Source organism: Pelecanus crispus, chromosome 2, assembly GCF_030463565.1.
Source record: "Pelecanus crispus isolate bPelCri1 chromosome 2, bPelCri1.pri, whole genome shotgun sequence".
In the NCBI taxonomy this organism is placed as follows: Eukaryota; Metazoa; Chordata; class Aves; order Pelecaniformes; family Pelecanidae; genus Pelecanus; species Pelecanus crispus.
The window spans coordinates 27,669,127-27,813,305 of NC_134644.1; the positions used below are offsets into that span (position 1 = coordinate 27,669,127).

The window sequence follows — 144,179 nt, forward strand, 5'->3', positions numbered from 1 at the left end:
TTCCTGTTAATCACGGCGAAATCCGGGACGGGTCACTGAGCGAAAGCCCTCTCCCCCCTCGCCCTCCCCCCCGCCACCCGTGGCCGCCGCTCCCCATTTGAGGGCTCCGGGCGGAGGCGGCGGCAGGACGGTGGCGGCCAAACACGGGAGCCTCGGCAGGTCCTGACCCAGCCGGGTCAAGCACGGGAGATAACCCCAATAAACCCGGGTTACGACTTTAATACCGTTATGTGTGTGAACTTGAGAAAACCGAGGCACCATCGGGGCTTGGACTCCCGGGAAACCCGCAGGGCTGAATGGGTGAAACCTCTGGCTAGTTCAAAGAGAGCTGAATTTCAGAAAATACCGTGACTTGTCTTATGCTGTAGATCTTAACCCCACCAGGCAATCCGGTGTCGTCTGGGGGAGGAGAGGGTGAGCGGCGAACAGCATACTTTCCCTCTCTAATCTATTAGAGCCATTACATTAATTAGTGTTTACTCCAGATTTAATACAGTAAGAGAGATAAGAGTGGCTACAAATTAGGCGGGCTCTCTATAGATAACAATAAGCTAATCTGATCTCCTATTGTTCTTCTCCACTTGCTTTACAGCAACGGTGTTGGGCCTCGGTCCTTCAGGCAGGCACTGCTGTCGATGGGATTGCGATACAGGGCCCTGGAAATCTGTGGCCTGCAAGAAGGAAGCCACAGTCCATACGGCTGTAAGGAGGAGGAACTTCATAGCACCCCGATCATGTCAAGAACTGACTTTCTCTCCATGGCTTCTCTGCTTTTCTTCTCTCATGGAGGATTACAGCCAAGTTTTCTGACATCATTTTATTTTTCATAAAGGCAAGAAAAAGGAGCAAATTCAACCCCCACCCCACCTAGATGGCTTCTGGGAGGATATGAACGGCACCTGTCTCCTTCCTTCTTCAGCACTGTTCCTTTTTTTCAGAATCTCCAGTTGCCAAAGGACAAGTGGGTGCTTCAGTGAAAACCCTGATACAGTTTGAGACATCACCATGGGACGCATCTGCCATGTTTTGGAATCCTCTAGCTGCAACTGTTAGTAACAGGTGTCCTAATTTTTAGGGTTTTTTTTTAAGCTTATTAAGCGCAGCAACTATAATAAAGCTTAGGTCCCTTTAGTAAGGGAAAAAAAAGCAAACTAACATACATTTTCTATTTCCAGAAAAAATCAAAAGGACATCTTTCTAATATTAGGAAACTCTCAAGTGATTTTAATATCACTAGACTGATGTCCTTTAGTTTTCATCAGATTTGGTTGGAATTGCAAAGAAAGTCATTGAAATATCATTTTAAACAATAGCAGCAAAATGAATGCTGTCATGCAAATGCCATTTTCCATATTTTCCATTTCCCCTCTGCATGCACACATAGAAATCAAAGTTTGAGGTAAACCCACCTGTCCATCAATGCTGCAGCACAGTGCATTATTTATTCAGCTGCTCCTTTGCTCTAACAGCGAAGAAGTTCCTTTAGATTAGGTATCTTTAAAAATACATGAACTAGAGTAAAAGTTAATGTAGCAAGTGGTAGAAACTCCTTTACTAACTGCAGTCAGCAGAGCTCGTCATGTCAGCAGGCAGCTCACTGCAGGCTTTCCATTGCAGGGTTATCAATACCAAGCTGCAACTGTCCTTCCCACGCTAACCATGTTAACTGTGTGCCAGAGCCCACCCTCAGATCGCTCCCACAGCCACACAACTCTTTACCTCTCCGCACCACAATGTTTCCGCTCCTACCAACAGCCCTGGCTCCCCTGAGACACTGGCCAGCCAGTTCCTTCCACCTGCTTTGACTGGCCCAGGGACCAGCAGCTGGTGGGGTTTGGGGATGCAGCTGCCAGTGTAGATTATAGGGGTGTAGAAATTGCATACCAACAGCTGGGAAGCGGGGCAGGGGGAAGCGGGGGTAATAGTCAGGGGGAGAGGAAGAGGAACTGATGTTAGTGAACTGGCTAAAATAAACCTATACTAAGCACTATAGGAGCAGCACTGGAGAAGAAAGATGTAAACCTTACATACTGCTGAGAGCTGCTTACATCTGGTGAGTGGAGAGAGGAGGAGAAAGGAGTGTCTTTAAGGGGAAAAGACAGAGGTGGAAAGAGGGAGGAGCAACTGCCTATAGAGACCTTTGAAGTGCCAGATAACAGAAGGACTTGTAGAGGCCCATTTTAATGGCCTGCAGCTTTGTTCAGTCTAACGGATCTTGGATTCTGCCTGCACTGGTTTTGCAGGAAAGCACCTGCTGGGATCAGAGATTCCAGGTGCTGTACGAACAAGCATGGAGGGACCACCCTGTTCCAAAGAGCATAGCACCCTGCTTGGAAGCTAGTCCTCGAAAGCATATGCAACCACAGGAGAAGAATGGCCTAGTTCCTTCTTTTAACCCGTCATTTCTCTTGCAGACAGTGCCCCATGCTCAACACCCGTCATAACTCCACGACTGCAGAGATGCTCTGTGCAGGTCAGGCATGACATCCCTCTCACACAGAGCTGCAACTCTGCTTTGCAGACAGATCTACCAACAAGAGTTGCTGCGTCTGCCATTGACGGCCTTGCTGCCTGCCGAGACACTTGACCCGAGAGCGCTTCCTTCCCCTACCTTTAGTCTAGTCCATCCGAGTTTCAGTGCACAAGTGTCGAGGAATGTGCCCATGCAAACCACCTGCTGCTGCCTTAGCTGCTGGCCAGAGGAGCACAGAGCCCAGCGACGCAGGTGGCACAGGCAAACAAGAATCACCGTGAGGGCCAGGAGGAGCAGAAGGAGGTGGCAGGGGAGAAAGACCTCACCGCTGGGCCGAAACACCCGGCCGACCCGTTTGCCCCGCAGCGGTGGTGAAGAGGGGAGAGGCCAGGGGCAGAGGGCCGCTCCAGCTCCCCGCGCCTGCCGCCGGCTGCCCCCGGGGGGCCGGGGCGATATGGCGGGGCCGAGCGCCCTCCCGGGGGCCGCGCCGGGGCGGCCGGACCCTCCCCGCGCAGGCAGGGCCCGTGTCAACGCCCCGGCGCCCCGGCAGCGGGGCCGGCTCGGGCGGCGGGCTTTAATCCAGTTAGGGGGGGATTAGCGGGGCGGTTTAAAGGCCGGAGCGGCGTGGGGAAGGGGTGCCAGGCGCGCCCGAGAGGAAGCGGCCGCCGCCGAGCAGCCCCGCAGCCCGGACGGCACCGTGTGAGTGAGCCCGGGGGCGGGCCGGGGGCGGCCGTCCCACCGCCCCGCCGCCCCGCTCCCGACCGGGGGCTCCGGCCCCGGCGCCTTCGCTGCCCAGAGGTAACCTTTTGTCCTCCCTCCCTCCCTCCCTCCGCGCTTTGGCAGTGTAGACGATGCCTGCCATCAACATCGAGGACCTGAGCGAGAAGGACAAACTGAAAATGGAAGTGGAGCAGCTCCGGAAAGAAGTGAAGCTGGAGAGACAGCCGGTGAGTGGCCGCGGAGAAGGGGACCGAGGCTGCCCGGCCGCCGGGGCGGGCGGCGGGGCCGGGGCCGGAGCGGGGAGAAGCCCGTGACTCCCCGGGCGGGGGTGCGGGGCTCAGGCGGCGCCCGGGGGCACGGCGGGCGGGCGGCGGGGCCGGGCGCGGCCGCCCAGCGCGGAGCGGGAGGGCCCGCGAAGGCAGGGGCCGCGGGGGGCTTCGGGAGCGGCTCCCCGGGAGAGCCCCGGCTGTTTCGGGACGACCGCAGTTCGCACCGACGGGTCCAGCCACCCGCTCTGGGGCAGGGGCCGGTGACGGCGCTGGCGGCGCAGCACCGCTCGCACCGTGCACCAGCGGCGGCCCTTCACGGGGGTGGCTGCCGAGCGGCGGGGGAAGGGGCGCAGCCCCCCGCGGGATAAGGCGCCCCGAGGGGCCGGCACGGGCCCGCCGGCTGCGGGCGTTCCCGTTGCACTGGGCACCCCTTGGCTTCCCCTCCCTTGCGGGTCCCTGGAGCCCAGTGCCAGCACAAGGCAGCCTTGCCTGGCGAGGGAGGAGCGCGTCGAGCTCCGCTCCCCTCCTCTGTAAAACGCGCTGGGATGTGCCGGTGCCAGGTGCGGGGGTGGCGGGCCGGCGGGGAGCCTTGCTGCGGCCCCGCTCCCCGTCCCGTCCCGCCCCGTCCCGCCCCGCCCGGGACCGCAGCGCACCCGGCCGGGCTGCGGGAGAAGCCGTGCGGCCGCGGCCGCCCTCTCCCCCCGCCCCGCTCCCCGCTCCGCCCGCTGTGCTGTGCCCGGGCAGAGGGCAGGAGCCGCAGGGCAGCGGGCGCGGAGCCGTCGTCCGTCCAGCCTCGCCCGACAGAAACGTTGTACTTCTAGCCATTTACACCGGGTATTCCTTTCCACGGGTCAAGTCGCTTCCAGTGAAATTATTGCATTTTTGCACATTTTCTATAGATGAAAGACATGCAGAACTGATCTTGCTCCACGATAAAACTAATATTTTTTTTTTTTTTTATTCTGTGTGCCAGCAGAAGCAAACTACATCTAAATAACCGCTTCTAGTTAAGACTAAAAATACATTTGTATGTGGGAATCGGTGGCATTAGTCACGCTAATTACACTGCAGGTCTATGTGTTTAGCCCAGAAAATAAGAAAGCCACAGTTATGTTTTAGCTGTCAGTTAGGTATCAGTGATTGTAGAGGTTATGGTATAGTCTAAAGCTCCAGTAGTATTGAGGGCTCCACATCCAAGTCCTATAGATATCTGTATCATCCCTCAGAGAGTTCCCAAGCAACTGAAATACACTCTGTAGGATGTACAGATTTTGATTTTAATACTACTAATAATTTAAAATTCTTGCCTAAATTTTTGGAATAAACCAAAAGCCTGATCACTTTCAGGCAATGGGAATTTTCAAATCACCTGTAGTAAAGCACAGACAACATCCTCAATTTTACTACTGTGCATTGTAACAAAGTTTCAGTGTGAGAATGAAATCTGTGTTGTAGTTGTCAGAGTCCCCTGGTACCTGTATGGGTGTTAAAGGGACAGGGAAATGCAGAAGCCACACTTCTGTTGTCACCAAAATTAAAAACGTTTAGCCAAAGTTTTCTTCACCCCTTCCTATACCTTTACAGCACAAAGAGGAAATATCCTTTTGAATAATGTTTTTGAATGAATAACAATGTCTGACTCTGTATTTAAGCGCACTTTTTTTTCCGTGTATGTGAAAAAGATCCTGATAGCACTGACTGAATTAAAACAAACCCTGGTCCTGCATATACTTTGGAGCACAACTTTACTTATGGCATAAGGTGCCCAAATTTGAATGAACGGGGTTTGCGAGGCACAGAAGAGCAAGGCACGTGCAATGGGATATGTAGGTCCAAATTCATCTTTGCTGTAAGGTAGCTAGAGGTAGTTAGACCTTATTTTATGTATTGTTTAATTGGGAATTAACTCTGAGTTCTTTCTGATGGCTTAAAGCTTAATTTTTCACAGGCTGTGCTCTGTTGGTCTGTGATACAGCAGGTAAATTCATTGGTTCTCTTGTCAGAATTTTACCTATGGAGTAAAATATAATTAACAAAGAGGACAAGAGGCCTTAAATTAGAAATACCAGTCATCTAGTGGCCTGGCCAACAGCTGGTTCCTGCTGCTGACTCTGCACTGCTGTGCCTCCGCAGGGATTGCGGGTAGGAAGGGAGGAGGTGGGGAGAGAGCCAGGAGCGTGTCCTCAGACATGTCAGGTATTTGAGCACCCTAAGGACAGTTTCTGCTGACACAGGGAAGGGAAAGGAGAGATGTGTGTGGACAAGGAACCTCTGGAGCTGCTTGTGCACCCTCAGGCTCCGCAGACACTGTTAACTGCATGTGCTGCATGTGACCACAGACTAAACCCATTTCTTCTTCACAGGCAGGTTCTGTGCAGGCTTACCTACATCAGTGCTAGTTTGCTATGAATGTCACGCAAAGTGTCACGCATGTCCCTCATAACACAACAGGCTGGTTTATTAACCGTTGCTCGAAATAACCCCAGGTAACCTGTAAGTAAATTGTCTTTCCTAGTCAGGTCTTTACTCCCATTCAAGATGCATGGTTGCTGTTAGACAACTGCAAGGTGAGAAATTGTATGACCACTGAAAAATCATTACTGAATGTTTTGTTTGGGAAAAACACGTAAAGTCATAAATACTTTGAGATTGAATTGAAAGTTACTGATCCTGAACCCATTGACCGTAAGTCATGCTGATGCCGAGGGAGAGTGTGATCCGCCGCTTAATAAAACTATATTGGCTAATTTAAAAAAAAAAAAAAAGCGAGTTTAACTGTGCAGCAACTGCTGTTCCAAGTGGCATATACATTCCTAGAGATGCTCACATGTTCTGTGAATATCGGGCTGGGAAAAAGTGGAAGGAAGCCGAGTCTGCACATGCTTAGTGCTGGCTCTGTGGCCAGACCTTTTTATATTTGATGGGAAGGTAAATAAGAGAAAGGAGGATGCGAATTCACTGGTTTGCCGTTCTGATGCGCACGGTGAGCTCCGGCCGTAACGCAGCCACTTCTCCGTTCTTCCACTCCAGGTGTCCAAGTGCTCCGAAGAGATCAAGAACTACATCGAGGAGCGGTCGGGCGAGGACCCGCTGGTGAAGGGGGTTCCCGAGGACAAGAACCCCTTCAAGGAGAAGGGAGGCTGTGTCATCGCGTAGCAGAACGAAGCCAGCGCCTGCCCCCGGAGCAGACACTCTCGTTGTACCCGTAGGGAGTCACTAGCGTGTCCCCCCCGCCGCCGATCCGTGTTGAACGAGTACAGGAGCGGATTTCTCTTTTGTATTTTTATTTTTCTTCTTACAAAAATAAAGAAACCAACCCGAAAGCAGCCGAGACCCGCGTCGGTGGCTCGACAGGGTCGGCTGTCCCCCGCTGCCCGGCGGGGCCGCCCCTCCTCCCGCGCCGGGCCGGCTCCCTTCGCTTCGCGGCGCCCGCTGTCGCCCCCCCGTTTACCGGTTGCTTCATGGCTGTTCGTTGGCATTAAAGCAAACCTGCCTGTCACCCGAGCGCCTGCCGTGCCTTGCTGCGGGGGAGAGGAGCTGGAGGAGGGACGGGGCGGGGCGGGACGGGGCAGGGGCCTCGGCGGCGACCCGCACCGGCGGCTGAAGCCGGCCGCGGCCCTTTGCCCTCGGCGGGGCGGAGCGGCGCGGGGCCGGCGATGGCGGCCATGGCGCTGGGCGGCGGCGGGCGCTGGGCGCGCTTGGCCTCGGCGCTGCGCGGCGGCGCGGCCCCGGGGCGCGGCGGCAGCTCGGGGCCGCGGGACGGAGGGCGCCTCGGTGAGACGCTGCAGCACCGCGACTTGCGGGCGGCCCTCAGGAAGGTACGGGGGGCGGCGGAGCTTCCCCGCGGCGGGCGGGCCCGGCAGCGCGGCGGGACGGCGGGGGGACGCCCGGCCGCGCCGCCCCGTGCGGGGAGGGCGAGGGGGGGCAAGGCCGCCGAGCCGCCCGGAGCGGCTCGGGGTGTGTTTGAATAAGCAAACTTCCCCCCCGCCGCCGCCGCCGCCGCCGCCGGTGCCAGAAACGAAGCCATGTGGCCCCTGCGTACACCACGTGGAATGAGCACAAGGCAGCCGCAGTCGGGGCTGCTGCAGCGGGACCCGCTGCAGCCCGGGGCTCCCTCCCAGCGCCTGCGAAATGGAGGGCTGGGGCCTGCTGGTGGGTGCAGAGCGCAAGAAAAGGCGGGACAGGGCCTGCCATTGCGCTCTTTCCAGAAGGGGAGGAATGGGGGGTTTCTGTAAAACTGAATCATAAATCAAGGAAGAAAGCAGGCATCGCCGGTGACGTGTAAATTGAAATGACCGTCTGCAAGGAATGGCAGCGTTGGTCAACTCCGTATATTCCCAACAGTGAGGACACTGTCCGCTGTAGAAGGCTGTGGCGCGGCCCAGCACGCCAGTCAAAGTCAGAGAATTGGATGGTTTGGAGGTAGAACGCCCTGGTGTGCAGCAGGCAGGGGCCAGCTGCGCGGGAGAGGGGGCCCCCTTCGAATTAGGGCCTGGCGAGAGCCGTGCTCGGGTTTGGTACCCGCTACGCGGAGCCTACGGCCTCATCCCGCCGGCCGCCCATCAGCAAGCAGCACGTGCGTTCAGGGGTGGTGGTACGAAGCGTAGGGACTCATCCCTCTAAGGACTCGTCCCTCATTTACCTGTAGATAAGTTTACAAATCCTAGCTGGTGCTGCAGTGCTTCGCTGTAGCTTTTTCAAAATAGCATGCACTGGGTTGCCAGATACTAACTCCTTATGTGACTTCGGAGCTGTGCCGTCATGTCTTTAATAGATGCGTTTTAAAATTACTCGAGGAAGCTTATATTTTCATGGATAAACTTAACGTTTTCCAAATTTCACCTCTTTCCCCGTTTGCTGTAAGCAAAAGATAGTTGAGCTGCTTTTGATTCACGTGATTCTTACTTTCCTTCAGGTTTTTTTTAGGAATTAGCTACTTTTGATTCACGTGATTTTTACTTCAGGTTTTTTTTAGGAATTAGCTTTCATACTTCCAGTATTAATAAAACAATATTCCGAAGGCCATTTAATTAATCAAGTTTTATGTCACTAAGATGAGGCCTGTTGTCATTGAGCTTTAGCAGTTGTGTGTTCATCTTCTGTGTTATAAAAAAGAAACCCAAGCGATAAGGAAAAGAGATGCACGACCTGTCTGTTTCCTAAGAAATTGGTTTCATTAGTCTAAATTCCTGGACTTTCAGCAAAGCAGAAATAAGCTGCCAGAGAAGGAATCAGTAGAAGAAGTTGGAAATGAATCCTCCTCTCTCACCTGGATTAATAGCGCAGGATTTGGTAGCTAATACCATAGTGTCCCATATGTGCTGATCCCATCTGGAGCGAGCCTTTGCTCTGTGTGTCTGCAGAGTCGTCTGCCCAATGAACTTGTTCCCTGACACACTGCTCCAACTGTATGAGTGAAAAATCAATGTCCTGAAATATAGAGGACAAGGCCAGACTTGTGAAAGTCTGGATCTGGATCTGGAAGACTTTAAAAGTCCTGCTTTGTCAGCAACAGGTTAAGACACACACTGTTTTGTATCCCAGGTGTTGGCAGCTGTGTATTTACTGAGGGATCAGATGAAAAGGGATGGGGGGGAGGAAAGTGGCTGTATTAGTGTTTGCTGGTGCAGTGCTTGCTGCTGTGCCGTGTGGCACAATGAATTTTTTTACAAATACATTTTTTTCCCTCCTTTTTTTTATTCTCCTCATGCCTGTTGAAGTGCAAGTAACAGTATGCCCTGCCTTGCCGGGTTTAATGCACATAATTGCATCGTGGGCTAAGAGGGAATGTGATGCTACATTTATCATGTAAATCTCTGTGATGAATATATTGTAGAAGAAATTACAGCAAGCAACATAAACCCAATTTTACCATTGTCCTGTATTTTACAAAATGCTTATATAGCATTTATTTTAGATTTTATCTGATCATACAGAAAAAAAAAATCACCAGTTTATGTCAAATCCAATCTGATGTTATTCACCCCAAAGCTTCTAGCAATCAATGTTTATTTTGGCTTAAGTTAAACCTGTCCCCAATGACTTCAGGGTAAACTGAAGAGTAAAGTTTTGGGGAGAGAATCACCGCTCAGGATCTGTAACACATTTTAAGTGTACCTGTTACGTCATTTGGGGCACTCTTTCCTCTAGCTAAATCCAGATGCAACTACCAGAGAAATCAGAGAAATGAGCAATGCAATTCCATGAGCAAGAACTGTTGGTTTTTTTGTTTCCATTGATTTTATTTTTTAATCTGTTAAATTCATGTATTTTAAATGGTCTGTAATTTTCCAATTGTTCTGAGCAGGATGAGGAAGAGACTCCTGTAATTCCACAGAACTGTTTTTAGCAAGGGTATTGAAATAAGCTTGAGAGTTGTTTCCTTTACAACTTTATAGGTCACCACCCTTCCTCTTGGAAATCGAAAACGTAACTTTTCCTTAACTCATTGAACAATGCTTGCAGCGCAGTGGTATCTCACAGCTTGCTGCAGTAAGCATAGTGTAACTGGCTTGAAGGAAAAAGATTTAACCTACTCTGTGTGTGTGTATGCATAACAGTATGCATATACATACAGGATATGTACATGCTGTCCATTTTTCTTTTCCTTTGGCAGTAGTAGTAAGAAGTTTTGCAAAACAGGTTTGAAAAGGGTTAGCGTCTATTTTGCTGGAGTTGTGTGTAATATAAACGAGATTTCATTTTATATCCAGTGGTGACTTGGTCTGGTTACGCTGTGTTACACCTCTGTAGTGTAAGAGGGATTTCCCCTGTGACGGTGAGACTCCACCAAGGACACTGCTACCTTATTTGCCACTCTTGGCTTGTATGTCATGAGTTTCTGTTTATTAATATGTGTAGTATTAATATATGTACAAGAACTAAACCCCCTTCATATTAGAGCATGCAGGATCTGAATTAAATATTGACATTAACTTTCTGGTAAAATGGCTGTAAATTCTCTTTCAAAAGAATATGGCTCTTTTTGACCTTCTGTAAAATACTGAAGGGTGACCACCGTTGCTACTGGAGCGCCTCTGATTGAGTTGGTTTATTTATCTTGGTAGCAAATGATAAAAACCAGTAACAGAACAGCAAAGGAGTAGGTTGCTGGTATTACAAATAAATCACTTAAAGGTTAGTTTCTCACTAAACTTGGAGGGAGAAAAGACACAGCTGAATCTGCAAAATACATGACTTGCATCTGTAATTTTAAAACCTTATTTATCATGCACCCGAGGTAGAAGTTTAATGAAGGGAGACAGTTAAAAAATGTGAAGTTAGTAAGGCTCACAGATTTTGCACTGAGTGCCCTTTGGTCTTAGGGAAGCAAAATGTATTCCCAGATTCTGGGGTATTTGCAATGACCTTTGTCATCTTCTGTCTGACAGCAACATTATAGAAACATTTAGGGGCTAGTTCTCTTGCTGGTGTAGGTAAACATAACAATATCTTTTACTACTGCCAAGAATTTTTGGTGGTAATTTAACAGAGAGGAAATTATCATAATTGATTTTTGTTGTTATTGGAAGAGGCAGCTGGGATATACCACTGTAATAAGAGGAACCATCCAATACATTCACTAGTGCCCTACCAAGAGTTGCTTTTAAATTGGTTTAGGAGAGTAAAAAAATGAGCTTCAGCAATGTCACTAATGTACAAATGCTTCATTTTGTAGCAAAAACACAGAAAAGGAATTTTATGAGCTATGCTCTTGTTACTCAGTGTCAGAGCAGTGCATACATCTGAGATTGCAGTTGCTGTGTCCAAACATTGGATTTTTTTCCTACCCCATATTCACGTTAGAACAAATTGCCAGTACATCTAGTTAGACTTCTCAATGAGCTGCTTCTAGGAGGAGAACTGGGCCTAAGGAATATTTTTGTGGTTCAGGTCTAGCTACTATATTGCTTTATCATTGTCACACCTGATTGGGTTAGGCAATACGGTTACACAATTCTGACAACTAAAATTGTGTCTTAATAAGTAGTTTATAACTGAGCAAATGTCTGGGGTTTACGTAGGTTTTGCCATGACTTTTCAGAAAGTGTAACTTTGCTTAGATCTCTTTAGGTCACGTTTGCTTGGAAATGTGCAATTAAATCTGTCCCCCTGCCCGTGTATCCCTACTAGTGAATGTGACATCTCCCAGCCAGGCGTTGGGGTGCTCTGAAAGCTGCTCTGTGTTTCGGCTCGCTTCGCTCTGGGCTTTGACTTTCTGGGAGATTTTTTTTTTCCCCTGTTTGTGCTCAGAGGGAGCGTGAAAGCCTACCTCCAGCTCCAGTCTGTGAAGATGAAATTTGATAGATGAACGCTGATAGATTACATGAGGAGACTCCAGGTTACTTGGTGCGGTTCTTAAAATTATTTTCTGTCACGCAGCCAGGCTTGTGCATCTAGACAGCAATTGCTTGATTTTCCACATTCTTTAAGAGCTGAAGATCCCTGGTCACTAGCCCTGGTAGCACCACCTGAGCTGTATGTTCCCTCAGATAGATTTCAGTGGCTAGTTTTTAACTCCTCATAAAAAACCTAGAGCATTAGTTTCTCTGTAGGAATAAGTCAGGGCAAACCTAATAATTTTAAGTATTTCCAGAAATGCTGTTGTATCTGCAATCTGCCATTTTATATATGGCAGCCTTCAAGATATGCCATGTAAACTTGAGGTTGGGCAAACTGGCATGGGTGGTGTGTTGCACTCCCGAAAGTGCCAGAAGTGTCTGAGACAGTGAGGTGCAGAGACCCTCAGGAGAAGGGAGTAGTGGGGTAGCCAGATTGTCACACCTGAAGCTGCTCTTGGGTGGTGGGTGTTCTGCTCCCTGCCCGTGCCGGGGCACCTGGGGACTGTGTGCTCTGTGAAAGCTAAAGGGCTGAAAGGCTGGGGTGTGGAGCATGCTCTGATACGCTCTTGACCGTGCCTGCTGCTGTCTTTTTGTCTATCCTTAGGAGCCCTCTTTCTCCTTTGTCGGCGTCCCCCAAATCTGCTGTGGATGGGAGGCTTGGGTTGGAGAAGCACTGCAGTGTTTGAGAGGAGCTACTCTTCAGGCGGATTTGGGAGGGTTTCTTGGGAGTGGGTCAGCTCAGATGCTTTGTCGCAAGTATTACTGTTAAAAGTGTGCAGTGGGATAAGCACAGTGGTGTATGTTGTGATGGCATTTTCAAAGGCAGAAAAGGAAATTCGAAACTCCTCTCTTATTCTTGAGAAGAAACCCAACCTTTCCCAGGGGAAACTGATAAAATCCTGGAGGAAAAGCACCTTGTTTGGAGAGAAATGTGGAACATTTTATTTCAGCTTAGCTTTCTCCCAGCCACACACACACACACAAAAAAAAAAATAAGAAGATGAATGGAAAACAGAAGGAACTAACTAGAGCATGCTGAATAAAAATGTTTCGCATGATGCTGGAGCAATGCAGTAAGTAGATCCTGTGTAAGCTTTTTGTGGTTCAGATGACAGTCCAAGACTTTAGCTGCTGATTCACTATTCTGAACTAGCAGACCTTCAGTGAGGTCAGTTGTTTTGATCCATGAGGATACCCCAAACTTATTAGATACTTGGCTGATAGGTGATGAACATAGTTTAAGTGCCAGCACATACATAAAATGGCATAAGCTGTGGGTCTCCATCTACAGTTTGGCACATGCAGAGCCATTCTTTGAATAGCTCTAGAGAATATTTTTCCTCTTTCAGTGACACAAGACAAAGAAAAGGTGAGGGCAACAATACAGTTAGAATCAGTTCCTCAGACTATTTTCTGTTTTATCTGAAGCATTCAGTAATGATGTGGGCCTCTTGGATGCAGTCAGTAAACTGTGATTTATGTCCAGGACTACTTCTCTGGGTACAGGTGTGATAGCACAGATACTGTCTCACAAAGGGAGTTTGTTACCCGGTGTGCAACAATCCAATCCACACACTGAGTCGAGATACCGATTTTATTTCATTTCTGTGCAGAGATGCGTGCTAGGTGGTAATTCCACAAAGCTAGCACACCGAACGAGACTTTCTGCACCTTATTTATACACAAAACTTACCGAGTTAGTAATTATTCTTTGTATGATGATTCGTTAATAATTGCCATCCTATCTGCTATTGGTCAACTATATTCTAATTAGCCTTGCTTGCTATGTAAGTTAGCACACATGCTTCTTGGGGGGGGGGCGGGCAAATCCTTTGGTCCTAAATTGAGTTGGTGGTTGCAATCTCCGCCTGCTGGAATTACCTTTCACCCAGTTACTGTTTTTTGGCAATCGTCCGGTTTTTCTGGCACCTTCTGGGGTAGGATGTTCCCTTTTATCAGTTTCTCAGTACTTCTTCAAGGTCTAGTTGCTCCAGGATGTCTTTGGTTAAAGGGTACTGAATGTTTGTTCTTCTGATTAGGGATGATTAAGTGTCTTTTACTTGCCAGCTTACAAAAACATCTTGGCCTGATACGATGTTAGCTAAGTTTCAGAGTTAGCCTTCAACAATATCGCTGTCTAAACATGGCCCACGGATGCACTAGGAAGTACAGCAGGAGACCCTGGTTGCCACTTGTGGTTCTGGTTGGTGAAAAAGCGTCATGAACATTTGGAAGCTCTGCTAATGGAGATCTCTTGATGAAGGAAGTCCGTCAGTCCAGGTGAATGGTATAGCTCAGCCAGCACTGGATACAACATTGCTGAACGCAGGCCGTCTCCCCAGCTGTTCCCCAATTTTCAGTTTGCACTTCTGCCTGGTTAAGTGCCAAGCCCTTTGATGGGGAGCAGTGCGTGGGTGGCAAAGATGGATAAACTCCAGAGGCATATGCTTTTGCAGTTGGATCCCATTGTATAATTCCACAATGTCCTAGGACATTGCAGCAGTGAGGTGGCCTGGGGTGGCGTGGGCCACTGTGAGGTAACTTGTTTTGTTCCTGCAGGGATGTAACCCAGAGTCAAAAGCAGGATCCAAACCCCAACATCCCAGCCTCTGGTGAGCGTTACACCATACCTCAGCTATGAGTTGGAAAGTATGAGTTGCAGGGCCAAAAAAAAAAAATGCTTCACTTGCTCAGTTCTGTGTCGCTTTCACAACTGGATGCAAGTAGCCAGCGCTCCCAGCCTTCCTAAAAGCTTGTCTGGGATCAGCACCTAGATTGACATGGCATACATTTTTGCCCTTGTAGGACTATCCTGGTTTGAATGCATCTACCCTCAGATCCTAGGAATAGCCATGCTCTTGGCACTCGCTTGTACTCACTAATTCTGGGTTCCTGCAGGCCAGGCCAGAAAAAAAAAAAAGTCTTTGCCTATTATGTTGTGGAAGCGTGTGGTTTGTGCTCATTCTGGTTCCTTCTGGGATGAGTCCTCCAGTTGAAGGTCAAGTTGATTGGGACAGTGCCATGTGGGAGTTTTTAGCTATGTCATAATTTGTGTGCAGGGGAAGATGAGTGATAAGATTAAAACTGTGAAAGCATGTGTTCTGGGAGTTGGTGCTGTGGACAGCCTCACAGGGCACCTGGAGAGGTTCCTTTGTTACTGAATACAAAGAATCACGCTTCTTATGAATGGAATTTGTGGTTGCTGTGGATGAGTCTGAACCCAATCAATCAATGGCTGGTTGGAGGTGGAAAAGGGGATTTCTTTGATCTATTTTTTCCCCCAATAATAGTACCACATGCACACGTGGTTCTTGTCCAAGAAGAACACAGGGCCCCACATGGCTTAAAACCCGTGGTGTTGAGTATCGAGTGAGAAATGCTCTTTTGATGGCATGTTGCTTTACCCCTTGTGGTGTGGCTGAATGGAAGATGCAGTAGATACTAGCAACAGAGAGGTAGTTAAAGTAAAATACAATCTGCATGTGCTCAAAGAAGAGAAAGTGAGAAATTCCATGAAACCAAACACAGAACTGATTGCCTCATCTCAGGAGGCTTTGCCAATGTGTTCCTATCATCTGCTGGAGAACAGATTTCAGTATGCTAGCTGCAGTTCTTGGAGTCCAGAGTGGGAAGCAATTTTGAGATCCTCTTCTCTGCCATAGTCTTGGATAGGGCAGTGGAAGGAGTTGTGGCTGGGAGCGTGCAGGGATTGTCAAGACACTCAGGTCTGTGCAGGAGGGATTTGCCTATGCAGCTTCCCTGGGAAGAAGGATGTAGGGAGGGAGAAGGGGTTGGCTAGAATCATGTGGGTCCCTCCCTAGCTGGAGCTGGTCTTCCAGCATCTCATTCCTCCGGAGAAGGTTAAGCTGGGCTCAGCTCCCAGGTCCTGGACTGGACCTTTTATTTTCTCCGTATGGTGATGATATGTGCCCCTCTGCTCCAGCAGTGGGGCTCCCAGATGTGCCAGCAACTGCAAAGGGTGGAGGAGCAGCGCATGCTTCTGCATTCCCTGGCGGACTTGTAGGTTGTTAAGTTTTAGGTAAGCATTGGCAAAAACTTTGTGGTTGATTCAGGGTTTGGGTTTTTTTGTCTCCTGAAGTAAAAACTGTAGCCAGATACATGGGACCAAAAGATTTGCAGTATTCAAATTTCTGAACCAATAATCAGCTTTGCTTTATGTATTATGTATGTTGCGAGGAACTGTGTCACAGTGAAAGGGAATAAACACAATGATTTGAACAGAAGCATGTCCAGTTACTGCCAAATTAATAGACCAGGCAAAATTGCAGAATAGTTCTGAAGTGCATGCTTTTTTTATGAAAATCAGATTTTGTAAAAATAGGTAAGGACAGGTATGTTTTATTATATAATGAGATGCTGCCAACTCTTACGTTATAGGGTTTTTCCCTCCACTAATTTTTTTTTTTCCCCTTTGAGAAAGGGAAAATTTAATTTAGTAACAGTCTGTTCCTGTATTTGCTGATCACTGCAGTCTTTGGTACCCAGTGCTGTAACAGATTGCATGATTCCTTTGTTGCCTGTGGCACGGCTTAATTGAAGGTAGAAAAAGGAATTGTAGTGCTCTAATTAATCAATTTTACATACATGTTTTCCCATTTCAGACATATATTTTCCAGCACTCAGGAAATTTTTCTGGTTTTCTCTTGTATGAGCCTACTGAATATTGGGTTTAAATCCACTGGAAGCTTCTCTGGAAGCTCGGCTCTGGCCACAGCTATGTGCAGTGGCAGTGGAGAAACCCAGATGCGAGCCAGGCCCCTTCACCCTTGCTTTGCAGCAATGAACAGAGAAGTAGAAGTACCCTAAAGATACTCAAGGCTGTAGTGATGACATGTTATCTGCCCCTTTGAACCAGCTTTATAGTGCTAAGCTGGAATGACTTTTTTTCTTAATTCTTAATTTCTCAAGCTTACATACCACCCATTGGGAAAGGGAAAAGGGGAAAGCTAAACAACCTGAAATCTGTGTGTATTTACGTCTAAATGTGCACACATGCACAGAGTAGGTTCAGGAGGGGTTATATGTAACATACCTGATGTGGTTGATGTGGCTCTTTATTCTGTCAAGTGCTTAGGACATTTACAAGCAAAATAAAAGATCAGCAATGCAGTCCATGGAAAAAGAGAGTGGTGAGGATAAGTGCCTGCCATGGAGCCCACGCTCAGCCAGGTACTTCAGTGTGGTCCTGACCTTATCTCTGTGTAATCCCACCAAGGCAAGGGGACTGGCAATGCATTTAAATAGGGTAGGTGGAACCATTATTTTGCTTTTCAACATCTGTTTAAGGTTTTTAGGTCTGGAATTAAAAAAAAAAAAAGATAAAATATAGTTGTATTTGACTTTTTTCTTCTCTATGATATCTTCTGGCTGGCTTGAAGTGTCCTTTACATCCAGCAGTTTTTTTCACTGGGCTGGTCACATCTTGTCCTGCAGGTGCCATGTAGAGTGGTTGGGTTCTGCACATGAAATGCATGAAAAGTTGGGGAGACCAAAATGAACTGAAGGGCGAAGACAGCAGAGCATGGTCTTCTGGACCTTTTCAAGGGGTGCGCGTTCGCAGCCGTCCTGCCTGGTGTATGAGTGTCTGGCACATCCTTCAAAGTTCGTGAACGAAGGACAAAGTTTCGAGAGTGACTTTCCTACATTCTCTTTCTAAGTAATCCCTCAACCACTCATTTCTTGCTCAGAAGTGTTTGTTTAGTGTTCAAAAGGAAGCTGGTAAGAACAGCCCATCCCACTGTTTAATACTGTTTATTTACCCAGGTCCTCTATGCGATTGCTTTTTAGTCCATGAATTTCAGTCTGTGCATCTCTCCTCTAGGGGATGTGTTTGGGATCATATCAGTGAGATTGTTTATACGGGCTAAATCAATCACATTTCAGATTAGACCTGTTAGTCCTGAATTATAACGGAGAAAAATGTAATAAAAAGAGATGGGGAGTAAACCAACAATAGAACTTGGGGGGCATTTTTTCCTTCAAATGCAGTAAAGGCTTTTAAGAAAGATGTGGATATGTGTGGTAATTCCTCATTCAATTTAGGTTTTCACAACAGGGAAGCAAGATTGAAAATTCTAAGTAGAGTAACAAAATGTTTTGAAAAAAATGTTTCCAGTAATCGTAGAAAAATACAGAAAGAAATCAAAGCTCTTTTATTTCAAACCTTTATGTGAAAGTTTAGACCACACTCTCTAGATTCATTGCTACTAGCTGTAAAGTTTTAAGTTAGACAGATACTTAGATACTGTGTTTTTTTCCTGCTGTTTCCTCCGTATTCTATGTGCTGCACTCACACTATTATTTAGTACCTTGATGATGGCTTGAAAATACGGAGGCTTTACAAGCAACTGCCATCTAGATTATAATTTTATAACTTGTTGGTATGGGGTTTGTAAAATAAATCATGCTGCTTTAAAAAGCTTAAGTCAAAATTACTTCATTTTTGTTCTTTATTTTAATTATCTGGATACTCTGCTTTTAGGACTTTTTTCTGCCAAGTGTTTTTCACAGGGTCATGAAATGGATGTCTGCACTTAAATTGAACTTTTTCTGTTGAACCCTGTATGATTGTGGAAAATGTTTTCTTGGCTTGTTCCCAGCAACAGTCTGATGACAGTTCAGAGTACAGAAGTTTCCATATCATCACTGAGGCCCAGTCCCAAATCCCATGCTCAAATAGGGCAAATTCTTCAGTGACAGCTCTTGTAGACGGTCATTTGCCCACGTGTCATGTTGTATGTTTGGCTGGGTAGTCAAGTGTGAATACAGAGTAAGAGGCGCAGATTGTATCCGAATGCCAAATCTTCCACATTGTGGGCAAAAGGGAGACTTGCCTTCCTCATGCAAAGGGGGGAGGTGTTTTGGCAGCATCTAGGACATTTGCTACCTTGACAGGACCCCTTGCGTAGCGGTGAGTCATTTTTTACATAGATCTCCTAGGTGAGTCCTAATCAATAAGAGCATGTATGTTTTTATAAGAGAAGAAGTGAGGGCTATCCCCCTTGTTTCAATGAACAAAACCCCAAAACAAAACAAAAACCAATAACCCCCCCCCCCCAAAAAAAAAAAACAATCCCCAGAAAATGGTCCTGCAAAACTTCCTGGATATCTTCACCCTGTGGTGATGATGCGTCCTGAAAGAGGAAGCGATAGGTTGCAGCTTTGCTCTCTAGATCACTTCGGACCTCAGGCAAGGGGGTGACATTGGATTTTGGTTGCCAGAAGAAAGTGCACTAAATAACTTCATATGAGCAGGCAAGGTTAGCACTGCAGGGAATGTTTTCTGCCTGCTGTGTGGTTAAATCATCTTTGTGTGATGCAGTTACTTTTAACCTGTTGTGGTCTTTGAAGTCACATACTGCCTCTGCTTCTGCACATGATGTCATTGGAGACCAAATGATTGCCTCGTCTGTTGGGGCACCGACCGCTGCAGGTCCAGGCTTCTCACCACCAGGCTGGGTGATCCGGGCACTCGGGCAGCTCCTGGCTTCTGCTAGCGGCTCCTAGCATGTGTCACGGCGACTGGAAGCACAGGAGCAGCTGCCATCCTGCAAGCGCTGGAGGGACCTCACGAGTGCAGGAGGGACAGCAGGACCCTGCTCCACTGTCGTGGGTTAGCCCCAGCCAGCAACTCAGCACCGCGCAGCCGCTCGCCCACTGCCCCTGCCCCGGTGGGATGGGGGAGAGAATCGGAGGAGTAAGAGTGAGAAACACTTCTGGGTTGAGATAAGAACAGTTTAATAATTGAAATAAAGTAAAATAATAACAATAACAATATAATAATAATAGTAATAATAAAATACAAAGCAAGTGATGCCCAATGCAATTGCTCACCACCCACCGACCGATACCCAGACAGTTCCCGAGCAGCGATCGCTGCTCCCCGGCCAACCCCCCCCAGTTTCTATACTGAGCATGACGTCATATGGTATGGAATAGCCCTTTGGGCAGTTTGGATCAACTATTCTGGCTGTGCCCCCTCCCAGCTTCTTGTGCGCCTGGCAGAGCATGGGAAGCTGAAAAGCCCTTGACTAGCATAAGCAGTACTTAGCAACAACTGAAACATCAGCGTGTTATCAACATTCTTCTCCTACTAAATCCAAAACACAGCACTGTGCCTGCTACTAGGAAGAAAATTAACTCTATCCCAGCCGAAACCAGAACACTTACCCACCACGTGCTGGTGGGCATCCTCATGGGCGAGGTGCCGTGGCAGAAGCGTCGCTCTCTCCGCAGCCTCTCGAGTAGGTAGCAGCTACGAGGAGCTGACCTCCTTCTCTCACCCACCTGGATTCACCCCTGTTCTGTCCTGAACGTGTTTCCACATCCCAGTCTCCTTCCCTGCGCCCTTTTCCTACCTTTCTGAAGAGTATTACTGGGAAGGGACTCGCCACCAAACTTTGTTTAGGGCTTTGGAGGGGCTGTGAGGGTGTCGAGGAGGGCCACGGCCTCCAAGCCCAGGAGCGAGAAGAAGCAGGGAATATACGCTGGAAAACTCATTCCGGTGTGCTTGGGATGCGTGCCTCGGGGGGACCCCAGTGGAGGAATGAACAGCTGCTGTTTGGATGTTTAGGCCCCACGGAGGAGCACCCGAGAGGACCCGCACGAGGCTGCGGCACGGCGGCCGACGAGGAGCTCGCCCGTGGGGTCCCGGCTGCCTTGCACCCGTGGGGTGGGTTTTGGTGGCCAGGTTTGACAGCACCCATGGGTGGCCCATGGGTTTGACCACCTCAGCTCTGCCTTACGTCTTGCTAAAGCGCTGCCTCGTCCGCAGCGCCGGTGTCCCTGCAGTGCTGAGCTGTCTCACGGGGCAGTCGTCGCTGCTGGTGGTTGTGAATAAAACTACGAGGAGAAATGTTGTTTCGCCGACTGTTAACTGTTTTCTTCAGTATTGCTGGTGTCAAAGGCGAAGGGCGCTCTGGTCTGCTACGTCCTTCCTTTCAAGTCAATGTTATGCTAATGTCTAGATAAAACCACTGAAGAACTGTCATTAGGGGTCTGTTGCTTATTTATTTGCCTGTTTGTTACATTAAAGATCCCATTAATTGTGACATTTTTGGTTATTCTATTAATAGAGCTAAGTTCAATTACTGTAACTTGATTTAAAGGGGAAAAAATGCTCCTCGTAACATAATATGGTACAGTTATGTGGCACCACTAAAGCTATTTAATCTTCTTAATACAAAATACCTTTTTCTCAGACATTTTCTCTTGCTTTTCTAGTAAGTCAGTCTAATCTCAGCTTAGGTATAACTCACAGGAAGCTTTAGTAAAAATTTCTGTCACTTTGTAAGAATTCGGTTTATTGTTTTCTTTTCAAAATTCACCGTCTTGCTAATTGTGTACTGAAATATACTGGCACTGTACAGTATTATAAGGGATAGATAGAAGAGCTATTGTGTGTAGAAGTGGCATGGCCTTTAATTTCTGATTTGAAATGCTTGATAGAACGTAAACTTGCTGGTGAATAATGGAAAGAAATCTTTAATTGCTGTAGAGGACATCTATACACACTCTCGGTACGCAAATTAATTCAATTACAGTTTCTACTGTTGTAGAAATAGTGTATTTATTTTAGAATACAGTGAGAATTAAATGGCAATTGCTAATGTTTCTGGGTAGGTGCTGGTACAATATCAGCACTAAATACTGAGCATCATGTGGAGGAAAATCCCCAAATGTGCCTTTTTGTTTCTTTTCTCATTTAAATAGTGAACTAATTCCAGTGGAAAATAATCAAAACATGCAACTATCTGGCAATGTTTTGGGGAGATATTTTCATTACTCTGTTATAGATTATTCTAATTTTTCTCTAAAACAAACAAACAAAAATCTGAATTTCTGTCTCTGTCCCCTCCCCAACCCTGCCACCACATTTCCCTGTTCCTGGGCAGGAAGCTACAGGTGCTGTTTTCACAAAACTTTGTCAAGACTATTTTAAATGAAAACACTTTTATTTTCCTTGCCATCACTCAACGCAAAGTGAGTTTGTTGGCTCAATCAGTTTCCGACTGGGCAAATTTCCACAGTGTTTTTTTAAATAATTCACAGCTGATATGAGCCCTGAAGCCATTCTTTCGGAGGCTCCCCGGAATGCAGCCCAAGCTCTCCCCGGGATGCAGGTTAAACCAAGGCTGCCTCCAGAGCTGAGTCCTTCAGGTTTGCATCTGCGTGGTTCGGATGAAGCAGCCTGAGAAGAACACCGGTCCCATACATGAGACTTACTGTGCCCTCGCTGTCAGGAAAATAACAGAGTTTCTGTTGTGGTTTACTGGTACTTTATCAGCAGGTGGGAAAGATATATGGCTCCTAAATCAGTCATCCCTCCCAAATGCCACTGAGATTTGGCTGGCTAGATCAGGTGAAAAGATTTCTTTTGTGGCTGGGAATATCTGTCAGATAGCATCTGTAGTATGCCATGTTAAACTATTTCTACTGAGAGGAGTTTTAGGTCTTGTTTATAGTCAGTATCCTAGTGATGCAAGTCTAAATGCTATCACCCATGATTTCCACGTTTCTCATGATAAAGCATATAAAAATAAGCAGACCAGCTGCTCACCTACTGTCGAAAGCTTGCTTCTGTGTATTTGTCAACTGCTGTATGTATACCTTAGGATTTAGGTTAAGGTGCCTGCATAATTTGTGCCTGCAGCTCTTAGTGTTTGCTTCTAAAAGCTGTGTGCATTCAACAAAGTTTAAATTAATTCAAAGTTAATTAGTCAAGATTTAAATTAATTCAAGCATGAAATATTTCTCTGGGGTCATAGATGTGAGGAAGTGGCCAAAGCGAAGAGCAGGGGCAAATTAAATGGTTAGGTATGCAGCATTATTTGACGTGCATCCACATACACCTGTCTTTAGCAATGTTTTAAGCACATGTTCTGTAATTGCATGTGTTCCTTCAGTCATTGCTGGCTTGGCCCTTTGAAAGCATCTCTGTTGCAGTTTGCTTTTGTTTGGAGGGATGATAATACCCACTAATCAGTACTGAAGCATCAGCCAGTTGACCAGCGCTGCAGTTCTCCAGCCATGTGGGTTATGTTTGTATGCGAGAGTGTAAGGGGAGGTGTTTCCCAAATCCCCTCTCCCGTCCAAGCTGTCTGCCCTCTGATTGCCCCACAGCCTGCTCCTCCCCCCTGACTCTTTGCGAATTATCCAAGGATGTGTGTTTTCTGAAGTTTTATTTTGAGGAATGATACTTTTAAAGGAATGAGATTGCATGCCTGAAAGTAGGTTAGTTTGCTTAGAGTCTTATTTATGATTGTAAATGGCATGTGTGATTTTTGCAAACAATTTGCGTTTAAAGCATAAAAAGCTTTTGACAGAACCTATTTCATTTCTTTGCAAAAACACAGTTTAAAGTGGATTGTCCAGTGGCTAAGAAAAGACTGTGGATATCAGTGTCTGGACTGTGATAGTCATTTTTTTTTCTTAAACTTAGAGGCATCCACTGCTTGTGGTTTGTGCGGCAAGGTTGTCTTCATTTTTTTGTTGTGTCATGCCCAGAAAGGTAGTGGAGGCCCCATCCCTGGCAACATTCAAGGTCAGGTTGGACGGGGCTCTGAGCAACCTGATCTGGTTAAAGCTGTCCCTGCTCACTGCAGGGGGGTTGGGCTAGATGATCTCTAAAGGTCCCTTCCAACCCAAAGCATTCTATGATTCTGTGAAGATCTTGTTTTTCTCAACACAGCAAACTTCAGCTGGTAATAATTAAACTGAGTAAAACTGAAATCGTTTAAGAGCCAAAAGCACAGGACAAGCAGGTCATAATCTGCAGAAATGATGTAAAAAACACTTCTCTAATGCCTTAGTCATTCTTCTGACTCTATTTAACTTCAAAGGTAGCTTTGTATTTAGGCTGTGAACCATTTGGCCCGGTACCAGCCATGAGAAGCACAAAACTCGGTTAGTACATTCACTTCATACTCTTGCCAAGATCCATCAAAACACTGGGATAACTTTCTGTACGTACTTCCGTAACCTCTTTCAGGCATTTCCCTGGATGTTATCCGATGAGCATTACCAGGTGTTATTATGAACAATCAAAAAGGTGTTTTACCACCTGTAACTCAACATTGAGGGTCAGCGTCCTAGAATCTGAGCATCTAGGATATGGCAGTATAGAAGTTAAATGTTGGCTCTCCTAGATAGTGTCCCGGTGAGTACTTTGTTACTATTGATCATGAGGCCTACGTTATCAAGTTTAAGAGCAGAGGAGAGATGATAATTACTAAATGAGTTGAACATTCAGTATATACATTTCTCAGAATTTGGTTAGAGAAGTGAAAAAGTGATTTTTCTGTCACCAGCAGTGAAGTATCCTTACTTCTGTGGCCGACTGGGAAGCAAAAAGCAGCCATATATGGGCTGAAATTCTCCGAAGAATGTGGAATAAATAGATAGTTCAGAAGAAGGCTCCGCAGGGTCTCATGAGCACAGCAGTTTGGGAGGGAAAGGAGTCTATTTCCAGCTCAAGGAATAGTTAGCACCACAGGACTTGTTTATTTAGTGTGGAGAAAAGGCAAAGAGGAGTAAGTTCTTAAAATAATAAATTGTCTCTTTATAAAAGAGTGTAGCAGTAAAATTGTGGTCACGGATTAAAAGCATTAACTTTATATTGGGAATTGGTGTTTGTTTTGGTGAGGTTTGGTTTGGGGGAAGGAGAGTGCCTTGTCCGTTTTGCATTTGGACCCTCTTGTACGCGCTGAGGTGCACGACGCACTTGGCAGCGTGGCAGAAGCAGCCTGTGCCAGCCCTTGGTTTGGCTTGTGGAGGTAGGCAGGGGTGGGCACTATACAACTGACTCCTTTTGAGAGCGATTGAAACCGCGTCTGCCTCGTGCCAGGCTGGTAGGCACGGGGAGCACGAATGAGGTGGCAGAAGTGCGAACACCCGATGCACCCCGTGGCGTGGGGCTGTTTGGCATGGAGCCGGCTCTGTTCGGGAGTTACTCCCAGGCTTAGAGGTCAGCTGCAAAACTGCAGGTTGCCCATTTTGCTCCCTTCCCATGGCCATGGAGATCTGGAACTTTGCGGGGTGAGATGTCCAATCCTTGTGCTCTGAAACCTGAAAGTGTTACTGAACGTAGTGGCTGTGCTCCAGATGTGTTAGGCTCACAACAGCTGGAAGAGAAGACAGCAGCCTGAATAGAGCAAAGGCAGTAGCCAGGTAGGACATTGACTTTTGGAAGGCATGCAGCAATAGCCCAGTTGAGAGTTGTCCAGGGACTAGTCTTGGAAATGCTGTAAAATGTGGAAGACAACCAGATTTTTCCAGTACGTGTGTTGTCAGACCCTAGGGAAGTCTAAACGCAGACCGGACACAAGTGCCCTGAACAGCGCTAACATCCGTGAGAGCATTTCAGGCAAAGGGAGGGGAAATGAGGTGTCTGCTACTTGCCCGTCTTGTGTACCATGTGTGGTCGTTGTGAACAGATCATCAACCTTCCTTGGCAAGGTCCCTCTGAGGACAATCCTGACTTTCTAGAAACTGTACCCAGAAAGGTAACAAATGGTGGGGGGGAACTGCCACTTTCATAGGTCTTGGAGATGATTAAGCCAGCCCTGATGACTTCCTGTTGTAGTAGTTGTAATTACTGAAAAAAATACTTACATTTGCCTCATTGCATCTGTTATAATAGTTGTGGGTGGGTGGAGAATAAGGACATCCAACAGGAAGTAAGAAAATGTGCTTCCAAAATTTTACCTGTACATTTTTTTTTCTTTTTAAATTAAAGTTTTTAGACAAAAGTAGTCAAAGGTGTTTCTGTAGGAATGTCTGTGCTAATAACTTTTAAAATTTATTTTTCAAATCTAGATCATCGACAAGGACATTAATCCCTTTGTGGACAAGTGGGAAGAAGAAGGACAGTTCCCAGCACATAAAGTATTTAAAACCCTGGGACAAGCTGGATTCCTTGGTGTGGATAAGCCAACAGGTAGGAGAGTGTATAACTCATGAGTGTTGGTGTCGACGGTGATAGACTCATTACATTACCTCAAATTGCTTTTGCCCCAGATCAAAACATGGTTCAGAATTCAATGCAAAGTTTACTTATACTCCTCAGTCACAGGCATGCTGGTTACCAACTGTGCAGATACAGAAAATGATGTTGCTGAGTGCTGAAGTTGATATTCTTCTAATTATAAATGTTAAAAACCTGCGTGACTGTTATTTTAAAGTCAATGAAATGAACGCCACTTCAATTTTCAACATACAATCTGTATAATGACTTTTCTTCGGGATCCGGGCACATGGAATAATCTCAATGTTCATTAAAGAAACCACAATTTGAAGGCATTGACAGTGTTGTAAGATTTGCCCTCTTATACTCCTTAACCTGTAACCTCTACATCATTGTAATGTATTCTGTCTTGCCATTCAGAGGATGAGGTTTGTGTAGGTTTTAGGCCATCATATCCTAGACTGTCTCTAAAATGCACTGTTCCAGCCCACAGAAGCATGTACAGAACAAGAAGCTGATGACACACACAGCAAGGACAGAGCAAGTTTCATGTGTGCATATATATATTGGTGGGGAAAAAAGTCAAGAAGTCCAGAGGTATAGGAGATATATCTGCTCTTCAGCTAAAATACGTATTCCCCTAGGGTTTTTTTGTTTGTATGTGATATAATATATACTTGTTTTCTTTTCAAATGCTACTGTTACATGTTCCTGTCAGTATTCTCTGAGTTTTTTCCCCTATTTTCTTATTCATGGTTAAAAAGTTTAAAACAAAAGCAAGTTTGCGTAGGCAGACCTTTGGCAATCGTGGTGGATTCAGAGCAGCCCAAAGTGACAACGTTTGGACAGTTAACTGCAGATAATCATCTACATGGAGCAGCTAACACAACCTTAGCTATGCTACACCACATCATTATGTTGCTAAGGGACAGGGTTTGAACTGTGGAACAAATTATGTCTTTTTACCACTTACTTTCAGAGGAAGTTTTTCCTCTTGAAATGAACTTTTATGTTCTTATACATTCTGACGTGGAAGGTTTTTTCTCTAGCTCTTCAGCTGTTGGAGCTCGCAGAAATGTTTAGCTGTGATTGTCTGACAAATCCAATTAGGTCTGAGCTGGTATTTCTTTACAAAAATGCTGACAGTTTGAGACTATACTTAAGATCTGTTTAAAGGACAAATAGGATTACTGGGGAAGGGAGAAAGCCACCTCTACCTTCTGCTATAATTGTTTGATAGGCAGATTTGAAATCTGTCTCAGTGGGGTCTCCTTCACACTGCTAATATTCATGTTGATTGTAATAATGGTGCGTTGCATTGCTGCCTGATTACAGCCCCGTCTTCCTGTTATCTGCATCTCAGGGCATGCAGAGGTCTCAGCTGGGGGAAGGAATCTCAGCACTGAGCATGCTGTGCATAAAATATTGTGGAGGTGGGAACTTCGTATAATGCTCACAAAATAGGTAGGACAGAAGTAACGTGAGTGAAATCTCACGTAGTGAAGAAGGGACTTGCGGAGGCAAAGAAAGGCACAGAAGGTTGCATGCACTGGCTACACTCGTTATATTCATGATTAAGAATATTTTAGCCTTGGTTTTCACACTTGTGTCTAGCTGTTAATCTAATTTGTTGGGCCTCTACAGCTGCATTAAAAAAACTGGATAAAATTCTCAGTGACAGGCGGTCTGTCTCGGTTCATCTTCTGGAGCAAGGTATAGTTGGGTGCAGAAAATGCACCAACTCCCTGTAGATGCTGCCTTTGCAGCATTCAGTTATGCAACAGAATGTCACCAGATTCAGCTTTGCTCTGTAATGGTATAGTACCACCAGGCATGTCCTGAAAGTACTGAAACTTTCTTGTAATGGTAAGTGAAACAGTCAGGTGTGTAACAGTGCAGTCTCAACAGCAGGACTTTGGCAAAGCCTGAAATTCTTCATCCTTCTACAAAGTGCTTACGCTTGCTGTGATTGCGATTAATGTGTACTGGTAGTAGTAATTAAAAAAAAAAGAGAGATACCTTTTGTACTCTGATCAGTCCCTTCTGGGATGTAACTGCTGCGTGCAGAGGAAGAGAGATCTTAAGAGATTTGAGGAAGCCAAGAGCAGCTGGGCGTTTTAGGGGGGGATGTCAGGGGAGGTCTGGAGAAGAGAGGTTAATTGATTTGAGGAGAGCATTCACGACGTGGAGCCGTGTGAGTAACAATCTGCCCTACTTTCTCTTTCCAGCACAAACCAAAATTATAATTGTGATGTTGTATCCCTTCAAACCCAGATCATAAAGCATTCTTGTTAAAGAGGACAAAGTTTTTCAAGTTACTTCACTTCAGTAGCAACTGCAATTTTGAAATACAAGTTTTTCTGATTTTGTTTTCCAGGGTCATTCTGTCGAGTACAGTTCTGTGGAATTAATTTTGAAGCTTTCTGATTGGGCAGAAGCGAGTCACAAACTTGTTTTGCTTAGATAGAAGGAAACATCTGTTGGATTGCAGATTTGTTGAAACTGGACTTTTTCCTGTGTAAACACCATTCCCTTTATGAACAATGAGCTGCCTAATGGGAGTCAGGTTTTTAAAAGAATGTGCCTTACATGTGTCCCTTACCATTGGAAACTTTCTCTGAGTGGAGAACTGATTTGGGGCACTATTTGTATTGCAAAGGCTCCATCAATTCCCACCATAGGCAGTTGTGGGCTACAAACTTGTCAGGGTTTTTCCTTTATATTTTTTCACCGCTGTTTACAATTGTAGTGAATATTGGCTGTAGTACAGTAGTTCAAGATGTTAGTTGGAGTGTTCATGTAAACACTGTGGGCAAGGCCCAGCCATGCACCCAGAATTGGAGAATCCTGGAGATGATCACTGGATTTAACTTACTACACTGGTCAGTCCTCTGCCAGAGAAGGATTTTTCTGTTTGAACCATTTCTCTGCTCTGGTATTCTTTACACAACTCAAAAATAGTGCATACACCAGTTTTCCTTGGGAAAAAGTGTGTGTTGTTCTGTTATATTAGGAAATTCTTCCTACTAGTAAAATACATGCTGAAAAAGTGAACATAATTTTATGCGTAAAAAGTGTCTTTTTGCTCATGCAAAATGCGTTTTACAGAATCACTCAGTTCAGCCTGAAGTATTTAGTTTGAAGGAAAAAACCCCAGCATCTCTATGTACTTACTATTCTTCATTTATGTTTACTGTGTGTTGCTCCACAAATTATAAAGTTTCTGGGATATTGAGGTACTGACGGTCCCAAAACTAAGGGCAGAAAATATTAGGGTAGGAAGCAAAAGTATTTTAAACAGTTTTGGTAGTTGGCCATTGTCTGTTTTGCTAAGGGAAGTGGGCAAGACATATTCTTTGGAGTGTCTTATGTGCAGATTAGATGAGATACTGGAGTAAAAGCTGAAAAGATCTATGTGGTCATTTGTGATCTTATGGTTTATGAATCAAAGCCTTGGCCGTTGCTAAATTTTAGGATGTGTTGCCAAAGACACAGGCTCAAAACGTAGTTATGTGCCTGTGTATGCCAACACAGATGATTAAAAGTTGTTTTTATCAGCTGATGTAAAAGTACAGGAATCCTGTAATGGCTCAGGGAAAGCAAAGAGGAGGGCAGAGAAAGGTTTGTAAGAGGGCAGTGTCTGCTGTCCTGCGTATTCTCATGGTATCACTGTGAGACATGAGTGATAATGATGCCCGCTCAGGGCATTAGTGTTTTCACTGGCAGTTCTGTAGGAATATTTAGCAGAAAGCATTAGCATGTAGAAATAGTTATGACAGGTATGTCCAAATAGTAGCCTTCATTTATTCCTGTCAAACACTGCAGTGTGCTTGCAGAAAAATGTTCTTAGATATATCAGGAAAATCAGGAAACTATGTGGTAAGACTTGTACATGGATGGGAAAGTGTAGTTTTACACTATCTCCTTCCCCTGCTGCTGGGATACATGCTGGATACGGGACTGGAGAAAGTAATGAGCAGTACGTTCTTGTCACTTGAGGCGGATAAGCATCTGATGAAACAAAACAAATGTTTCAAATGATTGATTGCAGTGCAATTGGAAAATGATGCAGTATCTTTCCTTATGAAAGCCCGTTTATTGCAAGTGTCTGTGTGCTGAATGTGGGAAAATAGATCTAGACTATCCTCTAATTGTTGTTTTCTTCACAAGTATACATTCCTCTGCTAAGATGAGACCTTATGACAGTTTGGTAGTGGAGAGTCACTTGGAAAGAGTGTGTGGGGTTCTTTCCTTTTTTTCTTCTTCCCTGTCTGTAATACTAAGCTGCCTTATTATATGGAATGAGCAAAAGAAGGACCTGGGAGGAGCAGTGAATTCTGTCACTAGAAGGGGACTTAGTAGTTCAGGTGAAACAGGGTTTTATGGCCTCTAAGAGAGTAACTGAAACAAACTTTTTCAGGTGCATCTATAGATAGAAGCTAAAAGGTATATATTTGTCAGAAGAGAATTCACTTGCCCAAAACCATTTCTGTATGGCAGGAACAGACCAGCTGCAATACTTTTGCTTGGTTTAGTAGATTTAAGCATAGCCAGCTGAACTGATTGCTTGATCTCTTTCTCACTTACAAAGGAGTGCAGTAGTAGTTAGTTAATAATAGTTGCGCTCTATAAGTTTGTGAGAGCAGCCATTATGCCATGTTCTCAGGTTCCAATGAGCCAGTAAATCAGCCCTCTGAAATGTTTACCAGCTATGAGATATACCTAGTTTGCAATCAAGAAATAATCATGATAAGCCTCTAAAAAACAATAGACCGAAATTAGTCACCGCTTTATTTGAATCAAATTGATGACAAAGTTAGTGATGGATGGCAGTGGTTGTGAGACCTCAATCAGATATAAGAAATTTCAGGTGCTTATCTGACCTTCTTAATTTGTTGGACTGGATTGAAATCTCAGGAAAACATGTTTTTGTATGTGTAGATACAAGTACTGTGTGGGTGAAACTTTTTCCCCTCCCCTCTTGTGAATTGCTTACAATTCAAGTCTGGTCTAGCATCTTGCAAATGCAGGATGAAATGCAATTGAAAATGATGAGGGGGACACAATTTGTTTGCTGCACTTAGATCATTATATATTTGTGATCAGCCAAGGAAATGAGTGCTTGAGTTAATCTTTGTTTTTTCTTGACTCTGCACGTGACTTGGAAACAGGAGTGCTTCATTCTTCATGGCTGGTTAGGAAGTGCAGCAGTACCTCTGTGAATAGCTTGTTCAGCTATCAACGCAGTTTTGTAGAAACATCCAGCAGAGAACAGACTTACTGAAGGACAGTGAGTCTTTGTGGAAGAGATAATCTGCCTTTAAATGTGTTGTTGATAGAGGGATTGGATTAGTTCCTGGGATTCTGCTTTTGTACTTGAGATAAGGCAAATCCTCGCACCGGTGACTTGTAATGCAGGACGCAGCAGTAACTCATCCCGTTCAGGTATGCATATACCAATGCCTTAGGGGCAGACTAGGAATTTCTGAAATCTGTTACATGTACCACTGGCAGTTGCAGGTTATGTCAAAATGGTATTGAGAAAGAAATTAAAAATGCCTCTTTCCTGGAAGAAGTTAGAAGTATCTAACTGGGAACAAACGCTCTGCTACGTATGTGCAATTAAGCGCTTGAGCTCTTGACACACAGTTCTCTCATGGCATACCTGCCGTACCAAATTCGTTTCTGAATATCACAAGTTTTGCACAAGCTGGCAGACCCATGTGGTGTCTTGAAGTTGACTAGGAACACTTAGTCTCTGTTTGTAGGTAAGAGACAGTTACAAGCAGCTGTCACTGTTCCATCCCTATTCTGCACGACGTGTGGGGTTGTGCTCCGGGTGGTGCAGGAGAGTCTACTTCTCTTTTGTATTTGACTTTAGGTTAAGCATGCACCGGTGTGAGTGCTTTGTATGAGGCTTGTTAACGAGGTTTCAAGGTTGCGCAAAACTGTATGGATTCACATACGAAGTATGTGTCTTTAGGGGAACGCAGTGCAGAAATGCAGATGGAGAAGCCAGGGGGAAAAGTAAAGGCACAGCTGTGATGTTGTTGGAAGGAAATGGAGTGTCAGAGTGAGAACCTTGGTTTCCAGAATCCACACTGTGGTCCTGTGTACTGCCTAACTGGTTCTGACTTTTTTAATGTGCTAATGCATTGTGGAGAAGTTGCAACAGTAAGAGTTTTCTTGCTTCTGTAAAAACATGAGAGGAGGACCTGCAAACTGCTCTGAGGTCCAGGTGCTGAATCAGGAGCCAGATCTAACCGGTGGGAGAGAACTAGTTTGACTAGTTGGCACTGAACTGGACTAAAAGCCAGATGGTATTTCTCAACATAATATCATGATAAAATGCTGGAAGAAACAATCAAGACTCTTAGTAGTGTCCTGTGATCATTTATTTGGAGGTCAGCCTGTTTCAGAAGCTGTGCACTAAACACTATTAGATTGAGTTGAATACTTCAATTGACTTTTGTGGCGTCTTTGTTTTATCCTTGTGTGGGGTGTTCTTGTTTTTGTTTTTCCTCCTGTTCTCATGCTTCTGAAGGTCTCTGTATATAACTTTAGTTTGAATTTCCTTCAGTTTTGTAGAAAATTGTTGGGTTTGGAGGTTTTTGAAGAGGAAAATCTGCTAAAAATCTGGTGTTCTTAATTTTATAATTGTGAATAGGAAAAGAGTGCACACTAAAGACAGCAGGTGAATAGGTTAAAGAAATATGAAAAATTATAACACCTGAAAAGCATATAAGGGTTGAGACATTATCAAGTAAGACATACTGTTTGGGAGTTTCCTTTAGATGTGGATCAAATGGCAAGACTGTCTCTTCACAAAGCATGGGCCAATGAATGAGCTTATACTGAAATAACTTTGGTATTCTAAGTCTCTCTAATTTAGACATTACTGTCTTTTCCCAGTCTCAAAAGTTTGATGGTAGATTCTTGACATCTGTCATATACCCAGACTGCATAATCGGAAAGCTTTCTGAAAAGTATAAATGCACCTTTTACACTTTGAGACATGTCAGTACACCGAGTGTGGTGAGCGTGGGAAAATTATCTTTGTGAAATGTAGGCTTGATTTGCTTTTACCAACTCACCTTTCCATTACTAACTGCTGGAAGTGAAGGTTGATTTCTTTCCTGGGGCTGAAATGGGAAAAAATACTGTGAAACAGTCATTCTGAGGTTGACATGGAAGATCTCTGAAGACCTGTTGACTTGTAAACGCTTGCAGATCCCATAGGTCAATAACCAAATGACAAACTTTGAATGGCATCTAGCTTGAAGAAAAGATTAACAAGATTGCAGTAAAACTGTGTTGTTCCTAGGAAAGTGTTTCTATCCCCAACATTTGAGCGAAATAAGGAGTTGGTGTCCAGGCTGTGCAAACCTGAACACATGTAGCTGAATAAGAAGAAATGAAAGGGGGAAAAAAAAAAGGCAAGAAATGTGTTTAGTTTTGGTTTTCCTATTCTGATCTAACATTTCTAATCCCTAGTGACCCAGTTCGTGCAAAATCATAAGCATCATTAATAATCTAATCCCTGGAGATCTTGCATAAGCCCTTAGTCACTCCAGCATCTGTAAGGAAGTTTAGAGGTCCCCATACCAGTGAAGCGCCTTTTCATGCAAGTGAAAAACAGGTCTTGGCAGTATCTTTCTCCCGTTCTGACAGGTGGCTAACATTGCAGCCACCTTTGTGAATCTTGTCATTACCCTTGCAACACCAGTGCAGGGCTTCCCCTACTGTAAACTTGACTCCTGGCACTAATCCTTTTTGGCATTTATCCCAGAAAGGAGAACAGGCAAAAGGTGTGGACCCGGTGTTTGTGAATATGCATGTGACAGGCAACTTGCTTGCAAGATAAGTAATGCACACAACACTTAATTGCTTCATATGCTGCACAGTAATAAAAAGATGTCAGGGAAGGATAGCAATATGAGGAATTTAGCTTCTTGGGGCTTAGTACTTAGATGAGGTTAGCGCTGGCCATTTGCAGCTTTCTCATTTCATGGGCTGGAACAATCGAGTTTTGAGGTAAAGATGCAGAGAACTGAAGTTGCAGTGGTTTTAATTGTGCTGTATTGTGTGGAATAGATATCACCATTTCACAACAAACCTGGAAGTTAACCATATCTAGTTATGTGACGTGGGGCTCATGTTTATACTGCTTTTAGGTCTACTTTGATTTCATTGTTTACCCTCATGTAATACTGATATGCATGTGAGAGACTGCATGGTATCCTCTAGTAAGTGAAGTCAGAAATTAAAAAAATTGGTTTTATTCTGGAATACTTCTAAAGTCTATTAAACTGGTCTGAGAAATATTTGGAGCCTACACTCTGGTGTGATGGCACAACCATGTTGAAAGTATGCTTCGTCTAAAGTTGAAAGTATAGGCTTCGTCTAAATAATGCACTGATTTGTAGATCTGTGGTCAGTCCAAACAATCAATCCGTGTACCCTCAATTTCTCAGTTGATTAGTAAATGTTAAAAACACATGAATTGTTTTAGAAGTGAAGATGCATTGGAGGCAGGAGTGGCAGGAGTGAATAATGCTTTAAAACTTCAGAACTTGTTCTTTTGACTGGACAATCTGACCAGTGCAAGACAACTGTCTGGCTTATTTGTGGGAAGGCAAGCAGGTAGTTGGTGCCATCATAACTTGAATTGCATTATTTACTGTGTGCTTTGCAACTCTGAGGATTATGTAAATTCCCAAGTGGGGTGTGCAAACTGAGCTGGAGGGTCAGGTGTGTGTGACTGCTCTGTCCAGATGTAATGCATATCCCGTATGGAAAAGTAATATTCTGTCCTGCATAGTACTTTATAGTGATAAGCATGATTGTATATATATTATAAGTTTTTATATATATTGCAGTAAAGTATGTTTCATTTTCTACATCTACTTGTATGTGGAATTTTTCATGATTTTTGTTCTTTTAAACCTCTATAAAACTTGAAAGAAAGAAATATTCATCTAGTCTGTTCAGCCAAATGCTGCCCAGTTGTTTGGTTTTAACGTATTTCAAAGGCCTGACCTATTTTCTGTGTAAAGTTTATATTTCAGATCTTACTATTTAAAACAACACTGCTGTAGCCCAGTGCTGAGATACCATAAGCACTACTCAGGTGCTGCAATAGGGAGGCTTCCTACAGTGAAGACTTCACTTCTTTTCCTGTCAAATAATTGCCGCTGCTGTGGGGTTTGCTGGTGTGAAAGCTGCTTTGAGGTGCTCAAAAGTATATGCCTCAAATGTCTGGATATATGGAAACCCTCGCCCAGATTAGGAGTCAGTAAGAGATTCGCATTAGCCCCCATACACATGTGGTTCCCTCGAGCAGAGGGCAGCCGTCAGTTTGCAACCCAGCCGTGAAGTTCGGTCTGGGGACCACCATGCTTCCCGGTGCACCTTCCTGACCCCAAAGCTTTGGTGGTCACAGACTGCTTGTCCTGGTTGTCTCTTAGGGCACTTCACTCTTTAGCTGAACAGACTTCTGCTAGGACTCTTGCTGTTTCATTCACAGGGAAAACCGAAAGTGATAAATGTAATATTTTAAGTGCTCAAGAATGTATGGGCTGATTATTCACAGATACCAGTTCTGATCAACATATTTTGTTTCTTTCCCGGATTCATTTTTTTCATCGTTTTTTATCCTCTCCAGAGGAATTGTGTCACACTGTGCCTCCATTGGATGAAAAAGGAGCTGTAAATTAGTGTACAAAAACACACCACTGTGAGTGTTACCCATACCATCTCCCTATAGCCTCAAACAGCCATAAATACGTACCGCAGAGAAGCATGAGCTCTGCTTCTCCTGCACTGCTGTTACGAGAAGCAGTATCCCATTCCTTAGCATTGCTTTGAAATTTGTTGGGAATTACTCAACTCCGTAATGTTTCCCAGGAGCTGAGGGGTTCAGTGGTGCCTTGGGGCTGGCAGTCTCCCAGGGGGTGGCCAGGCTGAGCTATGCCTGGAGCTCGGACCTACCAGAAGGAAGTTGTCTGTCTGTCTGACCTGCAAGTTTTCTGTCCCAGCCAGTGCTTGGGGTTCTTGCCTGATGCATAACATGATTTAATCTGGAGTCTTCTGTACACCGCTAAATGAGTAGTCATTATTTTGGCTTATTTTCACGTGAATAACGATTATTCATAGGTCAGAGAGTTTTTACAATTAGGTTCATCGCCCTGTTCCTAGAAACCATAAATGGTCTGCCAAGCATACAATTTCTCGGCAAAGCACTTAGGTATATGCTTAAATGTTGTGCTTTAAGAAAATAAGATTAGAGAGTGCCCTTTGCTAAAAGAAGAAATAAATATAGAATGCAAGTTTATCCAGTCTTTTTAAATCTATCATAAAAACAAATATTTGGACTTTTTCTCATGCATGGCATATTCCTGGCAGTTGACAGAGTTGACCAGAAAAGCTGGCGCTCCTTGGCCTGTCAGCTACTCCTCAAACCTTTGATCTTGCAGCACAAGATACCTTTAGCCCTTTTATTTAAATATATGCTTAAATGCATTAAATGTCTGGTCTTACTGCTTTGGTTCCTAAGGGACATGGCTGTGAGCTGGTTGCCACTTGATATCAGGTACTCACACTTCAGCTGTTTTTTTCTAATGTAATCTATAATGTCCAAGGAGAACACCACATACGTCGTTTCCTGCAAACTGTAATGCAGTATAGAGAGCACACTGATGATATGTGATGAATTGATAGCTATTTTTCTTATAATTTTGAATGAAAGCACAGGAAATTATTTGATTTGTGCTCAAATTTTTCAGTTTTTCCTTTTTTGTGCACCTCATAGGACCAAAAAAGAACATAAGCAAATGTGCCTTTTTGAAGCTGCTGAGGGATTGGTTTGGTTGGTTTGGGGTTTTTTTGATTTGGTTTGGTTTGGTTCGTTTTTTAAGTCCTGCTTAGGTAAGATGCTATCTCTGCAGCCTAGCATCAACATGCTGGAAGATTAATATAGTAGTCTTAGTGAGTTTTGTTTATCTGCTCTCCTACATGTTTTAAAAGGATGGTGCAGAGATGATCTTTAAGTGGAAATGCACACAGTTAACATCCAGGGCAAAATGGATCAGGCATCACTGCAACCTCCATGGGGAATGGGTGCACAACGCAATGTAAAAACGAAGGATGGGCAAATATCAACGCCAAGGCTCTGTGAAAACAGTACCGGTCTTAAGGGGTGGAAGGAGCAGTGAGCGGGACTGGTGGATTAGGTGTGCTGGGCAGAGTTTGTTGCAGTCTAGCCCCTGTGGTGTGGTGCCAGTGAAATCTGAGGAGCTGTCTCAGTTATTTTGCAGCTGACCTTGTTGGCGGAGACCTTGGATCGAGATGCGTCAGAAGTTTATTGGGGCAGAGGGCTGGGGAGTGGGCACGGGATAACAGGTTTCAGGAGGAAACAAGGGGAAGAAGCTGCAAGATGGTGTGAAGATTTGTTTAATGCTTTTATTCCAGGTGTGTTTGGTTTTGTGCTGTCATTTCAAAATCATGATCATCTGGAGGCAATACAGCTTCACCCTGTTTGAAGAGAAGAAAGCAAAAAATAGGAAAAGTGTGTGTCAGTTTAAAAAAAAAAGGAAGGTTGAATTAAAACTTCATTTTTTTAAATTACTTTCCTTCTGTCTGCCTAAGAAACCCTTTAAATACCTTACTCGACTAGGTTTTTTTCAGTAATGTAAAGCACTTGGAGCCTTTTTGGAATGCAGAGAGTTGTGAAAAACTATCTGTTCAAGTATTTGAAGTGTTGGCCAACTGTGAAGGACGGTATGATAAGGAAAGTGTTCTTCTAAACACCAGAATTGTACATACACTGATATTTAATACCGCTTTTCTGGTTTACAGAATCAGTTTTGAAATCAGACTTCAGTGTAAGGTTTTTCTTTGTCTTGTTTTGTTTCTCAAGCAGGTGCATGGGAGACCATTTGGGACAGACAAATATGCAGTGCTATTTCCTGAAGAACTTGCCTGTTTAGTTACCTTTCTGCCTTTCCTGGGGCAGCCTAGAAGAGCTGGTGTCTCAGTCATCTCTAGTGCAATAGGTGGTGTTTCCCATAAGGCCACAACCCAGCTGTGTGGTCTTGCCCGCTCTGGGAAACGTCTTCAGTGCTGGGAAGCAGGAACCAGGAAGACAGCACGGCTCTGGAGGAGGGCAGGGACTTTTTTTGCAAAGTGAAACACCGTGACCTGTGTATGTGCACTTTCCCAGAGCTTTTCTTGAGCCTGTGAAGCCGGCAGAAAATGTGCACTTGCCCGGAATCTCAAGCATTTACAAATTAGCTTCACTTGTACAGCTGAACGGGGAAACAAAGGGCAGAATTAATGGAAAATTTCCTTGAAAGAGAATCACAGGGGCAGGTATTTGAGTTTTTTATGGCATCATTAAATGGTTTCAAAATCTCTGAAGGTGACTTTAGTCAGCATTTCTTCTGCTTCCTATTCTGTACATCAGAGGAAATGAATGAGGCTGTTACGCTCACCCTCACTTTGTTATTCAAGAACTGGGGTCTCTCAGCGGAGTGGAAGATCAATGAGTAATAAGCCTGCTGAAAGCAATTCTAGCACTCCCCCCCCCCGCTTTTTACATTATGTATAACCTGTGAAACTCATCCCACAGAAATCACAAGGAGCAAACTTTAATAGGAATCCAGAAGCTATTACATACTTCTGTAGATAGTGGGACCATCCGTAGTTACTTCAGGGAGAGTAATTGTATTTCTGATCATCAGCTACTCACAACTCAGTTGGTGGATGCACCATTTCACAGCTTCTTGCACTCTGTGGCCGCTACCAGCTCACTAACACCCCCCTGAAGAGCACATCTAGCACTGCTCTGTGTGCCAGGGTCTAAGTCTGGCATGGGTAAAGTAGCAAGTAGGTGGATGGTAGCAAGTAGGTGGATAGGAGTTTTAGTCCCAGCAAGAGGTTGTAGTTTTATGCCAGAAATCCTGGCCTTTATCTCATGACATTAGTAATCCTCTGGGCTGAGATGTGGTATAGAATGTTGGCCACGCCAGCTTGCTTGAGAGCAGAGTTCAGCCTTTGGTAGTTTGTGCTCCTCTGGATGGAGTTCAGTGCTTCACTGAGATACGAGGTGCAGCACTGGTGCTTCAGTTGGGCGGCGTGGGTGCCACTGTGTAGTCAGGGAGGATGGCACGTGGCCCTGAAGAGCTCTGGAAGAAGGTCCAATTTTCTTGACTGAAAAATTTCTCTCTGCCTGTTGACCCATGGGGAGTTTTGGAGCTGCAGGACTATGACAGAAAGGGTTAAGTGCTCTTACCCACTTGAGAGCTATGTGGTGAGCCTCGTCCAAGGCTGGGCTCATGCAGACACCCCATCAGAGCCCTCCCCATCAGAGCCCTCTCCCCGTGCTGGTGGAGCACCAGAGGGAAGATGACATCAGGCTGCAGCCAGCTGGTCCAGAGCTGCTAGGGGTTCAGGGGGAGCACTGCAGAGCCAGGGCTCATGTAGAAAGAAAATCATCTCCTGGGGAACTACTTCTAGCAGGAAAAGATTCATTCCAGGCTCAGTTTTGCCAGGAATGGAAAGCTCAAGTAATTAAAAAAAAAAAAACCCAAAACAAAACAAACCCACAATGAATATTTCAGCTTTTCAGGATCCTCCCCCAGCCCAAGAGAGGGAGCTTTTAATTTTTGCACTTCCCTCCTTCTTCATATATTGGAATGGTTATGATCACATTTTTACAGGTCATTACTATCCATATTTGTTTTCTAAACCTTACCAGTTGTTTTCAGCCACCTTTGTTTGCTTGTGTTTTCCCACTGAGCCTCTTACCTCTTTCTTCTTGCATTTTTTCTCCTCTTAAGAGGATTCAGGTGGGTCCTCGTGTTACTTCTTTAACAACTGCTATTTGCTCTTTCTTCTTTTTTAACTTACTTTGGAAGGACTGAGGGTCCTTCATTTTATTCGAGTTTTGAATTTATTTCTTGCTACTGCGAATCCAGTTTCTTCTCTCCTAGAAGAGATGTGTATTTTGGTGTTTGAAACCTTTGTGTGCTATTACTGATCATCAACTTTGAGTCACCAGCAGATCTTTAACGTATAAAAAAGGTATTATGAGTTCTGCTGGATGATACTTTAAAACTGAAGGAACCCTCAGTTTTGGAGATGCCCACTCATGCAAACTGATGTGCATGAGAACTGACCTGGCACATAGACTCACTGCACTGTGTAATCCCTAAGTGATTCCAGGGATTTCAGAGTTGCACCTCTCTGTGACATATCAGAATCTGGCTGTTGCATGGTTTGTATGGTGCTGCCTGCTGAATTAGGGAAAGGAGGGAAAATGTCAGTTTTCTGTTTGGAAACAAGAGAAACAGAGTGGAACAAAATGAACCAGACTTTCTCTGAGGATATTTTTCAAGCAGTTTAGCTATGTGTCTGAAACATAAAACATGTAAATGTAGAGAATTCCAAAATTGTCCAACGCTGACCTTGCTAAAGCTTTAAGAGCTTCTAATTGCTCCCAGGCAAGTGACTCTAAAACAATCTAGGATTCCAAAACTAAAAATATGAGAATATTAACATTGGAGATTTTTACCGTTGCAGTGATCATTATCTAGATTTATAGCATAGTGTGGCTTCTGCATGGAAAAGTGTGGAGTAAAGTGGGGAGGGTGGAGAGGGGGGGACATGCTATGTTGTTCCTTTTGCCTGCATGATGGGAAATCAGGAGACAGCATCAGGTCTTCTGTCCTACTTCCAAGCTGTCTGGGGCTCATACTGAGTACTGTGGATGTGGCTGCCCTGCATGGCTTTAAAATGTTTTGCCTGGATTTGGGTAGGTTTGTGTTTGTCCCTTGGTGTGGATTGTCTTCCACTGATGGATTTAGTGAGGAGAAACTGGATAGAGAGTGGGTATGTTGACATGGCTGGTAGTTTTGAGGGGTGAACCTGCCCCCTTGCCTGCCACTCCAGTGGGTGTTGTAACAAAGTCGTCTGTAATGAAAGATGGAGAAAACCTCCAGCAGAAACTTTTGGTGTCCTGATGTGGAGATGGAGCAGGTGGAAGGGTGGTGATCTCGAACACTAGCTACCATCATCCCCTTCCCTGTCTTTTGAATGAAAATGCTAATAGTGCTTAAAGGGAAAAATGAGTTGATATGTTCAAGTAATTTTCCCTTCCTTTCAGTATTTTATTGGTTCAATGGGTAGTAGTGAGCTGTATTCTGTAAATGCCTCCACATGCTGAATGATCTCATTTTCCATGTGGGAGTACAGAATAAACTTCAGAACACAATAGATTGCATGAAAAGGTGGCATTAATTATACAAAATTACCATCAGAAGGCAGATTATTATACAGAACATTCTTTTTGACATTGTGAAACAGCTTTTAATTTAATATTAAGTTTAATCTGACAACACTCAGAAATAACCACAAAGCTCTGTAGTTTAATTTCTGGTAAGGGAATATCCTTAAAGTTAGTTATTGAAGCATACTAACAGTTTTTTGGGGGAAAGGAATTTACACATAAGTTCTGCTGAATAATAATGAGTAAGGGCTTAATTGAAATCCGTAATTTTTAGTCGTAACATAGCTCGGTGAGAAAAGGTGAAATGGAACAATACCCGAATTCTTCTCAGAGTCCCAAATATCTACTAGCTGTGAAGTAGTTAACGTCATGGACATGCAAATGTAAACATAAAAGTTTGCAAAAAATAAGATGGGTTGACATTTAGTTGATGTATTGTTTAAAAAGAAAGAGGAAAATTAATACAGCAAATAAGAGGAGAAATCAAAACTTAATGTAGACAGCAGGCACCAATTTGTCTGTGGCCACAGTTGCAAAATGCGCAGTAAAGCAAACACTGGTGAGGTAAGGCTCGTGTTGTGCAATTATCCCTGGCTTTGGAGCTGCACGAGCCCTTACATGATTCCTTTTTATCTCTATTTATGCCAGAGAAATATTGGCTTATTTTAAAAGGCAAAAAACCCAACCCAAGAGCTACACTTGCAGGGTTATGAAAGTTGGATGGAAACGCTTGTATGGACATCATTATTTTTGCTTGTGTCCTTGTGTCTGGAGGCCAGCAGTGTAAGTCAGCAGGGCCCATGATGCTGGGTGGGTGGTAGATGCCCACGCGGAGCTCGTCGCTGGCCTGAGCCGGCTGCCAGGAGAAGGCTTCACAGCTGGGAGCTGAAATGCAGAGGTGGCAGAGGCAGCCTGGAGCAGAGCCGGAAACCGGACCCTAATTTTAGGAGGCTGGGTAGCTGCGATGAACATGGGAGACGGGAAATTCCTGATCAGGATGGTTTGTGTTTGCTTTCAGAAAATCTTGGGGGAATTACTCTAGTCCAAGACTTGAAAGACCCCAGCAGATGAACCATGCAGAGAAGTGCTTACCTCCAGCATCTCCTTACGCTCCCACTCAGCTTCCCCTCTCCCTCCTCATTTTTGTCTGTGATGTTTTTCAGTCAAGTTATTTTTGTTGTGAGAGTGGTTAATTTCAAAAATATGGGGAGTGTTTTTAAAACATTAAAAAAAAACGTTCTTGTTGCTCAGACAGCAGGCTGTGAAATCACTTGGCAGGGGTGGTTTTATTTCAGCTAACCGTGGAGAATCTGGAGGATACCACAAATGCATTTTTAATGGTCAGCTGCAATTTTACTCATAAGTAATAAATTGCAACCAATCAGAGCATCATTTAGGGTGAAAAATAGCTCAACGACATGAAGTCATTCTGAAGTGCAGGGCCAGATGGAAATATCCATGTTTAACATAGGCTTTGAACTCATCGTGTTTGTGAAGATGCAATAAAAAGCAGAATCAAAGCATTTTTTAATTACTTTTAGTGTGTGATGTGTGTCGCAACCTGCTCTGCAAAGGACACAGACTCGAGGGATTATAGTTAAGGTCATTTGAGGACCCAGAGATAACTGGTTCCTGCATGGCTGAGAAAGTCATTAATGGGCGAGAGGAGCGAGACAGGAATGAATGCCACCGGGAAGAGAAACACGGTGGTGTGAGCTGAAGTCCTCTGCGCTCTCGGCCGGATACCTGTCCTACCTCCTCCCTTGACACCGGCCCGGGCACCTTCGCATGGAGCCGCGTACCCCGCGCGCTGCCCCTCGCCTGGCCGCTGCCTGCGGGCGGGGAGGGGGCAGCTGGTGGGGCAGAGCCCTGAGGAGCACAGCACGGTGGCAGCAGAGCACCTGGGGCGCCGCTTTTTGGACAGGATTGCCCTTGGCATGATGGCGAAAGATACCACCATCGAATTCTTTTTCCTTTGCTGGGTCGCCAGGCAGAGTAATGACGATCACTAATGCCATAAGTATTTATGGAAAAAAAATTCCGTCCCATCTTCCTCTTTCACTGATGTTTTTAATCCTCACTGTTTCTCTGCTTATTGTCAAATTACGCACCTGATTAATTTTTCATCGTACATACTCCTCGCTCTACGCTTGTGGGCTGCTGTAATAGTGCATATCTTCAGGTTATTGTGAGAAGAATTACTGTGCTGTTTTTGGAGGAGTGCTTTTTTACTATATATTGTGCACACTGGTAATAGAATGTTTCTGTATTGCTTTGAGATGGTATATTAGTATTGCCAATTTTTTTTTTTTCTACATTAGTTACACAGCAGTGAAGCTTTTTTGATATTTTAGAAAAGGTTTTACTGGTTTGTTTTTTCTAAGGAAATCTTTGCAAAGCTGTTTTCAGTAGCTGTGCTTTACATATTCATGCATTTATACATATTTTACACAGCCTAAATATGTTAAAGAAAAATTAAGGGTCAAGCAGAAGTTCACAGATCCCATTAATGAGTTCTAGTAAATGCCCTTAAATCCTTTGTGCATTGGGAGTGGGGCACGAAAAAACCTCTCCTGATGCCTATTTCCACTTACTGTTTCAATATTTAATTAGCATGGCTTAGTGGCTGTAATTCTCAGTTTTTAAAAGATTTAATTTGAAACTAATTGGACTAATGCACTGACTAGTAATTACCCAGACCCGCAGATGGAGGAATGGTAGGAAGTTGGTCTCCGGGTGTGGTTCTAGGTCACGACTGAAGCTCAGCTGTGGCTGAGTAGACTTAGGGAAATCTCTCCAGCTTTCTCTCTACCCCTTTTTGTCATCTGTAGAGGAGGAAGAGGTGTGTGGCGTAACAGCCTTGATGCTGTCCCTGGCGTTTGACCTACAAGCAGAACCAAGTAAGCCCTAAGCAGCGGTCTTCAGTCACATTGTCCGTAACGGGAGCAATAGCGGCAAGACATGTTGCTGGCATGTGTACGTGCATGCGCTTTGTATACACACGGGTGTCACCTTATACATATATGTGTGTGTATGTGTATATGCATCTTAAGGCACATCATGAAATGTCTCAAGTCGGAAGGGACCCGTAAGGATCATCGAGTCCAACTCCCTGCCCCTCGCAGGACTACCTAAAACTAAACCATATGACTAAGAGCGCCATCCAGACAGACATATATTTTCCAGGCTTTAAAGAAGTATTAATGAACAATTTTTCTTTTGCCATGAATTTTAAAGAGCGAAACAACTGCATTGCTTGTGGAACATCATCTTTTTTCTGAGGCCCTTTCCTGATTGGGTTTACAGGTGTGGGTGATCTGTGGGGGAGGCCTTATTTCTTACAAATGCGTCATATTGAAATTTGAGAACTTGCCAGTTTGATTTAAGTGAGGAAGCTTGCTTATGCTTCATAACTCTTGCAGCTTTGTGTAAGCATTTCTTAAGCAATCTCAGTTATCGTGAAGAGCGTACATCTGAGTCTCCTTGTTAGGTCAGAAATGATGTGAAGTGGAGGCTCAGATCTCTCAGTTTCAGAAGAATAAAAGTAAAATTGTGAACGTTTTTGTTTGGAATTTTTTTTTTTTTTTTTTTAACATTTTCCAAAACAATGCTGTCCATTTTATCTGCTGGTAACTTGGTTCTCGCCCGTGTCGTCAGTCTGAGGTCTTGTTACCTTACTGAGTGTTCAGATGTGGCTTGGTAGCAGCGGATTTGCAGGCACGGAAGCAGTGCTGCGGTGTGCTGTGCAAGTCCTGCCCAGCTGGCCATTCTTCCACATTCTTCCACATTTGTGTTCAAAAAACGGGTAGATGTGGCACTTGGGGACATGGTTTAGTCTAGTCTACCCTTGATTGGCTTAGAGTAGACTTGGTAGTGTGGGTTAATGGTCGGACTGGATGATCTTAAAGGTCTTTTCCAACCTAAACGATTCTATGATTCTGTTCTATGATTCTATGATTCTATACCTGCAACCCTGCCAGGCAGCAAAAGATACGGATGGCAGAGCAGAGAACCTGCTGTCTGAGAAACTGCTCCACTGCTGTGGGGTCTGGGCATGTCGTGATAGCGGAGATTAGGCTTTTCTGTGCGTCATTTTGTTCGAATGGCAGCCTGAACCCGCCTTTTGCGCGATTAAAACCAACACAATAGTAACTATGATGGAAAAAAATATTAGCAAGACTTTTTTTTCTGCAAGTTTACAGCTGTTCCTGGTGTGGCGGCAACATGTATTTCCAAATGAATTGCTCTTTGGAGGGGTGGCCTGCGTTTCGGAGCCCCTCGGCTGCTGTAAATGGCAGCAACGCGGCGTGAGGGGTTGTTCTTCACACTGACATCAGAACTATGGCTGCTTTTGCATTGGGCTCCCAGCCTCTCATCTCAGGAGGGAGTGGAGGAAGCAGAGCTCTGTCTCCTGAAATATGTAGATCAAGTGTAGCTATTTGCATGTTTCTTGGAGGAGCTGGAGGCTGAACGACTTGAGCCTGTAGTAGGAAGGGTGACTGCAGTTTCCGTCGCCCATTGTATTTAGAAAAAGGAACAGTAAGATTGCTTACCTGAAGTAAAATTGATTATCGGATCTCCATGCATCAGCTGCTCCAAATCCTAAGTAGCAATTGAGGATATTCTTCAGTGAGGTGTCTTTTAGTCAATTATCTGTAGTTAATGCAGCATACATTATTGGCTAGGAAAGCTGTGTTTTATTTGATTAAGAGTTTAGAAACCACAGAGCCCTTTTCCTGGCACGGGCCATGTCTAGTGGCAATAAAAAGAACTTAGACCTGTTTTCAAGTCAGTCAGCTTAATTTCTTATGCTGCTTTTGTTTTTCGCAAATAAAAAATACTGAAAAACAACCTTATTTTTTTTACATGCTGCCAGAAACAAGTTTATATATATATGTATTTTTTAATAGTCTTATTTGATCTGTGATCTTGATTTCAAACTTTTTTTATAAAACATCTTTCCATCAGCAAGAGAGACATTTTTGAAGCTGTTCATGTTTGACTGTTGGGATAACTTTGCTGTGGTGCTGGACTGCTGCTGGGAAAAGACCTAACTTCAGTAAGTAGCACCAAACTGCTTCCTGCTGTCAGAAGTTTGGAGTTACCCTTTGTAGAAGTGTGAGCAGAATTTCGTCCCCTCTTTATTTTAAGAAGTTGATTTCTTTTTTCTCTTTGCTACAAGGCTGTTTTCTGCATCTGTTTACCACACATGTTGTAAAGGTCGCCACCATAATTACTAGCGAAAGCTCAAAAAAGAGGGAACTGACATTTCCTGTGTTTCAGCAAATTTGCATCTACAGCTCTTTGCCCAAACGCAAAATGAACAGAATATTTTACTAACACTGAGACAGATTTGGAATACGAGCTCTTAGCTGGGCATGTCTTGGCCTGAAAGTTTTTGGCAAACTAACAAGTTCAGGGGAGAAATTAAGACAGCTCAAAGGATTGATTTGTAGGAGCAATTAAAGAGCTTAGGAGCTGAGCTAGGCAGTGATTAAAGACTTGTGCTTACAATGTATGTGTCAGACATAAACAAGGAAAGGAGGAGCTATTTAGGACAGTGGAAGAAAGGGAGAAATACAGCCTGAAAAACTGCTGCAAATAGAACGGTGAGATTATCACTTATCACCAAATGTTGGAAACCTTACTGCTGGAGACATACCAGTTGTATTAAATGGGCAGGAGAAGATAGACAGCTGGGGCCCACTCTTCTGGACCTCATGGGATTCTTTAATTTCTTTGATAATTTAATTCAGATTTAGTGGCAAGCAGGGGACTGCTTGAGCGTGTCATCTGACTTCAGGCTTTATATGGGTAATTAAGTTCCATGCGGTAATCAACTGATCAGATCCAGTACTTGTGGATCAATTAGAGAAGTAGGTTTCAGCCTGTGGCCTATGGATCACTGTAGATTACGTCCAAGATGAACACAAAAAGTTAATGAGGACAGCAAACTTCTTGTCAGTAGGCTCGAATATTTACTGTAAAAAATTATGTCCCCTGTTGGGAAGAAACCCCAACAAAACAAAGGAAAGCAGTAAAGATATTGCATATGTCTGTGTATGCTTTAAAAGACATCAGATTTTCATTTTTGTAGAGGAATGGTCAGCACACTATTTGGCAAGATTGTTATAGCAGTTATCTGTAATCACTGATGAAAATCTTGTCTTGTTTCAAGACTCAATTTTGTGATATTCAGCTTCTGACTGTTGGATCGTGTATTACCTACCCTCTCCTGAATCATTACTTTGGTCATGGAGGCAAGGTAACAGCAGGGAGACCAAAAACTACCATAGAGGTATCAAAAAGGTAACAAGCCAGTATAAGTTTGTTAACAAATATCTGAAGGGGTAACATCTGCATCAGATTTCAGGCCAGATCAACTAGCATCTTTCAGTTTTGGAGTCGGTGTAGAGTGGGTAACCTCATACTGTGTGCTCTGGCTAATGTGACAGAAAGGTGCTTATGCCTGATCCGGGCTGAATTTTTACTGTGATGGAGCTGCTAAAGCACTGGCCTAAAGTATCAGTGATTGGGGAGTCCTGGCTTCTACTACTCTTCAGTGGTGCAACTATCTATGATGCTTTCTGTGTTATGATGCTATCTAATTTTTTTTTTCAGATTTTTTTAAAAAACATTGACTTAATTCTCTACATATATTTTTTTCATTAAACTGTGTTATGATACTATCTAATTTATTTTTCAGATTTTTTTAAAAAACATTGACTTAAATTAATTCTCTACATATATTTTTTTCCATTAAACTCAGGAAATGCTTTAAAGGTGTTTTGTGTTTGAAATAACAATGAAATAACAGTGCAATGAGTCATTTCAAATCTAGTTTTCATAACAGTGTAGGAATGTCAGTAAGTCAAGATAAAAAGAGAGGAGGTCCTATGGTCAATATTAATACTTATATATGAAATATATAAGTAGGAATTCAAGAAATGAATACTCTTTTATTTATATATGGACTACTTTTACATTTAATATATCTGTAGAGTTACGTGGCTTCATTTCTCAGGTCTATTTTTTAATCATCAGTGAGAGCATCTTTCTTCAAAGATAAAATACAGATATAAATAAGTCTCATTTCAGTGAACAGTGTCGCAGTATGAATAATGAAAAGGGAATCAGGTTGGCATTGACAACAGGAAGTTTGTCTTCAGTACCATCTTAAATTTGTTCAGAGAAGGTGTTTATTCAACAATTTAAAATACACGTTTATAAGTTTGTATTCTATTACCAATCAGGCGGAAAGACTATTTCTGACTGCAAATTATTTGCTATGAACATTTCAATCACATATATAATTCTCAGTAGTGAATTCTCTTGTGAATTTTTTAATTTTTTTTTTTTTATTTTATTTTTTTGAAAGCTTTGCTCTGTTTCTGTGAAAAGAAACCTGGCTTGCGATATCATTGAAAGTAGTGAAAAATGTGAAGTCATTTATCACAAAACTAATGAGGAAATAGTCTCAGCTGTAAACAGAAAAAGATAAACAAGAAAAACGTCACTCTAGTTTTCTTGTTACTCCCTCCAGACAGCTTGTTAAGTCACATTGAAGTTAGAGAGTACGTGCAATGGAAAGACTTTTAAAGTAAATTTTGTGGAACCAACCACCAAAATAGGTGTGATTTTGTTCACGTCTTTTGCTATTCTGTCATCTCAAAGACCCAAGTAGGGTATTAGACAGACAAATCTGAAGCTTCCTATAGGGATTTTGGATATGGGACAGGAGGTTTTTCATATACATCTGGTTTGATTTTGCATTATTCAGACAGTCCTTCTGTTGCGGTTAGTGACATTCATTAGCATTAGAAAAAGGGAGTTTTTAAGTGGAAGCATACCTTCTTGCCACAGAGGTTCTTTCAAAGCTGATATAAATATTACAAGTTCATTTTTAAAAAAAGGAAATAAAAAGAAAAGCATCCTTCTAAATTAAAAGTAGGGACCCACTACGTTGTGGAGGGAGACAGAGTAACCACCGAAGTATACTGTAGCGTAATTTAAACCAATCTGCTGCTTTTTAGTACTAGTTATTTCCTAACTCTTTCTGTTGCGTTCAGGCAGTTGTGATTGTATGGCTGAGGGCTGGGGAAACAGGCAGAGGCAAATTATGCTCAGACCGAAATAACAGCAGTGCTGCTGACAGCAGGACAGCACGCCGGTCACCACTGCTTCAGGAGTCGAAAATTCTCCTCCGCCTGCCTTCTGGTTGCAGAAAGGGCACTGGTTCATACTTGCTCAGGGATAAGCTGTTATCTGCGAACCAGTCTTCACAGTCAGATGAGGAAAACGACACTCTCAGCAGGTAAAAGTCCCAAATCCGTGTCTGGGGTGGCAGCCTCTGCAGGGCTCCGTGCCCTCACCCTGTGGCTAGCTATTCCTGCGTCTGCCCATTTCCACGGAGGCCGCTCTTATGCCAGACAAGGTTATGGGATGGCAATAAAAAAAGCTTAATCTATTAAAACATGCAACTAGATGCCTGGCTGCAGAATTGCAAATGCGGAAAAGATCTTTATATTTTTGAATTCTGGGTTTAGCTTAGCAAGAAGATCTCGGTGGTGTCCGTATTACCGCTCTGGACAGTGGACGCTGGCAGCTTCTCTCGACTGGAGGGCTGGTTGGTTCGGGAGGCACCCAGCGTGCATCTTGCCCGGCTGGTGTTTGGGAAGTGCCTCTGAGTTACTCCAAGTGGTGGAGCTGGGTTGTGTTTCTCCAGCGTGTCCACCTGCCTCTCAAGCAGCCTTCTCTTACTGTTCGCTTTTACCAAGAGGAGTCTCCAGGTAGAGCACATACCAGGTTGGTTGTGAGGATTCATATTTCCTTCCACCCCTCGCTTCATTGAATTAGGTTTAAAAATAAAGTACTTTTATTCTTAAACTTCCTTCTCCTTTGTTTTGTGCAATGGAGAGCATCACTCTCCCCATCTGTCTGCCTTCCTTCCCCGTGCACTTCCCTGAAATTACTCGTCTATTGTGTTCCTTAATTAATTACACTCTTCCCAGCTTCAGGCTTTTTTTTTTTCTCCTTTGACTTCTTCAAGGTTGTGGCAAAATCCCGTAATTTGTGTATCAAGAGACTTGCTCATGATACCTAGGTATCTTGCAGCATCTGCTTTGCCGTAGAGACCATAAACAACACAATATTAAACTGCTGGTAACACATCTTTTTTTTTCTTCTAGATTTTCTAGAAATCTTTTCTAGATTTCTAGATTTTCTAGATTGCTTCGTCCTTCCACACCATCTTCCATGCCTTTTATGAGTTTTGTGGATTCTGCTGTCATCATTAAGGGGAAAGAATTTTTTGTCTTTTTACTAAGTATTAAGGCATTTTAAAAGAAAGCCCATGGTATAATACTACGGCTTTATTGCCTCACTGGCCTGTAATTTTAAAGGCATACAAAACACTTCTTTGCTCATGCAAGGAGATGAAAAAATGAAGGGAGATGAGTGGGTAAATGAGGGATAAGAGGTACGGGTGTTTGGCCCCTCTCTTTCATATGGCATTTTCTCAGCAGGAGAGACCTGATAGCGGGTAATAAATACCCTGTATCACCAAAGTGAAACCTGACCATCAAGAAATGGGGAGAGCAGCAAGGCAGTGTGGGGAGGTGAGGGCTTTTTGCTCAGCGATCGCAGAGCACAGCACTGTGGCTCTTGTTCACAGCAGCTGAGAAACTTAGCTAGAGGTCAGATGTAAAAAAAAAAAAAATAAATAGAGTCAACAGGGCAACATTAGGGATAATGAAATTCCAATATGATTAGTTTTTATATAACCTTGTTGTCGCTCGTTTTCCATTGCTGGCAGGCTAAACAGAGAGGTCTCCTGATCCTGCTGTAAAATCTGTACGAATTTGTTTTGGTTTTTTCCATCTTTTCTGTGTTTGTAATCAACAAAACAATTGGATCAGCAATGCCTATTCCACTAGGATATTCCAAAAGCATCCTGAATGTGGCAAAAAAGAAGATAAATCTTCCCTAGCATAAGGAACAGGGCTGGGTGATGCGCAGTGCCCAAAGCTGGGTTTACACTGATGAAGACCTTTCAATGAGGGAGAAATTAGGAAGCTGTTTCATCCCAGGTCAGGATGGGAAACACAAACCAGAGGACAGGATTTGTCTGAAGGCTTATCCTGGCTCTGGAAAGTCAACGTAGAAGGACACACTGAGAGATGGAAAACAACTGGAAGAAAAATAAAAAGTGTATCAAGATGTGTTATTTAATTTATTCATACTCATCTTCAAAAAAGAATAACCAGTTTCTTAAAGCTCTTCATTCCAATGTAATAAAGTTTGGTAGTTTTTTTCCTATTTTGCTCAAAGTCACTTAGCCTTAAGACTAGTTTTTCTGGAAGCTGACAGGCTGCATACATCTTTTCAACTTGCAGGGCTGGATTAAACATGACTTCCACAGCACCAACCACTCCAACACAAAATCAGGAGCAAGCCAAATCTTGCAGTGAATTGGAATGAAATTGCAAGTGGGAGACATTTTCTAGTGGTAAAACATTAGCCAGGGTAACCTCAGTCTGCAGCAGCAGAGCTCCCAAACACAGGAATTTCCCTAAAATGGTTAGAGGTTGGGTTTTTTTTTTTCTCTTCATGGCAATACTTCTAACACATAAGAAGAATCTGTGCAATAAGGAAATAAATGTATCTGATTCTTCTGTGTAAACCTCCTTAAAATGCAGAGAATAGTGACCTGGTTTGGTTTGAAAGTGTAATTGCTAAGCTCTGTATTTTAGCATGCTATTTAGGTGAGTTTGTATTTGGTGCGTTTTTCATGTCTTGCTTTAATTAATCACTCTCAGTTTAGTCCATACTTATCTGTGCTACTCTAAAATTTAGAAAACAGCATTAGCCACAGTCACAATGTGAGAAGGGTTTCAAACAAGACTGTTCACCAACACTTGGTGTTGTAAGAAAAACACAAAATCTGTATCTCAGTCATTACAGTTACCATGTTTGCATAAATGTGAGCAAAATAAATGAGCTAGTTTTTTCCTTTGTTTCTGGGTTTTTTTATGGAGGAAGAAGATATGCATTAATTCATGTTTGACTTGTTTTATGCCCCTTGACTTGAAGTGGTGAGGCGATAGCCTAGGAGATGCTGTGATCTTTTCCAGATAGAAAAACTTATCTCACTTTTTTCCTCACTTTTTTTCTTTTTTTTTAATGGAAAGAGAGTTTCTGCTTTCTGTTTGAGGAATAGTTCATGTAATTTTTCATTGTTTCAGTGAAGTATAGCATGGTCTTAAACCTTATTGCTAATTTTGAGGCCATTCAGTATTCAGTGAACAATGCTTTTGTTCTTTCCTCAACTATTTTAAACATAGAGTGAGAACTGAACATAAATTGATGTCTTTGGTGTGGGCTTTCTCATTATTCATGGTTCAGTATAATGATGTAGTTGGGAGAACGGAGGCACAGTCACTGCTGCTTTGCTCACTGTTAATTTAGAGTTGCCAGAATCGCTCAATTTGGGACTGCCTAATGCTGAGAGATGCTGTAAACTGGATTTGCATTAAGCATAATGAGTTAGCAAATAGTTGTAGTCCTTAAAAGAAGGAGAGAAAACATGATAATAATGCAGCACTGAAAGGATATGCAGTATGCTCAACGTTGTGAAGCTTAGGAGTTTTAATACATTTATAATTTTGTGTGAGACATTGCGGAAGCTTCAGAATGGGTCACTGATTGAAATCTATGGCTGCTTATATGTTACTTTGCTGCTTCTGCATCTAGCTCTGGACTTTGATCATGCTAACGTTGCTGAAAAAGCTGCTTCACGAACGTGAACGACTGATCTGGCTCTTGGGCAGTTTATGAAGACAGTCTGGCGTTGGTGCGAGATTGGTGTCTCCACCAGACTAAGGGTACGCAGAGATGTTGAACGTGCTATGTTTTTCCATGGGTGTGAGCTGCAAGCGCTGTACTGGAAATGCATCTTTAAGCCGGAGCTGTTCCAGGGCAGACATCTGCACATCTGCTGCCTCTGCTGAGCAATGTGGAAAGCCCGCAGCACCTCAGCTGCAGGTGAGCTCCGAAGATCCAGCAGTGTGGTTCAGAGGGATGATCCCTGCATGCCCAGCCGCCTCCTGTGTCATGCACTGCCCATACATGAGCAAACAAGTTCAGCCCAGCACCTCTTTAAGGTGTTTCTGAAATGCTGGAAAGCTTATCAGCCAGCTCTTTAGAGATGTGGCTTAGGAGTAACAAGAAGGCGGTGGAAAATACTTAGCTCTCTGAACAGAAATAGTGTGCAGGAGACCATGGGAAGACAAAGGATGCATCAGCAACCTTAGTAGAGTGGCTACACGGTGAGCCATCTAACCGTGATAAAAGGTGCCTCTGGTAATAAAATCATAGAATCATAGCATCGTTTAGGTTGGAAAAGACCTTTAAGATCATCCAGTCCAACCATTAAGCTACACTACCAAGTCTACTCTAAGCCAATCAAGGGTAGACTAGACTAAACCATGTCCCAAATCCTCTTCAGTTCCCTTTCTTACAGCCCTGTGCTACTCAGCAGGGTCTCATGGCCACAGAAGCCTGTTGTGTTACAGCTGAGGGCAAATATTTTTTACAGCTATTGGATGTGTTTCTAAAATAGTGCCTCTTATGAGATAGAAAGGAATGTAACTCTCAAAACGCGTAAGGCCAAAAAGCCTTAATATATTAACATAATTTTATAATTGTGTGTTCTGTTTCTGGAGATCCTTATACCTACATACCAATAAATTGACTGGGATTTTCTGTTTTATTTCAGACGTTTCAGTTACTCATTTAGAAACAGTACACACAACACTATAATAAAGCCCTGGTGTCTGATGGATGGTTGCCAAGCCTATCGTGTTTTTAAAATTGTTTGCAATTAGATGGATCTAATGGGTAGAGCACAGTACAAGACCAACTTAAAGAAATAGTAATAATATGTAGTTTTGACAAGTGCTTTTTCCTTCATGAAAAAGCTGCCTTTCCCTCCCCCATCCTTCCCACTTTCTGTCTACTTGTAGATGTGTAGGAGAGATGGGGGAAGAACGATGACTGAACATTTGTCTCCTCGGGAGGTGAAAGGTGGAGAGGACTTCAGCCTCACTGGTATTTTTCTTTTGATTTGAAAGGACGGTATGTTATTGGCTAGATTATTGAGCCATGAAGATAATAACTCAGGTATTTAGCAATACTTCTAAGATTATTTTTCAAATATTTCCTGGAATAATTTATTAATTTCTGGGAAGAAGGATTTTTTTCCTTCATGTATATGAACTTGTTTTGCTGCTTTTATTTTCAAATATGAATAGTTAAATCTCAGTTTCAGAGCCATCCCATAAGTATGAATATATACAATACAATATATATGTTGATTTAATACTTTCCCTTTCAGAATTACTCAGCGTATGCAATAAAATTTAATTCCTTTGCAAATTTACTATGTGACCACATATTCAAGGTATTCTTTTCCTGAAGAATACATTTATTGCTATGTAACTCTAGTGTGATATTTTAAGAACAAGAGTTTGAGATATAATCTGTGGTATAGCTACTTACAAAAAAGCAAATGATTGAGATGAATAGCCAGCCTCTGATGTTCCTGGAGCTCCTGAGTGATAGCTGAATGCATGAACGTCCCTGTCTGGGTTCCTGAATGGTCCGTAAATAGCAGAGATAGTATTCACGACTGGGAGAGGTCTGACTTTAGCTGCAAGTGTTTATACAGTCAGAATGCAAATGCACTTTTACTGTAGACTTTAATTTGCTATGGCTAAATCTATTTTCTATTTCTGTTGTAAAAAATTACAGTTAAACTGTATAGTAAAAGGGTAGTTATACTACTGGGTGCATAAATGCTTAGGGTCATTAGCTATAATTCAGGTAGGATTGGCAGTCGGGGAAGGTAGAAAGGATTTTCTGGGGGGTTTGTGGCTTTTTTCTTAACTCATCTCACTCTTCTGCAGATACCTTTAACCATGTCACTGGTCCCTTTTGCCCCAGGTTATTCTCTATGGATGTTACAGACCTCATTGTGTCAGTCAGATAATTGCGTATTAGGCAGTTTGATGTGGGTTTTAGTAGTAAACTGTATTATAATTTTGTCTGCTCTGCAGCTGGGTGCTGTCATTCCCCCTTGGAATAACTTGCTTTTCATGGTTTTGAGTGCTGATTGTTACTGATTACAGAACCAAATCAATAAGAAGAAACAAATAATCCTGATCAATGATAATTTCTTGGAGCATAGCACAGGGGATGATGAAATGCTCATAGAAATAATGTAATATTTTGAGTAGAAGGTTCTTTTGAAGAAAACAATCTTGAATGGGGAATTTGATTTTCGGTATGCTTTGCAGTATACTGAAAATCCTTTCATTTGTGGCCAGTACCACAGGGGCACACTCTCCAAATTCAACGTAAATAAAAATAGCGATGTAGTGTATTTCACATAGGAGATTGCAGTTCAGATTAGAATCCTGTTGTGTCAGCTTTTTTACAAACAGAGAGGGATAATCTGGTTTATGATACGGTATGGCTGACAAATCTTAAGGGCAAGGATGCACACAGAATCATAGGCAAAAATGAGAACTAAACCAGGTATTTTCAGGTCTAGAATAGTGCTTAAAGTGTTTGTTCATACTCCTTAAACCAAATACAAGTGTTCAATGCAATGTTTTTTCTATTAAAATTATCAAGAATAGAGCAAGCATGGGAACAAGTCAGTTTTACTGAAATATTTATTTTATTGGAGAAAAAGAAGGGGAAATGCATTGCTTTGACACTGTGAAAAATCTTCAGTTTTCATCCCAGAAGGGTTTTTTATTGTGAAATTTCCTTTGTATGTCTTTTTTGGGGAAAAAAAAGGCTGACAAAAGAATACAATTTCATGTTATAAAAATATCCTGATTTTTGCATTTTTATTTGACTTTTGTTCCCAGTCTGAGATCAAAGTCATGACCTTTCCTGGAAAACTGAAAATTTGGATTTTATCTTAAACAGCTAACCACACTCTATTGCTATTTGCAAATTTACTATGTGACCACATATTCAAGGTAGGGGTGCTCTTTCATTGCTTTGCTTTTGCTAACTCGAAGAGGTTTCAAAACCAATCAGATTTCACAAACAATCACAAAAGATAGAAGACGCTCTCCTTTGTTCTCTGCGGCACGCGGGAAGTGAAACATCTGGAGATGCTCCAGGAGCGTGACAGGCTGTCCCACGGGGCAAGGGCTTGGGAGCTGCTGGGAACGAGGAGCTGTGGGACTGGCGGTCCCAGCCCTGCCCGCACCGATGGCTGCGTCGGTCTGCAGATGCAGGCGTTGCCAGCTGAAGAGAGTTTTAGCTGTTAATACTTATAAACAAAGGAAATTACCGAATGACAGCAGGGTGTGCTTCTAGCTGTGGCATTAGTTGACAGACGTCTCTCCAATCATTTGTTCACTGTGACCGTGCTAAGAATACGTTCATCTGCAATGTGACAGGAATTCTGGGATTGCGTGGCATGGGTTTTTTTTCAGTATCTGGCCCAGCTTCTCGAAGACTTCAGGGGTCAGCCACTGGAAAATAATTTGGTCCTGTAAGCCTGCGCTGGTCACAAATTCCTGTGGAAGCCTCCTGTGGTGTGTTTCTGTTCAGAGCTCTGTGCTGCTGAACTAAAACCCAGCCAGGCTAGCTCCAGAGCATGTCCAAAGTTCATTTAGTTAGTCACTGCACACATTCTGAAATAGTTTTTTTCTGGAATTTATTCAAAACCAGCCTTTGTCAGATTTTTCCCCCTGTGCCTGCAATTTTAATTCTCAGTTTATAACTCCATTTGGCAATTGGAAGTTTTGGAACTTGTGATCTAGTAAAATTTATGCCTTTGGGTGTGACGTCTTGAGCTAAGTGGCTAAAGTTTTCAATTTCAGACAAATCTGCATTTCCAACAAGCTGTTTATCAACTTGGACTGGAATAAAAGATCTTGTAGGAAAGAAAGTTAAACACAGCTTTCAGCTGATGAATAGTCAGCCTTTGTATTAAATCTTCACGTAGACATTTTAATAAGTAGAAAATGTAATAAGTCTGTTTAATCCCTGATTCACGTAGTATTGCTTTTCAGTTTAATTATTTATTTATGTGGAATTCAGAAGAGCCAGAATGAGCTCTGGATCTTTTGAATATTGACTCTATATCCTGATGTCTTTAAGAAATGAAAGTAATTAGTCTGCTTTTTGCTCATAGGGTTTGCTACAAAACCGGGTACAATTTCTTGTGATTTCAGATCTTGACCCCTTTTCATCCAGCTTTTAAAAAATCCTTACAAAGGCACATACTTGTATTCAGTCCTGTTAGTCATCTTTTCTCTCCGTTGTGCTTAAACTGGAGAATGTTCTTTGGGCACATAAAGATGATGTACCTGCTTCATTCTTGTACAGGTGTGAGATTAATAGATTTATTATCTGTTCAAAATGAATTAACACGTTTAAAAGAAGCTAGTTGTGCAATTGTTTTCTTGGGAAGAAAAGCACATTTTACACGGGGCTGACAGATGCCTCATTGAGTCCAAAGGCAGATTTCGGTGCCCCTGAGGCATTGTGTCGAAGGACGTTGATGCAGTGTTTGCCTGTTCGTCAGAAGGGTGGCCACCTTCAAGCTGGAGAGCAGCAGTATTCCCTGCTGGATAAGCCTGACTTCGAGAATTACACTGAGCATCCACAAGCAAAGCTTAAACCAGGCGAACGTGCAACAGGTTGTAGGAGTGTATATGTTCAATGTATGGAAGGAGGTTGACAGTTGCTGCTCGTTGACTGACTTCAAGCAGCAAGGACATTGCAGAGGTGATATTCTTGAAACTTAGGCTATGGTTTGTTTATGAGCTTGCCCAAAGAGAAACCCCATGAGAAGTAGCATGGCTTTGCCACTGAAGCTCAGGAGGTGTGCTATTCAGCCTATACATATCTTGACTTAATTTTTCCATGTGCTTTTTTTCTTGTTTTCTTCATGGTGTGGCATTTAGGTTGACTGACATTTTCAAACATACAATAATTGAGATCTGTACTTTTTAACCTTAAAGAAACAAAATTGTTGCATGGTTTAACTACGCTTCTGTGGAATTGATATTGGGTCAGAGCTAAGGGGGAAAAAATAATCTCAGTTTAAAAGCAGGCAGAAGACAACTGAGGAATCTGTGACCAGTGATTGCATAAAGTTTTTCTCTGAGTTGGAGCTGACGCAATAGCTGGTGCTTGGGACTGTGCGCAATCTTGGATTTTCTTTTTTCTTTCTTTGTTTTTTGGCTACTGCGTCTTTTTACGCTGTTAATGTTTCTTGTGTTGCCATGTGGAGTTTTTATTCTATTGTACTGCGCAGCTTAGCTTTTCCTTCCCCGTAACGTTGTTTGTATACAATTTTGAGGGTTTGTGTGATTTTTTTGGAGAGGTCTGGTACCCTTCTGAGTTTGAAGATTTATGTAGATGTGATTGCTGACTCAGGTGGCACTTGGTGACTCTGTGTAACCATTTAGAAAATAAAGAAAACCTACAAGTTTGTGAGGGAGGCTTTTGGAAGTCAGAGGGTAACAAGTGCAGCAGTTGTCAACCAGTGGTTTAGAATATACTGCTCTGGCTGTCTAAAGCAGTGTCCTATGCAGGTTTGAACCCTCTTTAAACGTGTCCAGGCTGTCCCCAGCTAGGGCCACGTCTGTGTGGTGCATTTATCTGCCCAGTGACCAGCACTGCTGAGTTCTTACTTTGCATTTTGTGTTGCTTTTATAGAGGTTTTGTTATCCTTACACAGTGGGGCAAATTTCTCCTGTATTTTCCAGTGTAAGTCTGTCATAATCTAAAACGGTGCTAGACAGATCCGATCACCTTACTTGTCTCAGTAAATTTTGTTTCTGAAGTAGCAACCATGATGACTTCTACAGCAATGAGTATTGCAGAAACACACAATTTGCACTGTTAATTGCTCAGGGATTATACTAGTGCCGCCAACTGTACATGTTTGAAAAGAAATGAGCAGCCATCCTGTATTTTCCCTTTTCCAGAGAATACTGGATACCAAGAGTAATATTACTGAGTGAAACTTTGGTTAGCAGAATAGGTCCTTATCTGCCTTGGATTTTTTGGCTGAACTAGTGAGCATCTCTGAGAGATCAAGTATTGTGTGTGGTGTTGATCTTTATAGGATCAACCAAACACAAATAAAAAGCACTATAATTCATCCCACTTTGGGACAAACTGAGGGAATTTGATCCATCTGGCTAAGATAATCTGTTAAGGGGAACTTTGCATCTAGTACAAGGGGTTCTTGTTTCTTTTTCCTTTTTTTTTGGGTGAGCTGATCCAGGTAAAATAGCCAAAAAATATGTGTTCATCTCAACAAGGCTGAAGTGGATGCACAGTGTTTCTGTTACATGAAATGAGAGTTTTTTCCACTGCATCCAGCAAGAAGCAAATAACCAAGAAGGCAGTAGGTATTGTCTGAGCTTGATCAGCCTAGACTTTTCAGAATGGGTTCATGGGAAATTGCACAACACAGTAACGATTTGGTAATTCTTTAAATTCCTTTTGTGTAAAGAATAGGAAAGGAATTACAGTAGGATTTCTGTACTGTCCTACCTGGTGACGTTTGCAATTATGTAACTTCAAGGCTCTTTGTAGTCCTCTGGAGTTGAAATTTCTGGAACTATATTTATGACAGGTGAGTAAGGTTTGAACACTTAAATTTTGATTCTCTTGATTTAAAATTGTATGCTATGATGAAAACTGGCAATTAGCTATGTCATCTTGGTGTCAGATGTAGGAGACTCTCAGACCTATCTTAAAAATGGGAGTTGATTCATGTTTTATTTGTCTTTCTAGTCACTAGAAATAAGAGCACACGTTTGTTTTTTCTTGCACTGAGTTAGGTGCCAATAGTAGAAATAATACTGTGTGATTTCCTTTGGTGTAGATACACTTTATGTGAACTTTGGAAGCTCTGTAAACAAACAAGATAAATTACATAAGCATTTAAGACTGAGGTACTGATATGGCTGTATTGTCTTTCCACCATTCCTTTTTCCAGGCTCACTCACATTCTTAAACCACGCTGAAGACCCCTGTTTCTCCTTGCTTCAACTCACTTACGGACTCTTTTCACCACAGATGTCGTCATTCCCACTGACAGCTACTAGATGGGGTTCAGAAGTACATTCCAAATAGAACAAACTCTTACAAAACTTGAACTAGAGACTTCAAGCCTGTCTCATCATTGAACAGAGTCATATTTGAACAGGGAGCCTGTAGCTGAACAAGTCACAAGAAGTGTGTTGATCTCACAGAAATGAAACGATTGTATGAAAGATCTCGGCTTCTCCTTTGCCTTTATAATTCCTTTTTCATCGACATTCTTTGCCTTTGTTTTCCCAACTGATCTTCTCAGCAGTGTTTCTGTTTTGACATGTTGCGGTTGTCTTGCCCTTTTATTTGCATTTTTGGGCATCATCATTGTTGTCTGCCTATATTCATATATAAAAGTCTGATAGCCTAAATTATCAGGTTTAGTAGAATTAATTTGCTGCCAATTAAAATAGATTTGTGTAGTGAGAAACAAAGGCAAATTAAACCAACATGTTCCCCCCATCTTCTCCCCCTTCTTCCCAGGCTCAGCTTCAGTCCTTCATTCCCGAGTCACCTACCTCCCTCCCCACCCTGAGCGGCACAGAGGGATGGGGATGGGGGCTTGCAGTCAGTCCATAGCAGCTCCCCTCTGCTGCTCCTTCCTCCCAACACTTTTCCTCTGCTCCAGCGTGGGTCCTGCCCAAAAATGACTCTGGTGAGTTGACCTTGGCTGGATACCAGGTGCCATCAAGCTGCTGTATCGCTCCCCTCCTCAGCAGGACAGGCGGGGAGGAAATGAGATGGAAAAAAAAAAACCTCATGGGTCAAGATAAAGGCAGTTTAATAAAAATCAAAGCAAAGGCCATGCGTGGAAGCAAAAGGAAAACAAAGATTTTATTCTCTACTTCCCATCAACAGGTGATGTTCAGCCACTTCCCAGGAAGCAGCGCTTCAGTACGTGTAGCAGTTGCTCTGAAGACAAACATAAATAACAAATGCCCCGCCTTCCTCCTGCAGTGCAGAATCTTTATTTATTTGCATGCTCAATGTTCTTGCTTTGTGCTTTATCGTTTAATTTCTTTGTAAAAGAACGTGAAATAGAACAATGGAAAAGATATCAAATTAAGCCGTTTAACAGCTGCAAGTTGTGCTATTGGCAGCAAACAGTAACATTTTGAATATAACAGAGTTGCCTTTTTCTACCTGTTTTGAATTATAAAAGGATTAGGGCATTAGGCTTTCTGCATGGTTTTGCTTTTCTTTGTTCTTTTAATATTTGTTGCAAATTAAAAATGGAAATGTAGCCAAACAATTCTCTAAAGGTCACTCATCTTATTTTAAAGTTAAATAAAATATTTACTTTAGAAATGTTTTACATGTGAATATTTACATATAGCTTGTTGTTTTTCTGGTTTTTTGTTTTTTTAAATCAAATCTGAAATTGATTTGGTTCCTTTCGTTACAGATTTTTCACCAAAAATTATACTGGGCACGGAGTTTGCTTTTCTGAATGAAAATTAAATTGACCATTAGCATTCCATCATTGTACAGATACTTCCAGGAGGTGATGTTTGTTGATGAGACTGGCAAACATGACCCTCCTATCACCAGCTTAGTCCCTGTTTGCAAGTAAGAGTTATTCCAAAAAGGGTGCCTTATTCCAAATAAAAATTACACATTCATTCCGTAAAACGTTCACCGTCATTGCTACAGCAGGTGGAAATAAGAATGATATGGTGGCTTTGCCTCAGTTTAAGAGCTGAGTCCAGTGGCACACAGGGTGATGTGCTCAGACCAGCCCCAAAATAGCTGTCTGGGGCACCAGCAGCGGGGCTGCGAAAGCCAGGCTGCCACCGTGTGCTGGGGAAAAAAGAAAGTTGCATCGGTGCTCGGAGCCAGCGCTGCCTGCTGTTGCTGTGTGTGACACTGCTGGCAGCACGTCTCAGTGCAGAGATCCAGTTCTCCAAACAGATGGGATGCAACTGTCTTCAGCCGTGGCATAAGTTACCCAAATTACTTTGGGATATAGCTGTACGGACTGCACTGACAAGTGAATCTCTGTCTCGATCTCAAGTACTTGGGTTCAAAAGAGGTGTTCCCTATAATCATCCATCAAACCACTCACGCTTCTTCATGAAACTCTTTCTCCTTGGCTCCTGGAACAGAACTGATGGGAAGTTAGGTGTTGTCTGATTAATGGTTTTGCCATTTTGCTTCTGCCCTTCCTGCCTGTCTGCATCTGTGGGTGTCTTGCATTATCTATCCCCAGATTATAAAATCTTTGGAGGATGCATCACCTCTTTGCCTGGTGGGGCTTCCCCCCTCCATCTTCTCAGCTCCTGTGGCTTCATTCTGATTCATTTCCTCCCTTTGACAGGAAATTCCTTCAGTGTCATCTGTTTGAGAGCTGGCCTTTTGCAGCATTGTTTTTAAAATGTAGCACTTGGTAACTAATCTCAAATGACAGCAAGGCAAGTGTTATGTAGTACTATATAATGAATTGTGGTATGAACAAAGAATGTATGTAAGCCATACACTTGCATAAAACAGTCCTTTGGGTCAGTTTTGTGCATAGCATTCCCCTTGTGAAGTTGCTTTGGTTAAATCAAGAAACTAAGGTTTTGATTTGTAAAATTAAGTGAAAAACAGGAATGTAACTGCTTAGTAGACAAAACAAAGACAAAATTAGTAGTAACTGTAGTTTGGCAACAAAATGATTGACTGATTTTAAAAAAATAAAATCAAATGGGAAGCATTTGTGTGGTGCCAAAACTGAGGTTATCTATTATAACTCTGATACAGATTCATATAAAATTAGCAAAAACTCTCTCATACCACGCATCTTTAAATAGTCTTGCCTTTACACGTGCATACATTCCATACTGTTCCTCAGAGCATTTACATAATGATGGGGTCTTTGTTAAGACAAGAGAATTGGATTATGTATTATGCTAAAGACATTCTTATAGTATTATCGCTTCACTCTATTGCTTAAGCTCTCAATAGGAATTTCAATTTTGTGTATGTTTTCTAGAAACATTTTCAGGTAAAACTTTGGAAAAGTAGCTGTTTTGTCATTCTGACAATCCAGATCACTCAGAATGACCTAAGCAGAAATATTATTTGAAAATTAAACTTCATGCTTAGCCTTTTCCATTTGTGGTTTGCCTTCTCTCTGCAGAGAGAGTATGCACAAAGATAGTTTCTGTGGGTTTAGGAAACGGATGATAGCACACAAAGCATTGTGTTTATATGCACTGTGGTGTTTTGATTTTTAATTAATGGTGTTTTTTGAAAACTTCAAAGCAGGTTAGTAGAGGGGTGAGCTCAGATAGTGTTTGATGTCAGCAAGTGAAAATGGAAGAGGGCTGTGTGCCCGTTACTGCATGTGTGAGGGGTGGGGGATTGTATCTATTTATTTGAAATTTTCTTAGTTGGTCTTCAAATGAGTAAAAAAAACCAAAAAAGGAGGAAAACGTTATCTAATCAAAGCTACTCAGTCAACTAGTAAGCAGTATCTTTGTCAAGCAGTAATGTTGTCTTCCTCACCGTATTTCTTTTGGACTATAAACTATTTAGTACAGCTAGAAATGACCTCATCCATCATAGCAATGTCACGCTTTTCTGGGTTTTAGTACGTGGTGGGTTTATCAGCGCTGGACATGGAAAGGAGGTGAAGAATAATACCCTCTTTAGCTGAATTTGCAGATTGGAATGTGGGGAGGAGGAACGGCCTGTGCTGGTACCCAGCCAGCGCCCCAGGTCGTCAACTTCCTGCTAATATAAAATGCTTTAACGACTGCACCGACCAGGTGCCAGGATGTGAAATACGCGTGTTCGGTATTGTACTTGCGTCTAATGTGGATTTTGAGCTGCAGCAGCAGCTTAAAATAGGGATGCGACCTGCATGTGGTCTTGCTCTGTGCTCTGCGTGCGAGAAAGATGAGCTCTACTTGAGCGCATTGGGGGGTGACACACTTCTTGCCTTGTGGTGATTTGTTCATATGACCTTGCTGTTAGAAAGAATAATTTTGCCTTCTGAGGTCGTTTTCAGCAGCACATCACTTTTTCCTGCTGTTTCCAGTAAAAGTAATGATGCTAGGTAGGATATATGACCTGATGTGTACACAGGTAATTAGAGCAGGTGCAATTTTAAATTTTTAATTCAGGTTTTAAAAAAATTTTAAATTTTAAATTCAGGTTTTGTAAAGAGTAGTGTGGCAACGCTTTTCTGAAACAAAAGCTGATAATTGTCAAATGTTTAAAAATTAGCAGTGAAATTGCAGTTGGCAAGTCCTTGTAGTAGCAATATTTTATTTTTTTTCTTGTTGCTTATGCCAGTCTAGTACATGAGTGTCATAGATCTGTTTTGTCCTCAGAATATGGCGGCATGGGCTTGGACTTCTCCTACAACATTGCAGTGGCAGAAGAGCTGGGAAATATCCGCTGTGGAGGTATTCCTATGGCTATTGGAGTGCAAGCTGGCATGGCTACTCCTGCTCTTACAAGGTAATTTTCAGAAAGTTTGGTTTAGCCTAAACTCCAAATCATCATATGTTTAGGCCTAAAACCCAATCTGTATAAGAGTAGGAAAAAGCATTATTGTGCAGATTTACTGTCTAGTTGCTCTTCAGTAACACTTGAGGAAGGAACCTACTCTACAGTTTCACCTACTCTACAGTTTGGTTTAGGGAAGAAAATAGGTATTTTTTTAATGCTAGAATATTATATATTAAAACGTAGCCTTGCTGAATGGTAGATTATATGCTTACAAAACACAGAACCTTGGTGCCACAACCTATAAAACAATTTTAATTCCAGAATCCCCCGGTTCATGTTTGTATTTTTTCTTAGCCAGGTATTCCAGCACAGTCATACTAAGGATGTATTTAGTTGTAATGATTAGGATCAGTCTAACTCTATTTTATAATTTACTTGTTTTTTTCCAGCTTTACAAGGTGCTTCTCCCTGACTGTGACTTTTCAGAAATAATGGTCAATATTGGTGTAAGTCCTAAAGTTGTAGCACATGTATCATGCTTCCTAAATATGCTCATTCCAGGCAATTACTCATTTTGCTTTTTCTCACCTGCTTGTGTCAGTGTTCTCCTTCTATCATTTGCTGTCATTCAGGCTGTTACACTTTCTGAATCTGTTTGGTTTTTTTTTTCCCCTCCCTCAACAGAAGTAGCAGTTACCAACTTCTTTATGGAGTAGTTTCACAGACATTCTGTGTCAAAACAGCAGTTTGCAAAACTAGAGGGAGGCTGGTCCAGCAGTTTGACCCTGGAATATGGATAGGCCTAAAATTCTGGAAGGTGGTGGTGGGGATTAAATTCAAATAATGATGATGAAGTCAGGAATTTCTCTGCACAAAACAGATACACAAGAGGGGAATTTTTGCACAGAAGAGCATTTTAGGGTTGGGTTGTTTGTTGGTGTTTTTTTTTTTTTTTCTCATTCTAAATGAAAATGCCTGTAAGTCCACTGTAGGGTCTGGAATGTAGGCTGTGTTCCCTTGACATCCATTTATCCTTCTGCTAGGTATGTGTGATTTCAAAGGTCTCAGCCATGGGAAATCTTTCTAAAAGTTTTCTTCTCCTTCGTGTAATACACCAAAAGCTTGCTGAAAGCATGGAGTTCAGTATGTCTGTTGCAACAGGAGCTTAGTTATAGCCCAACTGAGAATAAAACTAGTATTTAAAAAGACTTCAGAGACTAGTACCTTGCCCACATGATAGCCTTTTATTCCCAGGGGTTTAAAAAAACTGTGGGTAAAAGAAGATAGGATTTTGTTCCACTGCAGTTTTTTGGCCTTCTGTTACTCTGTCCTGCTGTAGCAAAGCAGTGAAGCTACATACATTTGTGCTAGTGAAATCCTGAAGTGGATGTTCTTGGAAAGTAAATGTGAAAATGTGGTTAACGCGATGAAATCTGTAATTGAACTTGTGTCTGTATTAGTGAACTTTTCCTCCACTGTTAAGTCAATTCCACTGACTGTATAACTATACAGTACACTGTCCCACTCTTAAGATGTGAAAGTGAAACTCGGTAATGAAAAGAGAAAGCTGGTTGCTACAGGAAATTTTGCATGGGTGCAGCTTTATTTCATGCAGTATAGTGAGAACGCTAACTGCTTGTCCACCTGGGTCATGGATTGAAATTGCATTTACAACGTGGATGGTTTCTTTAAAGGTATCTGTGTACTGTGGTGATCCTAAACAAGTTCAAAGAGATAATCCAAATTTTGCATTTTAACTGTGCATTGTTACACATGATGCATCAGCAATGCACACAGTAAACAGTAATATGGGAATCAGCCATCATCCCCTAAAAAACTTTTAAAAAGAAGTCTGGAGCCCCTTGTTGGCTTTCCTAACTTTGGGCTTTATTCAGCATTCATCAAGCATGTATTGAGTGCCTGCAAACCAACTCAGTGAATGTGATATGTCGTGAAGATGCTCTGCCACTGTAAATTAGAGATGTTCCCTCAATTAGATATATAGACAGCACAGTAGTTTGAACAGGTGGATACACATATGCAGGTGCACACACACGTGCACACACACAGCTTTTTAAATTTTCATACTTTGGGAAAAAAAAAAATTTTAAAAGATCTAGAGTCAGGGTGCTGTTTCTGCAACTTCCATGGGTTTCTTGTTTCAGTGAAAAGCTGTTGCAAGGTTTAGTTTGTGAAAGTCTTTGAGATATTCAGTTAAATGGGAAGTACATTGTAGTAACAGTTTTAATTATATAAATGATACATTTTGAAAATGTTACCTGTATCTGTTCGCCTGTTCACTGTTCCTGTCCCTTTTTACTTCATCGTTTATGATTTTTTTTGACAACCTTTGGAAAGTTATATGTACTTGGAAGCAACCCTGCAGATTTTGATTTATATGCATTCTATTGTGCAGACAAATATAGGAGAAAATAGTTTTGTTTCACTTGAAGATGCCCAGACTGCTCAGGGTTTTTTTCCCCAGTTTCCTCTAAGTGAAGCAGTAGCGCTTCCTAAATTTGAGAACTAAATGCAAAATGTTTTGTCAGCAGTGATCTGACCTTTGATGTACCTGGTTCTGAACATAACTCTCTGTCAGGTCTTTCGAATGCATTCAGATGTAATACTTCTTCACTTGCTTTCATGCTTAGAAGTAGAGTGGAGAAAGCAGGTCTTGGCTGAGGCAGTGAATGAGATACATTTCCCTGGACTTGTAAACAAACCTATAGGGTGACACATCCATAGTGATACCAGATCAGCATAGAGCTCCTTTATCTCAGCTGCAGGCAGTAAACTTTCCTTTTCTTTTTTTTTTTCCCCTATTATTTATAGGAAAACAGTAAGGATAATGATGATTATTGAGTGGGAAGAGAGTGCTTTTTCTATTTCATCAGCTTACTCGTCACTGATTCTTTCTCCACCCTGAACAGCAGCTTACCTGAGAATTAATGTCCAAAAAGTTATTTTTACTGTCTGTCTTCCTGTTTGCTGTAAAGGAGAGAAGCTGCAGCTGACAATCAGAACAGCAGTTTTGAAAAGCAAGATCATCCACTTGATCAGCTGGGAAGAGGGTGAAAATAGGAAGAGGTCATTCAAGAGCCAAGTGGCTTTCCCACTGGCATAGCATAAGGGAAGTTTGGGTTTGTGCTTCTTCAAGACCAGACATACTGAGTTGTCTCAATCTCACATTTGGTACTTAATCTGTATATACGCATAAGGTAGGCCAGGTCTTGCCCTGAGCAAGAGCAGAGATGGTTATAGGTGCAGCTTTCAACATATCATTAAAAAAAGTATCATTAAGCATTGCTGTCATGGTGGCTAGTTATGTTGCAGCTATAGCCAGTTGTGCTGCTTTGAGGTTTTGAATACCTCTGAGGGTCTAACCTGGCCAGAGCAATACTGTGGGGCAATATGAAGTCAAGCAGCTGCTTTTGAAACTAGCTTTCCTCAAAACAGCTTCACACTGTTCCTCTACCTTTGAGGTTTCTCCGGCTCCTGGTGACAGCCTGGCCATGCTGTGGTGGCAGGTTGTCTGGTGGGCAGCCTTGAGGTCGCCAGAGCTAAGTACGGTAGCAGCAGGACACCAGCCACATGAGTAGCTCTTAAAAACTGCATGATCTGAAGAGAGTAATCTTTAATATGACTCCTCTTTTACAATATCTGCATTTTAGTGCAAAATGCATTCCTAAATAAATAGAAGATTGACATAATCATTCTTAACCAAAACCCTTCAGGTAGTCTCATCTGCATGAGGTAGTCATACCCATCAGGTAGTCTCATACAGGTTTCTCATCTGTATTCTTTTCAGAATGTAGCAGTAGCTCAAACTGAGCAATTTATTTCATAAAATCTTCAAATAACTGAAGCTTAAAGGCTTGATAAAACCTGGGAGCCAGAGCACTTACTGCTTTTCTTCTTATGCTCTCTTTCACAAAAAGTAAATAAGTTTTCTAAATGTGTGTTTTTTAAACTCGCATATCTTCTTATCTTGTCTGAAATAGGGACTCAAGGAGAGAAAGCTGATTGCAGTGTGGATTCTTTTAAATCCAGGTTATGTCAATTACTGAACTTAATGAGGCTTCCATGCTGCCCAAGGGTGCTTGCTGCCGTTCACCATGCATTTCTTACCCTTTTTGTGCCTATAAAGAGCATCTCTTCCCTTTTGTTTTTTCTTGCTTCTTTTCCTGTATCTTGAAGATCCAAGGAGTAGTGCTAAGCTGGATCTGGACATCAGACGGTAGGATGCCTGTGCAGGACTACACTGAAGCAAAAGCGTGGCACATGGCTAATGCATTATTAATAGTTTGAGTCTAGGAGCAGAACAGAAAGAGAACTGGGAGAAATTCACCTCTTGCTAGTATGTAAGAAGCAAAGTGACAGTGGGTCAGAGTTGCCCTCTTCTTTGCTTAAAGGAAATCTTCTTTATATTCCTAGGAAGTCCATGAGTAAACTATTGTATCATCTTTGAGATACTGTAGAATAATGCATAGATCATCTGAAACGAACCCTGTTCTTTTTTTTTTTTGCTTTATTTTTGCTTTGGTGGTGAATAGTGCTCGAACATGTGAGCTCCAGTGCAAGAAAGCTTGATTTGCTCAAATGCTGAAAGCCATGTTAGAACTGCCTGCAGCTGTTCATATTGTGAATTTCAATTTGCCCTTAATAGTGCATCATACTAGTGTATCTATTGGTTCTACTCAGAACTTTCCTCACTAATTTAATTACTTCACTTCAGCTCAGCTTTTTTACCCAGAAGCAGAAGAAACAGAAGTGAATAAGATCTGTGGTTCTACCAAGATGATTACTAGCCCTATTAAGTCAGAATAGTGATGTGCGATAGATATAATTTCATTCAGAAATTAGTGAATCTGTCATAAACCAGATTTTTATATATATTTGAGATGAATAAAGGTGACTTCAAATTTCTGATTGGCAGAGCACATAAACAGAACTGTGTGGATCAAGGAAGTGTTCTTACATCTGTATTTTGCCATGGCTTTATTTTCCTTTTTTACCATTACCATTACCTTCCATTACCATTTACAAGTTTGTATACCGTTGTCATTTCTGTGTTTGTATTCATGACATTCCACCAATGTTACTTGTGAAGTGTGGAGCAAGAAAGGATGGACCACTTTCATGCAACTCAATGTGTCCAAATCTCACATTTGGGACTTCTGGGTTACCCAGCATCAACGAGGAGCTGCGCTTTATTGACTGTAGACTCGTGTGTGTTTGTGTGTATACATCCACGCATGCATGAAAATATGTTTTAGAGTGATGCTAAGACTATGCTCTGGGGTATGGCCCCAGCCCAGAAAGCAGACATAGCCTCGTTTGTCTTGAGCCAGAGCAGGATCTTACTGCAAACAGAGTTTTCTAATTCTGGAGCTGTTAAACTGGAAAGAAGTGGGTATTGCATTTATGCAAACCTGAGACTTTTCCGGGATGCATTTAAGATGGGTAGAATTTTACAGAAACAACATATTTCTAACACAATAGCTAGCTGCTTGCTGAGCTGCATGTCCTTCCTGCAAGGCGTAGAGACCCATGATATTCTGAAGATAGTGTTGACTTTTTTTAAATTGCAAAATACTTCTTCTGTAGCTTCATTTTTGGGAAGAGCTGAACTGTTTTCTGGAACTTAAGGCAAACAAACAAAGATGTCAAACCAAACACAATATTGTGAGAAAAGTTCATGTCATGGAAAGCCTCTGTTGAAATAACTAAAGGTTGGCAAAGTTTTAAGCATTAGAAAGCATTGCCAAAACCCCCTGCTAGCTCCTCTCATGATCTGTTTTTTTCATGTTGTTGGTTGGGATTTTTTTGTCTAATGAATGTTCAGCTGGCCATACTTGACCATGTCCCAAGGAAAAGGGGGAAAAAACAAGTACGCTGCGTAACAGACCAGGGGACTTTGTCCCAGTATGCTGGAGGAAGGAACAAACACTCCAAGCTCACTGCTGGTATTTATTTGGGATCGCTGCCGTGAGTATCAGCAGGGACAGGACCAGGAATTGAGCTCCCTGTGTGCACGAAGTGAAAGTGTCTGCCAGCTCCCAGTCTGTTCTCCGGCCATCCCATGTCCTTTGACTGCTGTGTGTCAGGGTTGGAGTGGAGGGGAAGGGTCAGAGTCTTAGCTAAAATGGCATCACTCCTTTGGAAGTGCTGGGACAGTGCTTTAGAAGGAGGGCCCAGGTAACTGCAGCCTGCTTAGGCAGCCATCGAGCCTAAGGAAACCAGTGGAGATGCTGACCAATCCTCATACCAAAGAGGAGGCTGAGGAGGAACCTGACTTTTATGGATCTCTGCTTACAGAAGAGACACCTCACGACCTGACGAATCTTTCAGTCTAGCACAAGAGAGTTTCAAGAACTAGACCACGAGCTCACCATTCATGTTGCAAGACCAAATCAGTGAATGTTAATCAGGACAAAATCAACTGTGAAATGAGAAGGACCATGTTTTGAATCAATGAAAGCAGCTAAACATTGCAAAAAAAGAGGGTGCCTCTCAACTGAATTGAAATACGGCCAAGTGAATTTTTTTGTGTTAAAAGGCCATCAACAGTTTGCTGTTTCCCGTTTTATTTTTGTGGGAATTAAGAGAACAGCTGGGAAGAAGCACTAGTAGATTTCACTGTGTGATTTAAATGCAAATGTGAAATATTAGTAATGTAAATACAGATATCTGCAGAGGGTGGTCATCACATGTCGTAACTTTTCAGTCACTGCTAAAATCTGGCAAAGAGCTGGTTCAACAGTCAGAAGATATGCAGAGAGCAGGTTCTCCATCCTGGCTGACTGCAGACTGATGCAGGAGCATTGAGGGGAAAACCCCGGGGACTATGTTTTTTACATCTGATATCTCTCAAAACAACAGTCACAAAGATCAGATTTTTGGCCTCTAGACCACACATTTCTGTGGGATTAGATGCTTGAATACTTGTAAAAACCTTGTTTAAAATGTTTGTGGCTGCACTTCTGGTGAAGGTTCTGGATCATAGCTTTGGAGGGTATCTATTCGGTTGTTTGGCTCTGGGACATCGGTTTTACCTAGCCATAAGAAAATTGATCACTCTGTGAGTAGAACAAAACTTGTAACTAACTTGTAAATAAAGTTTACCTTCAACAGCTTTTAATATCCTATCTTTTTCATTATATTGTTGCAGGTTTGGTTCTGATGAGTTGAAAAAACAGTTCCTCATGCCAACTATAGCTGGAGATTTTGTGGCTTGCTTGGGAATCAGTGAAGCTGGAGCTGGGTCAGATGTCGCAAGTAAGATAACCTAGCAAATTGCCAATTTTAGACAGCCTGGTATTTTAATGGAAAGAATCTGGTTTCCCTGATGCTTCCCTTTGCCACTGTTGTTTGTAAGAAGTACAAAGGAAGGGAAGTCTGGTGTGGTGAGGGCAAAAAGTAGTATTTCAGGAGCAGTAAGGCATGCCTCTGATGCATCCAACAGCAATCAAATTGAATGTATTTGTCAGTGAATCAATAGCTATGACCCTGTATAGGCTGAGCACAATCAATTAATATGCAGCTGTCATGCTGGCCCTGGATTGCTCTGAGTGTTTGTCCTTGCTGCTGCCACTGCCTCCCCTGTTCTGTCCGAGCTTACCACTGGCAGGGAGCACTCCAGCACCTCCTGGAGTTGCACAGCTGCCGCCAGTGGTGCCAGCCTGCAGACGGACGTGACAGGGCGTGTGGCCCTGTTCAACTGTACTAAAACTTGCACTTCCTTAGAACAGACCTCTCCACTGAACGTGGGCTAACTGCAGAGCTAGTCCATTCTGAAAATGATGGCATCACTTTCACAATGGGTTCCTCTCACTTGTTCTTACCTCACTGTCGTGGTTTAGCCCCAGCCAGCAACTCAGCACCACGCAGCTGCTCGCTCACTCCCCCTGCCCCGATGGGATGGGAGAGAGAATCGGAGGAGTAAGAGTGAAAAAAACCCCCCACTCCTGGGTTGAGATAAGAACAGTTTAATAATTGAAATAAAGTAAAATAGTAATGATAATAATAACAATATAATAATGATAATAACAATAATAATATACAAAGCAAGTGATGCACAATGCGACTGCTCACCACCCACCGACCGATACCCAGACAGTTCCCGAGCAGCGATCACTGCTCCCCGGCCACCCCCCCCCCCCCCAGTTTATATACTGAGCATGACGTCATATGGTATGGAATAGCCCTTTGGTCAGTTTGGGTCAACTATTCTGGCTGTGCCCCCTCCCAGCTTCTTGTGCACCTGGCAGAGCATGGGAAGCTGAAAAGTCCTTGACTAGCATCAGCAGTACTTAGCAACAACTGAAAACATCAGCGTGTTATCAACATTCTTCTCCTACTAAATCCAAAACACAGCACTATGCCTGCTACTAGGAGGAAAATTAACTCTATCCCAGCCGAAACCAGGACACTCACCTCAGCCCCTTCTGTCATTCCTGTGCAGCAAAAATGTCTCTGAACTGCTGGTTGTTTAATTTAGAGCTAATGATGAATTTGCCATGTCAAATCTATTAGCTTTGTTTAGTTTACTAAACCAAGTTTAGTTACTTTGCATGCAACTATTTTTCTTGGTTTAGTGCAAGAATATGTTTAAAAACGTAGAGAAATGAAACTATTATTCTGAAGTGCCTGAGGCAGTAGATAATTTGAACAATTCTATTAAAACAGATATTGCAGAAAAAGTAAAAGATATCTCATCTGACTGTGAATCGTGGACTTCAAGGAAAAGGGAATGACAAGAAACCACTTTTAGAGGTTTTGTTGTTGGACACAGGATGGCTAAGTTGAACACATTGTGCTCTTACAAATTACTGAGACAGTGTCTTCCTGCAGACAAAACCAGAAGTTTTTTGATCAGCAGAGTCCTAAGTCCAACTCCTCAACCAAACGCATGTTGTTTTCTCATGACAAATAGATAATCATTCAGTGTTAGAGCAAGGGTGCAGCAGGTAGTTTTCAAGAGAGTTAATGGGGATAATGAAATAATAGGACTAAATCTTCCTGCATGATCCATTGTTGTTTTAATTGTTAATTGATTTTGTTCATAAGAAAAATTCCATATTTTTTATAGACTTGTTTTTCATTAAAATAATTTGAAATTTGAATTTTGCTAGTGTAGGAAACACAACATCATTTATTTTAATTAATGCCTCTCTAATAGATTATTATCAGAACTTTCTAAACATGATTTTAATTTTTTGATGCAGTATTCCAGATAATAAGTAACAGTAAATAAGTAAATATTCTTTTAGCTGCATGTTGTTTATCATCTATTTTAATTGGTATGATACACTTGGATTAATACAGTTAAAGAGAAATTTGGAATCAGCTTGGTTTATCTGATGAACCCAGACTGAACCTGGGAGGCAGACTGCAGGATGAAATGGCGATACTTTTTCACCTGTCATGGAAGATCTGATCCCTGCTGTAAATCCAGAAAACAGCTTAGTGCCTCTAAAAAGTAACTAAATGGACAACTTAGACGTGAGGATGAGATGTCATCCAAAGGGACCTGGACAAGCTGGAGAGGTGGGCCTGTGTGAACCTCATGAGGTTCAACAAGGCCAAGTGCAAGGTCCTGCACCTGGGACAGGGCAACCCCCAATATCAGTACAGGCTGGGGGATGAAGGGATTGAGAGCAGCCCTGCGGAGAAGGACTTGGGGGTACTGGTGGATGAAAAGCTGGACATGAGCCGGCAATGTGCGCTTGCAGCCCAGAAAGCCAACCGAATCCTGGGCTGCATCAAAAGCAGCGTGGCCAGCAGGTCGAGGGAGGTGATTCTGCCCCTCTGCTCTGCTCTGGTGAGACCTCACCTGGAGCACTGCGTCCAGCTCTGGGGCCCTCAGCACAAGAAGGACATGGACCTGCTGGAGCGGGTCCAGAGGAGGGCCACCAAAATGATCCGAGGGCTGGAGCACCTCTCCTACGAGGCCAAGCTGAGGGAGTTGGGGTTGTTCAGCGTGGAGAAGAGAAGGCTGCGAGGAGACCTTATTGCGGCCTTTCAGTACTTAAAGGGGGCCTATAGGAAGGATGTGGAGAATCTTTTTAGCGAGGAGTGTTGTGACAGAACAAGGAGTAATGGATATAAACTAAAGAAGAATAGATCTAGACTGGATATAAGGAAGAAATTTTTTACAGTGAGGGTGGTGAAGCACTGGAACAGGTTGCCCAGAGAGGTGGTGGAGGCCCCATCCCTGGCAACATTCAAGGTCAGGTTGGACGGGGCTCTGAGCACCCTGATCTGGTTAAAGCTGTCCCTGCTCACTGCAGGGGGGTTGGGCTAGATGACCTCTAAAGGTCCCTTCCAACCCAAAGCATTCTATGATTCTATCATGATTCTGTGAGCAGCACTAGCTTATATTCTGAGTAGCACTGGTTTGCACGAGGCAAAGAGAACGTATCATCTTCAGGTGGCCCAGCTTTAAAGTAGACTGAACTGTGTGAAACTGCACTTGATACTTCCTTTGGTTTCTCAGGCTACTTGGATATTTGTCTCCCTTATCTAAGTGAAGGGGTAGTAAAGCATAGCAACTGTTCATATGTGAAGGTTGAGGACATGGTCTGCCATGTGAGACGGTATATTTTAAACCAAAGAACGACAGAGAGTATGGTATCTCTAGCATTTTCTTCTGCCAGTTCCAAAATTACTGAAGGTGATGCGAACACAGAAGAAAAAAACCTGTTTCTCTGTGTGGGAAGTGAAATGTGCCTGGAATTAATTTATTCAAAATTCAACAGAACAAAAAGGACTGTGTATATTAGTCTACTATAAATTTCAAGTCAATTTGAAGGCGCACCTGTCTGCTTTCAAATGTAGTGGTTGTATATTGCACATAGTATTGACCATGTACTAGCACAAAAAAAAAAGTATTGACCAAAACTAGCACAGAGGTGACCTAAGAAGCAGAACAGTACAGAACAGTTGGTATAGATATTGTCTTTCTTTAATTTCAGGATTCTTGATACCACAAAGCATACACATTTGTGTCAGTTTTAATGATTTTGTCTCATTCTATCTCACTACTATTCTGCAATTTATAGAATGTTTTGCTGACAGTTTGTGGGGGATATGTGAGAACATGTCATGGAAGACAGTTCCTCTTTCTTCAAGTTATGTCTTCCAGGCAACTGCACCAAGTAACCCTGTTCATGTCTACCTCTTCAACATAGATATCTTGCCCCATTTTGTCTCAGTGGAATCCAGTCTTTCTGCTTTTCAGGGTTTAGGTCATCTTTTTTGGGCATGAAAAACCAAAATTGCACATGGTGTCTATAATGGCACAAATACTTCTCCAACCCTAATAGAAATATTACCCTCCAATATGTAATGTTACACAACAGTTTGCTGGCTTGTGAATCTTGTGATTAACTATGCAGATCATCTTCATTAGCGGTTTGCTATTGAAACATTGTGAGATATAGCAATTATTCTTATTATTGACTCATTAATCATTCTTATTACTTTGTGCCTAAGTACTTGTACTTGCCATGTTGAATTTGAAAACTCAAGATCATTCCTTTCTTGCTGGGCAATACTTCAGTTGTCTGTGTTGGCGATGTCTCCCAAGTTTGTGTTACCAGCAAATTTCATTAGTGTATTCCTATTCTTCTTTTAAAGATCATTAATGGAAATATTCAATAGGTTTTGTACAAAGGCTGATATCCAAGGAGGAGCTCAAATAGTACCCTTCTCCTACACTTCCTCTTTTAATGCAACCTGATGCAATTTCCCCTATGCCAAGTTCCTTACCCACATTTCTGCTTTTGTCCTGATTCTTATCTTTTCAAAATTTTAAGTCATAGTTACCTAGTAGCATCAATTTTAGTTTGCTTGGGTCCAACAGGGTATCAGGTTGGTTTTAAGTAAGATGCCACTGGTAGATTGAATTCTCTTTTCTTTCCAAATGTATTCTGAAGCTGTGCAGATTGCCAAAACAAATAACTTCTGTTTTCACTAATTTTAATTTCTGTGCAGTCCTTCCTGTAGATGTCTTGCTTTGTTAGCTATATTGTGAATCTTTTTGTAATCTCTTGTGAAATATTTCTTTAGTTTTGAGGTGTCCTCTATATGCTTAATTTTTTTCTCATTCTCTTTTCATTTCTGTGGCTGAAACATTTTTATTTGCCACTCAATCTTCTTCGATTTTGTTGGTTTTCATCTGCAAGATTTAACTTAGTTTGACCTGTGGCAGTTCTTACCTTCTGACCTTCAAACTGTAGCTTACTTTGAAGATTAATCTCTTTCCTTTCCTGTAGGCCATTTCCTGTTTTTTGAAGTGATTATTCATTCAGTTAGACTTGAAGCTATTTCATGCAAGTTCTGTTTTTTTTTTCCGTGCGCTGATGATATAAGTTCCAGGTATGTGTTCTTCATTTTTTACTTTAAGGATATATGTTGCCTAATTTTGATTGTAATATTGACCTGAAAAGTTGAAGCCAACCTTGCCTTTTGTCAAATCTATTTAGATGCCTGGCTGGACTCAAGAGCCCAGTGGAGAAGAAAACATGAGGCTCAAGTATGTTCTGATTTGAATGGTGAAGTGACTAGCCCTAATTGCTTACATGGCACTAGCTGTATCATATGCCTTTTGATGATGATGATGATGCCTTGTGGTCTTTCCTAGAAGGGGCCCGCACAGCGTGCTCTGTAAGTTGTTGAGTTATAGGCAGTACAGGGCCAGTGTTGTTGACCTGCCAGAAATGAGTTATGGGGCACCCACTGAAGCAGTCTTTTCCCAGAGCTATGCTCTGTCAGGGAGAATAGTTACAGTCAAAGGTTCCAAATTATCTTCATAGCCATATCCCTGAGACTGAGTCTACTTGACTTCAGTAAATTCTTAAGTAGGTTTTCAAAGCCTGCTGTATTTTAAACATACAACTTACTTATTGGCTTGACCATCTTTCTTCTGATTAAAGTTACAGAGAATCAACTCTTCATAAGTTGATTTTAAATAGTCATTTCTCAAGTGTTTAAAGCAAACTGTCAGCCACTTCATCTGGGAGTACTTGAACATTCCCATTAGTAACGCATTTGTTCTGTAATCTGTATTTGGGTGGTTAGTCCTTTGTGATGCCATGCTTGCAAGAACTGTTTACATTTGTGGTAACATCACAGTGCTCATTGTTCCTCTGCAGACCTTCCATGGGACCTCTATCTAATCTCTTCAGTAGCTGTTCCACAACAAAGGGATGTGTGACGTAAATCACTCTGTGTGCTCCCATCCTTTTCACGCTACTTCAGTACAGGGTCATATTTATTATTCCAGCTCTTATTTATTATTTAGTCTCCATGTATATGATTGTCCAGTGTCTGTGTCTACGTATTGTGAGCATCAGTACTTTAGATTCCTTCAGTTGGTTGGCCTTCATTATTAAACAGATTTCATACCAAGTCCCTTGGACAGATTTGGCATAGTCCTTTCATTGACTGAATAGCTACGTGGCTGCTGTTTTTATCCACGTTAGTACTATCTCTTTCCCTTGCTGTTCATCATTATCTGCTTGTAAGTTCCTTTAGCCATAGCTATATCCGATATTCCCTTGTCTTATACCTTATACAATTTTCTCCCATCATTTTTCCCCAGTTCCTTCATTAACAAGACTTCTTTTCAGTCATGCTGACCTCAGTCCCAGTTTATCTTGTAGATGAAGCTCAGATACTTGGTTTTGCTTTGGTTAATGTTTAGAGCCTTTGGGAAGAAGGTTCATGTGCAGATTGAGGTGGGTGTGTGGGTGTGTATGGAGGTATAACCAGCTGACTTAAATGTGCCTGCGCAGTCCACTTGCTTTCTGACTCCTACCCTCCAAGTCTATGGCCTCCCTCAGTAGGTGAGCTCTTATGGACTTTATAGTCTCATTAGATTTACAGGTGCTATTAGGGGTGTCGTAGGGTTCTCTTATACCATCACCTACTTGTAGGTAGATATCTGTTGGAGAGCCTTCCACAGTTGGGGTTTTAGCTGAAGTTCAATTGCAGGGGAAGGAAGCCAGCCCTTTGGAAATTCTTCTGGAGTGTAAAGAATAACTAATGATTCACTCCAGCTGTCTGTTGCAGCTGGGGCTGCTAGCAGCATGATGTGAATGTCAAAGATGAAAATAAGATTGGTTTTTCCCAGGGGGTATAAATAGCAAGTGCTTGGCACTCCTTCATATACAGAAGTTAGTATCTAGACTTGGCCTTTTGAAAGTTTACTATCTTTGAATTTATTACACTGTTCTGACCAAAAACATGCAGGAAGTGCGTGTACATATATCTTTATGTATGCACAGATACTGAGGCTTATGTTTGTTTAAGTCAGGACTCTGAAGTTTACAGCCTCCTCAGTGACTAACATGCACAGTAACAGAAACGCGTAATGGATCACCTTAGACTGAAATGTTTCTGGCCAGAGTTTTTGACAACCAAATTTACTGAGGGAAAGTTTTCTGCTTTCATCCACTGGGATGAAGACTCCAGCTAAAGGAGGGTGAAAGAAGTGGTCTGGTTTCCCTGGCTTGCCTTCCAAGAGACAAGTCTGCCTTGTGCAGCCTGGAAGGGTTAGAGGACTTGGGGGCTGTGAAGGGACAACCAAATATTAGTCGTCTGTTTGAGAGCAAGGGAGTGACTCTGCCAGTTCTACAGGGACCAGCTTATCCCTCCTTCACAAGAATAACTTTTCATTTCCTATGTTTTGAAATAGATATCAAGACAACAGCTGTGAGAAAAGGCGATGAATATGTCATAAATGGTGGTAAGATGTGGACTACGTCCGGGTGCCAAGCAGACTGGATGTGCCTGCTAGCAAACACCAGTGAAGGACCTCCCCATCAAAATAAGTCTCTCATATGCCTGCCAATGAATCTACCTGGTAATAACACAGAACTCTTTCTCTTTTGATTTGATTTTACTGGTGTTTTTGTGTATCCCCAATACAAGAAGGAAGGGTGTTTGACAGAAAGGACTGCACCCATAAATGCTCTTCTAAGGTGTCATACTCTGTCATACAAGGTTGGTTGTGAAATGCATTTGCACACTTCCACAAAAAAGTAGGGGACAAGAGGAAACGAGAAGGAAGTTAAATATTTTGCAGACTTCAGCATGTGACTCCCAAATAATTTTATATGGCAAGTCCTTTTCACCAAAAATAAATTTATAAAAGTTGTTCAGATACATTTGCATGGGAATATTTCATAACCTTCTGTGAGAATGGACAAGTCAATGGCAAGGAAAAAATTAATGTCTCAGAGAAATCATTAAAAATAGACCCAACATTTTTTTCAAAGTTATAACATCCAATGTCTTTTAGCTTTGGAGAAGTTCCACAAAACTTTTATCTTTGTTCTCTGTCCCCAAAAGGCATGAAGATGCAAACAGTCCGCAAAATAAATAACATATTACACTATTGACATAAATCTTTGCTACATATGTACTATATGTAAAATGTTCCTAAGTTACCATTCCAAAATAGCATTAAACTCTTTCCTGTTTTATATGAGGACTGGCCCACAGAATATATACTTCTTTTTCCAATGAATGGAGAAGTATTTTTAAGCGTGCTGTCTTACTTCTTCAGAAAATACTGAAAGTGATTCTGAAACATGAAAATCAAAGGATAAAGACTTTAGAGATTTCAGACTTGGGAAATACGGAAATACCTTCCAAAACAATCTTATCCCACATGCCAACACCTGCCTCCCAGGAGCCCATGGGCAGTATCCGGCTCCGTTAGGGTGGGTTTACTGAGCAGCTGTATTGAATACTAGAAGGATGCAGTGCTGTGCTGTGATTGTCTTGTGTGGATGGTCCTGATCTTCCTCTGATAACTGTCCTCCACCACCCAGCCTGGTGGGCTTGCTGAAGAGAAGTGCAGGCATACCCAGGGTGCTTCGTGGCTGTGCTCTGCAAAGGGATCTTTTTGCCAGCGCACTACAAATTACAAGAATAGTCTCTGAGTTAAATGTGGGCTGGAGTGAAAGCTTCAAGGATCTTGGAAGTAGGGATTTGTTTTTGAAGATGGCTAGTAATTTGGGTGAAGACCCTGAAGAAATACATCCCGATCTAAGGGTACAAGTTTCAGTGGTACAGTACCCATGATGTCTGTTCCCGAGTAGTCTGCAGACCTTGCAGCAATAATGTGCTGTATGCATAAAGGACATCATTCAGAGAGGATACAGTTAAGGTTATGTTGGCAGGGACCTTTTGCAGTTTTAACACCTGTTGAAAAGTTTTTAAACCTTTTTGGTTTTCACTCATTTTAATATTTTTTTAAAAAGTAATATATATTCATCACTTTATAATATATATTAATTTATTTGATATATAGTGTATAATATGGTTTAACATCTATTTAAATATATATTAATCTTTATATTATATTTATATAATAGATATTATATGTTATATGTTATATTTAATATCTATTTGATATATAATAATGTGTAATAATGTCTTTATGTATTAATATAAAATGTTAAAGCCTATGGCTTTTTTGTTCATTCAATTCAGAGTATTTTACATACAAAATATATGTCATTATCAGCATTTAACATGTAGGGACACCACCACAGCAGTGAAGTGAAGGTCCGTATGTTCACTTAATGGATCAGACTGAGAACAAAACCCAGGTCTCCAGTGTTGCAAAAGAGGGTGATGAGAGCTACTTATGGGAGCGTCTTGTAGGTGAATTTCAGTGTGGAATAAGTCAAGCAAGTAAGTGAGTTGCCTTGGGAATTAAGCAAGTACTGAGTGGGCTGTGAGTTTCTACAACCTCTGCTCATGCAAGACAGGCTTTGAGTGGGAGCTCACAGAAGACGGACCTGCGCTGCTTCGCTAGTTGTTGACTTTGCCCTTAGGATGTGATGAGTGAACATGTAACTCAGAGCCAGAATCTCTCTGAATTTCCAGGTAAACTCACTTATGAGCCATCTGCATGAAGTCCTCCTTGTGATTTTCATGAAGGGGTCAGAGCGCAAATGCAATACTACTTCTCTGACATCAGTTTTCCAAAAACAACAAAGCAGCCAACCCACTGTTAGAGGCAGATCGAATATACAGAAAGTGACTTGGAGGTTTTCAGCTGCTTTGCTTATTCCAAAAAGACACGAGTCATTGTGGCTTTGTGGGGGGAGGGTGTGGTTAGGTCACACAGCCTATATGCAGACTTTCTTTACCTGAGGTAAATAGATTTTGAGTAGAAAAATTGCCTGAGTCACCTGAACCTGATCTGCAGAAGAGTGGAAGTCTTCCTTGAAACAAAAATTGCACTCTTAAAGTGTATATGCTTTCATTCTTCTGTGTGATACAGATACTGACCTCCAAAAGGGTCACTGTACCAAGATTAGTGACCTTTTGAAATGAAATATTAAGATGGTTGATTGTGCTCAGTGGTCATATCAGAAGTGAGATTTTTCAGGAAGACAAAGAGGAAACGTATGAAAAAGGTTGCCATTTGACACAGATGTGAGGAGGAAGCTCCAGCTGTTTTGATACGTCCTAAGGATGTCTGACTGCCAAAGATTGTGCTCCTTGGAGGGCAGCAGACCAAGACTGTACGGGAAGTGTCTGGAGGACATCACCCAATGATGCGCTATCAAGCGTCTGTAGATGTGTATGTGTCAAAGCTCAAGAACGAGAACAATGGGGAATGAGTGTGTTACATCTGACTAACTGCTGCAGTCACCAGCCTGTATGGCAGGGTAAGGAAGGGATCCATGGCGCAGCGGTAACTCATTGCTTGCTAGCAGGTGGAAGGACATGGGAGATTAATCCAGCATTTTTTACAAAAATCTTAATTGCTTCATACTTGTATAATGTGGTGATAAAAAAAAAGGAAAAAAAAGTTCCAAGTCTGAAAGTAAATTACTAACTTCAACAACTGGTAGTTTACTGGAGATAGGAAGTAGGATTTGCTTCCTCTAATTTTAGGTGTATACAGTGTCTGTTCTGGGGTGAAACAAATCATGGTCTAGATTTGACAGACACTGCTGAATACATTTCTCATAAAGGGAATTTGGATAATGTCAGTGTGGGTTCACAGTAGATATCCAAATTAGGTGAATACTCCCTACACTAACGACATCTTAAAAAAAAAAAAAACTGCTGAATTTCTCATACGATGAAAGAGAATCTAACCAGTTGTAAAATGTCTGTGTGTGAAATACATGAGACAAATGGCTTGCAGCCCTAATCTGGTAACTATTTGTGTGCTGGTTTGTCCTCTGAGTCCTGAGATAGCGCTAGGGTAGATTGCAAGGAGGAGATAAGAGAGATGAGCATCCAGGAAAGGGGGAAGAGCATGTTTCTCAGGTTGCAATTTAAAATGTGCCTCTTTCCATTTGTAATGGCACTAAATGGTGTCAGGAGAGAGCGACTGGCCTTCTCTCAAGATAGAATGCAGGAAATAAAAGAGATTGTCAGAAGGCTGGAGGAGCGGGAGAAAATGAAAAATCAAAGATGCCTGGAAAGAACTGCCCGGGAAGAGATAGAGCAGTCCATCTCAGTGATACTGGTACAAGTAGCACAAATGGCTCTGTTAGAGTGATTTTAATAAGTCAGGTACTTGGCCTTGCTAGATTGAGATTTGTGTGTTACTGGATGGCTTGTGATTTATTTACTACAGACAAACTCCGGGAGTTATCTGGGCAGATGATTTCTACTGCTGCTGGTAATTTTTAGTATATAGTACTCCTCATGAAGAGAATGAAGATAATCAAAGTAAGTAAAGGAAGATTTTGATGCCCATATTGTAGCCAAAGAGATGATTATGTATCATTGTCTTCAAAAAAAGAGAAAATGTGAAGCATGTGCTAGCAACAGAGGGGGCACTACATGAGACTGATGCAGTTCGGCCTCCTTCTGAATGACAAACATGAATCAATCTAAGAGCAAGTGAAGCTGGTAAGGCACAACAAAGGGGAGATGCTGCTGGATTCAGGAAACTTGAACACACAATCCAATCTGGAAGAAGTGTGGATAGAAATCATTAACACATTTAGCTCCTCTAACCAAACCTGTAAGAGCCTTCTTCAGTCGTTTTTGTTGTATGTGGATCTGGGGAAGTACACAACAGGATTGATTGAGCAATATAAAGAACTGGCAGCCGTTGTGCTTTTTCCAGCAGAGTCCTTAGTAAACCACTTACTCACAAGAGCAGTAAGTGCATCTTCATATGGGTAAGGAGCAGTGATTGCATAAAACCAGCTGGAAGTAGACCGAAGACATAATCTCTGAGGCTCTCAAAGAAACCAAGCAGTAATACTCCAACAGGAAAAGATGTTCCAGAAATCATTTGGACCTGTAAGTGGTTCAGTATGTGTTTGTTTAGCTCTGATTTTCATACAGAAATAAACCAGAAATGCATTTTTGGCATGACTGGGTGCAAACTGCTGGATAATTTTCAATCCAAGAGTCAAAAACTTTCATACAGCTGTCCTGATTTTCTTCTGCGTTAAACACGTATCAAAGCAAGTATTTCTAACACATAATCTGTTTATAGATTGACTGGTGGAGAAAAATCTTGAGTAGAAGGTGTGGAAGTCTATGTGGACCTTATTCTGAGAGCTGTCTTGGCATTTGGAAGTAGTGTTAGTATTTCATCTCTGTGGAGAGATGAAACTTTCCATAACCTTATTCAGTGCAGCCAGAGAGAGTGAATTTGAAGGGAGTGACTGCCAACTTCTTCTGCCTGCAAAACCAAAGCAATTTTCACATGGCTGAAGGCCTCCTGTCAGTAGAGGTTGAGATGTCTATATTAGTTCAGAACGAGATGTTCACAGAAAGCCATGAAGGATAGCAAGGTACAAACAAGTACAGAGAGGGACGACAACAATCTATGTGGTGACCAACTCCTACAAAGCCGCATCAGACAGTAATAGAGGATTGAAAAAAAATAAAGAGGAAAATATCACCAGAATACCTCCTTATCACGAAACTGGTTAGTATACCATGTATGTGGGTAGTAAAATGTTTGCTTTTCTGCAAAGACATATGTGCTGATTTGGAGGACTGTTTTTCTATGTATATTGACTTGGCAGATGTAATCAGCATGTTTTGCACAAATCCTCATACCTGGTTGTTGGCCTCAGTTTACCCCTGAAACATTCTTGAGTTCCTTCCCAAATATTCGCAGTAGCCCCAGAGCAGCTAGGAGGTAAAAACAAGGGAATTGGCACAAAAATCAGTGGATGTCTGTTAAATTCTCATGTCACAGTGGTAAGCCATGCTTGCATCTGAACGATAGCAAGAAAGAACTTGTAACTAAGAAAAAGCAAACAAAAGGAAGGAATCCTACCTGGTGTGACTAGGTAGCGGAAGTCTTAGGTGGCCAAACCTGTAGGAACTGGGTTCATCTCCAACAGACCATTGCCCATGGAGTCAGAGTCAGTGCTATGTACTGTGGAGAAGCAAACCCTCTTCACAAGCATGTCCTCATGAAAACTCAAGAGGAATGAAGAGTGATCATTATGAACCCCTCTAGGACTACTTCGATGAACTAAACAGTTATTTTGTAGGCCATCATAAAATACATAGTTTTAACAAAAGTTGGAGTTGATATGGAATTGTTGAGTGTTTGTAGCAGTTACGAATTTGAGTCTAACTTTTTATTATTAGGAAAAAGCGGTGTGGTGTGATTACAAACTCTCTCTTTTACAGGTACCAGAAAAAAACAGCTAGCTAGCTAACCAGGATTTCCAGGAGGAGAAATTCTCTAGTTGCAGCTTAAAACATAGCTCTGTTTTTGTCATTATTAAATATTTCTCTACTGTTTTACAGCAGTGCAGGCACTCAGCAAATACTGCTAAATTGAATTCCAGTATTTTATTATAGTGCACTAAAAATCAAACATAAGCAAATAAATATTGCATTGTTTCAAGACGTGCATGAAGTAAGATTATTACTACAAGTAAACAATTATTATTTGGGGACATAATGAAAAGTGGGACCTTTACAATTGCAGTTTCTGATTTGCTAGTTAAATAAAATGGAAAAACTCTTAAAAATAGGATGCGGGCCATTTTACTCTTAAATTCCAGAATACGCTTATGTTTTTCCTAAAGGTAGGTTTCACTGTAGTCTTGGCACATACCTTCACATCTGCAAACTTCGCTTTCTTAAAATGCTGTACTTGTACATAGTGCTTCTATTTTTTGTGGCCTTTCTAATACCCCTTTTTCTTCAGGCATTCATGTTGCTAAAAAGATAGACAAACTGGGCATGAGGTCATCAGACACAGCTCAGATCTTTTTTGAAGATGTAAGGGTCCCCAGCAAAAACCTCATCGGTGAGGAAGGAAAGGGTTTTACATATCAGATGTTGCAATTCCAAGAAGAGCGGCTGTGGGCAGTAGCCTCTGGTAAGTCATCGTTTGTGCTTCTGGGGCTGGGCAGGGACACGGGGGTCACCCTTTGCATGACTAACAGCACTTTCATTCTAAATTGCACTGACCTCTTGCGATCTGTTTTTGAGATCTGTCATAGCCTGGATACAGACAACCTTCCCTTTCTGTAGGAAAACTTGAAATAGAAAATATTTTGTGAGGCATCACAGAGGCTGGTTTTGCCTTGTTTCTTTTTGTTGGTGCTTTTCTACTGATAAGAAGATATGGTATCATGTTATGTCTGCTACAAATATAGTGCAAATGCTATCAAAATACTGGCATGAAATAGAAGGATGGTGACTTTTCCTGTAGTACAGTAAACTATGATGTTCATCCTGGATTTTAGAAAATTAACTTAGTGCCTGTGTAAAGAAGTGGCTCTGACAGGATGCAAGAGCTTTGTTTTGCAGATCTGTTTTACCTCTGTACACTTTGGACATAAGTGGTACAGCACCAAATGCCTTTCCCTGACATTACGTTGTCACAGAGTTCCTGTTAGCCTGAACTCAGGACGTGTTTGAATCCACATATTTGAGTTAGACAGACTCTGGATATTCCAGATAACCACATCCAAGTCTGGATTGTCCATTTTCAGCCTCCCAACCTCCCCCCCACCCCACAATGTTTGCTTCTTCAACTTAAGTATAATGTAAGAAGATTGGTCCTCTTTAAATTTCAGGGTTGTATAAATAATCTCACCATATTCATGCTCCTGTGCATACCCCGTCTGTTATTGTCTGTGTGTGGCTGGGGAATCGGGAACTCTAAGAGTGATTTTCTGATTCAGTGACCAAATAAAAAATCACTCCCTGTTGTGGGTTGATCCCAGACCAAGTATTTTAGAGTTCAAATGCTTTAAAAAATCTTTGGTTTGGGTCAAAATTCTTAGTTCTGCCTGAGATAAATAGTACATGTGAGAGTCTTTTTAGCAAAGAACAGGAGGTTAGGCTAGCAAGGGATGCCACTGCAGACTGAGGCAAGGAGGAGGCATGGTCCTACTGCTGGTCCTGCTTTAATCGAGGCGTGCACAAACTGCAAGGACGTGCATCGTGCATTTTTATGCTCGGTTTGAAGTCTTAAGTTAAAACAATCAGAAACTCTGGGTTGCAGTGATACTCCCCAGGCAGCAGAGTAGCCTGAGGCGTTAGTCATGCCCCAGGCAAAAGTGACGTGCACTGACAGCATCAAAACACAAAGCCTGGCAGGTTAGATCACTCCTGTTAAAACCACCGGCAGCTTGGTACTGTCCAGCCTTGCACAACTGCACGGCAGTCACCGTGCTCTGCCAGGAAGTGGGACACCAGGTTTCAATAATTCTTTTTGCCCAGAACAACAGAGCAGGAGCAGGAACACCCTCGCCCTGGATGAGCAGCCTGGGAAGGGCATCTTTGCTCCCCCCGCCATTGCCAGGTGGGGGCCATCAGGGAGGAAGAGCCTTGGAGTTCACCGAGGGAGAGGGAGCTGCCTCCTGCAGTGCGGTGGCCACTGTATTATACCTTTCTAGGCGCCTGATTTTGCTTTCATCCACTCTCTGATATAAAGTGCATTAAAGCACTGGGAGCAGGGACAAGACCCATGGTTTGGGCCAGGTTGCAAACTTCAGAGGTAACCAGTTGTGGTAAACAAGAAAAAAGAGTAACTGATGTTCAGAAGGGAGCCAGGTGCTTGATGGATGTGGTTTGTTACACCACGACATCTAGCTGTTAACTTCCAGTCCTGCAAATGGTTTTACGTATGTTCAACCACAAGTGTTTTGCAGAAGGCCCAGATGTGCAAAACTATGTACGTGGCTTCTATAGTTTTGTGATTAGGTCTGCATGTGTAATCCTAGTCCTTGCTTCTGGCCCTCAGAAGGACGTTTCTGTTCCTTCGGAGTTCATGACTATTCGTGTGACATTGAAAATCATCAGTCTGCTTTTAAACACTTTAGGGACCAGTTCTGGCATCCTCACTTTCACTGCTTCCTAAAACTTGGAAGAGGCAGTGGACTGCCATTCTTTTCTTTCTTTCCTTTTTGGGTGTTGTTTTGTTGTGTTGTGGGGGGTGTTTTGCTTTTTGGTTTTATGTATTTTTAGTATCAAGTATCATATGCTCCAGTGTTCTCTTTGTTTATTAATTATTTTCTTTGTGGCCAAATTTCAGAACGTGTGGGGAGTTTCCTTCCTTCTTCACTTTTTTTTTTTCTCCTTTTAAATTGAATTTTCAGTCAAACATTTAAAATACAAATGGAAGACTAATTTCCTGGAATTGCAAAATTTGGTCACAGGTGTGGTCTTCTGAATGACGGTGTTATCGAAGTTGCTGGTTTTTTTGCTTCATTGAACAAGGAGAGCTGCCACGTTATCTCTCCCATGTTGTGACACTCGGTAAACACCGTCCATTTGTGGACCTGTTGCACTGACCACAGGAAAATAATGTTGCTATGGCAAGAAAGCAAACAGGTTTTTTTGTGAATTGCTTAACTTGGAGGCAAAGAGGGAGTTCAGTGTGTATGAGAGAGCAGAATGGTGCTTTTGTAATGACTTCTATCTGCTCTTGTCTCAGTTTTATGAGCACCATTGAGTCATGGCCACTAAGCAGGATGACAGATCCTTTTGCATAGGCAATGCACGTCCTTAAGAGACGGAGTGCTCAGCTTGGAACTCACTGTACATCTCACTAGAGAGTGATCAGCCACAACCTAAGAAAAAAATGTATTAATTTCTTTTGTTTTGAGAGGAGATGTAGCAAGGCAAAGTGTGTTTACAGTGAGCAGAAGTTTCAAGTGGAAAAATGTAAGTTGGATGGAGGTATGAGGAAAAGATTATTCTGCATCTGGCGATTTCACGTGCTTTCACAATTCTCGGCTGTGTGGTAGACCATGCATTCCTTAGGCTGCCCTAGAGTGACATTTCCTGCATGTGCTGTCAGTTGAAACCCATGGGGCCAAGTTTGTCTGAGGATGTGGAGAACTTTGTATGACAAAAGAGGAAACAAATATATGGGGCGGGGGGGGGGGGGGGAGAAGTTCAGAGGGAAATTAGTTTCACTGTTAAGAATGGCATTTCTCTGTACTTATATGACTGGCAAAGTATTGTGTGCTGTTACGTGGTACAAGGTTGTTGGCAGTCAATGGTATTCACAATGCGCTGTGTTACACTGCTGTTTGCTGCACAGCTAAGCTTTGCCATGTTAGAGCTACGCTCATAGCCCTAAATACCTGTAGTCATAGCATCACAGAATGGTTTGGGTTGAAAGGGGCCTTTGAAGATCATTGAGTCCAATCCCCCTGCCATGGGCAGGGACATCTTTCAATAGATCAAGTTGCTCAAAGCCCCGTCCAACCTGACCTTGAACACTTCCAACAATAGGGCATCCACAACTTCTCTGGGCAACCTGTTCCAGTGTCTCAGCACCCTCATCATAAAGAATTTCTTAGAATCATGGAATCATAGAATGGTTTGGGTTGGAAGGGACATTAAAGATCATCTAGTTCCAACACCAAAACAGTCTTCCTTATGTTCAGTCTCAGTCTACCCTCTCTCAGTTTAAAACCAGTGGCCCTTGTCATGTCACTACAGGCTCTGGTAGAAAGTCTCTCTCCATCTTTCTTATAAGCCCCCTTTATATACTGAAAGGCCGCAACAAGGTCTCCCTGGAGCCTTCTCTTCTCCAGGCTGAATAAGCCCAACTCTCTTAGCCTTTCTTCATAGGAGAGGTGTTCCAGCCCTCTGACCATTTTTGTGGCCCGCCTCTGGACCGTCTCCAACAGGTCCGTGTCTTTTTTGTACTGAGGACTCCAGAGCTGGATGCAGTGCTCCAGATGGGGTCACACCAGAGTGGAGTAGAGGGGGAGAAACACCTCCCTTGACGTGGTGGCCACGCTTCTTTTGATGCAGCCCCAAACTGTCCTTAGAAGATTTCCTCTGTTTATTTCTGTGTGCAAATGGCAGTTCCAGGAATAAGCAGAAGAGCAGTGATGGCGGCTAAGGAAACAGGAGGATGGATCAGCTGGGGCAGGAAGGAGGCAGTGAAGCAGAGAGGCGGACACTGTGAGTGCAGTTTTCTCAGGCCCCCCACTCCCAGCCTTGATGCATGGTGACAGCCTGAGCAGAGATGGGCCAAAACCCCTTTATAATCTTCAGTCCTTTTGCAAGCAGGACCTAAATAGGTGCTGTTCTGCTCCTTCCCACCCAGTCCTGCTCCTGCCTTCTCTTTGCTGTTTCCCGTCTCTTCTTTCCCTGGTGCTGGATGCTGGGAACTACACGAGCCATGCTGGAGCACCTTGCTCTGACAGACCAACACAAGACTAATCATCCCTTGTCCTTATCCCTCCCATCTCCCTTCTTCTCTCCTAGCACTGGCATGTACTGTTTAGTTTCCCTCCCAGCAGCTGAGACTCGACTGTATGCTTCCCAGGTATCAGTTTGAGGGCAAGGGACAAGAGGTGCCTAGACACTTCTTGCTCTTTCTTTAGCATCTCTCAAGCTGGAGATCGTAGACATACAAGTGAAAAACTGTTAGTGTTATATATGCTACAGTGTTGTGTTAAATGGTCCTTTGGAAGAACAGGGATGTTCTTCTGCACAAGAGTTGCCCCTGAAAACAGTAATTTTCCTGTCCAGAAAACCAGCATTAGCGTGGCAGCATAGTGTATTAACACAGAAGAAATGAGGACATTATCGTATATGCTCTTTTGAAAAATAAACATTGAGGCTAGTTGTTTGAGAAAGGAAGGTAAAATAAGGAATGAGAAAAGCTGATCACCTTATGAAATGTGGGGACAGCATGTGAAAAGTAGCACTCTGTGGAAGAGCTAGTGAATGGTCATGGCAGGGTGCAATTGGTGCGACACAGAGTCTGCATATGAGAGTAGTATATGGATGAAGTTTAAATGGAGGTGATCTTGAAAGCCATGCAAAAAGGAATATAGAAGCACACCAGGCTCCGGTAAGGAACTATCATGTGAGTAACTGGCAGATGGGAAAAGGGATTTTGTAGTAGTCCAGGGCTTGGTTGTATTTTGCGTTTCAGATTCAGAGTTTTGCGGTTTAGATTCCAAATGTGAATGGATGCAGTATACATATTTTGAAAAGAGATAATGTGACCCTTGTCACACAGATGGATTTGTGAACTCTCTCCCTCTCCCTTCTGCTTGCCATAGTGACAGTAGTCCACATTTGCCAAACAAAATTCTCTACAAATTCAGCACCTGCTATTATCCTAGCTAAGCTGCAAGAGACTGATAGCCTAGCCCTTCACTTCAAGGCTGGCTTGCCTTGGGAAAGAAACTCTTCCCTTTTCTTCTTGTTTAAAACAGGGTATCTTTAAGTCTGCTCAAAAGTAGCAGTTCACTAGTTCTCTTGCTTTAAGCAGTGTCTGCCATCTCTCTCACCTGTCTTCCAGCAGTATCCTATTCTGATTCTATTTCCATTAGAAGCACTGTTTAGCATTTACTAAAAGTGGCTGTGAATCTTAATGTTTTTCCCTTCCTTTCTATACTGGGATCTGATCACAGAATGCAGACACAGTATGCAGTCTGTTCATGTTCCTTGATCTCTGAATAGGTTTCTGCCTTCTCCCTGAAAGCTTCCTTACATTTCTACAGCATTCCTCAGCAAGCACACTGTCTGCCTTCAGATTTTCTTTCAGGATTGTAACAGACCTTAAGGACACAGGTAACATGGAAAGCAGGAGTTGCCACAAGCTTTTGCTAGGGTCCCAAATGAGGTATTAAGGATAAAGTTTACATACTTGTCATCACATAATGCTCTCGATGACTTTCCTTCCCTCCTCCCCACCCTCCTTCAATCTCCTCCAGGTTTTGGCAGTTTGGGGCTCAGGTGAAAGAGGGATAAAGAGGTCTTCAAGGTACAAGGAAATACTAGACTTTTTTCAGAATTGAAACTGCACCCCAAACTGAGCATATGGAATAATTTACTTTAGAAAACCTAATGTATTGTTTGTACACTGTGAAAAAACCCCATCTTTTTCAACAAGAATTAAAACAACAGATCTGGCTAAAATGATGTCTTGTTCTGTGCTTTGTTTCTTCAAGTCCTGACACCGCTGGAAGCTGTAATACAAGAAACTGTTGACTACACACGCCAGCGGAAAGTGTTTGGCCAGTCCGTCTTGCACAACCAAGCCGTGCACTTCCGCCTGGCCGAGCTGGCAACCGAAGTGGAGCTCCTTCGCTCGCTGCTGTGCCGCGCTGTTGGTGAGCGCCCACATCTGCCTTCCCAGATGTGCTTCTCTTCATGCAGAGAACATTGTCAAGCTAAAGGAACATGGGAAGGTGATTGCCAGAGAGGCAGGCTGTGTTCAGTGACTCTGTGTGTATAACTGTGCCTTTTTTTTTTTTTTTTTTTTAGCTCTCTATGTGGAAGGCAATGATGTGACAAAATTTGCTTCCATGGCTAAGCTAAAGGCAGGTCGTCTGGCCCGTGAGGTGACTGATAGCTGTCTCCAGTTTTGGGGAGGAATGGGATTCACCAGCGAGGTTCTGGTGAGCAGGTTTTACAGGTAAGCAAGTGAGTGGTGAAAATAGGAAATGGCTTTACTGAAATTTGGCCTCTTTAATGTCCAGCTAAAAGATCACCCACTTGAAAAGGGCACCAGCTCCTAGCCAGTGTGAATGGTATTTTTGCGCTGAATGGCACGTCACTGATGTATGTTGTGGATGCAAGGGCATCCACAGTCCCATTGACTTTGGGGTGACATGTGAGTGTCAGGATGTAGGCTGACTATTCCTTTGCCAAATCTTGGCTTTGCATTACAACTGTGTAGTTTGAACTACCCACAGGTTAGCTTGAATGTCAGGTGAAAGAAGTAAACTCCATGTTTTCCCTGATGGTCCTCTGGTACCTGCCAGACAATAGGACAAGGGAAAAAAGGGGAAGCCTACCAACAAGTGATTTTTTTTTCTCTTTGCTCTTTGTTTGCTTGTAGTCTTGATTACAAGAACAGGACTAAAACAAAACAGAAGCTTTCTTCCAAAACCAATGAAAATCAGCTCATCCTTTCCCCCAAATATATGCTGTGAAACTGGAGCTCACCATTAGGCTCCTGCAGTGGTCTTTTCTGATAGCAGTCTCCACCTGATTAGTCACACCAGATACCGTGTGAGACGTATGAGAGATGTAGCTGCTTCCAGCAAGTTGTTAGATCATTAAAACGGTACAGAGGCCTTTTTGCAAATTAACTAAAAGACTCTTCAAATTTTACCATATATCTACTTAGAGCAAAATTCTCTCTAAGCAAACAGTTTTCTTGGCAGCTGTTAGGAAAATTCTGGCCCCGGTGTCTTACATTCTGTAGAAGGACCAAAATGGAACCTGCATTATATAGCTTTGATTTGTCTTTAGATTCCCTAGCCCAGTATGTTATTGCTAAGTGTGGGCAGGGCTTTTCTGTGTGAATTCTAGAGTGGTTTCTAAGTAGTCACTTTTCTAACAGACTAACAGTCACATTTTTCCTGGTAAGAAATCCAGAGTATTTCCTATTGGTATAAACTGTGTCAGCTGGCTAAAGAAACATATCTTCCTGCCTCTAAAACAAACACTGTTATAAATTAGGCTAAAGTGGTGTGATATCTATACTCTAAAATTTTCTGTGAATCAGTAAAATTCCATCATTGAGTAACCATAAGCACCCGGAAAGGGAGAAGTAGAGTGCTACCTAAACAAACAATTACAGGTTCAAGTCAGAATCTTGTTAGTCTGTAACAATAAGCAAAGCAGCAACTTTCCTACAGCTGTTCTTTTTTTGTACAGCAGTCTGCGTAACCATACACGTCACTGTGATACTTGTCAAGTAGCAAGCAGCGTAACTGCACAGCATGACATCTAGTCGTAATGTACAAAGATTTTTGTAGCATAATCCTTACCAAGTTCCCAAGGAAATGTTAGTCTTTACATGTCAGGCTGTTACTCCTCAAAGAGCGCACAGCATAATGCATGATCAGTGTATGAAGTCTTTGCATTTTAGTTATTAGCATTGGTGGGGAGATAATAAACAGACCTGGCACAAAACTGTCTGCCAAATTCCTTTATTCACATCTGTCATTTCAATCATTAGTCTTTTAAACTTTGTGGAACAACTGACTTTGGAAATTCTCTAGAAGGCGTAAAGATAGCTGTTTCACCATGTAGGTGCCTGTATTGGGCTGATTTTGTATGCGTAAATATCTCATTTTCAGTTGTAGGGATACTGAGAAGGAGAATAGGTTTGAAAAACAGTTTTAAGCCCAAATATCAAAGGGTTTAATAGAAAAATACAAGGCAATATAAAAAACAATAAGAGTGGGCTTTCCAGACTTTACCCTGCTAGCAGGATTGTGGAGAAGGAGAGCACCAGACTGGAGCTGTGTTTCTTTATTTTTCTCTCCCCTGTATGAAATGCCTCAAAGACATCATGACTTAGGAAAAATCAATTATTGAATAAACCCACAATCTATATGAAAACCCCAGGTTGTGAGAGGTCAGAGGGAGGAAAACTTTTTGTAGCAAGTATATTGCCATTTTTCAGACTTACTTCCTAACATGAGTTTTAAAAAAGTTCAGATAGTGATCTATATATTTTAGTAATAATTATGTACACTTCAATTGTTATGGGAAGAACTTGTCTGGCCTTCTTAAAAAAGTTTGTTTTTTTTTAAAATTAGGATTGTTTCTAAGTACTAAACACTGTGTCGAACTGCTGCCAGTTCTTGCAAGTTTTACTCTTGTGGGGTGTGATGGGGAGAATGCTATCATTTCTTTACTTGATGCATTGTGAAAGACTCGAGAAAGCAGTAGTGAAAAATATTGATTGACTACTCATGTGAAATAGATAAAGTGTAAATAGCATTGCAAATGCACATAGCTGCAGAAGAAAAACAGATTTCTTTTTTTCCCTCAACTGTCGCCAAGGTATTGCAATATGAAGTTTTAGTTGTAATTCAGGACAGTTAAAAATCAAACTTGTATATAGTTTTAAGTGGAATTTTTTTGAATAAGTAATGCATTTCCTTCTAAATTATTTTTCGTATTCCTCACATGTTTAAAAAGTCATTTGAAATATTTTATTCAGTATCATTCTTCATTTCATTTTTTGTATTCTTTCATTCTTTACAAAGCATGTCTAAACTAGAATGAGTCTAGACAACTGTGGGGTTTTTAATCAGTCTTTGTCATTATCACAATTTATGGTTGTACCAAACGAAATGAAACATCAATTTCTGCTGACAAAAGCAATTTGCTTTGAAGTCAGCTGGGACAAGACTTAATAAAGATTCCTCAGTCATCTGTGAAAACAAATCCGTAGTTTCAACCTTTTTCTGCAGAGGTTTTGAGACAGATGCCTGTCTACCACTTTGGTTGACTTTTATGAGTACCTTGAGAGGGAGTCTAGATGAAGCACATGACATCTGGCTCTAATATGGCAAATCAATGTCGGTAACTGTACAGTGATGACTTCAAAGCGGAGCTACGCTCCAGAGCAGGCCAAGGTGATGCCCACTCCTGCTCAGCTGTCCCTTCAAAATGCCCCTTAGGGGAAACAGGCAGGGCCACGCGAACTGGCAGGCACAGCCGCTGGTGGCTGGGCTGTGCCAGCCTGGGCAGAGGTTTGCCGCGCTGGGTGCCATCAGCTCAAACTTCTCCCTCTGGATCAAAGTCTCCTTTCGGTGCTGCTTAATTTGGACAGCCTATAAGAAATCTAGCTGAGCTTGAAGATGGAAGAAGTCACAAAATATTAAACTTGAGGGTACATCAATATATTTTGTGGAGAAAAATCTTGCCAGTAATACAACTTCAAAATAATAATTGTGAGAAAAAAGGGTAAACGTTTTGTAATCAAGTGCAATTTGTGCTGAAAGGAAGCAGCGTGTAAATGGCCTTCTGGGAAGCAATGATACTCTGAACCACGTAAACCTTGGGTAGGATTTACCAATGGCCTCCTAACCAGGAAAGCAAGGAGCAGCGTCTCTGAGGGACCGCTGCCATAAGCCCAGGCTGCTAGGGACAACCAGAGCTGGAGTCACCAAAACTCGCTTCCTTCCCCACATCTGACCGGCACTGATCACTGCCAGAAAAGGGAAAGAAAATTACTTTGTTTATTTTCTCAGGACTTTAAAGTTATGTGAAGGCATCTGCATTGAAGACAGATAGTGCAGCAGGCTCCTCTCAGGGTGTCTGTGAACAGAAAGGGCTTTCTAGATCCCAATGCCGTATGGCTTTCAGGAGGAAAATGTAGCGTAGAGCGGCTCCCTGCGCAGGCACAGCTTCTCAGCTGCAAGTAGTCAATGGTAGTGGGATGCACAACTGCAAACACCATCACTTTTTAGCAGCCTGAGGCTAGAGAGAGATTTAGTGTGCTGCGGGCTTAGTGCCTATACAGCTGTCGTGGTTTAGCCCCTGTCGGCAGCAAGCACCACAGCTGCTCACTCACCCTCCCCCCAGTGGGATGGGGGAGAGAATCGGAAGAGTAAAAGTGAGAAAGCTCCTGGGTTGAGATAAGAACAGTTTAATAATTGAAATAATGATAATAATGATGATGATGATGATGATAACAATAATAATAATAATGAAAAGGAGAACAATGAGACAGAGAAACAAAACCCAGGACAAAAAAAACAAGTGATGCAGCGATCGCTACCCCCAGCCAACTCCCCCCAGTTTCTATACTGAGCATGACATCATATGGTATGGAATAGCCCTTTGGTCAGTTTGGGTCAGCTGTCCTGGCTGTGCCCCCTCCCAGCTTCTTGCACACCTGGCAGAGCATGGGAAGCTGAAAAGCCCTTGACTTAGTGTAAGCACTACTTAGCAACAACTGAAAACATCAGCATGTTATCAACATTATTCTCATACTGAATCCCAAACACAGCACTATACCAGCTACTAGGGAGAAAATTAACTCCATCCCAGCTGAAACCAGGACACTTACACTGAAAGCAAGTCTCTTTCCCTGAAGATGGCTTCTAGATTAACATCATTCGAGCCCGTTGTCATCTCAATCCTCTTAAACTAGGTGAAACCTTCTGTCCTGTCTCCCCAGGGGAGAGATCAGCATTAATCACCTGCCTGTAGATTCTGTAGGAAATATTCCTTATCTCACCACAGAGACAAAAATATAACCAGCAGAAATTTTGTAAAGACACACACACACACACACATGTATATACACAGACACACAAACATAATATGAAAGGTGTTTTGGTTTTTTTAAAAGATGTATTTATATGTGATAACCTGACATGTCTGTCACACACCACCAAAGCCAGCTCTTACCGCTGCCTATTTTATACCTTCATATAAACAATGCCGCATGTGTCCAGGATTCCTACTGCTAATGGCGGATTTTTATCGGCATCACAGAGGAGTTCTGAGGATTAATTACTTACTGTTGTTACAGTGCTGTGAAGATGCAAGATGCTAAGCATTGGCTGAGGCTTTCTGCAGCTTGAAAAAGTAGATAGCATCACAGCAGAAAGAACAAGTAACCCACTGTTGCAGCCCTTCTGCCTTCAACAAGGCCCACAGGAAGGTGGGGAATCTTCAGGTTATTGAATTAAGTAGAGCTAATTTAGCAGAACTGTTTCAGTGTTTTGTTGTTTTTTTTTTTTAATTCTACCCAAAGGAGAAAAAGAAACTTCTGAAGCAAATTGCTTAAGGTTGCAGTCGTTTGCAATCTGGCTAGTACAGGGAACTTAGGCAGTACTGTTAGGGATGACTCAGTGATATTAAAGGCAGTTTTTAAATGATTAGAAGTATCAAATCAAAAGTAAATAAGCTTGGAGCAGCCATTCACTTTTTAAAGCAGAGAAGCTTTATATACTATATAATACTATACTAAGTATATACTACTACTACTACACTATACTACTATATAATACTAATATGGATGTCCTGGTTTCGGCTGGGATAGACTTAATTTTCTTCCTAGTAGCTGGCATAGTGCTGTGTTTTGGATTTAGGAGGAGAATAATGTTGGTAACACACTGATGTTTCAGTTGTTGCTAAGTACTGCTGATGCTAGTCAAGGACTTTTCAGCTTCCCATGCTCTGCCAGGTGCACAAGAAACTGGGAGGGGGCACAGCCAGGACAGCTGACCCAAACTGCCCAAAGGGCTATTCCATACCATATGACGTCATGCTCAGTATAGAACCTGGGGGAAATTGGCTGGGGGGCAGCGACTGCTGCTTGGGGACACACTGGGCATCGATCAGTGGGTGGTGAGCGGTTACATTACTTGTTTTTTCCCAGGTTTTGTTTCTCTCTTGTTTTCATTACTACTTTTTTTTTTTTAAATTTAAATTATTAAACTGTTCTTATCTCAACCCACCAGTTTTCTTACTTTTGCTCTTCCAATTCTCTCCCCATCCCACAGGGAGGGGGAGAGGGAGCGAGCGGCTGCAGGGTGCTTGGTTGCCAACTGGGGTTAAACCACGACAATGGATTATGCCAAATCTCACACAGCCATTAGGAAGACCAGGATGCTTGTTGGTTAAAAAACTTGAATGAAAATTGCACCATCTTTGTACGATTCTCCAATACCTGGTGTGCCGATTGACTAATACTCTTTTTACCACACAGTTAAGCGAAGTTAAGTGCTGCAACACTTTTTGCTGCTGGCCCTCCGAAAGCTCCCTCCCCTCCTGAAATTCAACTGCACGCTTAGGCGCCTGCAGCTTTGGCAAAGGAACAGCAGGGATGTTGCAGGAAGTGTTGCAGACTGTCTCACCAGGGGAGGCAGTGGGTGAGGTGTTCTGCAGTCAACTGGCGTCGGTATGTAACGTGCAGGTCATCTGAGCAGGCAGCACAGCAGAAAACCCTGGGAGGAGCCTGTGATGCTTTATATGCCAGGATGCTTTGTACGCCAGCCCAAAGTGATCAGACCTAAACAGAAGTCTGTATGGAGTTCAGCTGCAGGAGGTCTGGCTGGGATTAAGCAGAGGCAGTTGTGTGCTAGGAGAGGTTTTAACTTATTTCAGGATGAAAATACAGTGTTATGCCAAGTTAAGGTTATTTTTGAAAGAATCTGAAAACTGGATGTGCCAAATTATATCTTAAGCCTTTTGGTTTTGAATTAGCAATATCCCTGTATACAAAAGGGTATTTACAGTGCTGAGAACGTTTGTCCACACCATGTATGTGCTCCTGTAAACAAAGGGTTTCAACGTAATAAAGGCAGCTCCATAATAAATGCATAGAACAAATGGGTATGTACAGTTCTGTACTTGTTCCATCAGTACAGCACGCAAATGTTTAAATCTACTCTTTATATTTCTACAGAGACATGAGATTAGTATCAATAGGAGGTGGTACAGATGAAACCATGCTTTCTATCATATGCAAATACATGGAAACACTTCCAAGCAACTGACGCATCTCCCCTCTTCCTTGAAAATTAAGCAAGCAAGAGCATGGCTTGTACTGCACACTGAAGGTAACAGCCAGTACATGTTCCAAGGGTAAAATAAGTAGAAAATGTAGCAGTAATTTTGCCAATGAACTGCTTTGACCGTTCTCATTCTATGTGTTCTCCAGTATCAAATTTCTGTTGATATGAAGCAGTCTGAAAGCATGTGGCCTCCTGCAATTGTTTTTCCTCTTTTCAGTGGGTTACTTTTTTTGGGGGGGGGTCTAGTGATCCACACTAAGCACAGAGAAAAAAAACAAGGTGTATCTACATTTTAGAGCATCTAAGCCACCAATTAAGAAACATAACTTCCATATGGATACAGCTATGATTTCACTAGTAGCCTAATCTAATTTCAGTGTAACTTTGCTTTCAAGATCAATAATTAAGGCACAAATTATTCCCTTCCATATTCAAATACTGGAACAGTGATTTTGTGCTCAATTAGAAGCGCCTTCCCTGTCTTTCAATTTTAGCAAGTAATCATCAAAATGAGCTCTGTCGTCTTTGCCAAGTTCACATCGATTTGTACTACACTCTGTCATGTATGTTTGGTGGCAGGAGTGGGGGTTGATTTTTCTTTGTAGAATTCTACAAACAACTGTTTAATTGTATCTGAAACTTTTGGAGGCCTGAACTTCAGTGGTAAGAATCACAGAATCATAGAAGGTATCATGTTTTGTGTGCAATTATTAAAGAAAAATATTTTCAAAAGGTAAATATGAAAATTGTGTTATTACTTAAATGAGATGATACAACTTTATATTACATGCCACAGTCACCTTAAAACAGGAGCGTGTACTATTTTCAAAATTACTGTGATTTGTTACACAGAAAATCTCACTGAACTATACATCTGCTATGATAAGCATAAATTCTTAAATTGATCTTCTTTAAATCTTATTCTTTATGTTTACTTGCATATCAGCCATAGCTTCAAAACCAACATCAGCAACTCTTCCTAAAGCAGCCATTTAATTCAGAAGCAACAACCTGCATTATTCAAAAAAAGGTTCAGTGGACTTTTCCTTGTAACTAACTGGATGTGTTAAGCATTTTCTAAGGAATCTCCATGATACCGTAAGGTTAACAGTTTGGTAGTTAAAAGATGGTATTTTCTTCCACCTGGAAATAATCTGTATGGTTGCTAGGTAAAGTCTGTTACATTAAATTGCAAAACACAACATATATAAATAGTGTGTTGTGGTGGGTAGACCCTGGCTGGATGCCAGGTGCCCACCAAAGCTGCTCTATCACTCCCCTTCTCAACTGGACAGGGGAGAGAAAAAAATATAATGAAAAGCTTTGGGTCAAGGTAAGGGAGAGATCATTCACCAGTTACCATTATGGGCAAAACAGACTTGACTTGGGGAAAATCAGTTTATTACTAGTCAAATCAGCGCAGGATAATGAGAAATAAAAACTAAATCTTAAAACACCTTTCCCCCACCCGTCCCTTCTTCCCGGGCTCAACTTCACTCCTGATTTTCTCTACCTCCTCCCCCAGAGCAGAACAGAGGGATGGGGAATGGAGGTTGCAGTCAGTTCATCACATGTTGTCTCTGCTGCTCCTTCCTCCTCAGGGGAGGACTCCTCACACTCTTCCCCTGCTCCAGCATCGGGTCCCTCCCACGAGAGACAGTCCTCCATGAACTTCTCCAACATTAGTCGTTCCCACAGGCTGCAGTCCTTCAGGAGCAGACTGCTCCAGCGTGGGTCCCCCACAGGGTCACAAGTGCTGCCAGCAAACCTGCTCCAGCGTGGGCTCCTCTGTCTCCACAGGTCCTGCCAGGAGCCTGCTCCAGTGCAGGCTTCCCATGGGGTCACAGCCTCCTTCAGGGCACATCCACCTGCTCCAGCGTGGGGTCTTCCAGGGGCTGCAGGTGATACCTGCTCCACCATGGACCTCCATGGGCTGCAGGGGCACAGCCTGCCTCACCATGGTCTGCACCAGGGGCTGCAGGGGAATCTCTGCTCCAGTGCCTGGAGCACCTCCTCCCCCTCCTTCTTCACTGACCTTGGTGTCTGCATAGATGTTCCTCTCACATATTCTCACTCCTCTCTTTGGCTGCAATTGGTCAGGTTTTTTCCCCCTTCTTAAATATGTTATCCCAGAGGTGCTACCACCATCGCTGATGGACTCGGCCTTGGCCAGTGGCAGGTCTGCCTTGGAGCCGGCTGGCATTGGCTCTATCGGACATGGGGGAAGCTTCTAGCAGCTTCTCACAGAGGCCATCCTTGTAGCCCCCCCCCACTACCGAAACCTTGCCATGCAAACCCAATACATGTGTAAAAATTACGTATACGATTTCAAACCCAAGAATAAATATAACTGCAGTATTCCTATGCAGCTGCTATTACTGCAACTTTTATAAAAATCCTACTAGTATTCTTCTATCATATCCACTGTATAGCGTATTTTATTCTACAAGATCATACTACAGCATCCTGAAATCTTGCTAACGTTTGTGAATTTTAAGGACTGTCAGAGTAATACTTTTCTACCAGAAAATTACCAGTAAAGTAAGTGCAGATGCGGAGGGAAATTCTAAGGCTGCAATGCTGGTTTCCACCAATTGCCATTTCCCCTTTCCTGACTGAAATATTCTCAAAGCACTTTCACCTTTACATGTTGCCTTAACCATTCTAAGCAAACTTGCAGCATTTCAGTTCAGATTTTAAACTGAAAATTGACCTTGTGCTGGAAGTGAAGAAAGGGAAATGTGCTACATGGGTACTTGCTCCAAAGGTAAAATAACATAAAAGCATAAAGAAATGTCACAGTTTTGACTATGTAACTTTCAGTTACCTTTCAGTTCAACAAGTTCACATTAAAAAAGCCTAACAGAGTTGTGTTTTAGCACTTAATTTAAAAAGCCCTTGTGTGTTTTCTAATAAACACAGAGATGTAGAAAGTTGTTTGGAGGCTTCATATATCCTTGTGTTTAAGCTTTCTCCCCATTTCCTGCCCTATCTAGACAACTACAAAAAAAGTGACAGCCCTCCTTCAATGAAGAAACACAGACATAGGCTTAAGATTCCCCACCCATTAATTTCCTCTCACTCCTCTGCACCACTAAAGAATGGAGGGGAGAAGGAGGAGGAAGATGACCTAGTTCCTATTTTGCATTAATTACCTTTTAATCTGGTTTGACGTATTTTAAATGAAATCCTGTTGGTTTTAGACATGATCTGAAGGACTGGTAAAAGATTTTTACCAGTATGTGCTCTGTCGAGACTTAAGGGACACTCTAGCATACGTTTCAGAACAAAGACAGGAAATGTATCAGCCATATAACTAGCTGCATCCACCCATTTTTCTACTTTATATTAGGTAGTTAAAAACTTTCCCCATTTATTGGTATGGCAGATTGATCACTAAAAAATAAAAAATATCATGTCTAGAATTGTTCAGACACCATGTTTAAGTGCCAGAAATATATTTCTAGAAGATGATCAACTATCAGGGGAGTGTGCTGTCAAACAGATATGTCAGTAATTATCATCTCACTTGTTAGGTACCTTGCACTCCACCGTCTCATTAAAATTATACAAGTGCATTAATTTTGAATGGCAAACTATATCCTATTGACTAGCTTTGGGAATGCTATACTTGTTAAACAAGCCTAGCAATCCCCCTGTAAAGACGATGCATTATCCTGGTGTTAGTACTTAGATGTTCTGTTACTTGTAGAAGTATTGTAGACCTTGTAACAGTCAAAGATTAAATCAGCTAGAAATATCTGAGCTTTACTTTTGCACATACTGTCTGTTGTGTATTAGATAAGCGATATCCTTGTCACACTTCTGTTACATATAAAATCTGCCATGAAAGAAATGTAGCATACACCTCCATTTCTTATTTTAATAGCGCTCCCCACACAGGTATAGCCCCTTAAATGCAGCACCATTTCCAAGAAATACATTGGTATTCAATAGTAGAAAAGAATGTATATAAACACCACTAGCTAGAATACTATAGAACACTTTATTTGTCAGTTTGAAATTAGTTATTAATGGCAACATGCTATACAGTATTTCTAGAAAAGTTTTTCAAAAATCATAGATACCATTTCAATATCTAGGAAACTTAATTTTTTGAATGTTGAACTCAGCAATGTAATAGCTTCAACTATTAGAAACTATTCTGTGAGCCGAAGTTAAGTCTTCAAATTAAAAAACCTTAATATGACAGCACCTCCAATAGGTGCATCACAATATACTTTAATATAAAATTCAAAATATCTGACCTTGTTTTTCAGACATCACGCAGTATAGATTTAGGGATCATCACAGACTGAAAAGTAAACATACTAGTGGTAAAAGTTCTAGTGATTCAATGGAATCATTAAGTTTTAGATACTTTAAATATAAAGAAAACATTTGTACTGTGTCCCTCCTGGTTGATCCCAATGATCAAAGGCATTTGCTTCGAAGAATACATATGTAAGCATGGTTTGTCACATTTAAATAAAAAAAAAAAAAAAATCCAGTTTTAAGTAACTTCTCCCCAAAACACACAGTTTAAGCTACTTAAACACATACACTATCTGACCTATCCACAAAATAATTTTTGGGGGTACCACTATTACATTTGTTAGCTTCAGGCTAGCCTTCTAAAAATCCACAGATAAAACCAATTTAGAAAGCTCCAAGTATTCTTCATGTTTTTACAACCTAGAAATTACTATATGCCTGAAACTGGAGCTCTAATTTAGAGCATGGCCCAGAATGAAATGCAGAATGGAAGAGAAAGCCTTGTAATTCTGCAATTACTTCATATCCAAACAACTGTTGGCTTTTGTATTTTTTAAATCAATTCTAAAAACTATTTTCCCCTAAAAAAGCAACCTAATATGCTAGCAGTTTCTGCATATTTACAATCCCCCCCAAAACAGGGGATGAGGGGCAAAATTGAGACATTAAGAAAACTATATAAGAAATTGCATTAATAGTTAATGCAATTTACAACAATTTCACTGTGTTTTATGAACAGAATACTTCAGATCAATGTCTTCATTAATTAAGACTGCTTTATAGTTGAAATTACACAATTTAAACCAAAGGTAACATGCATCACCTCAATTTAATAATCCAGTATATTACAAAAAAAACAAACAATGCAAAGAGCATCATATAGCATAATAGCTTTGTCTGGCTTCCTCTGGAGAGTGTTCTCAGTCTGCCCATAGTTGCACCTAGAAGGCCACCCGTAGAGTCAAAATCATTATCCTACATTTAAAAACAAACCAACAAAAACCATGTTACTCTGAGGAAAAAAAAAATTACCCCTAGAGCTTGCTAAGTGTAGCTCTTTCTGTTTTTTCAAGTTTTCCAAAACTAAAATTATTTCAGAGGCAGTTTCTGAAAATTAACTGGAAAAAACTTTCACCCATTTATCCAGATGGATGCAAGCAAAAAAGGCATTTCTGACTTCCTTATTTTTTGCTTCCCTGTTCTAAAGTAGATTTAAATGTAGAACTGCCTTTTTAATACTACTATACATTTGCTAATTGAAAACAAATACTTGTATCTGAAGTATAAAGACCTTGGTTGTGCTTTGGAAGTAGTGCATTTGCACATCTATCTTTTTTAACAGAAATACTGCTGCTGAATTAGTCACATTTTACAGCCAACAATAAGCTGTGAACATTTTAATACAAATGTTCACACTAAAAGAATGAATGCTTTACATTACTAACTTCTTGATCCTAACCTATATTTAAAGAAAGTTAGTGACTAAACACTTACCATTTCTGATAACATTTTATTTTGGTTTTTAACTTCTGTTCCAATTTCAATGGAAAGCTATTAAAAAAACCCAAAAAGTATTAAATATGAGTAATCAGTTATACACAGATTAGAGAAACCAGTCTAAAATATGTGACATGACTAGCATTGCCCCAGGTAAAATGTGAAAACAGTACCTGGTATTTTCAAAAAACAAAATAACATGCACAGTATTCTGTTAATAACCATTAGGAAAACAAATATTTGTCATTTGACTAGATGAGTCCAGAGAGTCACAGAAGGTACTCAATGCTCCCCCTCCCCTTTTCTTCTTGAAAAGAGAATTCCTTATTAGAATTATTGCACAGACTTTCAAAAATTGAAGATTTAGTGAAGTCTAAGTAGCAATTACCTGTTTCCTGAAACAACTGTTGAAATTAGCGGCACACAGCACAGAGGACCATGAGTACTCTTTTTGACTCAGTGTTGCTGCAGTTGACACCTGCAACCTGCTAACGCATCTCTTCTGACAAGCTGCTGCTATGCTATAAATGGGAATTTCTTTTGTGAACTTGTCTATTCCTCCTCTGCTTTGTGTCATGAAACAGGAAGGGTGCAGCAGGACAAGGAGGTGAGCTGAGTATGCAAGTGAGAGTCAGTCCAGAGGTAGTAACTAGGGTCAGCAACAGCCTGGTGATCGCCCAGCACATCCACAGCTATGAGACAGGTCCAAGGTCCAGCCAGAAAGTCAAGTCTGCAGGTTAGGGTTGGAATCACGGAGGTATGAGACCAGTGCAGACAGAGCTGCAACACAGCTACAGCGTAGCAAAGGCAGGGGCCAGCCAGGAGAATCTTGGCTTAAAAGCAGCTCCCAAGTAAAATAGCGGAGATCCCCCACTGAGGGTTCTTATCAGCACCCTGGCCTTGAACAACCAGCTCAACTCCTAGAAGGGAGGGAAATTTGCTCCAGGCCCCGATGCTTTGGATTAGCTAAAACCCATATGTTTTTTGTGACACAACCTAAATTTCATTATTTCTTATTGCTACATTTCACCACAGTCTATCATCAACTCAAGAGTGAAACATGAGGCTTCTAAGAAGATTATCTGAAGATTATTCCATACTCCAAGATCATTACATTGCACTAAAAGATGCAACTGCAGAAAGAGCACAAATGCTACTCCATGGGGCACTATCAAACAAACTGTAGACATCCCCTGGGACACTGATTTGAAATATAACGTACCAGAGAAGGAGATGAGAAATTAAGTTCTGTAGCAAAGGTCAAAGCTTTTCTTTTTACCTCCTTAACTTATTCTAAATTATTTAGGTGGATAACTTATTAACTTAAACCTAAGGTTTTATCTTCTATTTGAGACTAAACAAATTAACTTTAAGCAACAGGATATTATTAGCAATAGGAATTTGAATTACTTTAGGCCTAAGAATTCATTGGCTTGCACTACATATGTAGAAACAGCACCTATTGCTAAGAATGTATTTTAAAAAATCTTAAGTTGTTAAGAAAAAAAAACCCACACAATTTTAATCACAGAGCTATCTTTCACTTAGACTTGCTTGAAAGAAGTCCTTAATCTCTGGGAAGAACCAGAATCATTAAAACAACAAACTTCTCTTTCAGAGTGTATTAGCAGAGTATAATAGCAGCTGTTTTCACATTACAGATTTATAAGCAGATACAGCAAAAGCTGATGAGCCACAGTGACAACACCAAAACCAATTAGTCTATTTTCTTAAATGAACCTGAGACAGTTTACTGACCTAAACTCAAATTTTCTAGTTTCTGCAGGGACAGGAGCTCATTCTATAGGACAGTAAGCTGTCAGTAACACCACAGCTGTCCTCGAGATTAGCAAAGAAGGACACCTCTAGCTAAAAATCTAATTAAAGGAAGAATCAGCTATACAAACGAATGATTATGCATTTTGGTTGACAATAATTCTTTCTTGTATTAAATTTATGTTTTAAGCTAAGTCTACTGTTTCACTGGTCCATATAATTTAACTCAATAAATGTGATGATACCACTAAAATTAAATACTTACTGATTTAATGGCACTGACTTTTGTACGCAGACTTTCTGTTAACCTTTCATTTTCTTCTTCATAAACACTGTATCCACTATTGGTATAGCCATAGTTACCAGTAGGTGCTCCATCGCCTATAAACACAAGAGTCGGTAGTTAGACAGAAAACACCACCCGGAGCAAGTGCTCTCCACATGCGGAAAAGCACTCTTTCCATTTAAAAATGCATTTCCTTAATGTCACCCTTCGCAATCAGGAAGAGGCGTTGCATGTTCCTGGGATGGAGATTCAACCTTTTTCAAATGTGTAAGTCATTTTTCAATATGCAAATCAAAGATGGAAAACTGAGGAATAGTTGTAATTTAATGCTATAAAATTTTTCCTGAAACAGCGTTTTCAGATTACTTCTGTGGAAATCAACCTAGGCATTACATGGGGATATGAAGGGAGCACCGAGGCCACTACAGAGTGGTAAACCTAACTCAAAATAGGAAAGTTGAGATAATTCTCTAACAAAGACAAATACCATTTCATCACACCCACATTTAAAGGAGAGAATATACTCTGATCCTTACATGTATTTCTCTACAAACAAGACCTCAGACAAGAAGCCAGGCCTCTGAGCAGAACACTGCCATTTCTGTCACCATTCTGCAGTTCTATTCCCACTTCTGCCTTTGCTTTTCAGGTGATGGGAGCTTCAGGACTGTTATCCAAACAACTGACTCAGCAGAGTAAGTGGAGCAGAAGGGAAGGAAAGCTCCTCAGCTCCACACATTCACTTCCTCCAGCCTCTAATAAAGATCTCCTACAGACAACAGTCAGACAGCAGCACAGGCACAGGAGAATTAAAGCTGTGTCCTGTCTAGACAAAAATCAGTCTTGGGCCTCAAATCAAAGATTTGAAACCAAAGAAGACAGCCCAAGACTGACAAAGGCAAACAGAAAAGAACTATTACAAGCTTTATGATAAAGATCCTACTAGATTAATTCAACTTGCAATCCAGCTATGACATTAACCAGTATTTATATGGCTAGTCAGAATGCCACACTAAAGTTGTCTGAATGCCTTTGGTTAATTCCTCTTCATTGCAATTGAAAGGTTTTTGTGTTTGGGTGCCTTTTTTCTTTTTGAGGAAGAAGGGAGAGAAGAGATACACCAGCCACATTCACAGATAAAGCTCTGTCTCAAACAGTTTCACTGTGTGCTTGGTATACATAATATTAAGATTTTAAAAGACAGAATTATGATACTACTGTCATAATAGATATCATTTTATATTAATCCATACAACTGTTCGTTAAGTGTAAGTAATGACAATTTTTTAGTTTGTACTTGTAAATTGTTTTAATGTTATTCTATAAATTAAGCTAATGACAAATTCTCAACAAGACTGGGTGAAATGTATGCTTCCGTTTCATCACACTGAGAGTCAAGAAGTTCCCTCTCCCCCCAGTCAAAAGTATCAATGCCAAGTATAGAAAGCTGACTAAAATGACATCATTTAGAGTCAGGGTCATTCCCTTTGTTTTGTTTTACAAATGCATCTAAGTACAGTACTTCCTACCAAGTGACACACAATGTTGAATATGTTTATAAGTTAATATACCATATAGCTTCAGGCCAAAATACCATTAATTGATTATTACATAGACTGTGTCATAACAGATGTGAACAACTGCCCCAGAGCTTTTAAATAGGCACAGCTACTTCTGAATATGTAATAGAAAGCACTATGTAGAAGCCTGGCTACTGCTGTTTAGAGGAAGAACAGAAACTTCAGCATGGCAGTTCTATGGGCTGTCTTCCAACACTGTTCATTGACAGGACATGCAGACATGACCATAACATCATCACAGGCTAAAAAAAAAAAGGTACCAGGTATCTGCTGCCCACAGCAGAAGTCCTGGTCCCAGCTTCTATTTCCAGCCTACTAAATAAAAAGCAATTCTAGACTGACAGTTTGTATTGGGTCTGGCTGAGACGGAGTTAGTCTTCCCCACAGCAGCCCTCATAGTGCTGTGCTTTGTACTGGTGGCTAGAAAGGTGCCGATAACACTCCAGTGTTTTGGCTGCTACTGAGCAGTGCTCCGCAGCCTCAAGGCTGTCTCACCAACATTTTACCCCCTCTCACGAGTAGGCTGGGGGTAGGCAAGATATTGGGAGGGGGCAGAGCCAGGACAGCTGACCCAAACTGACCAAAGGGATATTCCATACCATATGACCTCGGCTGAGCAATAAAAGCTAAGAGAAAGGAGAAGGAAGGCGGCGGGGGGAGCGCGTATTCATTATTTACAACATTTGTCTTCTGGAGCAACTGCTACGGATACCAAAGCCCTGCTTCCCGGGAAGTGGCTGGACATCACCTACTGATGGGAAGTAGAGAATAAAATCTTTGTTTTCCTTCTGCTTCTGCGCACGGCTTTTGCTTTTATTAAACTGCCTTTATCTTGACCCACAAGGGGTTTTTTTCCATCTCATTTTCTCCCCGCCTGTCCTGCTGAGGATGGGAGTCATAGAGCAGCTTGGTGGCACCTGGCATCCAGCCAAGGTCAACCCACCACATAGTTGAAATGTCAAGGGAAAGCAGCAAATTCTACAGCAGCTGATAACAGTCATCATAAGTATTTAAGTCTTCTGCTTGACCTTCCAGCAGATTTTTTTTTAACAAGTTGTTTCAGGATGTTGCTTAAGGCATTGTTTGCCAGAGACATGCTAAAAGAAGACATGCTCTTTCCCCTGCACTCCTTCCATAAACATCCATCACTTCACTTTTTCAGAGACAGCATACTGAGCTGGATGGCCTTCAGTCTAACCTCTTTCAGTTCATACCCAATAGTGAGCTGTTACTCTGACAAAGAAAAGGACTGGAGACCTAAGCATTATCAAATGCCCACCTTTTTATGATAAACATCCCAACATCTCTCTTGATCTAGTAAGAAGCGTGTCCAAGACTTGTTTTATCTTGTGAAAATACTATTACACAACTGTTGTGGTTTAGCCCCAGTTGGCAACCAAGCACCACGCCGCCGCTCACTCAACCACCACCCACCCCGCAGTGGGATGGGGGAGAGAATTGGAAGAGCAAAAGTAAGAAAACTCATGGGTTGAGAAAAGAACAGTTTAATAATTGAAAAAACAACAACAATAATAATAAATTGTAATGAAAAGGAAAACAATGAGAGAGAGAAACAAAATCCAGGAAAAACAAGTGATACAACTGCTCATCACCTGCTGACAGATGCCCAGCCCATCCCTGAGCAGTGATCACTGACCCCGAGCCAACTCCCCCCAGTTTATATATGGAGCATGGTGTCATATGGTATGGAATAGCCCTTTGATCAGTTTGGGTCAGCTGTCCTGGCTGTGGCCCCTCCCAGCTTCTTGCGCACCTGGCAGAGCATGGGAAGCTGAAAAGGCCTTGACTAGTGTCACCACTACTTAGCAACAACTAAAACATCAGTGTGTTATCAGCATTATTCTCATACTGAATCCAAAACACAGCACTATGCCAGCTACTAGGAAGAAAATTAACTCTATCCCAGCTGAAACCAGGACACCACCACAAAACAGAAGTGTAGAAGTAAATCTAGGGTGGTGTTACAGACACACCTGGTTTAGCCACATGGCATTTATCAGCTCCTAAATACTCACTTTCTAGGAAGAAGTATCAGAACTCAGTCATAAACTTCTGAGGCATCAACATTACCTAAGCTTTACAGTGAGGTCACAGCACCTACATGGTTCTAGAACATGACGTGGGAGTTCAAAGTTTCTTTATAGTCATCAATGTGGCTGCTGGTTGAAAAATGGGGCCTAAGCTTCTCAAAACACTCAGCAGGAACTCTGCAAAGATTTCTGCCTTTGCATCAGATTATACTTGTAGGAAACTGACAACAGTTGGGGTTTGTTTCCCCAAACATAGGAGGAAAACATACAGAAGTACTAAAATTAAAAAAAAACAACTCAGAATTTGGAGAGGATTTGACCTCAGAGTGACAAATGTGTCCATCCATGGCAACACAGCTCAAACTAACACTGTGTTAGAACCATTCATGAACACGATTCAATGCAAATCCTGGTCCTGCTCCCTAAATCCAGGTAGGCTAGAAAGAGAAGAGATACAGAAGCACGGGTAATGGCCACAACACTTTTCCCACCCAAGGCTCCCGAGCGCTGCTGCAAGCCCACACCCACCGGCACAGCCCCTCTCGGGCAGGGACACCGCCCCCGCGGAGCCCCTGCCCGGGGACCGGTCGGGCCTTGCCCAGCCGGCTCCGGCAGCGGCTCCCGCAGGCCCGGGCACAGCGCGGCCCACAGGACAGCACGGGCTGCCCCGGCCCGCCCCGCCGAGCCCTTCACCCCCTCTCCCTTTAACCCCCCAGCACCAGGCGAGGCTGCGCCAGGCAGCCGCTGCCCGCCGATGGCCCGCCAGGCCGGACGGCTGCCGCGGCCCGGCGTGCAGGCCCCGCCGCCGGGGACGGCCGCGCTTACCCAGCCCCGCGCGCCTCATGGCTGTGCCCGGAGCTGCCGAGGGAGGAGGAGGAGGACGACGAGAGCAACCCCCGCGCCCACAGCGCCTGAGGGAAGTGGGGCTCGGCCGCCCAGCTCATTCACCCGGCGAGCGCCACGCCAGCGCTCCGCGCCGCATGGCCCGCTGGGTACGGCGGGCTCGGGCAGCCCAGGGCCGGGCAGGGCGGGGCGGCGCGGGGGCTGATGGGTGCTGTAGTTCCGCCCCAAAGGAGGGGCGGGCGCGGGGAGGCCCGACACGACCCGGCCCGGCCCGGCCCGGCCCGGCCCCGCCCCGTGGCTCTGCGCGGCGGGCGGCCTGGGGACGGGTCCCGTCCACAGCCGGTCCCGTCCAGAGCCTGCGGCTTCCTCCAGCCCCGGGGACCGCGGTTCCCCCCGGCTGGAGCGCCCCAAGGCATTGAACCAGCATGGCGTTTCTCAGGGGGCAGGGTGACAGGCTGTTCGGCCTATGCACACTCTGTGTGCCCAACAGGCCCTGAAAATGGCCTGATTTACTACAATGTACGCTTCAGGGAGTTGGGCTGTGAGGCAATGGTTTCGGGGGGCAGAAGAAGGTGGCAGGGTAGCATGGTGGGGGAGCCTGGCTACTAGCTGGAGTGGGCACTGGCAGAGCAGCTTCCCTGTGCGGCCACCTCCCCGCACCTTCAGGAGAACAAATTCTATTAAATATAATCCGTCCAAAATTTACTCAAGATATTACCTATTTCGGCTGGCATTAAACTTTTAAGAACTGATCCTGTAAAGGAAAAAAAAAAAAAACTGCCTTCGTTTCAGAAGGCCATCGGTACCTTACAATTTTATTGTTTTGAAAGGGGAGATTCTCAGTGGTTGTCCTATAACAGGCAGTCAAAACATTAAAATTCAGTGCTAAGTGGAGCTTTACCGTCTTCCCCCCCCCCCATTTATTTGGAAGTAACAGGCATGCTACTGCAGCATACAGCAAACCAAACTGGAAACCTGCAAATTTCATTATTATTGAAAATTCACTTCTGTGAATGATTTAAATTTCATTTGCAAAGATAATTTCTCCTTTGTTCTTTAACCCCTTGCAATGCTTTATCAGAAATGGGTTTTACCTGCTTTTATTAAAAATGTGACTCACTCTGTATACCAATGGATTGAATTTATTTCCCAGGATGATACCAGAATGACTTATCAGTACTCCAGCATAAAGCAAAGACCATCATGGAGTCCATTCAGAGTTTGCTATTTCAGATGTGGCATCCACCAGACTAAAGAAGCTGCATTGGCTTTTCCAGTTACAACATGCTGCCATATCATTAATTGCTTTGGTATTTGTGTTCTGGTAGAATCATATAATCGTTTAGGTTGGAAAAGACCTTTAAGATCATCCAGTCCAACCATTAACCTAACATTACCAAGTCCACCACTAATCCAATCAAGGGTAGAGTAGCAATTTCATGTTTCCTGGCTTGGTGGCTGGATTATTTATAATGAAAGTAAAAACTAGGAATCATTAAGGTTGGGAAGGATCTCTAAGATCATCATTCCAATCATCAACCCAACACCACCATGCCCACTAAACCATGTCCCAGAGTGCCATGTCTACCCGTTTTTTGAACTCTTCCAGGAATGGTGACTCCACCACCTCTCTGGGCAGCCTGTTCCAATGCTTGACTACCCTTTCCATGAAGAAATTTTTCCTAATATCCAATCTAAATCTCCCCTGGTGCAGCTTGAGCCCATTTCCTCTTGTGCTATCGCTAACTACTTGGGAGAAGAGACCAACACCCACCTCGCTACAACCTCCTTTCAGGTAGTTGTAGAGAGCGATAAGGTCTCCCCTCAGCCTCCTCTTCTCTAAGCTAAACAATCTCAGTTCCCTCAGCCGCTCCTCATAAGGCCTGTGCTCCAGACCCTTCACCAGCCTTGTTGCCCTTCTCTGAACACGCTCCGGCACCTCAATGTCTTTCTCTTCCCCAAGCCTGTAGCGTTGCATGGGGTTGTTGTGACCAAAGTGCAGGACCCGGCACTTGACCTTGTTGAACCTCATACAGTTGGCCTTGGCCCATCAGTCCAGCCTGTCCAGGTCCCTCTGCAGGGCCATCCTACCCTCCAGCAGATCAACACTCCCACTCAACTTGGTGTCATCTGCAAACTTACTGAGGGCACACTCAATCCCCTCATCCAGATCACTGATAAAGATATTAAACAAGACTGGCCCCAAAACAGAGCCCTGGAGAAGACCACTTGTGACCGGCCGCCAACTGGACTTAACTCCATTCACCACAACTCTCTGGGCTCGGCCACCCAACCATTTTTTTACCCAGCGAAGACTACGCCCATCCAAGCCATGAGCTGCCAGCTTCCCAAGGAGGATGCTATGGGAGACTGTGTCAAAGGCTTTGCTGACGTCCATGTAGGTGACATCCACCGCCTTTCCTTCATCCACCAGGTGGGTCACCAGGTCATAAAGGGAAATCAGGTTGGTCAAGCAGGACCTGCCTTTCATGAACCCATGCTGGCTGGGCCCCATCCCCCGGCTGACCTGCACTTGCCTGTTGAGTTCACTCAAGATGAACCTCTCCATAATCTTTCCCGGCACTGAGGTCAGGCTGAAAGGCCTGTAGTTCCCTGGGTCCTCCTTCCGGCCCTTCTTGTAGATGGGCGTCACATTGGCAAGCCTATGTAGGAACTAAGACACTCAGTATTCGACCAAGACTGACTTGTACAAGCTATATAAACACAGACCAAAGCTCCTACTTCACTGACCTTGCAGTATAACAGGAATCTTCATCTACGCAGGTAAAGCTGTAGAAGGAAGAATAAAATAACTCTTGTCAATAAGAAGGCCTGTGCCCTCCTGCTGACATCCTGTGTAATTGCTGTAAGACCCCCCATGTACCTTTTTGCAGTGCATAAGAACACAAATAATTGCAGCATTTCTTTTCTCTCCACTTGTCAAAGTTCAATTGAGATGTTAGTCTTGTATCAGCCCAACTTTAGGACAGATTGAGAAGCTGTTGTTCATTATTTACTTCTCAGTCACATCTGGATGCCTACATCTCAAACAGCATTATAAAGAGTAAAATGAGTATAATGTAGAAACTGGCCCTTTATTTAATATTTGATAATTTAAACAGTTTATCCAAAATTTCAACTAAGGCATTAGTTGCACTTACCAAACAGAAGAGAAGGCCAAGGAGAAGAAATGCCGGCACCCACACTGCGCAGTGTGAAGCTAATCTCCATGGGATTTTGTCTGGAACTCAGCAATTCTTACAGGAGTTTGCAAGCTTCCATCACTCATGACTTGAGACTTGATTTACATCAGTTCAGGGAAATACATCAGTTGTTTCAAAGAAGGGAAAAGTACTATCACCAGATTAAAGATGCTGTTCATGCCAAAACCATCTGAAGTTCACAGATGGGCCCATTTCTTACAGTGCCAGGACGAAGAGGTGTCTTAAAGCATTACATGCTAAAAACGTCAAAATTTAGGTGTTGTAAAATTTACAGAAAATGAACAGATTCTGGGAAAACCTTCTTCATGAGTGCTTCAGATTTGAACTAGGGCTCTGTTAGGAGCAATATCCTCATCAAACACAATTTTTGAAGGAGAGTTAGGGTGACAGTCTATGCAGTAACTAAATAACCAGAGAGTAAAATTGAGGCTCCGGGAGGCAGTAGGAAAATGTCCTTTAGTAACAGCTGGGCTGAGTTTCTCATTGTTATGTATAATTTTATTTACATTTTTTTCTTCATACACCATTCAAGAAAATGATTTCATTTGGTGGCATTGCTATATGAAAAGATTTTTCTTTACAGTATTTGCATATTCTATGTCACCCTTCTCCCCCCCCCCGACTCTTCTTCCATTTTTCAAAAAGTATGGATTTATACATAACTAGGTAAAAAAAGTACATCTCCCCACGAGGACTGTAGTTATAATTCATTGCTAAGGGGGTCATTTTTCATTTTTACTTAAATTTTCTGTAAAATAAAATCCCAAGTAGCCACATGTAAGGTGTTCACAACTCATAGTGTTTATAATCTGCTTAGGATGTTTTGAAATAACATACTGAGTCGATATGCAATTTATAAATAGTACATTTAATTCTGTGCAGTTTCTTACAGCAAAGTGTGGAAACGATACCGACATGATTAATGTTTCAAATCCGTTTTTATCATATTGAATTTATGTTTTTTCATACACTGAAAGTGCCTCCTAGAAAAGTTAATTTTATAGTTCTCCTGACATTGCAATAATGAAATCACGATTCCATCTCACAACAGAGGCTGGACATAGAGGTCAACTGGGTATCATTAATATTCACGACATTTATGTTATATTTCCATTGATCAGTTTTAGTCATATTAATCACTTCACAGAATGAGCCTGTGAAATAAATACTATTTTTCTGTCGACGTGATTAATTGCACTCCTGTTGGCTTTCTGGCCGGTTCCCTGGCAGCTCTCCCACATGGAGGCCATGCCCTAGACTCCCAGGCTTTGCAAGCCAGCTGTGCATGGTTAGCAGGTGTGGCTGCAGCTGGTCCTTAGCATCTGCAGTTCTTCCTGCCAGGAAGTCTAAACAAGTAGTTAGCAAGTGGTTTTAAGATGACTGACTCATCAACGTGTATTGGGTCTGGCTGAGACGGAGTTAGTCATCCCCACAGCAGCCCTCATAGTGCTGTGCTTTGTATTGGTAGCTAGAAAGGTGCTGATAACACTCCAGTGTTTTGGCTACTGCTGAGCAGTGCTCACACAGCATCAAGGCTGTCTCGCCAACATTTTACCCCCTCTCACGAGTAGGCTGGGGGTAGGCAAGACATTGGGAAGGGACATAGCCAGGACAGCTGACCCAAACTGACCAAAGGGATATTCCATACCATATGACCTTGGCTGAGCAATAAAAGCTAAGAGAAAGGAGGAGGAAGGGGGGGTATTCATTATTTACAACATTTGTCTTCTGGAGCAACCGCTATGCATACCAAAGCCCTGCTTCCCGGGAAGTGGCTGGACATCACCTACTGATGGGAAGTAGAGAATAAAATCTTTGTTTCCTTTTTTGCTTCCATGCACAGCCTTTGCTTTTGCATTTTTTTTTTAATTAAACTGCCTTTATCTTGACCCACAAGGGGTTTTTTTCCATCTCATTTTCTCCCCGCCTGTCCTGCTGAGGACGGGAGTCATAGAGCAGCTTGGTGGCACCTGACATCCAGCCAAGGTCAAACCCACCACACAATGTTTTGTTTATCAGTGACCACATATAGGGAGAAATGTTAAAAAAAAAAAAAAAATCACGCAGTCTGCAAGCTTATCTGTCTTGACTGTGTTTTTATAGTCTTTTAACAGTAGCCTACACAGGTGTGTCTTTTTCAGGCACTCTGTTTAGGCAATGTGTATGTCAGCCTCCTTTCCCCAAAATATTATTGAAGAATTACTCCTTCTTTAAAAGAAAAAAAAAAAAGAGATCGTTTATAGAAGGGGTGTTCCACATGTCCTACCAACTGTCCTACCACTGCTACCATTTTTTGGTTCTCTTTACTGTCTCCAATAAAATTACATGAATGGCAAACAGCCTATATATATTATTAGTAGATTACTCCATGACTCCATTGCAAAAGCAATAAAAAGGGAAAAAAAACTCAGAGAAGCTGTCTGAAAAGATCCTATTTAATTAAACTTCCAATACACAACTAAAGCCCAGGAATCTCATTAACATGTTAATAATAATGACATGATTATAATTGAATTACTAAATAAGTAACCAGAATGTCAGTGTTCATACATATTTGATAAACAGGTTTTCACAGTTGTCATGATTAACTTGCTGCTTTCAACAATTACAGGCTGTGAAAACAGCCTAAGAAGTCACAGGCATCATTAGCAAGTTGAAAAGCTGATATTGCATGATATTATGTTAGTATCAAATATTTCAGTCACTGTTTTGTTAAGCAGTAAGCTTCAATTATTAAAAAAAAATTTGCTAGTTAAATCTTGATCCATTGTGCAATTAAGTAACAGCTGATGAGACATTTCTAAATAAAATTAATACATTAACCACATAGAAGCTCCAGACCCTTCACCAGCTTCATTGCCCTTCTCTGAACACGCTCCAGCACCTCAATGTCTTTGTTGTATTGAGGGGCCCAAAACTGGACACAGTATTCCAGGTGCGGCCTCACCAGTGCCAAGTACAGCAGGACAATCACCTCCCTGCTTCTGCTGGCCACACTATTCCTGATACAAGCCAGGATGCTGCTGGCCTTCTTGGCCACCTGGGCTCACTGCTGGCTCATGTTCAGCCGGCTGTTGACCAACACCCCCAGGTCCTTTTCGGCCGGGCAGCTTTCCAGATCTTTAGCGTTTCATGGGGTTGTTGTGACCGAAGTGCAGGACCCGGCACTTGACCTTGTTGAACCTCATACAATTGGCCTTGGCCCATCAATCCAGCCTGTCCAGATCTCTCTGTAGAGCCTTCCTACCCTCAAGCAGATCAACATGTCTACCCAACTGGGCGTCATCTGCACACTTACTGAGGGTGCACTTGATCCCCTCCCTCATCCAGATCATTGATAAAGATATTAAACAAGACTGGCCCCAAAACTGAGCCCTGAGGAAACACCACTTGTGATTGGCCGCCAACTGGATTTAACTCCAGTCACCACAAGTCTTTGGGCCTGGCCATCCAGCCAGTTTTTTACCCCGTGAAGAGTACGCCTGCCTAAGCCATGAGCAGCCACTTTCTCCAGGAGAATGCTATGGGAGACTGTGTCAAAGGCTTTGCTGAAGTCCAGGTAGATGACATCCACAGCCTTTCCCTCACGCACTAAGTGGGTCACCTTGTCATAGAAGGAGATCAGGTTGGTCAAGCAGGACCTGCCTTTCATGAACCCATGCTGGCTGGGCCTGATCCCCTGGTTGTCCTGTACATGCTGTGTGATGGCACTCAGGATAATCTGCTCCATGACCTTCCCTGGCACCAAGGTCAGACTGACACGCCTGTAGTTCCTCGGATCTTCCTTCTGGCCCTTCTTGTAGATGGGCGTCACATTTGCTAACCTGCAGTCAACTGGGACCTCCCCGGTTAGCCAGGACTGCTGATAAAGGATTGAAAGTGGCTTTGTGAGCACTTCTGCCAGCTCCCTTGGTACCCTTGCATGGATCCCATCCGGCCCCATAGACTTGTGAGTGTCTAAGTGGTGTAGCAGGTTGCTAACCATTTCCCCTTGGATTATGGGGGCCTGATTCTGCTCCTTGTCCCTGTCTTCCAGCTCAGGGGGTTGGGTACCCCAAGAACAACTGGTCTTACTATTAAAGACTGAGGCAAAGAAGGTATCTCAGCCTTCTCCTCATCCTTTGTCACTACGTTTCCCCCTGCATCCAATAAAGGATGGAGATTCTCCTTAGCCCTCCTTTTGTTGTTAATGTATTTATAGAAACATTTTTTTATTGTCTTTTACAGCAGTAGCCAGATTAAGTTCCAGTTGGGCTTTGGCCCTTCTAATTTTCTCCCTGCGTAGCCTCACAACATTCTTGTAGTCCTCCTGAGTTGCCTGCCCCTTCTTCCAAAGGCCATAAACTCTCCTTTTTTTCCTGAGTTCCAGCCAAAGCTCTCTGTTCAGCCAGGCTGGTCTTCTTTCCCGCCAGCTTGCCTTTCAGCATGTGGGGACAGCCTGCTCCTATGCCTTTAAGATTTCCTTCTTGAAGAATATCCAGCCTTCTTGGACTCCTGTGCCCTTCTGCACTGCCTCCCAAGGGACTCTCTCAACCAGGATCCTAAACAGGCCAAAGTCTGCCCTCTGGAAGTCCAAGGGAGCTGTTCTACTGACGCCCCTCCTTACTCCTCCGAGAACCAAAAACTCTTATCATTTCATGATCACTGTGCCCGAGATGGCCTCCAACCATCACATCACCCACCAGTCCTTAGCAAACAACAGGTCTAGCAGGGCGCCTTCCCTAGTTAGCTCATGAACCAGCTGTGTCAGGAAGTTATCTTCCACACATTCCAGGAACCTCCTAGACTGTTTCCTCTCTGCTGTATTGTATTTCCAGCAGGCATCTGATAGGTTGAAATCCCCCACAAGAACAAGGGCTAGCGATCGTGAGACTTCTCCCAGCTGCTTATAGAATATTTCGTCTGCCTCTTCATCCTTGTTGGGTGGTCTATAACAGACTCCCACCATATCTGCCTTGTTGGCCTTCCCCCTGATTCTCACCCATAAACACTCAACCCTATTGTCACCATCATCAAGCTCTAGACAATCAAAACGTTCGCTAACATACCGAGCTACACCACCGCCTGTCCTTCCTTGCCTATCCCTTCCGAAGAATTTATAGCCATCCATTGCAGCACTCCAGTTGTGTGAGTCATCCCACCATGTTTTTGCGATGGCAACTGTATCGTAGTTTTCCCTCTGCACAATGACTTCCAGCTCCTCCTGTCTGTTGCCCATGCTGCATGCATTGGTGTAGATGCACTTCAGTTGGGCAATTGATCCTGCCACCTAAATGCATTCCATGTTATTTTCTTGTTCCTGATTTCAGTATCATCTCAGTTTTTCCAGTCATAGTAGACATTATCCTGAAGGAGGCCTCAGGAAGCTTGGTTGGTCAGACACATGTCAGTGGCGAAGGACCAGCTGAGGGAATAAGAAGCAATATGTATGGTTGCATCAGCAGAAAGTATCTAGTAAGAAAATAGTCTTTTTCACCTTTACAACACTTTTTAAAATTTATTAAAAGTGAAGGCATCTTTCTCCTCACTTTGATATAAGCTATGTTTGGGAAGTATTGAACTTTATATTAGCTCATGGATAATATAATTTAAATAGAATTATTATTTACTTAATTGCTGTTGCTAAATACTGTGGTTCTGCTCATTCTTTCCTTTAGTTACTTTTTAGTAACATAAGCTGCTCCATCTCTTGTTTGATTCTGCAGGGAACACACCCAGAAATTTCTGCTGTATTTTTATAGATTTCCTGTCAGTGCTGTTAAATTACATCAAAATAGAGAAGGAAGGCTATGGACACAACTGCTGGTCTCCCTCCTAACTTTCATTACGTAGGGCTAGAATAAAAATTTACTGAAGTCATGGAGAATTTTTGTACTGACTTTGGATCAGGCTATACATTTTTATTTAAAAACCAGCTCTGCTGATTCTTTGTCTTGCAAGTAGTGTATGCTGTGTAATCTATGAGTAATTCCAGTTATGATTTCTTTCTCTAATATTAAGGTACCATTTCTGATGTCAGCTTTGACTGGGTAATAATATCAGCTGAATGAGTGATAAGAATTCAGAGCCATTGCAGCAGCCTGAGCATTAATAACTGTAATGTCTAAAGAGGAGGACTAATACATTTAAATAAAAAGTGGAAGTCAAAGTAATTTTTAATTTCAGTAAAACACTTGGATGGGATGAATGGAGCATACAGTTCCAATGCTTCGTAAGATGCAATTAAGCAGTAATTTGATGATTTGCATTTTGTTTATTTTGACCTTTCAGACATGCGGGAAATGATTCACCAGTCAAAATAGAGAATTCAATAAAAACAGAGACTTTAAGCACAATGAATTTCAGTAAGGGGAGAGCTATTTTGCAGACATGTATCTAGGCAGAGCATTTTCCTACAGCACATTTCTCAAGACAAATGGGGCAGACATCATCCTTGTTTCCTTGTCCAACAAGGCAAAACTGAGAATGTGAATCAAGATTCCTGGATGCTGAAGCTAGCTTTGTGCTAGCTTTTTGCTTGGCCACTGGACAGTTACTTTAAAAAATTAAAAACAACATGCACTTCTTTAATTCTCTTTTGTTTTCTCATAGGTCAAGAAATAATGCACAAAATAATGTGGTTGATGACTAGTTAGAGAAGCTAATGCCTGAACATAAATCTGCAAAAGCTCTTGCAAATCCCTTATTTTCCAGAAAGACCATTACAAATAAATTACCCATTCAAAGCACCTTTATAAAGATAATTTTCTTAGGCTGTTGCATGGACTGCAGCAGCAGGGCTAATTACCTGTACGGGATGGAACATGGTGCTAATGGGATAACGTGGCTTCCTGTACTGTGGGAGCTCATTCAGAGGTTACTTGTGTGTTTCTGCATAGTGCTACATTATGCCACAGGAATATATATTTAATTTCTGTATTCAATTTATTTGCCAGATGCAGTGTAGTGACTGGGAAGAAAGTGTGACATTGTTGTCCATAAAGATGCATCAATGCACTTCTAAGAAAAAGCTCTTTTAACTTACTGAAAATATAGTGAGTCAGTATGAAGTCAGTAATAAAATTTCATTAATTTTTATGGCATGGGATGGAAGACTGAAATAATTATAGTGTGGAAAGGATCATTAATTATAGCATAGAAAGGATCATTATATTTCAGATTTAAAAGTCGTAGGTTCTTTTCATGGTTTTCTGTAAATGTAGGTAAAAGCAAACTTAGGTTATGTTTTATGGTATACCATGAGGAAAGATTTAATCTCCCACAGCCCATTCACCAACAGAAATAATCTTTACTTGAAAATAACATGAAAAGTCATTGTCACTTGTACAGTCAAAAAGGACATGATACATGAGTTAGAATTAAATGACAGTCTACGCATTTATGCCACCACATACAAACATCTACTGTATGGATACAAGCCGTACTCGTAAATCCATAATTGGACAATAACTGGAATCCTCTGTCCCTTTAGGGATGATATTAGGCAAAAGGTTGGGAGAACTGCTTACAGGATAAAAAGATTTCTACCCCTTTTAACCCCAGTTCAAGTCCACCAAACCTGCATCCTGTTGTGGATGTCTTGAGGTCCACCAGCCCATGTCCAGTGGTGGGTTGCTTCTTGGTTCAAGGTCCACCAGCTGGTGCTTTGTTGTAGATTGGATCCTGGCTTGCAGTTCAAAGTCTGACAGACTGCTCTTATGTCTTCCATCTCCGAGTGCTGGCCTTGACCTGCTGGAACTCTACACCCTGCTGTTTGACTGGTGACAAATTAAGCAGCTATCTTATCCAACACATTTTCCTTCCCTTTTATGTTTTGCTAAGGAGGCCTTATTCAGCTTATCCACCCTAGAAAATACATTTTATATCCCTGCTGCTCAGATGACCACCATCTCCTTGAATAATTGCCATCTTTAGTCCTACATAGCCAAGTAAAGTTGAGTTGGTATTTTTTTAATCCTTTTACTCAGGATATCATATTATCCAACTGAACCCTCTTATCCAAATCTCTTTCCTGAGATCCTGAATGAGGGGAAAGGTTCAGGCTGATGGTTTCTAGAGAGTAACTTTCCCCAGAAGGGTTCAGGAAGGATGGAGAGGACACTGTACACAAGCAAACTCTACTCAGAGTGATGTTCCTGAGTTGAATCTATATGCTACATGATCATTCTAATTAATTATACTTTAGCTAGAAACTCATAAAGTTAAAATGCAAATGTTAGTTTACTACAGCAATGCTGAGTGTCCATATCCCCCACTGATGTAAAAGAAAAAGTAGACGGTTAGCATATCTAAACTTCATATTCATGAATCTTCATTTATAAAGATAACTTTTCTTTAAATGAAGTTACTAGAATAACTTCATTTATTAGAAATAAAACCTTTTACTTACTAAGACTGTCTTTTAAGTTATGCATTCCATATATATTTAAAGGCTATGCTTTCGTAATTACTAAATGAAGTATTCTAGTGCCCCAGTCAACATCCCTATTTCCTGACAGGATACATGGTCATGGATCTGGTTTCAAGAGTTTGTCTGATGGCTTCCTCCTGAACAGTGTAGACCAACAGTAGAGTCAGCGGTATAAGCTTTAGACCACATTCTTCCTTCATGGATCAGCACTGACCACAGTAAAGGTAGGGATGATTCTGGCCACATGATTCTGTTTTAGGAAATGCAGTTTTCTGTATCTGGACAAAACTTGACCAACTACAACATGACTGACTGCATATTGCTTCAGGCTTTTTCCAGAGATTGCAGTTCTTAAGAAATTAATAACAGAAAGAAGTCTGGAAAGGACAGCAAAACCAGACAGCAAATAAAGTAGGTCTGAGGCACCTGGCTTTCATGCCTGGCATTTGCTTGTCACATACAGATCAGCTTGTGCTGTGCCAAAGCTCAGACTGGAGAGGCACTGGAGCCACTGCTGGTGTGCAGTTGATCTGATGTGTCTAACATATCCAGCACGTGCCATGTGTGTGCAAGTTCAACAAGCTTGTGCATGTGACACTGGATCTACTGCTCTCGGATCTGACTCATGATCTCTATGAATCATAGGAAAACACTGAAGATCCTGGGCCAAGTCCCAGAGAAAAATCTTGGTGACCTGCCAGGAGAGCAGGTCTAGCTCTAATTCTAATTTGTGCCCCCTAACATGGTGGCACATGAGGTGAGATTCAGTGTATGCTCACATGCTACTGCCTGGAGAAAGGGCAGTATTTTTTCCTATCTCCTGCAGCACACAGTGCAGATGCTGGCTCAGAAAGTGTGGCTAGAAAGTGGTACGCAGGATGGAGAGTGAGGATAATTGGATTCTAAACTTGCAAAATAAATTCTGGGATGGAGCCAAGTCTTTAACGTCTCTGTTCCTCTATTTCCCTGTCACTAAAATGTTAATTTCTTGCCAAGGATGTTAAGAGGCTTATTTAATCATTTTTACTAATATGCACTAACGCCTTGAAATGTGGCTTAGGAAAAAAAAGTATTATTCAAAGTCAGTGGAAGAAGAATGTTTGCTGTTTGCATTACGGTAGAATCAAATGACCCGATCCATCACGGAGATTATATAGGAAGACATGATTCCTCCCTCAGAGTGAGTGGGAGAGGAATGATCATTTTTTGCATTACGATAGAGTGAGATGATATGGTCCATCTTGTAAGTTACGTACAAAGGCATGACACCTCTCCCAGATACCTTATAACCCTTATGACTCCTGTAGTATCTATTATGTTATTGTGAGTATTACATTCTCTGCCACATTTTAGCAATGAAGAAGCCATTTGAAGGAAAAATAAATAGGAGCACAAACTTAACAAGAATATATTAATATAACATATAAAATAATATGTGTAAGTTTTTAGAATAAAGTGGAAAACCCTTTTGTTAGAAATAATGTACATCTTGGTAAAAGAAGCTGTATGTTTTGATGGTGCTGCACTGTATTTTCCAGTTTTATGAAAAAAATACAGAATGGGCAGACAAGTTTGCAAAATCACGTTCACCCATATCACCAAACAGCTATATAAAAAGAGCTTTCATGTGAAGCTGTTCAAAGTCATGACTTATTATGGACTAAATACAAATTCTGTGTATGCACTTACACTGCTGGTCATGAGAATCTATGTGAGGAATCACATAATTTATAGAACAAAAGTCCATTTTAAGAATTATCAAGAAATATTCAATACCTATCACCCTTTAATAGATTCATAATAAGAACTTTTTAAAATTTAGGCAAAGACAGTTGGGTTAAAAATAGGCAGATATGCTGTATTATATTCTACCAATCGATTTCTTCAAAGCTTTCTCCTGACTTTCCCTGCATCCCCCAAACACAATGATTGACAGAATGGGGAAATTCATCTCTCCATTACAGCCCTGAGTGGCTGGACTTCCAGCAGGGAATGAAGCAGCTGATAACATTCAGAAGGATCCCTGCACCCCAACATGCCAGCAGGCATGGGGATTTCTGTGGGTGGAGAACTGAAGGCAGAAGAGATGCACGTTTCACTGCTGTCTCAGGCTGAACTTCTCCAGCATCAGCCTGGGCAATTCACGTCTGCTGCTCCTCAGGTGCCCAGGATAAAGCATGGTGCCCAAGATGAGCACACTCATGCCCCCTCTGTTCTGTTGGCCAAATCAGACAGCAGCCTTGGTGCCAGTCCTTAGAGAAACCAGGAGCAGAGAGGGAAGGAACGGGCAAGTGAGGGACCTTGGGAGCTACCTGGGGTGTAGTCAGCTCCAAGCTTTACTGTGAGCAATGAAGGTAATGAAATCTTTCTCCTCTGGTTTTTCTCTGTTGCCTAAAAAGCTTAAGAACTTGCATAACAGCTTTCCCTCCCCTGGTGTGTTATTAGGGGTTTTTTTCCTGATCAGGTCTTTTCAGGATACTTGTGGGAATTTAACATCTTTAAGGCCATTACCCTTCTCAAATTCGATAACAATTAGCTAGAGCTTGTGTTCAAATGGATTCAGTGGACTGAAGGCAGTCTGACAGGGAGACAGATATCCTCCCAACAGCTGGGCAAGACTCCTCTACTGAGGAAGTGGGGGGAAAAAAGGGAAAGAGACCTCCTTAGGCTGGAAGAAAATACGTGGGGAGGCAGAAGTAACTTAAAGCCTTGTGTATGGTCAGTACAATTACGAAAGCAAGGAAGTTATGCTGTGTAGGAGATGTGCTAAGGGAGCCAAGATATTCAACCATCCCTACCTGGCAGAATTCTCAAAAGACGTTGAATCCTTGCTGGACACTCACACGTGGTGTAAGGGATGTGAATATCATAGGCACCTGAAAATGAGAATATGATCCTTTGTGGTTCACTTTTGCCACCTGTTAGCTAAGAGGTTAATTAGATGAGTTGTTACTGCTTAAATTTGACGTTCTTCAGTGAACTGTATTGTATAAAAATGGTTTTTAGGAATATTCCATGTAAACTTTGATAGCAATACGTTCTAGCCAAGATTGTAAAAATACTCCAACTGTTCATCTTCAATCTTTTAAGAGCTTATTTTTCCTAAAACTCTGGAGAATATAAACTTAAAGTAAAATAAAATTGTTTACATATACTGTGAACAATCAGCAAAACAACTGAAACTCTTACTGGGAGACCATAACACACTGACAGTTAAGATTTTGTTTCATGGAATACTAATGAGGATTTTAAATGAAATTTACGAAGAGAATATGAAAAGATTTTTTTCTTTCCAAAGCTGAATTATTAGTAGGTTTGTACTGAATTGCAGGATATCATTATTATTTTTATATCAGTAATGCCTTTCTAACCTCAATTAGCAGGAGACCAGAAGCCACACTATGAATCTTTCACTGAAATGTAGTTGTCAGCTATGTAAATGACTTTATAAATGTGTCCTGAAAATGGAAATGGTCTATGCAAATTAACCTGAACCACAGTGTGCAAGATGAGAAGTAGAAGAAATGATGGAATTAACTCAGTGGTGTTGGGAAGCACCATTGGACTCCACCTGAATGGAAAAGCATCACTCAGCTGAGTTCCACCAGCGAGGGGAAGGGAGACCTAGCTAGCATTTTCAGAAGTGCTAGGGTAGGTAGAAGACGTCTCTCCCACTCTCCCTTTCCCTTGTAAAAGTATTTTTTCATTCTCAGAGTGTTTCCTCTCATGTAAAAAGAAGCATAATTTTAAATATATGATGACCACCTGGAAAAACCCTACTACAAATGGAAATAGATTTAAAAATCAAGAGATTAATGTTTCACATTCCTTACTGGTAGCTGGCTCTTAAAAAGGCTTGGAAAGAAGTATAAGCATCCTTGAAACCATTCACTTTGAATTATTTGAGAGCTGGCAGCCTGACAAAAAGAAATATAAATCTTTTTCCTTCCTTCACAAGTCCCAAATATTTGGTAATATTTGGTATTTTATCCATTATAGATCATCATGAGCTCCTGCTCTGAATTTGCTTTAGTCATTGATTATTAATGTCTCACATACTGTCATGTGAGACATTATTACTCAATGGCTTTAGTAAGTTTAACTCGGTAAAATCTGCAATTGCTGCTCCTTGTACAGTCTTTATTTTGACTGTGTTCATACAACTCAGGTGGAATTTCTGACCCAAGAGGTATCAAGGGAAGTGTCAGTATTGACCTTAAAAAGGCAGAATTTCAATCCTGAAATCAGAATGAATAGCTGAAAGAGGATCTGAAAGACGATCATAAAGCTGTCTGATGTGAAACAGGTTCAGGTGTTAGGTTTTAGCTTGTACATATGTAATAGTATAGATTAAAAAATGTACCTTCCTCAATTCTAACAGCCATATTTTTCTTCTGTAACAAATAGGGACCCTGTCCTAGATGCTTTCTTGAGGGTTTTACTGACTCTTCTAAATTTATTGATTTAAAAATGCTGATAACCTTTTGTTAAATGAATTACAGTTTCTGTCAAGATAAATGAAAATAGCAAAACATAGTGATTTAGAAGTTGGCAGTTACAGTGGCTTCTCCCCAGAAATGTAAGGCCAGTGCCACTTAATAAGCTATTATTATTTGTACAAATATATTTCTCTTCTAACTTTATTATTTGCATTTTAATGAAATTGCCAGTTCACTGTTACAAATATATGTCATGTTTATGCATTCTTCATCTTCAACCTTTAAAGCTCTCAGATATTGCACCAAGTACCGCAATTTATTTGTAATGTTAAAATTTCCCTAAGTATCAAAAATCTATACGAAGAATTGATTAAAAATTCTCCAAGTGAAGGGGCTTGAAAGCTTATCTATGCAACTAAAGTACAGACTGCTTACTGATAAAGTAAAAATAAAGACTGACAGCTTCACAGAAGAAATCAACTTCACAGTTAATCTACAAGGCTTGTAGATTAAGGCTTGTGGGAGTGATACAGTGTGATACGCTCCACTCTGTGATGTGAACCTTGACTTCTAACAGCAGTGTGAAGCAGAGTTGCTATTTATAGTCTGTAATAGGAATACCTGTACTGTGATAAGTATGGGGATTTTATTTTCTTTAATCTTCATCTTGTTACCTTGTCTCTCAGTTAAAAAAAAAAAAAAAAAAAGGATAAATCAGTAGGAGGGACCTGTAAAGCAGCTAAACTAGAAGACTGACAATGAGACAGTGGATAATATTTATACATCTGGGTCTGACAGAGCATAACAGAACTATAATAATCCCTGGAAGCTTCTGAGATAGCTCTTTTCCATATCCAGGGTTGGTCATAATTAAAGGTACTGTTTCCAGTGATGCCTACAAAGTCCCATGTCCTCTCAGTCACCACATACCATACACAAGTAGCCCACGCGAGAGACTGCTGCTTAGGATGAGCGTGCTGTTCAGAGTGGAGTAATGGGAGCGGGTGACTTGTGGAGGCAAAGTGCTAACACAGCGTATGGTGTACAGCTATGAGGAAAGATGGCATTTAGGAAACAGAAGAGGAAGGAACAGTCCTTTTTTTTTTTTTTTTTTTTTTTTTAATCCTTTGGCATCTAGCTTTATCAGATATCTCAGTTTCTGCTCAAACCTACTCTTCCCAGAATAATTTTTTCTTCCCCTGGAAATCAGGCCATCTCTGAACTACTGACTTTTAGTTCTGGAAAAATTTCAGTCTCCACATTATACTGACATATTTCTGATTATTGTTTTAACGTACAAAACCACCTGTTAAATTTCTGAAGATGAGATCATCATATTTTATTTTCCACTGATACCACAAAATCAGACAGCATTTCAGAGTAGTCTAAGACTCAAAGTTAATGACATAAGGTTTAAAAAGTCCAGTTGGTACACAAGCCACGATCCTGAGCAGAATTGAGACAACAGAAAATGCAACATTTTTATTTGTGTTTCATGCTTTATAGCAATGGTTTTCCTGTTCTACATTGCTGGTGACCAGAAAAAACTAATGGTTTCAAGTACAGTGAAATCATTCCACTGTAGCAAGGGATGTGCCAGCTGTGTTTCAGACTGTGGTCTACATTTACTTTCTGGGAAAATATTTTAGAGATTGGTAGGCCTTTAGCAGATGTGGCAAATAGCAGACTGGAAACTGAAGCTATACCCATGTAAACTAGACGGGGTACAACTGTTAGTGGAAAAGACATTCAATACCACAACTTACTTAGCAGCATGGATTAAGTTAGTTGAGACTTGAAAGTCAGAATTAGATGGCTTTACTTGACATTTTAAATAGAAGATAGGGCCTTAATGAAATAGCTACTATAGCTTCAGTGTAATGACCATTTAATTCCCTTTGTGCTTGCCTCTATGAATCTGAAAAACATAGACTGCTTTGTAGAGCTGATAAAAATGCATCAGTTCAGCTTGAACGTTTAAGTTCTTTATAGAAATTATTCACAGAATCACAGAAGGGTTGAGGTTGGAAGGGACCTCTGGAGGTCAACTGGTCCAACGCCCTGCTGAAGCTGAGTCACCACCAGCGGGCTGCCCAGGACAACGTCCAGACAGCTTTTGAATATCTCCAAGGATGGAGATTGTGAATTGTTTGCCTTGTGTGTCTCATTGTTTCTTAAAAATATTCTGGAGCAGGCTTAGCGTTTTTGAGAAAGCCCCCAAGACAATTTTGACTACTTCATAGCTGTGAAATACGCAGTGATTACACCGCTCGCTATACAGAGGGGTTACCTGAGAGTCTGTGTTGACATTCATGTTTTCCTGAACACACTGGGATGGTCCAGTTCTGTCTTAAGTTTAATATTTGCCTCCTATTGTGTTTCATTTGTGTCACTGGGAGAAATCTGCTAAGGAGTTTCGTGAGCAGTTACAGGTTTTTATGAGTTTTCAAATTATATTTCCAGTCCAGCCTCTTTATCAAACACACAACAGTTTGCTGACAGCATTTGCAGCTTCATTTCAAACACTCCACTTATCACCTGGTTTCTGCTGGATGCTTCCCCTGTCTTTTACAAAAAGCTTAATCTGACATACCAAGCAGCTTTCTTAGTATTGAGTATATATTAGTCAATATGGTGACAAATAAAAAACTTGCACACATCTATTACAACAGACAAATCTGCAAATGAAAAACTTATTTAGCAGCAATTTCTTATAGCATCAGGAAATAGCACTGATTTTAGGGCAGAGGATTTCTCTGAGGTGAATAAATAAATAACCCTTAAAACACAATTCTATTGTATATAGTTAATTCTATTTTATGCTTTTATTAAACTGTGTCAGTTTGGTTTATCATTGAAATGTCACATTAATAGGTAAAATCAGACTGTTAGGCTGTTCATTTGTTATACAGCACAAAATTAGAGCACCTTTTCTTTCAGTTGACAGATTTGGACCTTTTATCCTGTGTGTATAGTATCCTAGCAGGACTGTGTCTTTTTATATCTCACCTCACATAAACAATCGCTTAATTGCCATTTGCTAACTGCAAAGATCCATGTGGTCAGTGGAAGTGTTAGGAGTGAAAAACATGCTGAAAACCTACAATCACATTTTTTCATATGCCTCCTATTAAATAAACTGACAGAACTGATGCACTACCCTAGACCAAAGATCAAGGGATGAGGTGGAGTATCCAGTGGTTCTGGCGGCACTGACCATCCAATCACATTCATTAAGGGCTACATTCTCAGTAAGTTATGAGTATGCAGGTCTTCGAATTTCATAGAATCACCGAATGGTTTGGATTGGAAGGGACCTTAAAGATCATCTAGTTCCAACCTCCCTGCCATGGGCAGGGACACCTTCCATGAGACCAGGTTGCTTAACAACCTGGCCTTGAACACTTCCAGGGATGCGGAGTTATGTTTCCCCTTTTCCAGTCAGTGAGAACTTCACTGGACTGACACAACTTCTCAAATATGATGGATAGTGGCTTAGCAACTTCATCTGTGAGTTCCCTCAGGACCCACGGATGCATCTCATCAGGTCCCGTGGACTTGTGCACTTTCAGGTTCCTTAGATGGTCTCAAACCTGATCTTCTCCTACAGTGGGCAGTTCTTCATTCTCCTGTCTCTGCCTTTGCCTTCTGCAACTTGGGCAGTGTGGCTTGAGCACTTGCTAGTGAAGACAGGGAAAAAAGTCATTGAGTGCCTCAGCCTTCTCCATATCCCGGGTAACCAGCTCACCCATTTCCTTCCGGAGAGGGCCCACATTTTCCCTAGTCTTCTTTTTATCACTGATGTACCTATAGAAGCTTTTTCTTGTTGCCCTCAGTGTCCCTGGCCAGATTTAATTCTATCAGGGCTTTAGCTTTCCTAACCTGATCCCTGGCTGCTCGGACAATTTCTCTGTATTCCTCCCAGGCTACCTGTCCTTGCTTTGATTCTCTGTAGGCTTCCTTTTTGTGTTTGAGTTTGTCCAGGAGCTCCTTGTTCACCCATGCAGGCCTCCTGGCTTTTTTACCTGACTTCCTCTTTGTTGGGATGCATTGCTTCCGAGCTTGGAGGAAGCTTGGATCCTTGAATATTAACCAGCTTTCTTGGGACCCTCTTCCCTCCAGGGCTTTATCCCATTGTACTCTACCAAACAGATCCTTGAAGAGGCCAAAGTCTGCTCTCCTGAAGTCCAGGGTAGTGAGCTTGCTGTGTGCCCTCCTTGGTGCCCCAAGGATCTGGAACTCCACCATTTCATGGTCACTGTGGCCCAGGCTGCCCTTGAGCTTCACATTCCCCACCAGCCCCTCCTTGTTAGTGAGAACAAGGTCGAGCATAGCACCTCTGCTCGTTGGCTCCTCTATCGCTTGGAGAAGGAAATTATCATCAACGCATTCCAGGAACTTCCTGGATTGCTTATGCCCTGCTGTGTTCTCTCTCCAACAGATATTGGGGTGGTTGAAGTCCCCCATGAGGACCAGGGCTGGTGAGCATGAGGCTGCTCCTATCTGTCTATAGAGGGCCTCATCCGCTCGGTCTTCCTGTTCAGGTGGCCTGTAGCAGACCCCCACTATAATGTCACCTGTCCCTGCCCTCCCTTTAATTCTGACCCATAAACCCTTGGTCAGGTCCTCATCCATCCCCAGACAGAGCTCCATGCACTCCAGCTGGTAATTGACATAGAGGACAACACCCCCTCCTCATCTCCCCTACCTGACCTTCCTAAAGAGCCTGCATCCTTCCATTCCAACACTGCAATCATAGGAGCCATCCCATCATGTCTCCATGATGCCAATAAGATCATGGCCCTGCAGGCATGTGCACGTCTCTAACTCCTCTTGTTTATTTCCCATGCTACGTGTGTTTGCGTAGAGGCATTTAAGTTAGGCCCCCGATGAAGCTGACTTACCGGCTGGAGTGGCTTTACGCAAGTATAATGCTGTGTTCCCTCGTAGTATCACACACAATTAGAAACTGATAGCTAAGTGCTGCAGTCTGACTTACAGAAAGTAGAAGATAGCAATACTGGACCCAGCATCAGCAATGAGAGTGCAACAACAACTTCACAGTTACCACAGAGGAGGCTCTGGGAGCAATTTCTGTGCACAGAATAATAGGGCTGCTTACATTCCCCTACCTGTGCCCTATACATTTAGCAGTATGCAAGCTGGCATATGCATGGCTTTATGTCCGGCAGTTTGAAAGTATTTCTGAGGCTATTGTCAGGTCACTCAAGACAAACTAACGGATATAATTTAGTTTTGCAATTACATTTAAAGAGAGGAAAAAAACCCAAACTGGTAGTTGCAAAAGTAGTAATTAAATTCTATTAGTAATATTCTGCTGTAGTTTTATAAATGATTAAGAAAGAATTAACAAAAACTGTGAAAAATCTTTTTGAGGGCAGTATTCCATAAGAACAAGGCAATAATAATTGTATTTATGAAAATGAGCACCTCAAAGAAGATATATTTGCCTATGGAGACAAATCCAAACTGGACAGTTAAAAGGGTGTGGAACTACAAAAGTACTACAGAGTGCTAAAGAACTACACACAGAAGTAATTAGAAACCTAGATGGAAGAAGTAGCCTAGACAGAAGAAAGAAAAAGTTAATCTCTCCATCTATGCTGAAAGAAGATTTTTTTACTGCTACTTGATCAAAAAGCCAAGATATTATTTTCTCTGTTCATATTTAATATCTTACTTATGTACATATCAGAGATATGAATCGATGCATTATTAGAGTCAGCTAAATATTGGTTTTCTGTGTTCATTTCCGTTGTCTGGCTTTTAAATGTCCATTCAGTGTCTGTCCAGTAGATTCAGGAATCATAGCTGGTTTATTGCTTGTTCCTGCTTAAGGCCCAGGCTGCAAATCTCTCTCCAATACCTTACAGAACCATTGCATTGTGCTTCTTAGTGTCAGTCTGACACACACACGGGCCATTAATCTGTCCTGACACAATCTAGAAGAAAATATGTATTTCATGTATATTTGAATATCTAAGTGTTTAGGAATTATTTTGTCAGAAAGGCCACTGCTTTTCTCAACAGAAAATGTAAATTATATCTTATTTTTCTAGGGTTCACCACTTTTGAGGCCTTTTTCAAATATTTTGTAACGTGTTAAATTTCTGTTCAGAGTGATCATCAAGTTTACCCCACACAGGATTGCTTATATATTATCATACATTAAGTGAGTGTCCAAGTCTTCAGATATTTGGAAGGCTGAAGCTGCTATGGGGTGAATCGGTTTATCCTCAGTTACTTGCATAGGCCAGGTTGCAGCTTTCATCTTGCAGTCCTTAACATTTTCATTCACAGTGTCTGAGTGATGCAAGAAACACTGGTATCTCTGCTCTGTGGGTGGAAAATAAAAAATTCATTATTAATTAGGGGCATTGAAAAAAAAATGTATGTGTATCTCTGAAAGAGGGCTTTAGGCAACATTTAGCCTTCAAATCCCAAACTGCAATCCTGAGAACCTCTCCACAGCTGCTGTATCATAATGCACACACCTAAACTCGTAAGCCCCCTCCATCCTCCAGACTCTTAAGTCCTCCTGCACATACCCAGAAGCATTTCTGCTTGGACAAGGCTGACCAGCTTGGCATCTTTCAATTTACAGATCAGATACCTAAGATGTCTGGTGCACGCAGATACACAGCGCTGCCTGGGCTGTGCACAAAGGCTGTAGACCAGCGCAGAAGTAGTGCTTCTTTCTTTCTTATAAATAAGTGGCTTTCCTTTTTTTTTTTTTTTTTTTAATAAGATCCAACAAGTGAGAGCTCTTGTCAAATAAAGCAATAAAAGCAGAGAAAAGTGTGGCTGGGATAATAGGTCTGGTATAAATTTCACTAGCCAGGCTTCGCAGTTCTGGACCCTTCTTTCTAAATCCACTTTGGACAAATCAGCACTGCTGTGGCCAGCATCGATAAGTTTTCTGATACTTTTTCAAGCTTCAGGAGGTTAACTCAAATGCAGCTGGACTTTTTGTGGCTCACCATCATTAATTCTCCATTGGTCAACAGCCAGGAAAAAAATGGAGGAAAAAAGCAGGTCTGGTTGTGGGCTGTGAGATTTGTATGCAGGAGCTGTGTGTGAGTTAGCAGGTGTGCATGTGCTTTGATGACTGATACATACTAAGGCCTGCAAAATCCTGACTTCTGAAAGACAGAACGGACACTGAATAATGAATTTGGTTCTTCCTTCCTTCAGTGAAGTAGCAGAGTGAGCTCAATTATTTGGTAGTCTCTTGTTACTGTCGGTCCACAATGGCTTTTTTTTTAATGTTTCGTACTTGTTTTCCTATTTATGCTGGTGACTAGCAGCCAATACCCTGACCTGGCTAGTTCTGTTGACTGCTGTGTGGAATACTTAGTCTCATATTGCCACTCATACTTTTTATAGCAAATCTAATTTAATTACTGGGTTTTTTTTTTTCCTCCTTTGTGTGTTTTTTGCCTTGGAGTGATTTCTGGAGATCTTTACCAGTAACCCTGATTTCTTTACTAAAATATCATTGCTTCTTCAGTAGTTTGAAAATTTTAGCTAATATATGAGCTTGCAAAAAGATTCCGTCCTCCCACTTTGTTCTAAGCAATTCTTGCTAATATGTACAAAGTTTTTGCTCATGGACTGTAGGCGTCATTTTTGGTATTTTGACTTTCAATAAGCTGAATACAAAATCTTGGGATGTATACCAATAACTCACTGTGATAAAAAATTGGGCTTTCTGTCTTGAATGTCTAAGGGCTTGAGAACTCATTTTTTAAAAAAACAGGTGCTGTGAAGTGTACACATAATGATACCCCAAAGTTTTAATGAAAAAAAAAAAAATCCTAATTAGAATCAAGGACAACATATCTTCTCACAAAGTCAGAAATACTATACTCCACAAAATTAATACCTATTTCTGTCAGACACTGAAGGAGAGTATCATTTCACTAATTTGGCTGAATCTGCCCATTTTCCAGTTCTTTCCACTTCCTTCTAACTAAACAATTTATGTCAAATTTGACAGTTTTCTATATTATGATCTTGAACACCCTCCAAAAATTTGTTGGGAGATAATAAATTTTAAGTCAAGTCTGACTCAGAAGGTTTTTTTCTCTGATAAATGTTTGTATCTCTGGGTAAGAGTAGTTCTGAAGGTAGGACATTGGTGAAGAAAACATAGGGAAAATAGCTACTAAAATCATTCTTCATGTCTATTTACAGTAGCTATATGTTAAAAGTATCTGCTGTTTAGACTACCATATGGGTAGCCTTCATTTTCAGAACACATATCTTTAAATTTCAGAAACAGAGAAGAAAAGGTATTGGGAAAACTTTTCAGAGACAGTGCTTTTGTTTTCTGTCAGATGAGTGACTCTAAATGGATGATGCTATTATAGAAACATTTTTGTGTAGATCTAAAATATGGCAGAAATCCCAGGTGGGACTAGGAGCTCATTTTTATCTTTGAAGGAAAAAATGTTTTTTCATGTAATTCGGATGAGAAACAATTAAAATCTATTTCAGCTGTTGGGAGTCTGGGGTGTGTGTGTTTTAAGAATCTATAAAATAGCCTGTGCTATTTTGTAGATATAAGATTGAAATTTACCTTATTGAAATACCTTTGAGTATTACGGTCCATATTTATGATTACTGAGCTTATTTACTTTATAATCAATGTGCTAATCACTTCCAGGGTAGGGGCTATTAGCAATTCATTATGAGCTAGCAGCAAGTAAATTAAATAGATGTAGAGCCACATAGTTCCTCATTTGCTTAGAACAGTAGCTCTGCAGGGGAAAGGTGCAAGGCTTAAAGTGCTGACAAGAAGTAATTTTGTGTAATGCTGGAAGTACTAAGTTTGCTATGTTGCCAAACTTCTGTGGCGCTTCCTCAATAGCTCTGAATAGCGATGTATCATAGGTAACTACGTTGTGATTATCTGGTGACTGTACTATGATTGCATTTCTTTTGCAACAGGAATATGTGTAAACTTAAGTGGTTAGTCTCTAGACCATTTCCTAGTGTCTAGTACTGATACAGCTAGTTGTAGGTGGGGGCTTTTGGGGTTGAGGGGAAAGCCATACACAGCCTTACCCCCCACCCCCTTTTTTTTTTTTTCTTCCTTCTTGTTCTTCCCCTGGGAGTACTGCTTCCCTCTGTACTAGCAGAAAACAGCGTAGGACAAATGAGTTATTGCCAAATTTCGTAACTTGCAATCTGGACTAGATTCAGCTGAATAGTAGCTGTTTTCAGTTTTGGCTCTGGCGTCCATTGTAAACAAAAGTCATACAAAACCTGGACCCACATTTATAGTGCTCATGAAATTCTGTTGTAGCCTGAACTGAAGGGTTGGTTTATGGCTTCATAACCTGATTAATGTCTACGTGTCCAAGTAGTGTGTTGGTCGAATATTATTGGCAGTGCCTGGTCTGTGTTCCATGGATGCACTAAGCTAAGGCGCAAAATGTTCAAATTACTTTTTCAGGCCCATTTAAAATGTCACAGGGAAAAATAGAATCAAATCTATAAATACTAGGTCTAAACTTTTATCAAATAAACCGAATTGTCTGTGATTAGGGAAGAAAGAGGACCTTTAAAACAGATGTATTTTTTTCTTGATTGCTTGAGCATTGTGTGTGCTGCCTTTAATTAAACTGAAAAATGTTAATTGTGTATGCCTTCATATCTTAAGGTTTCAGTAAAATCAGTAAAGGTGAATACTGAACATAGGGCGAGCAGTTCAACTGAAAGCTTGCTAATGAGGGTTAACTCAGGGTATTCTGTTACCTGGCTTTTCCCAAAGTCTTCCTCTGTTCTTTTTACCACTTAGCTGAGAAACTTTCTTTAATATCCTTGGCTAGATATTAATAAAAAATAAAATGTGGCTTAGAAATATACGCACCATGAAATTTCAAGCACGCAGAGGCATGTCTGCTATCAGACATGCCTTCAGCAAACAAGGAGTTACCCTTGAAGAGATCTGATTTTGTTTGCTCTGATCAACAATAGCTGTGAATCCACTGTGGTTTGGGGCCTAATTAGGTGGTTGTTAATTGCTTAATATGTTAAGGAAAAGTTAGTGATACATAAGAGAAGCTTCTTGTTGCTGATCTCAAAAACCATGAGTAATCCTCAAGATCAGCAGTGGGACCATGGCTGACTCAGCTCTACGTAATATCATAAACCCATTAGCAAAGCAAGAAGCTGATGAATTATTCTGGAGAGAACTCAAGGGGAAAGTTATTTCCTCTGTCATTAGTCAGACAGAGCAATAAATGTGGTCTTACTTTGATTTGGTGTCCATGGTAGGCTTCAGGTTTTTCCACTGACCCCTATCATCTTGTCCTTAAGCACCTGCTCTGTGCTTACCCTGCCAGCTAGAAAACACATAGGCTCTGGCTCTTGTTAAAGCAGAGAGCAATTATAATGCATTGGATAACTTGGCAAGGGAGAAGGAACCAAATCAAAGCTAACTTAAGGCTAGGGCAAGTCCAGCAGGTATGGTAGAAGCCTGTTTTAGCTGGGGGCCTGGATGGCGGAAGGGATGGGTTAGGGGACCAGAACCACTGCTCTGGGCAGAAAATGGTTCTTAAACTGTCCTTGAATACAGACCAGTGTAGGGTAAGCATTCCCACAGTGACATTTAAGGAAGCAAAACAGAGTTCGACATCAAGAGGGACAATTTTTTATCCCTTTTTTCATTTTGGGGGCAGAGGTGCATAAGGCTTTCCAGAACTGAGGCAGGAAAAAAATGAGTTGGGATCAAACAACTGTTATTTCATGTAATGCTTGACCTTTCTACCTTGTTTCTAAGTAGCCATTAAGTTGTAATTATAGTCTGACTTATAAACAAAGAACTGTTTGAAATAGAAAAGAGCTGAATTTGGGGCTTTGGAAATGTCAAAAATTATATGTTTGATGACCTCAAAACCTTTTCTTCAATGTTTTTGTTATTTTACTGGAATCAATTACTATCTGCAAAGTGCATCAGCTTTGATGGATACATTTTCCACTATAAAAATGCTTAAAATTAGAAATAAATAGAGTGGGGTTTTTTAAAGATCTCTAAGTATGTCAGAGCATGTTCCACATGTGAAGGACCATGTGTCTTTTTTGCTATAGAGATAATAACAGAACACAGATACGTTATTTTTAAATCAAGAGGAGGTATACAGATGCTAGCATTCAAATCAGTCTACTTGAAATCAGCATGCATTTAGATTAGCTGACTTATGTACTCTGCTGAAAATTAACTGTGTTTTAGCATCCTCACTATAATTTTTTTGTAGGTACAAAGCTGGTTTGTGTACCAGTATTGGACAGTATGGCCTGTTGATGGCCTCACAGAGCTGGTAACTGGAATGTTTTTATTTGACTGAAGAATGGTATGTGCTAGCCTACTGTGCTCATACAAAGGAAGTAATTTTCTGCATCTCCATAGTCAGTCTTTAGTAGTATTTATCTCAATTGTAAATGAAAAAAGATTTTTCTGTTTCTTCTGTTGTAATTTCTTCTCAGCAAGCATCAACTGAAAATTATAATTTAAGACTTCCTACTGCAACAGCTATTAATTTTCATAATATTTGGTGTTCTGTCAAAAATGGAAAAGTCTTACCATGAAGACTTTTACGTGAAGACAGTTATATCTGCAATTTACAATTCAGTCCAGCCAGTATCAGATAAATAATAACATATTTAGATATCAATTTCAATGCTGTATTAATGCAGATACAAACTGCTCAGTGTAAACAAATGTTTTCCTTGCACTGGAATCAAACTGAAGAGGAACATCTTTATCTTCAAGGTCAAGAAGGCTTTTTTGCTGTGAAGCTCTGGAAGCGACATGCAATTGCAGTGTGACCTGTGTAGGCATGGCCCTTTCAGGGTGAGATCTGGTGTCTCTTCACAAGCGAAGCTCTAACTTAGCCACCCTGCCAGGTGACCTGGGCTGATGTAGTTTGTGGAACATGCTTCAGGAATATACATGTGTTAAGTCTATGACTTCTTTTTTTGAACGTGAGCCCATCTTCTAGAAAGTGAACCCATTTGTATTCAATGTCTGTAATGTAATGGAGAATCCTCATGTCTGTAAGTCATTTCAGTGTATTTTTGGCACTGCTAATCATGCATTATTTCCAGTCTAATCTTGTTTGGATTTGGTGTACGGTCTCTAGAGCTCATCTGTGTCTCTGTTAAAGATCCATCTACTTTTCTACATTTGGCCAGGTTACCTTTACTTAAATGGAATTTGGCAGGCAAATGGATCTCAGTTAAAACCATCTTCCTTATGATTTTAGCTGTTGTCTTTTGACTAAGCTGCTTAAAAGTGCTTCACACTGGAACCTGGTGCTGGGCCAGAAGTGATTGCTCAGCAACAGGCATGAGGACTTCTTTCAGATGCAGTACCAGCTCAAAACAATGGGGAAGTAACAGCACTAGTTTGCTGCTAGAAGGCATGCTTTTCAGGCACAGAAGATGGTGGGTTTTTCTGAATGTAAGTTGGGCAGGTCAAAAAACAAACTACAAATCCTAATTCAAGACTTCCCACAAGCTCATGTGAGAGCAGAGCTTCATCGCTTTGTACCTATCTGCTCTTTATTACCTCTAGTGGAGATAACCCTCTATTTGGGCAAATAACTTCTTGCTTGAGTATCAGCACGGGTTGTGGTGTAATCTGTTTCTTGCTACCCTTCCCCCTTCTATTCTGAAGCATGGATTGCTGTAAGTTATCATCTGGGTTTTCTAGCTTTGTAAAGGTGCCTTGCTCGAAACCTACATGAAGGAAAGACTCTTCATTGTGCTTACTATTCCATAATACATGTAATCCTCAACCAGAAGTATTGGGATGATTGTGCTCTCAGCAGCTGTTTCATCTGAACTGCACTTTCCTAGAGATCACTCTCAGGTTCATTCTAGCAGCTGTGAGATAAAGAAGAGAGAAGTTCAAGCAATGAAGTAGTTCAAATGTCAAAATATATTTTTGAAAGGCAATTAAAACTGATTATTTGCAGAGTTCATGATCACACTGTGGCCAGCAGTGTAAAAAAGCTACTGAGGTTAATAGTTTCCTCCATACTGTACCAGATAAGCAATTTGAGTATCTCTGGGAAACAGTCCTTTGTGGCTATCTGTTTTAAGGAGCTTTCAAAACAATTGCCCAAGTCTCTATTCCAGACTCCAGAAAGTCTTCAACTTTACTGCCAGTTGAGGAAAATCCCATAACATCAGGTTAAAGCACCCTTGAGATTCTTTGCTGGCTGACAAAACTGTTAGTGTCTATTTAGAGTACAAACACCTGGGCTGATTTTTTTTTTTTTTTTTTTAAAGGCAAAGCACTGAAAGCATAACTAAAAGAGCTGGGTGCTCAGGATCTTGGCAAGCCAGGCCCACCAAAAGTGTACAGAATCATTAATGGCTTATTTTGCATCACCAAACACCATTTTATAATGAAATTACTTCTTTCAGTGAATCTTAACTAGATGTAAATATGTTCTATTTTGGTTGCAAAGTATGGGACTTGAAGAGAAGGCCTTGGTAGCCACAAAACTTGATTCTTAAAAAAAGTTTAAAAAACTCCAAGTCTAGTAAATCAATCAAAAGATGAAAAGGGGATGATGGGCAACAGGGAAGATCAGTGCCATCATGCAGCAAGAGAAATACTCCATAAAGAGGATTTATACTGCAGACCTGTGTGTACAAAAACAGTGCTCAGTTTCCTCACCAAATTCTTTAACTGTTTGTGTTCACAGACCACAAAAGTCATTACAGGATTTCTTTCTAATTCTACAACTGCTTTATATGGATGTTAGCAAGGTAAGTGAGCAGAGGCCGTTTAAAAAGAGCAGTCTTTTTTTCTGTAGCTGCTATAGACATAAATGCACACCAATTTCCATTGGACCTTATACAAATGCAGTGGGTTCTCTTGTGGGTGGGTGGGAGCTTTGTCTTCATCAGGAACTAGAAGGATATCCAGTGTTACTCCACTAGCAGCTAAAAACCACGTCTAAGTCCCACCTTGCTTTACTGGTTCAACTCTTTCTTGAATTTGAACAGCTGCTTTCTTCTTAGCTGCACTGTGAAACCACAAAATAGGTGTGATGACAACTTTAAAGACTAAGTAGTTTGTTTATACTGGAGCACTATTGTATTTGTAAACTCAACAGAACACATTAAATAGACAGCTGTAGTCCAAGATCTCACATACTCTGTTTCAGTCACATCTTGGAGAAGTTGTTTCTTGACTGATAAGTTAATCATAAAGTCTTGCTCATTCAGCTCTTCAGTTATATGCTACACGTGTCAGGATAGTGGATTTTTGTGATCTTGTTAGATGCTTTCTGACATATACCAACTGAGGCATCTTAGAAATTATAAGCCAAAACAGAAAATTCAGTGTCAAGGGAAATCACCCATTCAAAAGAAAATTGGTATTTTAATCTTCCACTTCTTACAAAATAATGAATGTTTATTTAAAGATTCCTCACAGAAATTTAAGCAAATAAATAACTGAAATGCTCCACAAATAAGAGCAGAGATTACAGGATTTCAGCTGCATGTAAGCAAATTATTTCCATGCATGTAATGACTGCCTAAACAAATAGGCACTTGAGCATGCAAGTGATAATTATATATGGTAATGTCTTGTTCTTATCTATCAAATCATGTATCTTGCATGCGTAAGTGCTTTTTGTGTAGGAACATATTTGTGTAACCTCTGCCTAGGGCCTTGTTCTCTGTCTTCTCTCAGCTCATGGGAGAAGGTTAATTCAGTTCATGTCATTGCATGCTTGGTGCTCTCTGTAGCTTTTGCCCATTTAATTCAATTTGCCTATTCTTAAATGAGTAGATCTTCAACAGCATTTTATGAATTAGATAATGAAGTTCCCATTTTTAATACTTTCTGTAGAAGTTTTTTAAAGAGGCTAATTTCCAGGTTTTTTAGGAACTAGAGAAAACAGAGAAGGAAGAATCAGAGGTGCAGGTCCTAGAAAGCACTGAGGGGTCGGGGCTCTGTATAAGGACCTACTGTCTCCACTCAGAACAGACCTCCCAAGTCTGCATCTACATTGTATTAGTGCTTTTTTAAATACCCTTCTCCAGCCTACCTATTGTTTCTGGGCAGTGAGAACTTCAATGTATATTTTGCTTTAAGAGCTCTTGCTCTAGCATTACATTACATATGGACTGCCTAGTTGCTCTGGAAAATACTAGTCCATGCAGTGTACCTCTTGCACACAGTAAAATGCAGGCTGTTAGTCATGAAACAGATCAAAAGTTGATCTGTACTGCACTTTTCTCATTTGAAGAAAAAACTTTAAATTACAAATATTAATTTTAATGTTTCTCCACACATACAGTTTCAAATGAAATAAAGTCAAATAGCAAGCCTTCGAATATGTAGTAACACACACAGAGCAGGAGAAAAGTGAGGAGTGGATGGATATGGTGGTGACTGCTGTTCAGTAAAGGAACATCTAGTGATGAGCAGTAGGTGCTAATTTCCACCATTTTAAACCTCTTCTTTCATAATGGGCCAAACCCGTAACCTTCATCCAAAGAGTAGAATTAACTGAGTTCTTATGTGGGTGTACTGTAAGGGGTAATGGACTCTTCCATCCTTAGGGGAAAGTCTGCTTTAGTTTGAAAACTGCATCTCACCTTGAACTATTACAAATTAATGAAGGGTCTAACTTTAGATGCAAACAAGCCATGTAGGTGCTGAGACTCTTCAGTAGCCTATCTTGGGTTTTACATGTATAGAGCTCCCCCCACCTCTCTGTTGTCTTAATTATATTAGCACCTTTCTTGATGTGTTATTTTTGGAAGTCTTTGTTAAATCCTGTGCTTGTAAGCTTTTTAAGAAAGCTCTGAACACAGCGTGCCTTCTGGTCTTGTATTGCTATGTTCTCGCAACACTTCCTGTGGTTCAACGTAACTGCTAGGAAGACAGCATTATAAAGCATGTGCGCAAGATCTTTTATTCAGAAATTATGCTGGAATATTAATGTTTCCACATCCATCTATAGTCACAATGTTTCTATAGGAGTTGAATTCAAGGAAATGAGTCTCCATAAAAGGGATTCTTCTGTCTTGCAGAGAAATTCTGTTTAATTTGGATGTTGACTGTGGCTTGGTGCCAGTACATCAAGCTGTGTTGCAATGCGATGAAGTATAAAATAGAACCTTAGCTGTATGAAATTGCTCTGGCCTTTTCCTCCCACTGCATTGTTCTGAGAAAACTGAATGTGGAAGGAAAATAATTAGTACAAAGAAATGTTGGAGTCTGGCTTCTCTGGTCTGTTGGAGCGTTTCAAGATGTGCTTCTCCAAGTAGGGGACAACTGCTCCTACTGCAGGAACCACTTCCAGCAGACATCTGCACAGAAAGGTAACCAAGGTCCATGCAC

General features: G+C 41.9%; 3 protein-coding genes across 3 annotated transcripts; 2 read left to right on the forward strand and 1 right to left on the reverse strand.

Annotated features, from left to right (window-relative positions):
- Positions 1-3,324: 3,324 nt before the first annotated feature.
- On the forward strand, positions 3,325-6,618 carry LOC142593025 (guanine nucleotide-binding protein G(I)/G(S)/G(O) subunit gamma-11). The gene is made up of 2 exons (XM_075706268.1): positions 3,325-3,420; positions 6,493-6,618. The coding sequence occupies exons 1-2, from the start codon at positions 3,325-3,327 to the stop codon at positions 6,616-6,618; spliced, it is 222 nt and encodes a 73-aa protein (XP_075562383.1).
- A 509-nt stretch (positions 6,619-7,127) lies between these two features.
- Positions 7,128-99,378, forward strand: LOC104036529 (putative acyl-CoA dehydrogenase 6). The gene is made up of 9 exons (XM_075728199.1): positions 7,128-7,280; positions 25,641-25,761; positions 64,534-64,663; positions 71,826-71,932; positions 79,356-79,523; positions 85,833-86,006; positions 92,068-92,229; positions 92,384-92,534; positions 99,288-99,378. The coding sequence occupies exons 1-9, from the start codon at positions 7,128-7,130 to the stop codon at positions 99,376-99,378; spliced, it is 1,257 nt and encodes a 418-aa protein (XP_075584314.1).
- A 4,011-nt stretch (positions 99,379-103,389) lies between these two features.
- On the reverse strand, positions 103,390-111,776 carry BET1 (Bet1 golgi vesicular membrane trafficking protein). The gene is made up of 4 exons (XM_075705508.1): positions 111,687-111,776; positions 107,210-107,325; positions 105,166-105,222; positions 103,390-104,646 (listed from the first exon to the last, which is right to left on the reverse strand). The coding sequence occupies exons 1-4, from the start codon at positions 111,703-111,705 to the stop codon at positions 104,491-104,493; spliced, it is 348 nt and encodes a 115-aa protein (XP_075561623.1). The 5' UTR covers positions 111,706-111,776; the 3' UTR covers positions 103,390-104,490.
- Between the last annotated feature and the right edge of the window lie 32,403 nt (positions 111,777-144,179).

Coding starts and splice junctions, on each gene's coding strand:
- LOC142593025 (XM_075706268.1), top strand. CDS start 3,325: ATGCCTGCCATCAACATCGAGGACCTGAGCGAGAAGGACAAACTGAAA. Junction 3,421..6,492: donor TGAAGCTGGAGAGACAGCCG/GTGAGTGGCCGC, acceptor CTTCCACTCCAG/GTGTCCAAGTGCTCCGAAGA.
- BET1 (XM_075705508.1), bottom strand. Junction 105,223..107,209: donor AAGTCAGTGCCATTAAATCA/GTAAGTATTTAA, acceptor TTTTTTTAATAG/CTTTCCATTGAAATTGGAAC. Junction 104,647..105,165: donor ATAAAATGTTATCAGAAATG/GTAAGTGTTTAG, acceptor TTTTAAATGTAG/GATAATGATTTTGACTCTAC.
- LOC104036529 (XM_075728199.1), top strand. CDS start 7,128: ATGGCGCTGGGCGGCGGCGGGCGCTGGGCGCGCTTGGCCTCGGCGCTG. Junction 71,933..79,355: donor AGCTGGGTCAGATGTCGCAA/GTAAGATAACCT, acceptor GTTTTGAAATAG/ATATCAAGACAACAGCTGTG. Junction 79,524..85,832: donor CCTGCCAATGAATCTACCTG/GTAATAACACAG, acceptor CTTTTTCTTCAG/GCATTCATGTTGCTAAAAAG.